Source organism: Lycium ferocissimum, chromosome 6 (genome assembly GCF_029784015.1).
Source record: "Lycium ferocissimum isolate CSIRO_LF1 chromosome 6, AGI_CSIRO_Lferr_CH_V1, whole genome shotgun sequence".
Taxonomy (NCBI): domain Eukaryota; kingdom Viridiplantae; phylum Streptophyta; class Magnoliopsida; order Solanales; family Solanaceae; genus Lycium; species Lycium ferocissimum.
This window is the reverse complement of record NC_081347.1, coordinates 57,927,803-58,071,981: the sequence shown is the minus strand read 5'-3', so window position 1 is coordinate 58,071,981 and position 144,179 is coordinate 57,927,803. Positions and strand designations below refer to the sequence as shown.

At 37.0% G+C, this 144,179-nt stretch overlaps 3 protein-coding genes across 3 annotated transcripts; 1 reads left to right on the top strand and 2 right to left on the bottom strand.

The window, feature by feature from the left end:
• Positions 1 to 82,145: 82,145 nt before the first annotated feature.
• On the bottom strand, positions 82,146 to 84,653 carry LOC132060843 (uncharacterized). The gene is made up of 2 exons (XM_059453752.1): positions 83,862 to 84,653; positions 82,146 to 83,734 (listed from the first exon to the last, which is right to left on the bottom strand). Exons 1-2 carry the CDS (start codon positions 83,947 to 83,949, stop codon positions 83,430 to 83,432), a joined length of 393 nt encoding a protein of 130 aa, XP_059309735.1. The 5' UTR covers positions 83,950 to 84,653; the 3' UTR covers positions 82,146 to 83,429.
• A 13,354-nt stretch (positions 84,654 to 98,007) lies between these two features.
• LOC132061429 (DNA polymerase delta small subunit-like) lies at positions 98,008 to 121,260 on the bottom strand. Its single transcript, XM_059454251.1, has 10 exons — positions 121,151 to 121,260; positions 120,825 to 120,963; positions 120,642 to 120,725; positions 109,603 to 109,671; positions 109,452 to 109,523; positions 109,245 to 109,336; positions 109,041 to 109,168; positions 108,455 to 108,556; positions 108,315 to 108,382; positions 98,008 to 98,157 (listed from the first exon to the last, which is right to left on the bottom strand). Exons 1-10 carry the CDS (start codon positions 121,258 to 121,260, stop codon positions 98,098 to 98,100), a joined length of 924 nt encoding a protein of 307 aa, XP_059310234.1. The 3' UTR covers positions 98,008 to 98,097.
• An 18,210-nt stretch (positions 121,261 to 139,470) lies between these two features.
• On the top strand, positions 139,471 to 140,663 carry LOC132060842 (uncharacterized). The gene is made up of 2 exons (XM_059453751.1): positions 139,471 to 139,570; positions 140,323 to 140,663. The coding sequence occupies exons 1-2, from the start codon at positions 139,516 to 139,518 to the stop codon at positions 140,610 to 140,612; spliced, it is 345 nt and encodes a 114-aa protein (XP_059309734.1). The 5' UTR covers positions 139,471 to 139,515; the 3' UTR covers positions 140,613 to 140,663.
• Positions 140,664 to 144,179: the final 3,516 nt, after the last annotated feature.

Sequence of the window (144,179 nt, the reverse complement as noted above, 5' to 3'; positions counted from 1 at the left end):
GTTTTGAAATATGACAACATACAATGTGACAACATACTTTTGCTTGGAATGGACCAAAAGTAATAAAAAAAAGCTATTCTTCATTCAACATATAGTGATAACAAGTAGTATGAAATTTGGTATTTAAGCTGAACGACTAAACTATACTCCTAATATTTAAAACTAGCAAGCTAAATTACAAATAAGGATAACCTCAGCTTAATTTCCTTCAAATACCTAAGTTTAGGCCAACATCTTCTTCTGTATTTGCCCCAACTGCTACAAAACCCTTCATTCGGGACAACGGCATCTAACCTGTTTGGACCGAGAAATTTTCGTCCGCATATTGTTTGTTTGACAATTGTTTTTCGACATCATTCTATTAGCATTCTCAAGAAATTCTATAATTTTTTAACAAAACAGAACATCTTACTTGATTGAAAAGAGTTCTTCCAACCAGACTTTTGATATGTTTAGGAGAAAAAACAGAATCTACTAAGTTTTCCCTAGAAACCTATCAATTGCTTCTTTTCTACCAAGGGGCCTTTTAATATGAAGTTGCAAGTGAAATGAATAGAGTGCAAGAACATAATGTTTGATCAGGATTTTCTAGAGTTTTAAATAAATTGCAAATTTTCCCACTCTTGGAAAAACAAGTCTTGAAAGTTGTAGTAATAATATAATTGCAGATGATCTACTCCTACTCTGTAAGGATGACATAGGTTCTGTGCAGCTGGTGTATGATTGCTTTATACTAGATTCTCACAGGCCTCTGGACTGATTGCTAACCAGAGCAAAAGCTTGTTTTCCGGTGAAATGGATAATCAATTAGAGATTTATATTTTAAGGGTTTAAAGACAAGTAGGTCGTATTCAATCCGGCAGACTCTCCTTTTGAGGTTAATATTCGTGATTATCAGAGTTAGATTGAAAGAACCGAGCTTTAAAAATGATAAAATCAAGTGAAATAAATATGTAGTCAAAGATAATCAGTGTGTCCGGATGTGTATTGCTTCAGACAAAAAGTAAGAGATGAGTTACAAGAGATGAGATCAAGGTGCATGGCTTACATGATAAGCTACCTATATAGAAACTAAAAGCAAGACCATTCTACGCGAACGGCCGGCTGATATGACCCATTGTGCCCCCACGTGCCTCCCTACCACAACACTCTGATTGAGATTTGTTGATATGACCAGAGCAGGTGGGAGTGGGCGCCAGCTGTGGAGACCCCCCTCCCCGGTTGTGGAATCTTGTCCAAGTACTGATTTTACCCAATACATAAAGTCCCCCACTTTTCGGGCCCTTCATTTTCATGATCCCGAAAAGTGGAAGCGTTTGCTCTTTTCCTAAAATTATAATGAGAGACAAAACGTCGCCTCTTTTCCTACGGTCAGACGCTTCGTCAGGTCGGCATTTAATGCATCCAATCACTCATTTGACGGCACTCCTTCTGAGATACTGATTGGCGCTGTGCTGATAGGACGCCGCTTCGATGCCCAAGGCGAATGATTACACTTACTGGATATATATAAGCGAGCGACCCTGCTTTCACTTTCTCATCCATACTTTCATCCCTTGCACTTGTGCAGACTCAGTTTTCCTATTTTCTAATCTTCCTTCTTTTATCATAATGTCTTCATCATCTACTTTGACATCTTCATATTTTAATCTTACCCTGGTGAGCATGCGAGAACAGCTAGGGGCTACCTCGGTGGTCTCCGCTTGTTACCGGCCATCATTTTCTTCTGCCACCCGAATGGTAGACTTGGGTTCCCTTGCATCTAACATCATTCCTTCGAATTTTAGTTTCGAGAGGGATTTCCGTGCCAACCTTCAGTTCGAGTCCGTGGAAGGTTTTACTTCTTTGATTGACGACTCCATCATCCTCCAAGTTCGTATTAACTATCGTTGGGGGCCTGAGGTTGATATATCCCTGCTCTCTGTTGATGCCAACATTACTCAACATATCTCAGGAATGTCTTTGATATAAACTTATCCCTTTACTATCAGGTTCGACTTCCCGATCCACGAGGTTATCAGGGCCTTTTTTCACTGGTATGGCGTACGTCCGGGGCAACTGGCCCCCCAAACCTAGAGAGTGGTCCGATGCTTATAGTACTTGGCAGACCGGGCTACCCTTACTTTTACTTTGGGCCACCTGATCCACCTCTATTCCTGTCGAGTGCTTTGTGGGAGAACGATAAGTCTTGCTTTCCGGGGCCTCATTTCAAGTGTCAAAAATGATCAGGACCAAGGGTGGCACAACCAGTTTGTGATAATGCGCATCGATCATCTTTGCGATCTCGCCTTTGGCCCTCTTCCGAAGCAGTGGAACAATGCCCGTGAGTATTTGCCTGTCTTCCCATGTTCTCCTTTTCATGCCTCTTAGATGTTCTTTCCTAACGTGTTGTTATGTTTCTTTTATGTTCTCCCAGCGGCCCCATTCATTCTCGAGCCCTTGCCGGATATCTTTGACTGGGTGATGGGCATGCTTTGTGCCTCCGGGACTACCAAACGGACCTGGAGATTTATTTCTGCTGATAGGTGGAAAGGAAAAAACTATGGTAAGTGCCTTTTTCTTACGCTCGAACCTTAGCTTGAATCCGTGGCCCCTCTTTTGATTCTTTTTACTCTTGCTAGGTCTTCCTGCAGGGACTTTTATGAAAAAAGTGCCTTCTCGGGAAGAGGCCTGGGTTCGTATCGCCAAAGCGGCCGCAGAGGCAAGGGATAACAGGAAGCGGGCTCTTTCAGATGAGGTAGGGGTATCTTCTTTCGGGGGGATTAGTTCTCGCGTAAGAGCGCGTCGCCGGCTCAGCAAATGCTTAAAGGAAAAAATGCAGAGGTTGATCCATGATGAGGACGGCTATGGAGGGGTCTCCGAGGACAGGGGGCGAAGGACCCTTCCACCGAGGCCATAGTGGGGACGGGAGTTAGCGAAGGCCCACTCAGAAGCGTGGGGAGTCATGTCCCTTATGTTGGCAATGCAGGCATTGGTCCTTCTACTCCACCTCCCTTCGCGGCTAGTTCAGGCCTTGGTTTGAAGGCTTACTTGAATCATTTGGCAGGTATCTTTCTCTAGGTAACGCGACCCTTCAATGTTATGCCTTACTTATTATGTTTAAAGGAAACGTATGTATTAATTTTGTCCGTTCATCCTTTCTGAGGGTCAGGCCACTGTCTCTTCTTCCGCGAGCTCTTTGAGAGTTCCCCTCGTTCCTCCTCTCGTGACGTCGAAAGGTTGTCGGAGGAAAACTAGCAGCTCCAGGACAAAATTGCCCAGCTTGGGACAGAGAATAGAGGTCTCCTCGCTGTGAGGACTTTATTGGAGCTTTAGTGGGCCGAAGCCAAGCAGGCACCGGCAACTCGGGATAATACCTTCCGAATCATAACTATGACTCACCGGCTGCTGCAGGATAGGTTGGACCGGGTGGAGGCTGAGTGTGATGCTACCCGGGGATGGATGCAAGCCTTTGAAGCTTCTTGTGTTTGGCTTAGAGCCCGGAACCGGCATTTGGCGCTTCGCCGAGAGGCCGAATGGTATAAAGCTTCTCTGCTTCGGGATTATGCCGTCCTTCATACCCGGCGCGAGGTTTTTCAAGGCATCGAGGAGGGTGAATTGAAGTGTCCTTGGCTTTAATAGACGCCGAGGTAGATTTGGTCACAGCTGAGGCGGATATGGGTGATCTTCACAGGGAAACACCACCTTCTTCTGACGCCTCTGTTGGTTCTTCTAAAGGCGAAGACACTCTCCCTCCCGATCCGGCTTTGTAAGTCTTGAGCCTCTGGACCAAGCATGTATGAACCCTGGGCTTGGGCGACAATAGCAAGTTCCTCTGCACTAGAATCACCAGCCTTGACTTTCTTAACATTCCTTGGGAGGATAACTAGCTTTTGATGCCGCGAACACTCATTTTTATTGTTAATGGGTATTCTGGGGTCTGTGTACCCTTTTTGGATATTTTTGCTTTCTTGATTCGGCCTATGAGCCATTTATTTTTAGTGGATATTTCTGGGTCTGCGTGCCCATGAAATCTTTTGTATGAGCCTTTATGTTCTCTTTGCCCCCACTCGTTTAATGATAATCATCAGTTTGTTTTTCCAGTTTTGATTTTTACGCTTTGACAAGCGCTTCGTTTTTGCAACAACCATGATCATAAAATGACTTGTTGGCTTTTTATATTGCACTTAGTCATCGGGGCGTGACCGCTATGCCCGTCTTCCGGAACTATGCTAATATTCGAGCGTTGTTGTTTAAGTTGAAGCATGATGACCGGTGTGCGCCTATGTTTTACGTTTCATGTTTGAGGTCATCATTCCTCACTCAATCCGAGAATGTTACTTCCGGAAGCACTTTCGCGATATTGGGGATCTAAACATCCAATTCTCAATGAAGGAGGGCTCTTACTTTTCGATGCTGATGGGGAAGACGTCTCAACCCTATTTAATGGCACAAAGGTTCATGGAACCTGCACGCTCGGAGGCTTTAATGTCTGTGTCATGTGTTAGAAGCGATTTGCTGGGCCGTGTGGTTTCTGAGTTTGATTTTACCCATACATTTTCGCAATCTCTGACAAAGGATGCCTCATTAATAACAACCGAAGATAAGTGAAGGTTCTTATCTTGATCCTAAGCTTTATAAAGGATGACTCATCTCATTAGCACATAGCCTTCCCCCTGTGCTTTTACAGAAAATAATAGCGAAAGGAGGGGGGGGGGGGGGGGGGGGGACAAATGTGATAACCGTTGGATGTTGATAAGTTGGTATTTTACCAACTTATTTCTTCTTTAATCTTAGATTTTTGTTATGTTTTGATTGAGAAAATAGTGCATTTAATGTCGTTTACTTCCATTTTATAGGTTTATATGATTGAGAAAAGCGTCGGAAGAAACCAAGTGAAAATAAAGTTAAAAAGAGGCCAATTGCAGAACTGTCCAGTGCAAAAACGTGACAGTTTTGCAAATCTGAAAACTTGGGGCTTATTTTGTTATTTTTGGACTTGGAAAAAGTTTGGGAACTATAAAAGCAAGACATGGGGCAAACGTTTATCATCTTTGGCCACATTCAAGCTTGGAAGCTAAGGTTCATCATCAACCACACCATTGGAGGAGAAGATTGGAGCACCTTAATGAAAAATTTCTTAACCCTTTCTTCAATTCCTTGCTTTGTATTGTATATCTAAATGTGTAGAATATTATTCCATCACTTTAATCTTGTTTATGAAAATATTATATGATTAAAGTTTTGGATGAAACTCTTGTTTGCTTATGTATTGAATGATTTTTATTGCTATTGAAGTGGGTCTTTTTTGTTTTAATTAATCTTTTTCTTTAATGTTTCTTAAGGGATTAGCTAACCCTAATACCCGCCCATTTACTTCGATTTGAGCTCGAGAGAGGAAGATTGAGGTTGAGAAAGATTAATTAACAAGAGTTTGGGTCATTAAATCCCATCTAATAACTTGAGCTAGAGATAGGAAAGTTACTTGAGATTATATTGATTGTTCATATTTTCCACATTCTAAGGCTTGAGAAAGCTTAGTAATGATATTCATCAATTTGGTCGAAAGACTTTTGATGAGATTTTAGAAATCATCATCTATTAGCATAAACCCGCTCTTAGTTGTAAAATCATAAAATATAGTGGATCGTTACTTGAGAGTTCCTTGTATCTATGCTTGTGGCCATTGATCATTTTACTTGCTTTCTAGGTTAGTTTTTAAATAAAAAATCAAGCATTGAAATAGTGTTTGTCTTAGCTTAGTTGGTGATAATTCCTTACTTATTTAAATTGCCTTTATAATATTGTTCCATGTGGATTCAATCCTGACTCATAGTTGGATAAATTATATTGCGGTGACCGTGTACACTTTCTCTTTGAGGAATGGATTTTGACGTTATCAATTTTGGCGCCGTTGCTAGGGAACAACTCGGCGAATTTAGGCTAGTTTGGGAAATAAGCTAACTTGCTTTGTTCCAATAGTTGTTTCTTTTCTTTATTTTATTTCTATTTAAAAATAAAAAAATAAAAAATGGCATCATTCCATGAAAATGAGTCGGATGGTAGTTGTTCATACTTTGACGACCCTTGTCCTTATTGTGGAGGGCCCCACTCTTGGCAAACTTGTTTAAAGTCTCCCGGGGGAGGATTGTGCGCACAATCTCGAACCCATGAGTGGAGCATATGTGATAGATGTGGCGGTCAAAATGGCCATTGGGCTAATTGTGATTATTTGTCTGTCCCTTCCCCGAACCCCCACTATGACGATTCTACTTTTTGTTGTGACAATGATAGGGAAATGGAAGAGGAAGAAGTTGATAATGGTCAAAATAGAGAGTTCAAGCTCATGATGGAGTGCCTACTTGATGGAGAAAATGAAAATCAAAAAGCCTTGGAGGAGTACTTGGAAACTAGTATCCAAAATGGCTTGATGATTGAAGACAAAAATCCTCCATGGGCATTTGAACAAAATCAAGAAGAATTCTCAAATGCTCAATATGAGAGGATAATGCCCATGTTGGAGGCCAACTTTGAAAAGAAGGAATCAAGAATTGAACGTCCTCCAACCGACTTTATACTAGTTGGAGATGCCGAAGAAAAAGAAAAGGAAAAAGAGTCAACCATTATCATGGAAAATATGGTTGAAATTGACTCTAGTTCGGGGGAAAATGAGAATGTCAAAAATCCGGACAAATTTACAAATTGGGAGGTTGAAGTCTCACTCCAAGCATTTTTTAACATTGGATTTGTATGGTGATATGGGAATTGAGCCACATACATACATGTTGGATGGTGAAGAAGAAAGACAAGTGCCTTACACCTTGCAATTCGAAAGAGTAAGAAGGCAAAATGACATTCCTCATTTGAAAGCCAAGAAGTGCAAAAATGAAGAAATTAACGTTTGGCTTGTTCATCTACGTACTACCCCCCACCGCTCGTGGTCACAAACTTGAGTCCAAGTTGGGTGCCTAATTCATAAGCTCCAAATGGCGAGAAAAGCGATAAAGTTGGTAACCGTCGTGCCGCGATATTAACTCAAGCGCTTCTTGGGAGGCAACCCAAGTCTTTTGTTTAATGTTTGTTTACGTGTGTAGGATGCAAGGTTGCAAGAAAGTGAAGGGGAAAACAAATACAAAAATGGACTATTGGAAAAATTGGAAAAGGAAACGAGAACCAAAGGCAGGGGTGCATTTGTAGCCTTGATGCGGCACATCATCTCTGGATGCGGCGAAAAGTTGCAGCTTCATCTTCACCCCACAAAAAGGAAGTGACCAATGTAAAAATATGAAGTTTGCGAGCAAGTTGCGGCTCCGCATCTCACTTATGCGGTCGCAACTCTGATCACCTCTATCAGCCATCGCCACGTCAGGTAAGTGGAATTTGCGGAGGGAATGCGAGGCCGCAAACTTGAAATGCGACCGCATTTCCTGCGTAAATTCCAAAGGTATATAAGGTTTGTTTTGAAAAGTCTTTTTCATTTTTTTCCCCTCTAAGTCTCAAAGCGTCACTTTTCCCCCCTTCTATCCCTAAGCCTACATTATTTTATTTTCTTTCTTAGCTTCTTTAATTAGTCTTGTAGTTTAGGTGTAATTGCTCCTTTGAGGAAAAATGTGGAAACTTTTGGCGTGTTTGGTACTAATAGAGTTAGTCTCCTGCATGTAAAATGTTGAAATGCGAACACCCCTCCAATTTTTTTGTGAAAGTTAAAAAAAAAAAAAAAAAAAAAAAAGCAAGGTGCATAGGAAAGTATGATCTTTGTGATAACTTTTTGGCTCATTTTGTGACTCTTTACCTACTAGATGGGTTTTACTTGGGATGATGAGATATTGCTCTATTTGTTCTTGAAGGAAGTGAAATTGATCCATCTTGACTAGTTCATATGCCATGTGTGGTGAGTGTTTGTTGAATAATTCTTATGCTCACTTTCATCATCTAGAACTTGCCCGATTAGTCTTTCAATGCTAATTTTGATTATGTTGGTTGGAGAGATGACCTTGGGCTATCTTTGTGATTTTTGAAAAAAGCCTATTTAGCCTTTCTAGCCTACCAATGCATAAATAATATCACTAGTAACCCCATTTGAGCCTATGACCTTTTCTTTGATTGCCACATTACAAACCTTTACCCTTTCTGATGAAAATTCTCTCTTTTTAACCTTTCCCTCCTTGAACAATAAATTGTGAATTTGAGGTCAAAAGCCTAATTGGGAGTGTTAGTGTTGCTTGAGAAGTGGAGAAGGTTGGTGTTGTGGAAAAGTCAACAGAAATGAAGAAAATTTAAAAAATACAAAAAGGTTGCAAACTCTTTGTGCAAAAAAAAAAATGTATCTTTGTGAAAGAAAAAAAAAAGAATTGAAAAAGAACAAAAACATTAGAAATCAAGAAAGTGGTTGCACAAAAAAAAAAAGTTGGAATAATTGGGGAAACTAGTATGCAAAGGAAGGAGTGATGTTTTGAAATGAAGAGGAAAGTGGACAAAAGGTATTGTGTAGTGTTCAAGGAGGGCGTAGTCACTTGTATCTCAAATACTTATCCTACTCTTCTGTAAGCCTACATTACAAGCTTAAAAAGTCCATATGTGATCTCCAACCGAATGTTCTTGAATTAGTGATGATTGAAAATAAGGGCAAGCTTATGCTGTGATATTTGTTAGTACTCGAATTTCTTTGTTGAGTGTGAGTGACTTTGTGTATATGTCCCTTGTGTTGTTGTTGTTGTGAATATAATGATTTTGGGACTTTTTTTCTTGTGAGGGCATATGGATTATGATAGATTGGTGATGTTGAAAAAATCCAAGTTGAGTCAAATGAGCATATCTAGTAAGCTAGTGGTTTTGAGTCACTTATTGAGGCTTGAGTGTTGTCGCTTGATTGTTTTGAAACTCCATTGCATTCTCGAAATTGTATTTTGAAATGAGAGAGTTATTTGGTTGAAGTTTCACATGCTTGTAGCCTAATTATTTGTACCAATCAAAGTCATGTTTTTGTGCTTAAAGTGGACCTTTTTGACTTGGTATGATGTTGGTGCACTTTTGAATGGAGTCCTTTCAAGGAAATTGTAATTTGATTTGCTTGAGGACAAGCAATAATTTAAGTTTTGGGTGGGGGGGGGGGGGGGTGGGTTGATAAATTGGTATTTTACCAACTTATTTCTTCTTTAATCTTAGATTGTTGTTATGTTTTGATTGACAAAATAGTGCATTTAATGTCATTTACTTCCATTTTATAGGTTTATATGATTGAGAAGAGCGTCGGAAGAAACCACATGAAAATAAAGTCAAAAAGAGGCCAAACTGGACAGTTTTGCAAAAACTGTCCAGTGCAAAAATAGGACAGTTTTGCAAATCTGAAAACTTGGGACTTATTTTGTTATTTTTGGACTTGGAAAAAGTTGGGAACTATAAAAGCAAGACATGGGGCAAACATTTATCATCTTTGGCCACATTTCAAGCTTGGAAGCTAGGGTTCATCATCAACTACACCATTGAAGGAGAAGATTGGAGCACCTTAATGAGAAATTTCTTAATCCTTTCTTCAATTACTTGCTTTGTGTTGTATATCTAAGTGTGTAGAATATTATTCCATCACTTTAATCTTGTTTATGGAAATATTCTATGATTAAAGTGTTGGATGAAACTCTTGTTTTGCTTATGTATTGGATGATTTTTGTTGCTATTGAAGTGGGTCTTTGTTGTTTTAATTAATCTTGTTCTTTAATGTTACTTAAGGGATTAGCTAACCCTAAGACCCGCCCATTTACTTCGATTTGAGCTCAAGAGAGGAAGATTGAGGTTGGGAAAGATTAATTAACAAGAATTTGGGTCATTAAATCCCATCTAATAATTTGAGCTAGAGATAGGAAAGTTACTTGAGATTATATTGATTGTTCATATTTTCCACATTCTAAGGCTTGAGAAAGCTTAGTAATGATATTCATCAATTTGGTTGGGAGACTTTTGATGAGATTTTAGAAATCATTATCTATTAACATAAATCCGCTCTTAGTTGTAAAATCATAAAATATATTGGATCGTTAGTTGAGAGTTCCTTGTATCCATGCTTGTGCCCATTGATCATTTTACTTGCTTTCTAGGTTACTTTTATCTTTGTTAGTTTTAAATAAAAAATCAAGCATTGAAAAAGTGTTTGGGTTAGCTTAGTTGGTGATAATTCCTTACTTGTTTAAATCGCCTTTATAATATTGTTCCCTGTGGATTCAACCCTGACTCATAGTTGGGTAAATTTTATTGCGACGACTGTGTACACTTTCTCTTTGAGGAGTGGATTTGGACGTTATCAGCAGTCCCAGTACTATTTGTTTTAATCACTTGGGCCTGTTTGTCTTTTTTCTATTTATACTAGGGAGCGGAATCTTTTGAGAATGCAAGTGTCGGGGTGCGAGACGACAAGCCTTTGCATTGCAATCTTGTAACCTCCTCGTCAGGAAAGGTCGCGATGCACACCTTAATCCCTTCCCCTAGTTGACAATGCGATTTTGACTTCAAAGCCTGTTCTTGTATAGGAGAGAAAGCAAGTTATCCAAAAAATAAATAGTGCCAACACTTACTCACGATCGGGGGGATCCCTCCTCAGTGGCTTCCGTGATTTGGCACGGATCTCCCTGCCTTTTTCCTCGCTTATTTGTGCGAGGGCCCTGAGTTTGTGCAAGGTGGTCCACAAAGGGGACGTTACCACCTCGTAGGTTAGATCGACTCCGGGGATGCGGTCTTAGCCCCCGGACCATTGATGCTAGGACAATCATTTCGATTTTTGGGTGACAAGCTTGGGCCTTGGATTTGGCCTTTTTAGCCAAAACAGGCAGAAATTCAAGCGCCTCGTTTTTGGCGCATCAGCTCTTCCTCGACTAACCGATCTGAGTTTCCCATCCTTCGGACCGAACCTACATTATGCAGTCATGTTACTTCGAACTGATACCAATCCCCTTCCCCCTGTAAAACAACGGAAAGTCTTATCAGGGTTAGAGCTTAACCGGTGCATGACTATTTCTAGTGGAATTCCTGTTATGCCCAGGCGAGACCAAGTAAAACGAGTTGCATTATTTTTCAAAAAATCCAAAAAATCATCTCGGGGTTCGGATGAGAGTTCCAAGACTAGGTGTACCTTCTTTTCGGGAAGTTCTTTGAGAAGCTCTACGCATTGCATCTCTTTCAGTGTTGGGTCGGCGGGATTTTCCTCTTTCGGATCTATGACCCCTTTCGGGATGGCTTGATCTGAGATCCCTTTTTCCGTCATCCTTCCAACCTTAGCACCCGAACTTGGTCGATGTGATAGCTGTTTGCCAAAATTTTTCTTTTGGGCCGTCATCATTGTTGCAGCTTTCCTTTCTTGAGAGGCTGTCCGTTTTTTTTACCTCCCTGATCCCCAAAGAAAGGGGGATTAGACTTCCTAATGGAAAGCGGACGAGACCGTTCGCCTGGGATGTCTCGCGATCTTCGGAATGGCTAAATTGGTCAATGGGGGTTTTCCCGCCTCTGGTACGACAAACAATGGTGACTTTGAGGAGTGCTTCTTTAGGCTTTTTGAGGTTGGCTTTGTCGGGGATGACTGATGTTTCTCTGATAGTTCAGGTATTCCTCGAATCTGTCTTAGTTCTTCTGGGTAGTCAGCTCAATCTCCCCTCTAGCAGGCTGTATAGGCTTCATCAGGACAGGATTTTAACCACCGGGGCCGCCCGCTATACATCTTCTTGAGAGTTCGGAGCCGTGTCACTTTTGCAGTTTTACTTGGACCAACAAGCACACCCTTAATGAAGAAATTTTTAGTTTGAACAGATTACCTAGGCGTCATCGTGGAAAGGAGTGAGTCCCATACGGTCACTGTCGACAAAGCATATGTTCTCGCTCTTGGCGGGGCCCTAGATGTGACTCTTAGTTGTGAAAGAAATTTTGGGCTTTCGGCTCGTCGTGTTCGATATCTTGTTCATTGTTCCCCTCCCCCGAAGACCATGTTGATTATGTGAGCAGGCTGGGGTGCCTTGTCCGACTTCTGCCCAGGATTCCGGTTTAAGTTGAGTTTGGCCCAATCGCTGATATACTCTTTGAGGTACCCGGCTCGCAGAAGCTTGGCCACTTCGACCCTTAGGTTTATGCAATCCTCCATGGTATGTCCTGGGTGTTATGGAAGTGCCACCACAGGCTGGTGTTTCTTTAGGCCGGGTTGGCCTGGATTTTCTCCGAAACCTAACCTCCTTCATCGTTCTCACTACTGCGACAAGCTCCATAACGTTTATGATGAAATTACGATCTGAAACTTCGAGAATCCAGTCCTTTTTTATGTCGATCCCGAAGAGCGCAGGGCATCTCTGAAAACTTCTGAAAATCCCATGTCTATGGAGCTTGTTCTTCAACATCTAAGGTATTATGAGGAGTTCTCTGGACAGAAGATTAATGGGAACAAGAACTTCTTCTTAGCTCTCCCAATATTGATGAAACTGTTGTTCAGTCCCTGAAATTATCCACTGTTTTCAAATATTCTGATTCCCCCAAAACATATTTGGGGTGTCCTATGTACGTGGGAAGAAAGAAGATTACATTTTTCAATGAGGTGATATCAAAGATTGTGAGGAAGACAAACGGATGGCATGCAAAATTGTTATCCATTGGTGGTAAGGTTGTTCTTACTAAGCATTTTTTCCAATCACAACCCTTTCATCTCTTGACTGCTATTGACCCCCCAAAGACAGTGATAAGGAAAATTGAAAGTTATCTGGCCATTTTCTTTCGGGGGTCATCTGATGCAAAACAAAGAAACCACTGGTCCTCATCAGACAAACTATGCTTCCCTACTAAGGAAAGTGGTCTGGGATTCAGAAGCATCCGGGATATTTCAAAGAAGTTTGCATACAAAAGATGGTGGAGATTTTGCGCCATTAGATCCTTGTGGTTTGGTTTTTTGAATGCCAAATATTATAGAAGGGTTGGCCCTGTGGAGAGGAAATTTCAGGCAGGTCAATCTCATTGTTGGAAGAAACTCATGGAGATAAAGTTTTGGCTAAAAAGAACATTCTTTGGAGAGTTAAATAGGGGAGATATCAAACTGTGGTGGGATAATTGGACTGGGCAAAGGATCTTGCCAATACAGTCCATGTAGAGGGTGCAACCTCTAAGATATTGATCAAGGATGCCAGATAGAACAGGGTATGGACCTTTCTTGAATTTCATCACCTCCCTGAATATCTAATAGAGCTCATCGATTCCATTGAGTTTGGTGATCCTAACCTCCCTGATCAAGCCATTTGGATGCTATCTATTTTTAGAAATTTTACTACCAAGATTGCCTGGAACATGGTGAGGAAATCCAGAACCAATATTAACACCATTGGCAAACTATGACACAAGTTTCTACCTTTTAAAATATCCTTTCTCATGTGGAGAGAACTCAATAGAAAACTATCATTTAATGATATCATTTTGAGGTTCAATATAGATATTTCTCTAGGTGCCATTGTTGTTTCATGCCTCAAAGAGAAACCATGGTTCATGCTTTGGTAAATGGTGATACTGCTATCAAGACTTGGTTTGGAGCCCCTCTTGGTATTATTTGGGAAGATGAGTCCATTCTTTTAAAGTGGTGGAGTGCCAAACATATCAATTTTGTCCGTAAGGAGGTACTTACAGTCACTCTTATTATCATTGTATGGGAATTGTGGAAGGCCAGATGTGTAACTAAATTTGGGGAAAGAAGATGTATATGACTAGAATTTTCTATCAGATCTTGTACCATCTCAAGTGGATCCTCACCAAATACACTTTAGACATCAATTGGAGCTCAAGTTGGGCAGAGATTTGCAATAAATTGATGGAGTATCACGATGATATTAAGTGTACAATTATCAAGTAGGAGAGGCCTGAATTGCACTGGGTTAAACTAAACACTGAGAAGTAAATAGAGTGATGGGCATACAGGGTCTGGTGGCATTATCAGAGATAGATTAGGGCATATGTACATGGATTTTGCAAGATTCTTGGATATGGGAAGTCACAATTACCCTGAAGAAAAAGCTGCATTATGAGGTCTTCAGTGGTGCTATGAAAATGGGCTACGGAACGTCATCCTTGAATGTGACTCGAAGATCATTGTGGACATGTTGAATTCAGCTTGTTCTGTCCTTTGGAACCTCTTTCACATCATGGATGAAGCTAGAAGGTTCATTTCTCAAACCAATGTAGTGATACAAAATTGTTTTAGGGAAGGAAACCAAATAGTCGATGCTTTGGCTAAAGTAAGTTCCAAGGGCTAAGACATGATCATTTATAACTGTAATGACCTTCCAAAAGAGGCTCTTGGATCTTTTCGTCTCGATCTTAGTGAAATTCTATCCGTCAGTCGCAAGCAAGTGAAGATGCAACTCAAAAATCACTAACAATTGTGCATTTTGTATAGAGCTGATTTTTTTCCTGTATAACCCTCTTCTTAATATGTTTCTTGCAGTTTTGTAGTTCTAGAAGAGGGCTAGCATATATTTTTTGTAGAGTTGGGTGCAGGGATGTTTGTTTTTGTCCCTCTCTGCTCCATCAGTGGAAAGGGCTGTAGCTTTGCTCCATTTTACCATCTTTCACGTACTATATTATTCTTATTAATCTAATGGAATTGACACCTTAAGGAAAAATTATTTTTAAAAAAATATATTATTTAATGCTTTATTGCTTTGGTTTTCTTGAGAAAGAAAACTAGAGTTTCAAGAAAGAGTGATTTAACTGGGACCCGAGGCTTTAAATCCTATTTAATAGATCCCCACTAGAAATAGAAGGGATCTAACTAGAAGAAAATAGTGGATAATTAGGGGTTTTACACCGTAGACTTGAAAAAGTTTAAGTGCGACATTTAGTGGGTATATTGAGGAATTCCCACTTGTAAATCAACCCTAACTGTCCCATAACACAAGGTTATTCATACTTGCATTAATATACACCGAATTACATTGCTCAAATTAGAGCACCACAACCCTAGTGCCGTTTCCCATACATCTCTACAATCTTAAGTGATTACTTGCTAAACCATAGTGTTTCCAATTATCAACACAGTTAAGAATTCAACTTGTCACCTTAAAAATAAAGACTTAAAGTAAAATCTAACATTAAATTAGTAACGTTTCTCCATCGTATTTCCTGTGGATTCGATACCCTATCCTGTTGGATTATATATTTGATAACGACCGTTCTATACCTTTAAGTGATGTAATTTAGGCATATCAATTAACAAAACTTCCCAATCAACTGGATCAAGAAGCTTTGGAGAGCATATCTTCTGAAAGAAAAGACAAAATCAAAACCACACTAGTGTGAGATATATAGGAAAAATGAATCTGCTCATATTCATAAGAAATACTATTTATCCCTGCTTTTTGTTTCTCTATTTTGTTCAAGCCTTTCTTGACATTTAATACTATGTACTTGCTAAGACCACAACTTCAGTAAAAAGTGTTTGAAGTTTGTCCTTGTCAAGTTCACAATTTCAGTAAAAATGTTTAAAGTTGGCCTTGACAATCCACACCGAATTTCTGGAAAAATATATGATGTTTGGCCTTTACAAGGCCATGCTTCACACGCGAATTTTCACAATTTCAGTCGCGTATGTCTGAAGTTGTAAACTTGCATTTTTCTTAACTTTGGTTGCAAGTTAGATGACAATCTCATAATTGAGTATTTGTGTACTTCGGCCAAGCAAATCGTATTACCCGAACATAGCATCTTGGGCTTGCTAAATTCTCTGAACTGACAAGATTCGGATTGTGCTGATGAAGACGGAAAAAGCTTCATGGGGTGCCTTATATGGGCACTTCCATTTAATATGTACTCGCTTTTTTAAAATCATTTAATTTGTGCCCACAGTTAATAAACTTCAAACAAAAGGTTGCTTTGGTTCCGCTTCTTCTTTTTCTTCTTCTAACCCAAATCTCCTCTACACCCTCCTTGACCACGTAAACGGCTTTACACATGAAACCTTTCTAAAAATGTATGGCACACCACTTTGGTATTTGCGCATTTTTCTTTAACAAGCGTGTGCCATGCACCAATAATGGCGTGATACATGTCTTTAATAAAAAAGAAAAACAAAAGAGGTTTTTTTTTCTCAGCATGGTTGCCGCTTCCTACTCCATTAACGCCACCATAGTGGCCCAGACCTCACACCTACACCCCAAATATGCTCTATTAAAGCCTACAGGCCGCCATTCCATAACCACCAGTTCACCTTCTCTACCTTTCATCAGGAGAAAACCTTCGACCATCCACTTATCACTGTTTTACAAATACCAAAGTGTATGATTTTGGATATGACGAGCTTCATGATGATTATAAGTTACTGAGTATCTGCACTAAACCATCAATGATATTATTCTCAGTTCTCACCATCGCCATCCAAAAAATTCTCATCGGAAAAAGTCAAATATAGAAAGTTCGTTGCTGTTTTGAGCTTAAATTTTGCTAAAGTCAACAATATCACAACTTTGCACATATTCATTAATAGCCTCTTTTGTATGATATTCCTCAATGAGACTATTTACCGAGACAAGGTCATCCAAGATAAGTAATACATAAACAGACGCTTAAATTTGGCCTCAGTGGACAACTACTCCAACTTTTAGAATGCTCATCTGTAACACCTTAACTCGTCTCTATTGTATCGGTTGAACACTCCGACTTACAACATTTATGTGCCACGTCAGCATCGGGTGTCCATGAGACACAGTGGGAACAAATTAAGGTGTCTATATGTGCACCCCAAAGTTGGAGTGCTTACTTTTTGATTGTCTGTTTATGTATTATGCCTATGATTTGTCTTTTCTTAATCCTATAGCCTATTGGAACTAGGTCTTCTTTATTGAATTTAGCGGAAGTTTTCTTCCCAAATTTCATGGTTGTAAATAAAGGTTGAAGGGTATATATATATATTAAAGCTAGACATAGATAAGGTGATGTGGCACCTCTCTATGACTAGCATTCCTATTTATCTTTTTTCTCCTTTTTTACCATTTTCCCCTTATTTTTATGCTCCAAAAACAAAACTAGATAAGAAAATAAAATGAAGAAAATAATAATGTCTTGCTCTAGTTTATTTCAGCTGTAATTATGACATTTAATAGCAGAAATCATGAAGTGAGAAATTAATTTATGCTTGCAAACGTGTATGGAGGGGCGGCTCAATATTATTGAGGGCCTAAAGACAAACTTCAATGAGGGGCATTAACTATTTTTGTCATAAAAACGAGAAAACAAAAAAATTCATATATATTTTTTATTCGGAATTTTTTTCTTAAGGATCTATGTCAAATGTATATCTTACTAACTTCCTCAAGAGCTCCTTTTTTAGATTGTATCAAAGATTCAATTCTTCTCTTCTTCTTTTTTTTTTCTTAAAAAAAAAATTGAACGACCGGATTCATATTTTCTAATTGACATATTTTATATGCTATAAATCGTTAAAAAGGCAACATATGTTACATAGTAAAATAACAAAACAAGCAAGTTATAGATGAAAATAATACTAAAAGGTTTAAATAATAAAACTTGTTTCAAGAAGTTGGTAACTTGATTTGAGAACACTTGTTTGGTGCTTCAATATACTTCTTGCAATATTTGGTGCCTGAGAAAAAACAAAAATAGCAAATTCATACAATGTAGCTCTTGTCATAAAAGGCATAATACATAAATATGTCATCGAACTTGGCCTCAGCTGACAAGTTTAAAGAAAGTCAGTACCCCTGCGTGTATGAGAGGAGGGCAAGAGACCCATGTATTATTGGGATGATGAGAGGAAAGCAAGAGCCATGTTTTGTTGGGATAGTTATATAAAGAAACCCGTGTATTGTTGCAAGTTGCAACTCGCAAGATTTACTGTTACTTCTCCCACGAACAATTCAATATTTTATCCTTCTCCAAATTGGCTGATCCAAATATTATTGACAAACGCCGTGCATTTTGCTTTGGAAAAGGTAAGATATATGTCGGTTTTAATGATTTTATTTCTGGTTTATATATTTTAGACTAAGTTTAGAATATTCTAAACTCTACAATAAATATTTCCATTTTATCGTGCTAATTATTGGTCAATTTGATTATTTTTAAAAGAATTACTGTGTTCTTTTCCTGACCTTGACGTATATGTTTGTTAAGCATGGGAAATGGAGAACATTATCCTAAAGTTCTTGAATACAAAAAGCGTATAGTATATTATAGCAAAATATTATTTGTAGCATATATATCTGAAGCAGAATAGTCACGGGCAGGATGAGATCGCATAGTACCAACATAAATCCCAACATTAAAAAGTCAAACAAATTTAAAAAATATCACAATTTTACATACAACAAATAATTTACATATTCTCCAAATGACTGATAAGAACTGAACGAGTAAATACTCAGAAAAAACAAAGAATTGTGAATCAATTATTCCACATTGCTGCCCAAAAGAGAAAAGTTGCTGAAAAACAAAGAATTGTGAATCAAGAGATACTACCTTTCACTTTCTTAAAAAAGAGATTTGTAGTTTTTCTCTACAATTTTTCTCATTTAGTGGTCTCTTTGAATTCATAGGAGATAACGGTGTAGATCTTGGGATGGTAAGAAGATTCATTAATTAAAAAAGAAATGATTATTTGGGGTTTTGTAAGAAAAATAGGAGGAAAAAGGTGAATTGAATCGAATATTAAGAAAAATGAAAGTTTGTCTTCTAAAGTAAGTAATGGGGAGAAAATGAATGAAAAGAAGAAGAAGAAGTGAAAACAACAATAACACACCCAGTGAAAAAAGAAAATGAAAAGAGAAAAACAAACGATTGTTAGAAAACTGTGTTCAGAAAGTTAGAAACAGAAACCAGAAACTGGAAAAACCCAAAAAAAAAAAAAAACAGAAACTGTGTAAAGTCGAAAAAATTTCATAAACAAAGAAATATCCGAGACCACAAAATTCGTTGTGTGTCCTTAAGGAATTTAATCCCCTCACTGTACTCAAGATTATGAATTACTTCCTCGCAGGATAAAACGAATATACTTGTCGCAAGAGTAGCGGTACCTCAAACGCCTACGACTTTGACGAACTCAAATCAGGCAACGAACCACACACAGAGACTCGATAGTTTTATTTCAAAAAATAAGAATGCAGAATGCGATGCAGAAAAAAAATTTAGTAATCAAAAAATGAGTAGCCGCGAAAATGCCTGTAATTTCAGAAAATGAAGATTGAATTTAAATAAATTTGGTCCAAAAAGATTATCAATCAATCAGAACATTTGACCAAATCCAAATCCAAATCCAAATCCAAACCCAAACCCAAAGCCGAGCCGAGCGACGACGCGAGGGGAGTCCCTCTTCTCAACCTTTTAAGAGCTAGAAGAAGTGCTTTCTAATATAAGCACATAACTTTCCCTTTCTACCGCCAATATCGTACAAAGCTCCTTTTCAAAGGAACTTTGCTTTAAAGTTCATTTTCCTTGCATTGGCTTTTACCCTCCATTTCTCATTCACACCAACTTAGCTAGCTTCAATCATTAACTAGCTTTAACAATCCCCCACATGAATGGGGAATGACTATATGATGAAAAACATGGACAAAAAACTATGTGATTCGTAAGCAAGGATTAATCGCATCTGGATAAGTAGATTTCTCTTTGAACTTTTCGTAGTGAACATATGTCGGATAGACTCGGTCAATCGGTAGATTTGATATCTTTTCACCATCAAGCTTTGGTGTATACCTAGACAACCACATGTCACACAATTAACCCTTTAACCGTCTTTGGTTCTCATTGTTTTGTTCGTTTCAGCCATGAACACTGCTTGGTTCATAAGTGCGTAGAGAATTGGTCTTACAGAATTCTCCTTGAAGCGGCTTACACTTCACACTTACATAGGTGATTCCTAAATGTGTCATCCCGTAGATACACTATTTGATATAACTCGTATCAAACTTAGAAACGATTAAAAAGCCTTAATGCTTTTTCCTGGTACTGAACATTGTCTCATCACGAGAATGGACCACAAAAGTTATTGTGACAATGTTGAACCGTCATCAATGACTTTGTTTGATCTCTTTGAACCTAGATCTTGGGATCTCCAGTATTCTAGGTAGAGTTACCGCCATGATGACTTGTCCTCGGCTATAGTCCCATTCCCCTCGATGATCTTTCAACCACCTCTCTAGTTAGGCCTTTAGTTAGTGGATCCAACACATTATGTCTTGACTTAACGTATTCAATTGTGATAATTCCACTAGAGAGTAGTTGTCTAACGGTATTATGTCTTCGCGTATGTGACGAGACTTTACGTTGTACATAACGCTCCCGGCCCTTCCTATTGCCGCTTGGCTATCACAATGTATGCATATAGGAGCCAACGGTTTGGGCCAAAATGGAATGTCTTCTAAGAAATTTCGGAGCCATTCAGCTTCTTCGCCGGCTTTGTCTAAAGCTATGAACTCAGACTCCATTGTAGAGCGGGTGATACATGTCTATTTGGATGACTTCCAAGATACTGCTCCTCCACCAATGGTAAAAACGTATCCACTTGTGGATTTTGTTTCAGTTGATCTGGTGATCCAATTTGCATCACTATATCCTTCAATAACTGCAGGATACCTGTTATAATGCAAAGCAAAGTTTTGAGTATGTTTCAAATGCCCCAAAACTCGTTTCATTGCCAGCCAATGATTTTGGTCGGGATTACTAGTGTAGCGACTTAGTTTACTTATAGCACATGCAATATCAGGTCGCGTACAGTTCATGATATACATCAAACTTCCCAACACTCTGGCATAATCCAATTGAGAATGACTTTCACCTTTATTCTTAGGAAGAGCAAGGTTTACATCAATTGGTGTCTTTGCAACTTTAAAGTCCAAATACTTGAACTTTTCAAGTACCTTTTCAATACAATGAGATTGAGACAATGTTAGACCTTGAGGAGTCTTATGGATTTTAATTCCCAAAATTAGATCGGCAACTCCTAAGTCTTTCATATCAAACTTACTAGCAAGCATGCGTTTAGTAGCATTTATGGTAGTAATGTCGTTACTCATTATCAACATGTCATCCACGTACAAACAAACAATGACGACGTGGTTCGGAGTGTTCTTAATGTAGACACATTTATCACACTCATTTATCTTGAATCCATTTGACAGCATCGTATGGTCAAATTTTGCATGCCACTGTTTGGGTGCTTGTTTTAGTCCGTAAAGAGACTTAACAAGTCGACACACCTTCTTATCTTTCCCGTGAACTACAAACCCTTCGGGTTGTTCCATGTAAATTTCTTTCTCCAAATCTCCATTTAAGAAGGCTGTTTTCACATCATTTGATGGATTTCAAGACCGTACACGGTGGCTAAGGCTACTAACACCCAAATAGATGTAATTCTCGTTACCGGCGAGTATGTATCAAGACCTTCACATTGTCTAAACCCTTTAACAACTAGTCTTGCCTTATATTTATCAATAGTGCCATCAGCTTTCATTTTCCGTTTGAAAATCCATTTGGAACCTAAAGGCTTGTTCCCTATAGGAAGTCAACCAATTCCCAAGTATGGTTGTTCAATATGGATTCTATCTCACTATTGATTGCCTCATTCTGAAATTGAGCTTCCGAGGAAGGCATAGCTTCTTGAAACGTTCGAGGCTCATTTCCAACAAAAATGTTAGAAAATCTAGTCCAAAGAAAGTAGATATCCTTTGACGTTTGCTACATCTTGGATTTTCCTCATCAGAAACATCTTCCTTTGTTTCTTCCCGAGGTCGTTTAGATCTTTCGCTAGACGACTCACCTTCCCTTTTATACGGATATATATATTTCCAAAGAAGTCATCATTTTTTGATTCAATCACCGTATTCACATGAATGTCGGGATTTTCTGATTTGTGAACCAAAAATCGGTATGTTTTACTATTTGTTGCATATCCCATCAAAACACAATCAACGGTTTTAGGTCCTATTTTTACCCTTTTGGGTTTAGGAACTTGCACTTTGGCCAAACACCCCCACACTTTGAAGTATTCCAAATTGGGCCTTCATCCCGTCCATTTTCGTATGGAATAGATTGTGTTTTACTATGGGGCACTCGGTTGAGTATTCGACTAGCTGTAAGGATAGCTTCCCCCACAAGTTCTGAGGTAAACCAGAACTTGTTTATAAGACATTTACCATCAATGTTAAATAGTTCTGGACAGTGCAACATCATCATTAAACACGTATGCACTTAGTTCCCGTGAATCAGTACTAGTACGTACTAGTCATCCATTAGTAAAAGGAGGACTAAAGAACCTAGCTCCTGCTCCTTGCATCATAACCACTTTATCAACACTTAAATTATCAATAAGAAATTGATGGCCTGAATCTCTTTGAGAAGGGAAATAGGAAATAGGACTGATGAAGAAGGCTTTGCAATGAACATAGATGACACGGACATATTTAACGTCAAGCAATTAATATGATCCTCTTCATATAAATTCTTAGCCACTGAACTTTGTAATCAGGAGGACAATCACAAGGAGTTATAGAAAAAACGTGTCCGTTCACACTTTAAAACTCCAATTAGAATTTTCCTTTAATTTTCAACTCAATCAGTCATTCGTACTACGGAATGCAATGAACATCCTTACCATCATAATCTTTCTTTTCTCTTAACCAGAGAATAAAACGGTGAAGTTTTTATATCTTCAAACCTAATACTTTCTGGCACAAACAAATTTAACAAACCGGTGAAGTTTTTATATCTTCAAACCGAATAATTTGTAACACAAATAGATTTAATAAATCGGTGAAGTTTTTATATCTTCAAACCGAATGCAAAAACTTATATATAACTCGATGAAGTTTTTATATCTTCAAATCGAGTAACCAAATGAGTAGAAAGTTACAAAAACTTTAATCTCAAAACTAGAGTAGGAAATCCGAAGATTTCAGTTTCCAAAAAAGTAACTTTTTATTCTGGAAAAAAAATCTTTTTATCTCAGGAAATAGTACTTTTATTTATGAAAAATTATTTTTTTCCTTCAAAACAATGAGAACCAACGAAGATTTTATTTCTTCAAACCAACACAATTTACTAACTTCGGCAAAGTTTTGATATTCTTTAAACCGAATTTACTAACTCGATAAAGTTTTTATATTCTTTAAACCGAGTAGTAACTTGGAGTAGAAAATCACACAGATTTTAATCTCCAAACAGTGGAGTAGAAAACCACAAAGGTTTTTGTCTCCAAAAAGAAAAGACTTTTTTCTCTCTGAAAAGAGTGATTTTCTTTTGTAAGTAGATTACAAAGAAAAACACTTCCACCGTCGGGTTCCACCCTTTCTGAAAATTATAACTGATGATCTCAATGAATGAAATTTCAAGTTAAGTTGCTGAGAGAACTTTTCATCACTTTGCTATGTAATACTATCACCTTTCGAATTCTCAATCTATCAGAACAGATGGTATATATAAATTATTCAATACACTTGGCTATCATGGCATCATTCCAAATGGTTCCGCCAATAGAATATACTTTGAGATCATCAAATAAAATGTCTACCCAAATATTTATAAAAATGTAATGCACAGACCATAAAGAGTTGAAAATTAAAACACGAATAGAGTAGAGAAAGTAGAACCCGATTTTCATGCGTTGGAATCTCTCCAAATAATGATGTGATACAAGTCAGTTTCTTCGTTTGCCAAACGCCGTTTGTGGCTTTTGTAAATGTAGTTACTGTGTCTGGTGACAGTAAAGATAAGCAGCATCAAGTCGAAATATTAAGTCACAGAAACAAGGTTTTTTTTTTTTTTTTTTTCCCCTTTTCCCCTGCCTTTGAAATGGAGCCAAACGGTGCCCCTTTTGTTTCCGTGGCAGTTCACCAGAAGCGATAGCATTTTTTCCAGTGCCTCATAGTAACCCTTTTTTTTTTTTTTTTTTTTTTTTTTTTTTAATGCATTTATACCACAGACCAAGCATTTATATGAACAAGTAATATGCACCTTTGAACAGAAAAACATGGTATTTTCTTTCTAACCTTTGGAAAACATCCCACACAACACTTTACCGGTGTACCTTAAAGTACCTTTTCTAAAGTCATAAATTCCAGATTGTTATCTTCCTGTTTCACTACTAAAAAAAGGGGAAAAACCGACGATAAAAATTGACAGACCGCGTCGGTTTTTTCAATGAAACCGACGGGAAATAGACCCTTTACAGTCTGTCGGTTTACATAGCCTCGCTTTTTGGAAACCGATGGACCACGTCGGTTTTTTTGCGATGGACTGCGTTGGTTACGTGGTCTGTAGGGTTTTATCCAATAATTTAAAAAAAAAAAAAAAAAAAAACCGACGGATTGAGTCGGTTTTTTTAATATCTGATTTTTTATCTTATATAAAAACAATATAAATTTTATGAGCCCGTCGGTTTTTTATTTAAATTTTTTTTATTTTAAATAAAAAACCGACACAGTGCGTCGATTTTTTCATAAATTTTAAGAATTAATTTCCAGAAAACCGACTGACTAAGTCGGTTTTCTGGAAAATTTCCAAAATTAATTTTCAGAAAACCGACGGACGGCGTCGGTTTTCCAAAAATTTTCCTGCATGCAATTCCTGCATTTTCTGCAGCCACCCACACATGCACAAAAATCAATACCAAAACTAGTACCAAAAGCTGCTCAAAACTAGCATTGAAATGCTCCAAATCAATTCTAAAAGAGCCACAACACATAAAATCACCCTAAGTAATAATAAAATACATCAAACACTATCTAAACACATCAAATACGATCTAAATAGACCTTCAAAGTTCAAAAATATTTAAATGTCTAACCAAAAGTACCATTAACTAGTTTTAACATAAGTCCATTATTAAATCCAAACTACTACAACTGATCATTCGGTGTCCGGGCTACGTAATCACCGTCATCATCATCTTCTGGGTCGGAGGAGGGAGGGGGCGGGGGGGGGGGGGGGAGGGAGAAGGGGGCACACCAAATTGTCCACATGCAATGTGGCTTTTAACTTGTGCCATGAGCGATTCAAGGCTTGCTTTCATGGAGTTACTTTCCTCAACTCTTTTTGCCTCGGTCTCAGCTAATTTCCTATTAAGTTCAGCAATTTGCTGCGCCATAGCTGCGACCTGAACACCATCAACTCCCTCGGCTTGTCGAGAAGACCCTTCACCTCGCAATCCTGACCGAAGGCTACTTAAGTTGTTCCTTGGGCCAAGACCGTACGCTCTACCCTTTATAACGCGCATGTCCACATATTTTACATTTATTTAAATCAGCATCTTGCTTATAGAACAACATACAACCGTTTGGACAACAATGAATTCTATCATACGACAATCCTAATTTGGAAACCAATCTCTTTGCTTCATAGTAACTCTTAGGTATGTCGAATTCCGGACTAACTAGTTCTCGGACAAGCTTAATCATTGAGTCCATAGCATCTTCGAAACGAATCCAATCGATTTGATGTTAATCATTCTAACCGCAATGCACAACTTAGAATGCTGACTCCCTACCCAAAGTGGACGACTAGCCTCTTCTAATTCTTGATAGAAGCGCATTGCTTCTTTATTAGGAGGTTCCTCAAAATTTTGCTTAGGGTCAAACCCAGACTGTACGCCAAAAGCATCATTAACCATATCATTAACTCTATCATATTGGACATGACTATATTCCTGCGACACACTACTTTCACCGACAACCATATTATAAAATATACCATTGACCCCATCAGTCTCTCTATAATCAGTCCAAACATAATATTTCTACTTAAACCCACGACTATAGAAATGAACCCTAACCGCTTCCGCTTTCAAATACTTTATACACCGGCAATGAGAACAAGGACACCTAATTACCCCTTCATTTTGAAAAGGGTGAAGTGACATTGCATGTGTGATAAACCCATCAACACCTTCAATAAATTCATCATGTACACCCACACGATTACTATTATTCATATTATACATCCATATACGATCCATCTACAAAAATATACCCACAAATTATTGAGGTTATAGAAATATATTATAACTTAAGAATTCTAACTTAAAATATAACTTAAGAAAACACAATCCCAACCACTTCTAACTTTGAATTCTCAATAACAATTCTAACTTTAATAATTTATGGATTCTAACTTTAACACAAATACATTGACAGTGAACATAAAAAATAGCACAATCACAGGCAAATATATATATATATATATATATATATATATATATATATATATATATATATATATATGAAAAGTAAACTAGACAAATAAAGTTTACATTTTTATCACAAATTGAATATCAATAATTTAAGAAAGCACAATACCTACCAATTCTAACTTTGAATTCTCAATAACAATTCTAACTTTAATAACTTATGGATTCTAACTTTAACATAACTTTGAAAAGCACAATCCCAACCAATTCTAACTTTAAATTCTCAATAATAATTCTAACTTTAATAACTTATGGATTCTAACTTTAATTCTAAAAATTGAAAAGAAAATCTAGTCAAATAAAGTCTACATTTTAGTTTTGAGGTTATAGAAATATTATAACTTAATAATACTAACATAACTTAATAATTCTAACTTTGAAAAGCACAATCCCAACCAATTCTAAAAATTGAAAAGTAAATCTAGAGAAATAAAGTCTACATTTTAGTATTGAGGTTATAGAAATACTATAACTTAACAATTCTAACTTTGAAAAGCACAATCTCAACCAATTCTAATTTGGAATGATCAATAACAATTCTAATAACTTATGGATTCTAACAAAAAGCACAATCCAACAAAATAAAAATATAAAAACTAGTCAAATAATTAAAGTATACATTTTTGCACATATTCAACATCAATAATATAACAAAGAATGATAACTAAGCTAACACAAATACATTGACAGAGAACATGAAATATAGCACAATCTCAAGCAAAAAAAAAAAAATGATAAGTAAACTAGTCAAATAAAGTTTACATTTTTTTCACAAATTCAACATTACTAACATTGCAAATGATGTTTAACAAAGCTAAATAGACTAACATTAGGCCTAAAATCTACAAATAAAACTAAAATTGAAAGAATTTTAAAAGCCCTAATTTAAAAGAAACTAACCTCAATTTATTAAGTTAAAAACGGGTCTGGGGTAGGTGGGGGCGGGCTGCGCAGGCGGCGGGGCTGGGCGGAGGGGAGGGGGGCAGCGGGTAGGGTTTTAGGGGAATGGGGAGTTTTATTTGGGAAGAGGAGAAGAAATGGGAATAAAACCCGTCTGTCCATTTTGTTAAAAAAAAAAAAAAAAAAACGGACAAAACCGACCCTGTCCGTCTGTTTTTTCCGCCTGTTGACCAGATTTTGACCCAAAAAAATAAAAAGAAACCGACCCTGTCCGTCGGTTTCTTTAAAAAAAATTGTTTATTATTTTTTTAAAAAACAAAATAAATTACAAATTATTTAAAATATTTTTAAAAATAAACCGACGTCGTCCATCGGTTTTATATTAATTATTATTATTATTATTATTATTATTTTAATAAAACTGACGTGGAACGTCGGTTTTATTTGGCTAAAAAATATTTTTAAAATTTTGCCAAAAAAACCGACGTCGTTCGCCGGTTTTTTAATTAAAATAATTAAAAAAATTAGAAATGCAAAAAACCGATGTAGTGAGTCGGTTTTCCGTCGATTTTACTGCGTCGGTTTTTTGTCCGTCGATTTTTTGCAGTTTTTTAGTAGTGTTTTCTACTCCAATTATATGAACATAGAAATTGTATTAGCTTTATCCTTGAAAAGATACTACAATGCAATGTGATGACTAATCACGTGATGGAAGGAAAAACAAAAAATATTCTTAAAAAGATAATTAAGGCTGCAAGTTATATGGCTATTAAGGTTCCTTTTCAATGAAAATTTTCTGATGCAAACCAATCAAGAAAACAATCACAGTGTTGGACTGTTGCAACGATTACGACCAGTGTTCGTAATAGTCGGAGAAAAATAATGATCCAATGCTAACTGCTTTTGTTTTGTCATCTAATCACAGATAAACAGATGAACACAGAAATAATATAAATTCCTTAAGCTTGTTAGAAAATTGTGTTCAGAAAGTTAGAAACAGAAACCAGAAACTGGAAAAACCAGAAACCAAAAAAAAAAAAAAAAAAAAACTGTGTAAAGTCGAAAAAATTTCAGAAACAAAGAAATATCCGAGACCACAAAATTCACTGTGTGTCCTTAAGGAATTTAATCCCCTCACTGTACCCGAGGTTATGGATTACTTCCTCCCAGGATAAAACGGATATACCTGTCGCAGGAGTAGCGGTACCTCAAACGCCTACGACTTCGACGAACTCAAATCAGGCAACGAACCACACACAGAGACTCGATAGTTTTATTTCAGAAAATAAGAATGCAGAATGCGATGCAGAAAAAAAAATTCAGTAGTCAAAAAATGAGGCATTGCCTCAGTTTATAGAGCCGCGAAAATTCCTGTTCAGAACAGGCAGGTTGGTGACTGTTCGGAAAGGCCTTGCCTTTTCAGAAAAAAATAAGAACGTTGGGAGTTTATTTTATTCTGCGAAATTTAATTAATTATCAATTAATATTTCCGGCGGAAATGAAAAAATAATTTCAGAAAATGAAGATTGAATTTAAATAAATTTGGTCCAAAAAGATTATCAATCAAATCATTTGACCAAATCCAAATATTTCCAGCGGAAATGAAAAAATAATTTCATAAAATGAAGATTGAATTTAAATAAATTTGGTCCAAAAAGATTATCAATCAAATCATTTGACCAAATCCAAATTCAAATCCCAAGCCGAAACCGAGCAACGACGATGGCGCGAGGGAAGTCCCTCTTCTCAACCCTTTAAGAGATAGAAGAAGTGATTTCTAATATAAGCACATAACTTTCCCTTTCTACCACCAATGTGGTACAAAGCTCCTTTTCAAAGAAACTTTGCTTTAAAGTTCATTTTCCTTCCATTGTCTTTTTTCCCTCCATTTCTCATTCACACTAACTTAGCTAGCTTCAATCATTAACTAGCTTTAACAACAATCAAACTGACTTATCTCTTAATTAGTATTAATGTGGTATTTACCTTATTTTTAATTTTTAACTTCTCTCATGTAAGCTTAACTTATATTTTTGATCATAACTTCACTTAAGAGATACATGATGAAAAAATTGTTAAGATTTTGATCCAACATTATTTTAAGCTGGAGGTGAATAATTCATGGATGAAGGTAGAGGTGTCAATCATTCGGTTCGGCCAGTTATTTGAAAAAATTAGTATCATACCAATTTTTCGATTACTTTATTATGTATAACCAATATTAAACTTTTTGAAACAATTCCAATCATCTAGATTTCTCTTCGGCATCGGTATGATTCGGTTAATTTTCGGTATTTGTAAAAGCTAAGGTCACCTCATGGGCAATGAAATACCAAAAATAGTTGGATTAAGAATTAAAAATTAGAAACAAACTAAAAATGCAACATTTTTTTTTGAACCTCACTAATGAGTGTCACAACTAAATACTTGTACTTGTCACTTCTAAAAGAATGTCAATATCATAGAAAATTATTAAAGCCAGTAACTACATTAATTAATTACATTGGTAATCTTCGAAGCAATCAATTAATTTGAAATACATGAACTAATATTTGTAACTTACATGAACCAATCAAGCTTAGGGGAAAGGGAAATTGCAATTTGCAAGAAAACGTTATAGATACTACTATTGTTAACTAGATAATCACTTCCAAAGTTTAAAAAAAACAAAGAGGGAAGAAAAACAAGAAGATGAGAAAACAAACTTTTAGCCTACTACAACAATTGATAACATGATATTAGAGTAATGTTTGAGACCTTTTGTACAGTCAGACCTCTCTATAACGGCACCCGCATATACTAACATCTCTCTATAATAGTCAATTTTTTTCGGAACCAATTTTTTTATGTTATATTTTACTTCTCTATAACAGCATTTCACCTATAACAGCAACAACAAACTTTATAACAGTACACACTTCGTAAAATTACCACCCATATAACAACTATCTTCTTTTTTTGGTAATATAATAATTAACCATTTTTATAAAAATAGAATATCTATGATTACCAATTATAAGTGTAGAGATTTTGACCAAATATTTGATCATTTAATACAGTGTAGAGATTTTGACCAAATATTTGATCATTTAATACACTATTACAACAAAAAAAAAATATGAATATATATATTTTCATCATTAAATGATTTTCCTTCGTTATACAAAGTGTGATTAAGCTTAGAATCTGGCAATTAAAAATGAAAATTAGATTTTATGCATCTTTTTTGCCTATAACAGCAAAATATTATTTAAATGACAATGTTGTTATATGTTTATAACAGCCATTCTCTATAACAGCTGAAAAAATTCAGACCCAACGATGCTGTTATAGAGAGGTTTAACTGTATATTGTTTCAATAAGTAGGCTGAGGTTTTAATTGTAATCCTCTCCATCTAAATCTTTCCCAAGGCAAGGGCGAAGGTAGAAAAATTTTAATGCTATGTACTTTAAACTTAAGATATAAAATATATTTTTATTAGGTTCGATTCGGTATTTTTTTGGTAATTTTTATAAATAAAAAATCTAACCTAATTATTCGGTATGGTTATATTTTTATATCAAAGCTTTTGAATTTATTTAAATAGCCGAAAAAATCGATTCGATACGATACAGTTCGATTAGTTCAGTCGGTTTTTGAAAAACCTTTGACACCCATAGATGAAGGACAATAGGTTTTATCAGTATGTTTTTTATTTTTAATATCAAATCAACTTTGCCTTTATATTATAGAGATTGTCGATTGTTTGTGTTGGAATAAATGATATCAAGGCTGTCGAGACAAGTCAACAAATATTAATATTGACCATTTATTCGATATATAAAATTAAATTTTTTAAGCACATATGTGAAAACTTTTTTCTTTCGGCTTAATTTACAATAACAGTCATTTCTTAAACGGAGAAGGGCAAAATATACCACTCGTTATTGTTGCTTCCAAACGCACACGCAAGCGCACGTGGTCGTACAAGTAATATAGTGATTTTAGAAATCGAATGTCGAACCCACAAGGACTTATGATTAACCGTCAACTAAATTAAACGATCTGAATCATTTATACAAGTGATGAAATCCGTAGGTTACAATTGTAAGCTAATAAAATAAAAAGAAAACAACTAATGAACTTCAACTAAGAAAAAGCCGGTTTTTATATTATCAATGAGATGAAATCTGTAACGACCCGTTTGGTCGCTATAGTCTTTTCGGCTTTTCCGCCCCTTTTTTTGAGCTTGGATAGCTCATTTTGACCCGAGGGGACCGTTGACATGCTTCCCGAGATGTCTAGATTTGATTCGGGCGACTGTAAGTAAAATTTGGGCTTTAAGCGAAAAAGTGTTAATAAAAGTTGACTTTTAGGTAAACGGACCTTTTTCGAAAATCCGTCAATTCCGAGAGGTCCGGATGGTCGTTTAGAACTTGTGTGTACATCTGGTTAGGTTCCCAATGCACTCGGATGCATTTTGGGACTTGGGTTGGGAAATTGGAAATGAGGTATCGGGGGTTGACTCGGTCAACGAGACCTCCGTTGGAAAATTCGGAGCCACGAGTGCATTCGTAGCGTGTTCTTATGTGGGTCTGTGTATGTGGTTTATGGGCAGATGTCCTTAGAAGTGGTTCGGGATTTCGGTTGAGACTTAGGAAAAATTATTGGGTTCTGGTACCTGGTGTCCGCCGTAGCGGCACCGCTGTTGCGGCCTGACCCATTTCTTCACAAACCGCGGCGACGGTCCTAGAGGACGCTCGGGCGGTGGCGCTGTTGCGGCCCCGATATCGCCATGGCGGTATTGGGCCTGTTATTTCAAAGTGTGTATTAAATAAGCCCTTAGTCTATCATTTATTCCCATTACGAAAATTGAGCTCTTGGGGACTGTTTTAGAAGATTATTGGAGAAAACTCTTGGTGGTAAGTCTTGCTAATCTCTTTACTAATTCTTTGTTCCTAATCATCATAGATTCCTCTTTCCTTAGTAATTTGTTAGTAATGGAAGATAAAAGTGGAGTTAATGAATGTTCTGTCTAGGATTATTAATGATGAAATTGATGGAGCTTATGCTAGATTTTGTTGAATCTAAGGTTGTTAATCATATATCTTCCATTATTAGCATTGAATTCTTGAATCAAAGAGTTAGGGTTTATACCCAAAATTGGGGGTTTTGCTTGAATTTCGAAATTAGGGGAATCCACGAGTTAAATTAGCAATTAGTTGTTGGGTTATGATCACCTAGTGCTTAATTTGATACTTTACTCCCGAATTTCCCGTTTTGACCTTGTGGGCTCCGTTTTCCAAATTCCAGGGTTGGATTTGACCTAAATTGAATGATAGCAATATTAGTATCGTTCTTCATGATTTCTAATCTAAATTTCGAATATGCCTAGACTTCTTTGATCTTGAGGCTCAGCGGAAGGGCAAGGCTAAAGAGTGATTGATTAGTGTTGTTGTTCGTCCATCCAGATAAGTTATGGCTTACCTTTGGTGAGACTTCGTGTAGCGAAACATATATTTAGATTATATTGTCGGAGAAAGCATGTAAGCCTTAGGGTATGAAGTTGGGTTGGATATTGTCTTAGGTTGGACCCTGTTGCGTGATTTGGGCTAGCCACCACGTTGTGTTGTGACTCGATTATTCTATTGTGTTGGCTTGATGCCACGTGCTGTTAGTAGATATTGGAATCTGTTATTCCTTCTTGATTGTGATATTGTAGTATCTTACGGGTTGACGTTGATATGAGGATATAATTCTATATGACTTGTGTAGTTTTTCATGATATTGTTGGCATAACCATGTTGGTATTTGTGACACTGATACATTGTTGGTGTACCCCTTTGTTGGTACTTGTGATGTTGATTTGATTATTGATATTGATACATGCATTGCACGCACTCTTATGATATACTGTTGATACATGCATTGCACGCACTCTCATGATATATTGTTGATCTGTTGTTGGTACTTGATGAAACATTGTGATGAGCTGGGCTCGGTTTTTAAATGAGAGTGACGTGAGAGTCCTATATCCGATGTTAGTCCCGGAATCATGAATTGAGTGAGTGCATGAACTCCGCGAGTCCCCCAGGGTGGTGTCGGTGAGAACCTACGTGGGCAAAGATTCGGGTCTTGTCTGTCTATTGGGTAAAGATCTGGGATGAGTGGCACTTAGACTTCGCAAGTCACCTTGGGTTGTGCTACCGAGATGTCGCTATTTACGTCTGGAGTACATGTGTACACAACATTTGCATGGCATTGCATTGCATTCATACATTATTGCATTGCATTGCATCGCATTGCATCATGGCTTATATTGAGATGATTTGGTGTTTTGCTTGTGATGTTGGTTTCGGATTGGACATATTGAGGCTCGGCACATTTGGGATTAGATGCTCTACTTAGGCGATGACGTGTACTTGGTTTCGATTATGTTTGACTTATACTTGTTGATTTATCTGCCTATCTTACTTTATTGTCTGAATTATGTTAGCTATACTTAGTCGGCCTATGATACCTACCAGTATTGTGGTTTTGTACTGATCTACACTTGCTGCACTCTTTTATGAATGCAGAGTATCAGGTTAGGTCTTCCTCCGTCTCCTGTGGTTGATAGTCGCCTTCAGCTTTGCATTGAGTTTCCAGGGTGAGCACGAGTCGTTTGCCGCCTTGAAGACTCCTCTTATGATTATGTCTTACTTTTCAACTCTGAGACATAGACAAATTGATGTATTATTTTATTATTCCAGACTTGTATTTATTTCTTTTAGATTCTCTTGTTTGACTTAGATCAGACCATGGGGGTGTTTCCTTATTTTCGTACTATTTATATTATATATTATTGTGAGACTTACGTAATTATTCTTTTCTGCTTGCTTGATTTATTATTCATGTCTTTACTTATCGTTGGGTTGAGGGTTCGCTTACCGAGGTGTTAAAGGTAAGTGCCCGCACGACTTAGTCAAAATGGGTCGTGACAAGTTGGTATCAGAGCCCTAGGTTACCCGGTCTATAATACAAGAGCGTGTCTAGTAGAGTCTCATGGATCGGTATGATGAGCTCCGTACTTATCTGCGAGAGGCTATAGGACATTTAGGAAATCTCACTTTCTTTCATTCTTTCGTGCTACTTTATTCTAATTGGTATCTGGAAAGATCAAATTGGTATCTGACTCTTATCTCTTCTCTCACATATGGTGAGGACTCGAGCTACTATGGCCCGAGGTCAGGTGCCAGAGCTCGCAACTACGGCTGGCACCCGAGGGCGAGCGACAGCCAGAGGGCGCGGCAGAGCTAGAGGCCGCGGGGCTGCCCCAGCCAGGGGTAGGGTGTCACGCCCCGAACCATGGCCTGGGCGAAACACGGCACTCGGTGCCATACTGCGTGTGACCGAGTGAACCACATGGCTTGCTGAATCATCATGAGGCATACATGAGCGGAAATATAGCATGAAGTGCATGATGAGCCTTTATAGAAACATAGTAAGTCATAATATTAAATATAAAAATACTTGATTTAAGTCATGAATGCAGAAAATATCATAAATGAGCCAAAACGGCTAACCAACTTTGGAAGTCTAACATGACACTTATCTTGTCTATGAAACCTCTAACATGGGTCTAAAGAACACGTAACGTACTTGCTGGGACAAGGCCCCCAGCATACCTTTAGATGCAAAACTAGATAAAGAAAGATAATGCATAAACCCCGAATGAGATGGGGCTCACCAATAAGCTGGTACGTACAGATCCTAATGAGCAGAAGCGTCGTCCTGTAAATCCGTACCTGCATCGTGAAATGCAGGCCCCCGGGCAATAAAAGGGGACGTCAACACATTGAATGTACTGGTATGTAAAGCAACTGAAAGAAATAACATGGGACATGATAATAACATAACAGAGACTGAGCTGGAACATGATCCTGAGCATGAGTACATATACATATATAACATGTGTAAAGTATCGTGAGTAGGGAAAGCAAGAATATAACCGACAACATGGTCCGGTACTTGCGTCCTACCAGCAGAACACTCATACCTTGCCGTGGGACATGAGATTTAATAATATTATGAAAGGATCCGGTTTTTATGAGAGATCGTCCTAAGCATGGGTGGAACAATCCTCATCCTACGGTGGCTACGTAGTTTCGTGTCATTTGAAGCCTTCTCGGTAATTAATGCAACTCCCAAAAACATGAACATGTAAAATAAGTGGCACTTGCTGCCCATGGTTTTCATGAATATAACTTGCTTGTACATGGATATCATGAAATAACTTGTAAACGTGGTTTCATGAAATAACTTGTATTTAGCATTTGTGTATCTTGTAGCATAGCATGAAAGTAATTATATAATACAGTTGCATGAAAACTTGTAGACATGTAGGATATTCATGAAATAATCATTTTAGCTAAAACATGCACGCAAGAACCCATGGAATACAAGATATGGGTTTCATGGATTACGGACTGATTCTCAATAATCATAAAGAAATATTAAGAACTCAATGATGGAATTACAACAATTCATACGTAATATAATCATGGACATGGACCTAGGGTTATCATGAGCATGGTATAGAAACCCTAGTTTTGTATTGAAACCCTAGTTTAGTAGAGAAATCATAATTTTATGGATTTGAGGCGTGGGGAAGAACAATGATGTTCCCACACGTAGATAGTAACTCTACATACCTTAGTCGCTCCAAAACTTGGATTAAAGACTCGAGCTTTGAAGAAGATTTCCAAAATCTTGAATTCTTGAACCTTGAGATGGGTTTTCTTGAAAACCCTAGTTTTAGAATGATAATTTCTTGTTTAGATTACGAGGATAGGTGTTAGAATTGAGTTGGAATAATTAGAATAGGCTTACCTTGGTGTTCTTGATGAAGGGAGAGGGTAGGAAGTCGTTCTAGAGCTTGAGGGAGTGAAAAATAATGAGTTGAACTGATATGGATGAATATATACTATCTTGTGAAATTGCAAATTACGACCTGAACAAAGGTTGGTCGTAAATTCGTTTACGGGCCGTAAATTGATTTACGGTCCGTATTTTGATTTACGATCTGTTGCCTCTCTTCAGGTAAAATGGCCATAACATTTTGCACAGATGTCCGTTTGACCCCCATAAGATACCGTTGGAAAGGTATTTCAATGCTCTACAACTTTTATCAAGGAAGTTTTCTCAAATTCCAAACACGTTTTGAAATACGGGCCGTAAAGTGAAATACACCGTATTTAACCATATGACCTCAAAATGTCAAATTCCGCATGTTCGAAATTCTTGGTTTCGGTTACGTAATCGTTCATGGGCGTAAATGGAATACGACCACGTTCATGGGCGTAAACCACCATATCACAACTGAACGGAAAAATCTCAATTCTCACATTCTTTATCTGATTTTCTAAGTCTAGGATCGTGGTCAAAACTTTCATTAAAGGTACGAGGTGTTACAATATCTCCCCCTTGGGATCATTCGTCCTCGAATGATGGGTCATGGTTAAGAACATGGCTGGGCATGGCTTGAATACACGGATGTGAAGAAAACATGACATGAAACATGAGACGTGAAATTATGTGATTACATGAAAACATGGATACTCTGGCATGAGACATGAAACATGAGCGCTGGATACATGACGTGAGCGTGAAACATGAGACATAACATGACATGGGTTATGGAAGGTTACCTTGAGAGTTCTCTCGCTTGATTCTCTTGCCGTTCAAACAAAAATGGGTACTTGGATTTCATATCCTCTTTCGGCTTCCCATGTAGCTTCCTCAACCTTCTGACTCCTCCACAGGACTTTCACTGAGGCTACTTCCTTAGTTCTCAACTTGCGAACCTGACGGTCAAGAATAGCTACGGGGATACCTACAAGTACTGTGTAGGTACAAGTAATGAAAGTTTTGACCACGATCCTAGACTTAGAAAATCAGATAAAGAATGTGGGAATTGAGATTTTTCCGTTCGGCCAGTGATATGGTGGTTTACGCCCATGAACAAAGGTCGTATTCCAATTTACGCCCATGAACGGTTCCGTAACCGAAACCAAGAATTTCGAACATTCCGGAATTTGACATTTTGAGGTCATATGGTTAAATACGGACCGTATTTCACTTTACGGCCCGTATTTCAAAACGTGTTTGGAATTTGAGAAGTACTGTGTAGGTACCCACATTCTTTATCTGATTTCTAAGTCTGCCTATCTTGCTTTATTGTTTGAATTATGTTAGCTATACTTAGCCGGCCTATGATACCTACAAGTACTGTGGTTTTGTACTGATCTGCACTTGCTGCACTCTTTTTTGAATGCAGAGTATCAGGTTGGGTCTACCTCCGTCTCCCATGGTTGATAGTCGCCTTGCCTTAGCATCGAGTTTCCGGGTGATCACGAGTCGTTCGCCGCCTTGAAGACTCCTCTTATGATTATGTCTTACTTTTCTACTCTGAGACATAGACAGATTGATGTATTATTATATTATTCCGAACTTGTGTTTATTTCTCTTAGATGCTCTTGTATGACTTAGATTAGACCCTAGGGATGTTTCCTTATTTCCGCACTATTTCTATTATATATTATTGTGAGACTTACGTAATTATTATTTTCCACTTGCTTGATTTATTATTCATGTATTTACTTATCGTTGGGTTGAGGGTTCGCTTACCGAGGTGGGAAAGGTAAGTGCCCCTATGACTTAGTCAAAATGGCTTGTGACAAAATCGATCTAGGCAAATGGGCTGTCTAACAATCACGTTGTGTTCAAAAATTGAATCAACTTCTTAATTTATCTAGTTTTCTAATTGACAGGGTTGATGTTACGACTATGAATCTCTTGAATTCTTTAGCAGCCTATTTGTATTACTTTCACGCTTATATCTGTATGGTCATGAACCTTAGCACAAATGCATTTATATTTCCTGTATATCAACCAAGCAGGGCTAACTAGATATATCCCTATCCTAGATGCAAATCTACACCCCGATGCCCAGAGTTGAGATCTTACTGTATTTAACCGTATTGCTATCTTAGAATTCCTCTCCCGAGTTCAAGCTAAGATTCGTAGATAGTATTCGATAGTTGATCAGACAATCAATAGTATTCGATAGTTGATCAGACAATCAAATAATTAAGCTCAGGATTAAACATAAAAACAATACGATAAACTAATTAATTGAAATCAATATCCGAATAACAACATTCCTGAAAGAATCATAACCCTAGAACGAGAAGTTTAGCTCCACATAGATATGAAGGAAAAGCAACGAATCATCCAAAGAAAATATAAAACTAGTAATAAGGACAAGAAAAGGTAAACCCAATAATCTCCGGCCTCCACGGTGGCTCCTAACTCTCCCTAGTTTCAAGGTTGTCTAAAAACTGTGTCTTATAAACTATTTATAGGTGTAGGAAAAAGCCCAACGAAACCCAACGAAATAACCGAGTCCAAAATAAATTGAATGAAGTAAAATTTTCACAAACAGCTACCTTTTAACTCTTTCTAACAACCTATAACTACATATTCTATATTTACAATTCGTAACTAGAGGAGCCTATATTTATCTAGTAGTCGGGTATACCAAAATATAGCATAAATATAGCAGTAAATACGTACGCGAGTTTTACTTGTGATGCTATATTTATGGAAACAAAATCGTTTCAATTTTAATTAGAATCGGTTATATTGTTCCCTGATTCACGCAAATATCCTCCCATTCCATATCTGATTCCATATCTCATTCAAACAGCTAACAAATTCAAAAAAAATTTGAATTCAAACAGTACAATCATATTTTTAACCAAAAATAAAAAGGTTGAAAAACCTTTGAAAAATAACAATATCAAAACAAAGGAACATAGCTTGATTATCACGACGAATATATATTTGATTTCATCAAATAGAGTTCATAATTGAGGTAACGATTTTTTCAACGCAAACTTTTTTTTTTTGTTCGTCTTTTCCGAAATTGTTTTAGCTAAATTGAATTTAACACATTGCTTGTATTCGAAAACAACGGATAATGACAAGTCAGAATCGCGTTGATCCGTCATTCGGTTTTTGGAACGATCGTAACGTTTTGTGAATTACAAAATTGATGCCGTTGTGTTCATTGATAATTGCAATTACGATAAGTTAGTTTGTACGATTATAAATCAATTAGGCGTGGATACTGTTAGGAAAACTATTTCAATAAAATATACTGTTGAAGGAGATTTTCAACCAATTGAAATACACAACGATATGGGAGTTCGTGTGTACGTTGAGCTTAAGAGAAAAACGAGTTTTGGGGATGTATCCAATGTGCGTTAGTATTCATGATTTGGATGTTGAGGATTGTGCAACCGGTAATCGTATTATTGGAGATGATGTCTTTAAATTGATATAGCGAGAATCGGATGATATGAAAGTTTGTGATTCTCTTTTGTAAACACCGTTGTTTTGTTTGGGAATGATAACAATTTGATAATTTCGAAACCGGAAGCGAAAGGAGTTTTTGTCGATCAAATTTACCAGGATAAGGAAACTTTGAAAATTGCGATGACGAAATACGCAATTCGTGAAAGATTCAATTTCAAAACAGAGAGATCGAATGCTATAAGGTATGATGTATTCTGGTATCAGAAAGTGCAGATGTATTTTTGTTATATTTGTACTGTATTTATATGATCTGTTAACTTATTTAGCACACTGTTAATTTTAAAAATGTTTGATGCAATATATTCTGATATATTTTTTTATATATTTATTTTGTATTTAATTGATTCAATATGTACTATTTGAATTGTATTATGTAGCTACACTGGTATCTGGTCGCGAGAATGTAAATGGAAATTCGGAGCGTCGAGAATTGGGGATTCCGAAATGTTCGTGGTTAGAGCTTTCGATGACGAACATACATGTCCATCAAGGACAAGGTGTATTCACAAAGGCAGCAACAAGTTGGTTTATTGGAGAAGCGGTTGTGAAGGCGAAAATAACTAACCATAAAAGGAAGGTCACACTGGGGATATAATAGATGATGTTAAGAATGAATTCGGCGTAGATGTTTCTTATATGATGGCATGGAGAGCTAGAGAGAAGGCTATAAAGATTTCGGAGGTGATCCGGGTGATTCATACAAGAAGTTGCCGGCATATATATACATACTTGATAAAACGTATCCTGATCGCTCGTTAAAATGCATAAATCACCAGAAAATGAGTTTATGTATTTGTTTGTAGCACTCAAAGCATTCATAAAGGGATTCGAGTGTTGTAGACCAATAGTTGTAGTGGATGGTGCACACCTTAAATCAACGTATAATGGTACATTTGTGTCGGCAAGTACTTTGGATGGAGCAGGTATGTGTAATTCTATTCTACGAATGTTTTTTTTTATAAATACAACATTATGCATATTGATTTGCAAATAAAGCTGCTAAAAACATACTCTGGATGTATTGCTGGTGTAAATTTGTGAATATTATATGATGAAATACACTGTAAATATGAGGTAAATATATTGTAAATATATCTTTGTTTTATAAATGATGGTGCTAAAAATACAGAGATCAAATTCAGTTGAAATATGTTTTGAATATAATATAAATATAAACTGATTTTTTTGTAGGTAATATCCTACCACTAGCGTATGGTGTGATAGATTCTGAGAATAATAAGTCGTGGACGTGGTTCTTTGAACTGTTCAAAGCAAAGCTTATGGTGTTAGGCAAAATATGTGTGTCGTGTCCGATAGACATGAAAGCATAATACACGCAGCTTTCTAAGGTGTATCCTCTTGTTCCTCATTTGGCTTGTGTATGGCATTTGTGGAAAAATGTGACAAAGCAATACACAACAAACAAAGTGAGGTGTTGAGTCCTATATTTTATTCACTAGCGAAAGCATACGAGCGGGATGAGTTCGATAAATTGATGGAGAAGATTGGGAATGTTGATATTCGGGTAAAACGATACCTAGAAGATGCTCGGAAGAGATAAATGGTCTAGGCTTTATTCACCTGTTAATAGAGGATGGACAATGACTTCGAATATAGCCGAATGTATTAATGGAAAACTGGTTGCTGCAAGAGAGTTACATATTTTTGATTTCCTTGAAGAAGTGAGGAAGATGTTTGGTAGATGGAATTGCACAAATAGAAAAAATGGTACCTATACATTCACAACACTGATGAGGCGGTATCAAGAGATGTTGTCGATCAACGAGTACAAATCAATACGAATGAGGGTAACTTTGTTTGCAACACAAAAATTTAATCTATATTTTTACTATATGTAATGTATATTTATATATATTCCTAATATGGTAAAACTGCTCAGGTAATGCTTGTTTATTTGTTAAATGGTTCTCAGGTTGAAGCGTCAACTGAATATGTGTACACAGTGAATGATGGACCGAGGCGTTTCATAATAGATTTGAAGAAGAAAACTTGCAGCTGCAGGATGTTCCAACTAGACGAGATACCGTGTTCTCATGTACATGGGCGTATTGAAGAATAAAAATTTGATCGTCGATGTATATTGTTCGATTTATTCAAGCCGGAAGCAGTTGTGAACACATATAATGTGCCGGATCCTCTTCCCGATGAGACCGAGTGGAATGTTCCTAAAAGTATATTAGATGAAGTTGTTATGCCACCGATCTATAAGAAACCCCAGGAGGCCAAAAAAGAAGAGGGACAAGCCATTACAGGAGTTGATGATTGGTAAACGCAGAAATTTGTGCGGTAAATGTGGACGTCTTGGTCATAATAGGCGTTCGTGTGATAATCCGCCGCTCAATAAGAAGAATAAATAAGTCCATTTTGATTTTATTTGTTAAGACAATTCTACTTTAAATTTCGCTTAAAAATAAAAAATGAATTCATCTTGAATTCATATCGTTCTAGTATGATTGTATTTCACATCGTTGAACATCCGATGTTTTTCAATGTAATGCTATATTGGTGGTTAAATGGTATTTGGAAAGTCTACTCTATGTTAACTTATTAGACCTTTTGTTTTGGATTTATGATTTAATAGTTGTATTTCGTATATATTTTGGCTATATTTTAGTTGTATTTTGTATGATCTGGTAGATTATACTTATTCTGGTTTACTGTTAACTATATTTGATATATATTTTACATATATTTGAAGTGTATTTAGTTGAAATTTTAAATTTTGTAACAAACTGTAATCTTAAAAATGATCTTATGGAATATATCTGAGTTATATTTTCACGTATATATGTTGTATTTAAATGGTTATATATACTACTTTGTTAAATAATACATTTCACGGATAATGAAAAATGGAATTTATGCATTGAAAAGATAACATACTTGAAAGAAACAACAATATAAAAACCATAAGGTGGTGTTCAATATTAATCATCCTAAAAAAGATTGCCGCACATGAAACAATATGTCCAAAATGAAAAAAACGAGAACAAAAGTCGCAACCAACTATGCTACTGTTCAACATGAAAATGAAAAAACACAAATGAATTGGTGGCCTAATCAAGATCCTCTTTATCAACCGCATCATAATCAATCTACCGGTCTAATTGTCTTGGAGGTCTCGTTATCACTTGACGCATTGTTGTTTGACTTATCCCATGCATAGTCGCATAAAAGGGCGCCGTATCTCACACGGAGTAACTTTGCATCGAATTCGGTTGGGATGACTGCACTTGAGCTCAAGTATTCAGCGAAGGCGGCCACATACACACCACAATCCCTGGAACAAAAATGATCAAAAAATTTACTTATCAAAAAACCACGAAAAAAAGATGTATTTATTGTGTTTTTTATTGGAAGAGATTCTTACATGCTAGATGGAGCTTGTTGCGGGAGATTGTCTACATTCACAATGTCAAAGTTGTCGGTTTGTTCTCTATTTACGTAAGAAGGATGTGTGGCAAAATCTATATCGCCTTCTTCTCATAGAAATCGATATTTGTAGACCGTGTGTCACTAGAGTAGCCAACATTTTCACTCCGACTCTAACGACGCATCATGCCCCCGCAAACTTTCGGTATGAGTTGTATACGTAGATGGACCTGTTTGTAAAAAGAAAAAATAAGAAAAAAACAAACATATAAAATTTGTAGAAAAATGAATGATCTTTTCATTGGATGAGAGCGCACTTTGTCGGTGAATGATATCACAACCAAAATCCGGTGATTTTCCTCTTTATGTTGACGGAATTAGTACGTTGTCAACGTATACCATGGTACATTAGCCAAAATCCTGTGCCCGTTAATGTACTCATACAGCTTCATCTTCCTTGCGGCGACACATGTGGATGAATCGGGTTTTCCCAAGATTTGTAAATTTCGGCAGAACTAAAGTGTGAAAAATACAGCTGGCAGTGGTGAATCTATAGTTGCTGTTATTGTGATACTTCCCCTTCTTGCGTAGGTAGTAGAAAATAACATCAATATGCTGTAAAAACATCAATTCAGTGACTATAATCAACACTATGTTCAAAACAAATATTGCGTATATATAGTAAATATAGTGCAATATACTCTTATATATAGTAAAAATACAATTAAATATACCCGGACATGTATGTCTTTGAACTAGTAAATTAATGTCTGTATATTAAATATAGTGCAAGTATAATGATGACAATATTCTATAAATACAAGTTGTGACAATAAGTACCTCAACCTACTCCCTCAACTTAAAACTATAAAAACATGGTTCAAATGAATTTAAAGGCATCAAAGAAAACGTATACACATATACACATATATAGTATCGCTTTAAAAGTTAAAAGTTTCAGCTTAAATATAGAGAAAATATATGGTAAATATGCCTGAAATATATTTTTTACAATATATGTCAAATATTGTAAAAAATATACTCTAGATACATCACATTGTAATTCTATTATAAAACATAAAAAAATTAGATAACAAGCGAAAGATATCAAAACCTCATCACCAAAGTTGCCCATCCATAGATAACAAGTAGAACCGCTTTTTGTCGGCTACGGTTGTAACGCCTAAATGAAACCGAAGTTCGGCATCCGCAAAGATCGAGTCCTTCCTTGTTCTTTCGTAATGATTTTCATTTGGCTTCCGTATATCAACAATGGAAAGAACATACGTTAAGTTTATTGATAATTGAATTCGGCAAAAATAAAAAAACAAGTTGTGACAATAAGTACCTTTTGTCATGCGATTTCAATAGATCGTTCTCAAGCCACTTTTGATATTCTTGAAGAAACGAAGTATCTAACGGGCATTTATAGGGTGGTCAACAAATGGGTGTTTTTTCCGATAAATGCAAGGACTGATATTTTTGGCAGAAGAACCCGCTGAGCTAAAATTGGGACAATAAGGGGACAAAGTTATATTTGCTTGGTTTCCTTTCTCGGGCAGCACCTGGATGGACAATGATCTCGTTTTTCGAGTTTGAAAACTCGTGCGGGCCTCACCACTTGAGCTTTGGCCCGCATTTGGTTGTACGGGAACTTGTTGTCCGGTTTCATCACTTGAACCGTGGCCAACTATCGGTTGTACTCCAACTTGTTGTTCGGTTTCATTAGTTGAACTTTGTCCTATTGTTGGTTGTACTCCAAGTTGGATTGGTATCGAGAATCGTGAATCATCCACCGAGACATGGTTACCGGTTATTGTCCACATTCGAGGAGTCCTTAAACTTGACAAATCGGTTTGATCATCGCGTGGTACCGGAGGAGGACCGAGAGGAATAACACATGCTAAAGGCAGCTGATTAGCAAGTCCGCTACCATTTCCTCTCGATGCGGTAAATTCAAAGATTAGCATTCTCCATATCGCCGATTTGCCGAGATTCCCGAAATAAAAAACAAGAAAAAAACGACCGGTGTTTGTCAATTATTGCTTATCAAAACGACATTTCGCACTTAAAAGCCACATTTCAAGATTTCTTACATCAAAATTTAAATGGATTGGTGTTATGGGCACTCCATCCGTTTGTGCATCACTTTTAACTCCGGTTTCTTTATCCACATCAACAACGTAAACCGGATCATTAATTGGCAACCCAACTCCCGCAACCTAAAACAATAAAAACATGGTTCAAATGAATTTAAAGGCATCAAGAAAAACGTATACATATATACACATATATAGTACGCTTTAAAAGTTAAAAGTTTCATTAAATATAGAGAAAATATATGGTAAATATGTCTCGAAATATAGTAAACGTAAACCGTAATAAGTAATGTGTTGAACATAATAATCAAAATACAATTAAAATACAGCCACAACATATATGAAAAACTAATATTAAAATATCAATCCAAAACAAATATAGCAATCGCTAGTATATATAAACACAATCATAACAAAAATAGCACAAATAGATACATCAAAAAGGACACTACTAACAAATCACCATGTGAAAACTATATATGTAAATACACTATAGGTAATACAAAACACGGCTAAAATTCAATATTTTCACTTTGAATAATATACCGCAAATATAGAAAAGTGAAAGAAAAAATGAGTACCACCGGATGACTCCTCCAAGGCGGAAGTGGCACCACCACCTTGATTCTCTTTGGTTGAAAGCTTTACTATACCGCCACTTTGATTGCCTTGATAAATCCCACCATCACTATGTAAGTCAGCTTTTAACATTGTGTCGCCGACCTTTAAAATTTTCCAAAAGAAAATATAAAGTCTTCCAATAAATATATCAAAATAACTTAAAAAGTAAATAATTTCCATTTTTAGTGTTGATTTTTACCTTATCCGTGTTTGATTGCCCTTTATTGCATCTAACAACTTTTTGAAGTAGTTATCCATGTAGTCAAACACCTACGCTTTGAAAGATAAAAAATAGAATTAGAATCGTTAATTACTTGACACAAGCAATATGAAGTAAAAAAAACATATTGAAAACAAAACGCCTACTTCTTTCTTGAAAATCCGAATCTCTTCCCTTATCAAAGTTAAACTCATCCGTTCGGGTGTCAGAGGTGCATCTTGTTTCCTTGTCCCTTTTATCCCGCATTCCTTCCGTGATGGTTGTTTCCGGAAGGAGGAACGTAAACCGGAAACCGCGTCCGTTTCTTGCCTCGCGGGGAATCGAATTAGCACTCCTTTGTTGCCGCTTGCCACCGGACGACGCGGTGGTGTGGTACTAAAATCATCGTAATCATCATCTACCAAATCGGATCATGTACACCATCAACTCCATGTTTGACGTCCGGTATGTCATGTGCAACAAGAGGCAATTTAAGAGTTTCCAACTCATGGGGTGTTGGCACAACTTCCTCAAATCTACGGATCGTGAACAACAAAATATAGAAACTATATTACCGTATATATCTACATTGGTAACATACTAAAAAAATGAGGAAAATATAGTCAAAATATATTGATCACAAATGACTTATTTCATAAATATAGACAAAATATAATCAAAATATAGCATGTAAAACAAACATATTAAAACGTTAAAAGACATAAAACCGTTAAAAGACTGCTTTTACCGATTTTTATCGTCTCGAACATGACATCCATCAATTTCTTGAATTCGGTTTTCCTTCCGTAGTTCGCCGCCTTCAAAAATTCTAGAATTAAATTCCCGTCTTAACGCAATGGTGGACGGACTTTTGAGCAACATTCATACAACCATACTTGCATAGCAAGCGGCAAACCATGAATCCTATAATATTTCTTAAAACCAAGATATTTCGCCCGATGCTTACAACCAACTCTCTAAACGAATCTTTACCCCAAGGATACTCATTATATCTCCCGTCCTCTACAACATCAAAATGGATCCTTGGTATGTTTGTTGAGTTCGGCTCACCACAATGTACCCACGTATTTATGAAATACAATATTGCCATCTTGATCGCGTCATCCCCTTTATCATCCCGGCATGTCTTGTTGAAACACTCAATAAGCTCGTGTCTTTTAACTGGCAATTGATTCTCCTGATTTCTACCAAAATAGTCCACCATAAGCCTATTCGGTTTTGAGTTATCATAAACAAAATCATTTTCATCGTATACACAATCTAGCCCAGTGATCAGTGCAAATTCTCTAAGGCCAAAACGCAGAACTTTACCATTTATTTCAAATGTAAAGCACCTATATGTACGCCCCTAAGTTCTTTGACCATAAAAGCACGTAAAAATGCGTGCTTTTGTACATCCAATTGCCGCATTCGAGATATTTACCAAAACAAGAATTCCTAAACATATCCATCTCGTGGATCTGTTAGTTTGCCTCTAATATCTTGCATTACATTAACATTCGTGTATCTACACATAGATGGTGCCACAAATAGGGTGCTTGGTAACCAAAAATTTAGATACCGAAACAACATGCCAAAAAACAAGTATGATTAACATATATTGACTAAATGTACTTAAAAATATACACAAAATAACTCACAACAAAATAATAACCGAATGTACTTAAAAATCTTAAAAATCACCGTAATAATCGTCAACAAAATATACACAAAAATAATCGAATGTACTTAAAAATCTTAAAAATCACGCTTATGGTGAAGAAAAATACGCACGAAATAATCGAAGAAACAAGTGTAAAAAAAACACGGAAAAAATATACTTAAAATGCACACAAAATATAAATCATTTAATTCATAGATCCGTAATAACCGAACAAAAAAAAAAAGAACTAAATATACAAAATACAACAAAAATATACCTCTTCATCATCATCCTCATCCACATTACGTTTGGCTTTAGCAATTTTCTTGCCCTTAACATTAACAACATTGTCACCAGCCTTTTCTCTTCTTTTGTTTCTCCATTTGAGAAACATTTTTCAATTTTTCTTGTTGTTTACTCTTCGAATCAACATATTCCTTATAACGCCTAGGATCGTTAATTCTTTTTGAACGATTCTCAAGATAAGAGCCTCGCAATGGAAGTTTCATGTTGAGAAATTCCCAAAGAAAAATTAGGAATCGCACATCGGGTTCTATACCGTATTTCTCATCGAGTAGCGACTTTTTTAGTCATTCCAATTGAATCTAAGAAAAAACAACCAAGAACAAACACTGATAGTTACTTACTTAGACTTGCATTCCCGATTCAAACGAAAAAAAAAAACACCCAAAATATAGGTTAAATACAAGGTAAAAAATAAAAATCTGTATAGAATCTTACTTTATTTTGGGAATTAGATTTGAAACGTGAGAGAAATCAATGAGTAGTTAATTAGAGATAAAAAAGGAAGTTGAATAATTGAAAAACTGATTTGAAATTGGATGAAAGTAATGGATATGGTGAATAATGGCGTCTATTTAGGATGAAGGAGAGAGACACGTTTTTTTTTTGCTTAAATTTAGAAGTGGGAAGTTATCGACGATGAGTGGTAAAAACATGGTAGCTATGTGAAGTAAATATGATATATTTTAGCTACTAAATATAATTATTGAAAAGTTTAGTTATGTTCAATAAATAGGTAATAATGGAACCTATGCCAAGTAAATTTTACTCGAATGAATCCGTAAATTGGGGTCTCGCTGAGCGAGCCGCACAGCCAGGCAGTGCCTTGATGTGGGCTTCTCCCAGCGAAGTGTATGACGCCAAGTAAGTCTTTTATTTTCCTTTTGAGATTTCAATTGCTGCCCATTTCAATTCTTGCTTCTTCTTGTTTGTCTTCAAATGGGCTTTCCATACTTCTCTTGGAAATTATAATGGAATTTTTACAGCCCATAACCAGCTCTAAGATTTATTTATTAGTAATAACTATCTTTTTTTAAAATTATATTTGGTAGCTTAATTATTTATCAAATTACCATCTATAACTTGTTTTTGTAACTGCTGTGTATTTCCCTAAAAATAAGTATCTTTCTCCCACTTACCCACAATCTTTTTTTTTTTTCCAAATATTTTTCTCTCACCTATCAAATTTATTTTCTTCCTCACCCCTCTTTCTCTCTCCGTTCCATCTCCTAGTCTTTTAAATTGATTTTCTCTCACCTACCAAATTTATTTTCTCCCTCACCCCTCTCTTCACAAGCAGGCTCCAAGACGTGGCTTCACAAGTTAATAGCGATGGCGTTCATCTCCTTCGATTCCTCTCAAAAGAAGAATGTTGGGAATTGCTCCAGTTGAAGATATTCCCAAAAGAAAGTTGTCCGTTAGAAGAACTAATTGAAATTGGATACATAATCGCAGAAAAGTGCCAAGGCCTTCCTCTTTTTGTTGTTCTAGTTGCTAGACTTCTATCAAAGATAGAAAGATCTAGAGATTGTTGGGAAAAGTTTGAGGTAAATTTGAGTTCAAAACAGTTAATGGACTTAGTAGATACGAGCTATCATAATTTACATCCACTCAAGTCATCCCACGCCTCTAACTAGTCCAATGGAAAGTCTTTATCTCTGGATAACGTCCTTTTTGTAGCAATCTGAGACGACACGCTTCTTTCCCATGAGAACACCATTGATGAGAGTTGTGGAGTTTCATGCCCACCAAGTATTTGATAAAATGTTTCAAAGATATATTTCAATGTATTTCTGTGTATTAACAAACAGTATATTTTAGTATATTATTTCGTTGTATTTCAATGTATTTATATTTTTTTGGTGTAAATATAGTGAATGTTTCAAATATAGAGCCGATTTTTACTACACTTTGTTTTCACGATTTTTGTACTTCGCTGTATTTCAATGTATTTCTGCATTTTGTATTTCTAATTTATGAAACAGTTTCTGATATATTTCATTGTATTCCATTGTATATACGCATACTACATTTTTATATATCTTAAACAATCAACCATATTTCATTATATTTCAATGTATATTTTTCAATGATAAAAGTTGAGAGAGATACGTAAGCTTTTATGGAAGAACAACCGTTATGCATGATTTATGGGAAGGTTTAAATTGAATCCCATAATATATTTTTTTTTTAAAAATGTTCCATAAATAAGGCCTGATTTTACTCTTCAGTGATTTATGTGAAATATGATTGATTTAATTTGACTTACTATTTAAAAAGGAAAAGAATATTATGTTCCAGAAATATAGACTATTTTTTCTCTTAGAATTTAAAAAAAAATGTTCCAAAAATAGAGTCTAAATTTACTCTAACGTGTTTTGTATTTCTCTGTATTTCGCTATATTTCACTGTATTTCAAAAATGCGAGATACAACTGAAATACAGCCAAAAGCAGCTACGAATTGTAAATCTTCAACTTATAGCTATAACTAGTTAGAAGCTATTAAAAGGTAGCTATTTGTGTAAGTTTTACAATTATAATTGTAGCTGCCTAACCTTTCCTTTTATTTCCTTTCATTTCAATATTGATGCACCCCCACTTGCTGCTAATGTGCGGCCCATTTCATCCATTTCACTCTACAATAATTCAATTTTGATCCAACCTTCACACTGATTTATTCTTACATAATAAAAATATAATATTAGCACAATCCACTATAATTTATACTCAAACGACGATTAAAAGTATTAAAATGTGAGGTAAACAATAGGTAAATATATGCATTTTTTGCCGAATATTAGTTATACTTTGGGTCCAAATATACCTCTGTCGTTATAATTTGAGTCCAAATATACCCCTGACATTATACTTTGGTACAAATATACCCCTCATTTTAACAAAGGGACACGTGCCATCAGCCTATTGGTCTATTTTAAACTTTCCCCTAATTAATTTAGTTCACTCCATAACCCAGTATCCACTTAAAAGACTCATACTCACTAATACTTAAATTAATTTTATAATCACGTGAAGCGCGGATAAACTCACTAATACTCTGTATATCTATATAAAGTTGATTATAGCCAAGGTAATGTGGCACCTCTCGATGACCAGCAATTGTGTTTCTCTTTTTTTCTCCTTTTTAGGCATTTGTTGGGGTTTCCCTTCATTTGAATGCAATTATTCAATTATTAAACGACTAATACTTTTGGTTCTTGAAAAGTCCCTGTCTGATTGCATTTAGCCTTTCCAAAAATAAATGTAATGTGCATTGATAATTGAAACTGCTCAATCTACACCTTCATCTCTTCCCCTTTTATTTGTTTCTTCTCTAAAATTTCAAAATTGTAACCATTGAAAGTTATTTATTACATGATAAAATAGAGTTTAAAAATGATCTCATCAAATCAAAGGACTAATTACATGTGATTAATCAATTCTGATAAACAATGGAACAGAGGATAGTAAAAATCCTTTAGGGAGACACGAGGGGATAGGAGGATGAGGATTAAAGCATTAAGCATGATCACACAAAAGTGTTATCAGGTTTCTCAAGACTACACTAAGGTTGCTTCTCTTCATTCCCAATCTATATCTATATATAATATAAAGCTAGGCATAAACAAGGTGATGTGACACCTCTTTATGGCCTCTATTGGTATTTATCTTTTTTGTCAATTTTTTGACCTTTTTTCTTATATTTCTCTCAAACTATATGCTGAAAAATACACTCACCCTATAAGATGTCAATAAATGTCTACACTAATTGCTCAATAAAAAGGGATAAACGTTGAAGACTTTTAGTGTTCAACGGTCACAAAAACAAACTGTCTCCTTCAGTATATATTTTTTTTTTTGGCAAACAGTCTCCTTTATTTTTTCCCCACTACAATTTTTCTTCCTCTTCTTTTGTAAGTGCTTTATTAATGATAAAAACTGTTATAGGTTAAGAAAATTCAACAGGCACCGTTCTATATCCTCCATTAACTCTCTTTATTTTATTAAATGTGCTATGATTTAAAAAACTGTAAAATCATTCTTTAATTCTCTTAATCATGCTGAATTCCAACAGTTTACCCTCATTCTTAACTCTACAATTTCATTATTACCCGTGTATATATGTAACATCCCCAAGACCAGAATTTTTGCTTCTATTTCCTTTTTGTTTTTACTGTCTTGTGGGTATTGTTTTGCATAAAATTTTGCAGGATTGAGATGGGTTCAGTTCACTGAAGAAGCTCAAGCTAGCAGCAATGTCTAGCCTCTTTTTTATTTTTTTGGGTAAGATTTATTTTTATTTGTTGTTAGAGATTCAGATTTATTCTTGGGTACATTATACTTCCACACTACTGCTCATTATGCTTAATAGTCTAAAACCTGTCAACTTTCCTATTTCAAAAAACCATCTTCATGTGAGGATGAGTCTAAAGACATCTTCATATAAGGATGAAACTCTATTTTTAGTTTCACATAGGACCATAATTTATCAGTTTCTTTATTGTTTATAGTCTTCAGTTTACTCCATGCAAACTAATTGTTATAGCATTAAATTATTGGTTTGTATATTCTAGGTAAATTTCTTTGATCGGTGTACTCTAATGTTAGACCAACACCGATTTTTAGGTAAAAAACTTTACTGCTGAATTAATTAGTGAGCTCTATACCATTTTCTCCTAAAAACCTTTAATGTATATCATAAGATTAAGTGGAAAGTAAATAAAAAATTATTTATCATGTCTCTCTTATTTACTTTTTTTATTGTGTTTGGCATTAATTCAATGCTAAAAGCCTAAAATTGTCAAAGTTTGTCTTAAGTCTACATTTGTGAGATGATTCTTCTTCTTTCTTCCCAGACTAGATTGTGTCGGATATTTTTCCTTTTTTGTCTTTATGAGTTTCGTGAGTAGGAAAGAGGGGGAAATGAGAGAAAAGAAAAAAATATAAGACAAAAAAACAATGAGAGAAAAGAGGGAGAAGAAATAAAAGGTAGAGGCTAGGGAAGAAGCAATGGCTATTTATACTTTTTTGATTACATCACATTTTGCAGTTTTGTCCTCTTAATTTATCCAAAAGATTAAAATTTTGGTTATTCTTTATTCTTATATTTAAGATGTTTTCGCAGTAATTGTCAAAATTCTCTCATTTTTTTCATTTATGTTCTTTGAAAAATACCATCTTTATTACTCACACCTCTTTATTTTTTACTTTTAATAATGTTCATAACTCCCATGATTTTCAGGTCCATAAATGCCGAATAATTAGTTTAGAAGTTTAAGACATGCATGACCTTATCGTATTCCTTTAGATTTGTCTATATAAATTCTTATGTTTTATTTTATGAGACTCCTATCAAATTAAAAGGTTGTCCTTTTCATTCCATAATTGAAGTAGTAACATTGTTGTATTTATTACAGTATTATATTTATGTTTTGGTTTGGCTTCTAAAAAGGCTCTTGATGATGAGTGGCTTGCGGGAGTGGGATGTCGACAAAAGCTATGACAATTATGCTTTGATTCCCAAATTTTCTTCTATTTATAATGATTAAAGCTGCAAGAATAATGTGTTTATTGTATTATTTTCTTCTTTTTTTTAGATTTCATATACTCTCTATGATGCCTCTTTAGTTAGGGTTTTATATGAAATTTTTAATTAATGTAGTTTATTTTGGTTTAAATTAGTAACTTATGACTTTTTCGGAAGTTTGTTAACTACTAACTTAGTTTTAATATGTAAAATTGACTGCTTAAATAGATTAATTTTAAATATTGAAATACGCCCTTTAATTTATTTAGTGTTCCTAATTATGTGTAAAGCAACATTAGTGGTGGGAGAATAAGGTAATTTAAAAACTTTTACACACACACACACACACATATATATATATATGAAGAAGAATCATATACCTTTTATTTAATAATTTGTGAAATAGTTTATGTGATTTGCTTTAAACTCAATGTAAATGTAAATTGCCAGAACATACTGTATAACGTCTACTTTCACTTTTAAAGAAGATGATAACATGTGAATTCTAAACGTCTAGAGCATATCTTTTTCTCTCTCTATGGAATCAAACTATTAAGTGGGGTATTTCAAGATATATAAAAACGGCTAAGTCTGAACAATTCTTTTGTTTTGTATTTTTTATTTTACACTTTTATATATAAGGAGCAACTCTCAAAAAATATTTAAAACCCCTAACTTTATATGTAGATATTAACTGTATATTAAAAATAACATTATCATTATTATATAAAAAGAACATAAATTCTCTAAAAGCTTCAACTTTTAAGAAATCAAAGAAATAATTGATTAAGAAAGATTCAATTGTACAATTTTTCGTGGACAACTTCTAACATGTAATATTGCTTGAAGTATGAAAATTATCACCATATTATATATAGTAAATTATTGGTATTTTTATGACCGCGCGAAGCGCGGATAAATTCACTAGTAAGAGATTACTTTTTTACTTCAGCTATGTACGACTTATGAGGGTTGTTTCTTTAATTTTACAAGAGAGAAAATTTGTTGCTTCTTGTAATTTCTTATAATGTAATGAATTTGTGTTTAATTTTCTCTTAAAAATTTGATTGGGTATTATTTGTAGCGCAAAAAAAGAATTCCTTGGCTCTATTTTCTAATTGGATGTTAATAACCTTAGTAAGTTGTAGAGAGAGACATAGATCGTCAGAGAAGATGAGGTGACATTTCTCTAAAGTCAGTAGTTGTATTTTTTAAAATTAAATTTTTGATTTTTTAAATCTTTTCTTGTAAAAATATTTTCATGAATCTTTTGTTATTAATTGGCAAATATTAACTATCATAAGGTTGCGTTTACACTGGATAATAACTGGAGTAGATACTTACTAATAATTTTGTAACTGATTTTGTCATTTTCAGATAGTATATAAAGTTGTCACCCAAGTAATTACATACACATGCTGATAGGAATATTACCATCATTCTAATTGAAAACATAACAAATCTGGAGGATCAACAAGCTATCACTACCGAAGATGCTAAAGAATTTGATGTGGAGGAAGATTGCTCTTCTTAGGTACTTATATGTTGGAAACGAAAAATGTGAAGGACTGGAGGGTGCATTCTTAACTTTGTTAACATTGTAAATTGAAGAATCAGATTAGAATGTTGCCAAATAATTATTATATGTAGTGTTCAATTTATAAGTACCAAAAAAAATCTCATGCATATTGATTTGTAAATTTTAATTTTTTTTTTTGCTACAGAGGCTGGCTCTTTAGACCATGTCTTTACAAATAGTGTTATCTATCGTATAGGTTACTTATTTAATTAGTAAAATTAATTTTTATTATAAAATTTATAACAAAAATTATTTGATCTTTTTATTTTATTTTTGATGGCTGCACCAAGTGCGGACAAATTAACTAGTACTTAAATAACTTCAACGATCTTGCAGTTATCCACTCTTAACGGTGACGTGATCCCTTGCCATTTCTAACCAAAAATTTCTTCTACCATCTATAAATATCTTTAGTTTAGCTAACTTTGGAGAAAAAAAAAATATAAACATTTTAACCTTATTAAAAAAAAAGCACTTACCTTTATATGCATTCAGTATATCACATTAACGATGAAAATTTCACAAGATTATCCTTTGTTTTATCGAATTACATTGTTACATGTCATCAAAAAATTATAAACTTTACAACAACAACATATTCAGTGTAATCCCACACACGTAGGGTCTAGGGAAGGATAGAGTGTACGCAGACCTTATCTCTACCTTTGTAGGTGGAGAGGTCGATAGACCCTCAGCTCAAATAACGTAGAAGCAACATCAAAATAGCAAGAAAGCTAAAGCAGAAAAGATAAAAAGTAGCAATAAACTTTATTTCGGGGAAAACATTGACTTATATTTGACAGCTTTATCGTAGTTATATTTATAACTATGCAAAAAAAGAAAAAGAAAAAATGAAATAAACGGCACAAAACTTGAGAATTATGTCACAACATTGAAGAAGTCTTCTACTGTTAGCTAATAAAACTTTACTTCCTTTTAATTAACTAGTATCTACTGTCTTGTTTAAACAAGACTCCTAACAAGCTGTCGTTGTTAGCCAAAAAAAAAAAAAAAAAAAAACAAGCTGCAGTTGTTAGGGAAAAAAAAAGGGCTGTAGTTTGTTCACGCGCTTATTTTGTTTGTAAAATACGCATTGGCCACGTGTATAAATGGTGTATTAGACCCCTGAATCGCTCGTGTAGATAGAGTCATATACTACCTCTATTTAGGGGTATTCATGGGTCGGTTTGGGTCTGTTTTTGGTTAGAACCAAAACCAAATCAATTTAATCGGTTTTTTTAATTATTAAAACCAATTCAAACCAAACATAATACATATCCATCGGTTTGGTTCGGTTTGCATCGGTTTTTCGATAAGAAACTTAATGGTATTTCTCTCTTCCATTTTTTTTTTTCCACTACTAGGAAAGACTTTTTCATCCCTTTTCAACTTATTATCAGTTATTACCTTTTTATTGTGGGAGCTATACTTTTCTTAGATTATGGAGAAAATGTCTTAAGATCTATAAGATTTAATCAAGTGAATAAAGTTTATAAGAAATACAACTTGATTTAGGTAAATCTCATAGTTGTTTCTTTGAATAAATGAGTTTGGATTTATGAATTTCTTTTAAGAAATGGGCTTAAGATGTATAGTTCATTAGCCCAAAAAAATAAACAAACTACTTCTTCCGTCCCAATTTATGTGGCACAATTTTCTTTTTGGTATGTCCCAAAAGAATGTCACATTTCTATATTTGGAGATAATTTAACTTTATGAGATGATTTAAGCCACACATTTATATAAAGCTTGTTTTGGACCACACATTTCAAAAGTCTTCTTTTCTTTCTTAAACTCCGTGCCAAGTCAAATGATGCCACATAAATTGAGACAGAGGGAGTACTTAAAATTATTTATCAAGATTAACATATTTTTATTTAATTTATGGTTTTCTGATCTACTATTATCGTCATATACTCTAGAATTTGCATGAACTTTTTTTATTAGACCAGGACTTATATAGTTAATTAATACATGTATAAGATCCGTCACAATTAATTCTCTTTCAATTCTTCGTTCATTGAACTATTTAATTTTAATTTTATTTATCTAACATTTTGTATTTTAATAAAACAATAATATATATAGACAAAAAATCATAAAAATGAAACATTCTAAATTATGTATCTAGTGATGACATACAATCATATATCTCACCGTAAGAAAAATCACAAAAATGCTTTAAAACCAGTGTTCCTCATGTGGCCTATTATTTTTATCACCAATATCACTTACTAGTAATTATAAAAATTGTGTATATTATTTTGTCGGGTTGGTTCAGTTTTTTCTTCGGTTTGTTTTAATAAAATTAAACCAAGTCAAATATTGTCGGTCTTTTAAAATTCAAACCCAAACCAAACCAAAACCGAACAACTATCAGTTTATTTAATTGGTTTGGTTCGATTTGGATCAGTTTTTAACCAAATCGTGAACACCCCTACCTCTATTTAGACCCTTTTCACCAAGGTCATTTGGGTAATTTCAGAATTTTGAGCACGTGCCAAAAGCTTAATGAGGTCCAAATTGATTTCGCGGTGGTGCATAAGGGAGGATGATGGTGGGGAAGACGAAAACACTAGCACCGCAAAAAGACTACTACTACCTAGGAACACCTCCACGAAAAGGCTCCTCAGCTTCTCAGACGACGAAGATTCAGGCGAGTATTTGTTGCCTATAAAACTCTCATCTGGTTCTGGATTCCGTTTTACCCGTCCATCTGCTACATCTGTCAATCCAAAAATAATGTAGCTGCTTCATCTCTCTATTTTAAACACAATGTAGCAGTAGTTTCTATTCCTAATTTGGATTCCATCAACTCGATTTCGCAGCAGGCTTGTCTTGCTAGGAAAGCAATACATGACAAAATCAAAACCCTAGAACTAGAAGCTCATTTCATCTATTTTGTGAATAATTAATTTTAATTGGATTGATTTTAATTCTAATCCTAAATCAACTAAGTAACAAATTGAATTTTAAACCCACTAAAATGAAAACAATTGAAAAATCAGCTTATAACCAAAGATCATAACCGCTCCAGTGAAATTCCCCCCTGTAGTTACTGTCAGCCATGTACAAAATTGTGGCAACTGTCAGTATGGTCTTCTAGTATATCGATTTGGATGTTGAATTTAGTTATCCAAATGTTTGTTGTCTTCTGAATTTCCGATCAAGTATTTGTTTGCAAATTAGTTCTATTGACTTTGTTTTTTGTTTAAAGTTCTGTCATTATATAGTTGTTACCTATTGTATTGTATTGTATTGTTGTCACGACCCAACCCACCATGACTGGCACCCAACTAAATCCTAGGGGGCGAACCAACACATAAGATCTCTATTCATTCAAGTATGATTTTATATTAAACAAGTCAAACGATTATACTTGTTCACACATCAAATAAACTGGGTAAGTCATGCAATAAAATACTAAAACAAGTGCGGAAGTCTAACTATTACAAATTCCCCAAAATTCGAAAGTCATCGTACAGGACTCTAAGCCAAAAACACGTCTAAGAACTAAAATCTATCTAATAAATATCCATAATGTCCAGAATAAGAAAAGACATAATAAGTAGAAGATCTTCGGGCGGCCTGGCATGAGAAGGAGCTCACCCCAAAATCTGTCAACAAATATCCTCCACGCTAGATGTGAGGACAAGTAGTGGTCTCTATATCAAAATCTGCACTCAAAGAATGCATCAAGGTAGTATCAGTATAAATACTATGTACCGGTAAGCATCATAGGCCGACTAAGATTAGTATCATGCATATCTTATGAAATCACTAAAATAAACAAGCCAGTTAATCATACACAAATATCAATACATCACAACAAGTCAACCACAGACGAATACAACAAATCACCAAATTGCCAAGAATCACAAACACGTTAACTACAACGGAGATAAAAGTACACTATACCCTCACTCGCTGTACACACATGCTAGCTGATGTCATAGCTCAGTAGTCATGACCTGTAGGGGACCCATGGTATCCATGTACCACTCGTTCCGGAACACTCCTCGGACCAAAGCATAACCTCCGCTCCGGAACGAACCTCGGACGCGGGATATAACAATAAACCTCTCATTTTCGGAACTAACCTCGGACCACGAGCCCATAATCTAGGCCACATATGTGCCTTGTCATACCTTTTACAGAACAGTGTTTCTTACCTTCTCAATATCCATATTCACCTCATCATTTCATGTCACAATACCCTCGAGAAGACTATATTAACTTCTCATCAAAATACAACCACTGCAGATTGAATCACACAGGAATAATGGCATGAAGCCTACACAACATTCAATCACAACACATAGGAGCTCAACCATACAATATCATGTAATGAATACTAGACATGCTCTCTCCTAATGAAATCACAAACATGCATTCAACTAACCAAAGTCTAACTCAAGTAAACCGTAACCTACCTCGAAGTAGAGCTGGAACAATGTAAGTCACTCTGCTACAGCCTTTCCTTTCCTCAAAGCCTCAAAACGGTCAAAATCTAGAAATAGAAGGCTCAATGAGTCATAATACTCAATCACAAGTTCCAATGCAAGAATACCCTTCCCTTACCCCATTCCAAGGGGTGGATGATTTTCTATGTGACAAACAACCTATCTAGACCCTTAGTAATCATTACTCATCACTTTATAACAATAATCTATCAATATTCCTATTACAAGCAGTTTTCCATGGCAAAGACACCATTTTTATAGAACCCTAGGTCTCCAATCACTTAGTTTATGTCTCTAAATGTTCAATTTATGACAAATAGCAACTAACCAACGCATTTAGATGATAACTAAGAGATAATAACCATAACCCATCAAGTTTAGAAGTTTCATTAATATTCTAAGGTTTCTAATTCAATTTCACCATTAAAGACCCATGGGGATGATTACAATAATGAAGGGGAAAGGAATGATAGAATGAAAACAATGGAACTTACCTCACAAGATTGTCTTGCCCTAGCTTGAAAATTCTCTCTAAGTATTTGTTGGGAAGTGTTTTGGGATGTTATGAATGAGAAAATAAAACTAAGGCATCTAAAACCCAGTTACTGCCTCCCGTCGACCGTTGTGGCGGTCGCTACACCGCTGCAGCGGTCCCCAACTTTCCTGCCTGACCGCTATGGCGGTCGGTTCACCGCTATAGCGGTACCGCTATAGCGGTCCACCTTCTGCCACAGCGGCCACCAAAGAAATGGTTGGCCGCTGGAAGCGGTCAAGACACCGTTATAGCGGTACCGCCGCAGCAGTAATCCCACCGCTGCAGCGGTCCAATTTGGGCAGTGAGGTCGGTTTCTGTCCAGTTTTTCCCCCTATCACCCCACATTTCATCCGAGGCCTCAAAACACAATACGAAACATGCATACATACGAAGACATCTAAAGTATTTTGCACTTATAATGCAATGCTACTACTAAGATATGTTTCCTCTATTACTATAATTTTTCTCATATACTAAAGTATGTTAAGACTTTACTCTCAATACAAAACCGGCCATATCCCCACCCTTTGAAGGAAGAAACAATAAGAGACTTAGCAAAAAGAAGACATCTTTTATTGCATAAATATTTTTACAAAGAGAGAGCTGACTTGGAAATTGGATGTCTTTCAACTATGTACAAGGCTCCTATTTATAGGACTGGAAAAACTAGTACATGTACTACACCTATTTACTATTAGTACAAGTGTCAAACTTAGATAAGAAAGTAAAATACACCCAAACAAAAGTCTTACAATGTAAGACATTTAAAAGGCTAAAAAAACAAAGCATAGTGCATGATTTGAACTAGAGAACAAGGGACTAGTAACTTGCATGGCCTTGGGTTTTGGTAAAGGTTGGTGATGGCAAAAGGGCCCTTGAATAGTGTTTGCATGGCATGAAAATTTGGGAATTTGATGGCTAGATATGAATGACTTTATTTTCATGACAAAAGGTACCCTTAAATTGTAACACCTCGTACTTCATAACAAAGTTACGTTCATGATTTGAGACATAGAAACCAAGACAGAAGTGTTGGGATTAGAAAATTACCTCAGAACAGTAAAAGTACGTCTACGCCAAAATGTATGGGCCGTACAATTTTGCACGGGACGTACATTCTAGGCGTGCATCTTGGGGGAAAATTAGAAGTCACTGGAATTTGACAATTCCAGTTACGGGCTAGATGTACAGGACGTACATCCAAGTACGTGGTGTACTTTTGTCCCGTAGCTTGCATGCCAAAAATCTTAGTTTTTGGAAATTGCCACATGAGGTATGTGACCAATGTACGGGACGGGGAATTTAATAAAAGAGCTAAGTCTACAGGTAACTACAGTTTTAGTCTATCACCAAAGAACCATAGCTAATTTAGCAGAATTAAAAATGGTAGACTTCGATGTAATCATGGGTATGGATTGATTACCTTTATGTTATGCCACAGTGGGTTGTAGAACCAAAATAGTAAGATTTGAATTTCCAAATAAACCAGTTATAGAATGGAAGGGTAATTCAGTAGTATCCAGGGGTAGATTTATCTTCTATTTTAAAGCCAGAAAGAAGATTTCCAAGGGGTATATCTATCACTTAGTTCAAGTCAGGGATACAGATACGCAGACCCTAACTCTCCAGTCCGTACCAGTCGTTAATGAATTTTCAGAAGTCTTTCCAAAAGATCTTCCCGGAGTTCCTCCCAATAGGGAAATAGACTTTGGAATTGACCTTCTTCGCGACACTGAGCCATTTCGCCATACAGAATGGCTCCAGCAGAGTTAAAAGCCCAGTTGAAAGATCTCCTTGACAAGGGATTTATTAGGCCTAGTGTCTGACTTCGGGGTGCGCCAGTCTTGTTTGTCCGAAAGAAAGGTGGTTCCTTACGCATGTGTATTGACTACCGCCAATTGAACAAAGTCACCATTAAAACAAGTATCCTCTTCCCATAATAGATGATTTATTTGACCAAATTCAGGGTGCTCAGTGTTTTTCCAAGATTGATCTCAGATCAGGATATCATCGAAAGGTCAAGGAAGTTGATGTTCCGAAGATCGCTTTCAGAACCCGTTATGGTCATTTTGAATTTTTCATATCATTTGGATTGACGAATGCACCAGATTCTTTCATGGACCTTATGAATAGATTCTTCAAGCCTTGTCTTGATCTATTCGTCATTATCTTCATTGATGATATTTTGGTGCATTCCTGTAGTGAGGCTGAACATGCAGAATAACTCAAAATAATGCTGCATACACTTCACCATCGTGAGCTTTATGCTAAATTTTCACAGTGTGAATTTTAGCTTAAGTTAGTAGCATTTCTAGGCCATGTAATTTCAGGTGAATATGTGAAGCTTGATTCTCAGAAAATAGATACCGTAAAGAGCTGGCCCAGACCCACCTCAGTTTTCGATATACAAAGTTTCTTAGGTCTGGCAGGCTACTACAGATGTTTTGTAGAGGGATTTTCCTCTATCTCAGCTTCATTGACTAAGCTGGCTCAGAAAAAGGTTAAGTTTCAGTGGTCAGATGCATGTGAGCAAAGTTTTGAGGAGTTGAAGAAGAGGTTGACTTCTACTCCAGTTTTGATGCTACCAGAGGAAATCGAAAGGTTTGTAGTTTATTGTGATGCTTTGGGAATTTGTCTTAGATCTGTCTTAATGCAGCATGGTAAGGTTGTAGTTTATGCATCCTGTCATCTTAAGGATCATGAAAAGAATTACTCGACTCGTGATCTAGAATTGTCTGCGGTGGTTTCTGCACTTAAGATATGGCGTCATTATTTGTCTGGAGTGTATGTTGATATTTTCACTGATCATAAAAGCCTACAGTATATTTTCAAGCAAGGAGAGCTAAATCTTAGGCAGAAAAGATGGCTCGAATTGCTTAAGGACTATGATATAGATATTTTCTATCATCCGGGGAAGGCGAATGTCATAGTTGATGCTCTTAATCAGCGTTCTATAGGAAGTTTAGCTCATATTGAGGCAGATAAGAGGACTATGACCAAAGAAGTTCACCGCTTAGCTAGCCTAGGAATTCGAGTCTTGGACTCCAAAGATGGTGGTGTTGTTGTTCAGAACAGAGCTCATTCCTACTTAATAGTTGAAGCAAAGGAGAAATAGTATAGTGATCCCTACTTGTTATAGTTGAAAGAGTAGATTCACAAGCATAATACAACGGCTTTTGAACAAGGGGGAGATGATGGTACCAAGGCAGATTATGTGTTCCAGATGTTGCTGAGCTTAGAGAGCAGATTATGCCAGAGGCTCACAATTCTCGGTATTCTATTCATCCAGGTTCCGCGAAGATGTATCATGGCCTTAAGTAAATCTATTGGTGGAATCATATGAAGAAGAATGTAGCAAATTTCGTGGTTAAGTGTCCAAATTGTCAGCAAGTGAAAGCCGAGCACCAGAGACCGAGTAGGTTGGCTCAGAACATTGATACTCCCGTTTGGAAATAAGAGATGATAAATATGGACTTCGTAACAGGTCTACCTCGTTCATCCCATAGACATGATTAGATTTGAGTGATTGTGGATCGACTTACTAAGTCAGCACACTTCTTGCCAGTTTAGACCACCGATTCAGCAGAAGATTATGCCAAGTTATACATTCATGAGATTGTCAGATTGCATGGGATCCCAGTGTCTATTATTTCAGATCGTGGTGCTTAATTCACATAAACTTTTGGAAATCCTTTCAGAATAGATTAGGAACCAAGGCTAACCTCAGCACAACTTTCCACCTAGGACAGATGGCCAGCCAGAGGGTACTATTCAAAATCTTGAGGACATGTTAAGAGCATGTGTCCTAGATTTCAAAGGTAATGGGGATGATCACTTGCCTCTCATTGAGTTTTCTTACAATAACAGTTATCATCCTAGCATCAAGATGGCACCGTTTGAAGCTCTGTATGGGCCAAGGTGTAGATCATCCATTGGTTAGTTTGAAGTTGGTGATGCAGAGTTGTTGGAACCAGATTTGGCCTATCAGACTATGGAGATAGTCAAGTTGATTCAAGAGCTTTTGAGAATGGCTCAGAGTCAGCAGAAGTCCTATACAAATGTGAGACGAAGAGACTTAGAATTTCAAGTTAATGATTGGGTGTTCTTAAAGGTTTTACCTATGAAAGGTGTGATGAGATTTGGCAAGAAAGGAAAGCTCAGTCCCAGATATATTGGACCTTACAGAATCCTGCAAAAGGTTGGTCAAGTGGCTTATGAACTTAAGTTGTCACAAGAGTTGGTTGTTGTTCATCCAGTATTTCATGTATCCATGTTGAGGAAGTATGTGGGAGACCCATCGTTGGTTGTTCCTGCTGACACTATAACGGTTAAGGATAGACTAACTTATGAGGAGATCCCCGTGGCAATTTTTTATCGTCAAGTTCACAAGTTGAGAATTAAGGAAGTAGCCTCAGTAAAGGTCCTATGGAGGAGTTAGAAAGGTGAAGAGGCTACATGGGAAATCGAAGAGGACATGAAGTCCAGATATCCTCATTTGTTTGAAGAGCAAGAAGATACGTTCAAGATAAATACCTTCAGTACCCATGTCATGTCCCTTACATATTCATGCCTCATGTTTCACGTTCTTTTCATGTACTCTCTACTCATGTCTCATGTTTCAGCGTTCATGTTTTCACTAAACCATGTCATGTCAGTTCAGTTCCCATGTTCCGTGTCACGTTTCTTCATGTTCTTGTACTCAAGCCATGTTCAGTCTCAGTCTTGACCATGACCCATCATTTGAGGATGAATGATCCCAAGGGGGAGATATTATAACAACTCGTACCTCCTAACTAAGTTACGTTTATGATTTTAGACTTAGAAACCAAGACAGAAGTGTTGGGATTAGAAAATTTGCCTCAGAACGGTAAAAGAACGTCTACGCCAAAATGTACAGGCCGTTCAATTTTGTACGGGACGTATATTCTGGGCGTACATCTTGGGTGAAAATCAGAAGTCACTGGAATTTGACAATTCCAGGTACGGGCTAGATGTACGGGACGAGCATCAAAGTACAGGACGTACTTTTGTCCCGTAGCCTGCATGCCAACAATCTTAGTTTCTGGAAATTGTTACATGAGGTATGTGGCCAATGTACGAGACATACATTATTGTACGGGCCATACATTTTGCCCGTACTTTTCCCACTTCAGTGAATTGTATAAATACGTGGGTTCAATTTTATTTCCACTTTTCACATTCTTCAAGCCCTAGAACGAAGTTCCTCTCCTCCCATCAATCCAAGACATTAAGGTAAGCCATTCCAAGTCAATTCTAACATGTATTCACGTAATCTAATAAGGAAATTATTGTTCCTAACCTAGGGTTGTCAAGAAAACCCATCACAAGGATTCAAGATTAAAGCTTTTGGGATTCTTCTCAAGTTCAGACCATTAGTTACAAGTTTTGAAGGATTAACATGTATGTAGGGTCTCTATCTACATGTGGGAACAGTATTATTCTTCCCCACGCCACGTTCTTCCATGATTACACGAAAGTTTACCAAAAACTAGGGTTCTAAACATGTTTATGATAACCCTAAGCTCATGTACCATGATAAACCATGTTTGTATTGATAATTCGTTATTGTATTCCTTATATTCCATTTTGGTTATTGAGAATCCGCCCGTAATCAATGAAACCCATACTTTGCATTCCATGGGTTCATGCAAAATATGAACTATTATGCTTATTTTCATGAAAATCCTACATGTTTCCATGTTTTCTTACAAGGCATATTACATACTTATCTTCATGTTTCAATACAATCACGAACCATGTTTACAGTCAAGATTATAGACTTCATGGGCTACTAAGCCAAATATATACATGTTCATGTTTTGGGAGTTACACAGATTACCTAGAAGGCTCAAATAGCCTGAAACTACATATGCTAGCGTAGGATAAGGATTGCTCCGCCTAGTTAGGAAAATACCTTTATGTTTACCCATTACGGGTTATTGGATCCATTCATGTTCATTTTCATTCCTTGTACCCCGGCAAGGTACAGGATGGCTTAGCTGGTCAGGCAGAGATCAGACGACACGTACTTACGTGGTGGTTACATGTCGGTTGTACTAATTCTCTCCAACTTAAAATGTTTTACTCATGTTATATATATACTTATGTCAAATATACTTATGTTCATGTTCAGTTTACAGCTTCAGTTTCAATTTTATTATTTCATGTGCCATGTTTATTTCATTCAGTTGCTTTACATACCAGTACAATTCAAGTGTGCTGACGTCTCCTTTTATTTCCCCGGGGTCCTGCATTTCACGATATAGATTTACAGGATGACGGATCAGCTCGTTAGGACTTGCTCGTATCAGCTATTGGTGAGCCCCATTCTATTCGGAGTGTTATCTTTATTTATGTTTATTTCAGTTATGCAGTTAAGGTATGCTGGGGGCCTTGTCCCGGTAAACAGTTTAGTAGTTAGACTCATGTCAAAGGTTTCATAGACTAGTCAGTTATATTATGTCAGATATTCAGAGTTGTATAGCCATTTTGGCTCAGTATTATCTTGTTTATTCAGACGATTTTCGCTTCATGTGTTAAACAAGTATTTTCATTGCTATTATGAAATTCCATGATTATTCAGACTACCCATGTTTTATATTATATTGTACATTAACAATGCCCTATGTTGATTTAGCAAGCCATGTGGTTCGCTCGGTCACATGTAGCACAGCACCGAGTGTCGTGTTACGCCCAGGATATGGTTTGGGGGGTGACATAATTAGTGTTTGCATGGCATGGAAACTTGGAAAAATTATGGCTATACATGGGCATACAATTTATGGTGGTGTTTTTTTAATTTTCATGGTAAAGTGATGAAAAGTGACAAACTTGTGCAAATATTTTTGTGTATTTATGATGTTTTTTGTGGGGTGAAGAGCAAAAGAACTAAAATATACATGTTTTTTGGTTTTTTTAGATAGGTATTTATTGAAGCTACAAACTTGAAAGACTTATGCAGATTTTTTGGTTTTTCAAATGAATATGGATGATGCAAACAATTTAAAAATACTCTAGGCTAATTTTTTAGTTTTTTTATGGAGAATTATGGAAAGGGAGGTTGGCTAAAAAGGTTAAAGAAGGGTTTTTCCTTATTCTCTAATCCATAATTATGCATTATTCTTGTCTCGTAACCCTCGCAATTTTCGCTTCTTAGCCCTTGTGAAATATCTTCTCTTCTTATGTGTGGATATTTTTCCTCCATAATTTCTTTACCTTTGCGTTGCAGTGGGTAGGAACTGGTTGCTCCATTTAAATTGATCTTAGCCGTGTCTACTGGATCAATATTAGAAGGGTCTTGAGAATCTTCGAGTATTTCATAATAATAATTGAGAGCTGCTTCGACCTCCTCCCAACGAGGGTGGGTGGTAGAGTAATCTTCTCCTTCTTCATCTGACCGTACTTCCTTTTGGTGATGGTTGTTCTGCTGAACTAATATCTTCTTAGCTACTGCGTGTTCTTTCTTCATGGCTAAGATCGAGGATGGATAATGCCACCAAAATGACACTATAGGCATGGCATGGACAACTCTTCTGACGATAGTAACTGGCCTATGGAACATAAATATATTGACTCCACGAGAAGTAAAATGATGAACCCAATATATTTGCAATTTGAACCACAACAAAAATATTTGTAAGGGGGTTCAAGATTTTTAAAATCTCTGAAATCACTACATTTTAATTCCATGAAGATGTAGTATTGATGGCACAAATACCAAAAGAACCATAATAGCTGTTGAGAAAAATTTCTGGCTTGTGCTACAAAAGCTTGGCAATATGGGTACTCCAAATGAATAGTTCCTGCTCTAAAAACTTGGAATTCATAATTCGCCCTGTATGCTAATAAAGTGTCCCGATCTAAAGGATTCGGAAGAGCAACCTCTGGTGGATGATTTGATGATAGCGATGATGAGCTGAGCCGCGGGACCTTTGAAAATGTGAGAACTTGACCTGTGGATTGCTTTTTGTTCCTGTGCTTCTTTTGAGAAAACCTTTTGGAGAATTCACAAGGTCTTGAAAGGAAATCAGCAAGAATGTTATCTTTTCCTTTCAAGTGTCTGACCTGAAACTTATAAGGAGAAAACCATTGTGCCCATCTGAGTATCTGCAGATTTGGTAGGACCTTAGGATTCAGCTCGATCATTCTCATAAAAGCCTACATATCCATTTCAATAAGAAATTCGGAGTGAATCAGGAAAAAGTTAAATTATTTTATTCCATTTTTCACCAGAAGAATCTCCTTGAAAGTGGAATAATAATGCTGTTCAATATCCTTGAATCTCCCGCTAGCGTAACCGCATATTTTCCGCTGACCATTTTCTTCTTCAAATAAAACTGCACTCCAAAATTCAATGCTAGCATCTGTCTGCAATATTTTCTTGCCATCAGAAGGAATGTGCAAAGATCAGACATCTTTCGATATCTCTTTTATTTTTCTCACAGCATCAACTTGTTCCTTGCCCCATGGATAGGCATTTTTTTTTTTGCAACATTTTTGAGAGGGGAGAAATATATGCAAAAGCATTAGGAATAAAATCTCTCACATAATTTATCACGCCCAAAAACTGTTGAATTTGCTTTGTAGTAAACCCAGTATCGGGGAACTTGAGAATTTCCTGAGAAATATGTGGACCTGGGGTGTACTCCCCACGGGAAAAATGCATGCCCAAAAAATTAATTTCTTTTTGGCAAAAACCATTTTTTTCGCTGAAAGCATGATGCCATTTTTCTTTACCAAAGATGCAAAATGATTTAATAAATCAATGTGATCCTACCATGTATCGCTAAATAATAAAATGTCATCAATGTAAACAAGTGATGTATGGGGGATAGGCTTGAAAATCTTTATCAAGGCCTTTCGAAACAAAGATGGAGTAGTTTTTAAACCAAAAGGCATGACTTTCCACTGAAAATGATAACCGAGAATGCAAAAACCTATTTTTTTTTCCTATCATCCAAGTGGATTCCCAACTGCCAAAAACCTGATTTAAGATCAAACCTTGAAAAATACTTGGCCTCGGCGAGAAAGGAAAAAAAATGTGAGCTTATTGGGGATGGGGAATTTTTCATTCAAAAGAAAGTGATTAAGAGGTTATGTCACGACCCAATTTCACAAAGTCGCGCGGGCACCTACCTATCCCACCTCGGTAGACGAACCCTTAACCCAACATTCACAAACACAATATAAATAGCGGAAGAAGATAAAGTAACGTAAGTCTGACATATGAATATATAATAAGTGCGAAAGTAAATCAAAAACCACCCCAGTATTTGGTCTGGTCATACAAGAGCATCTAACTAAAATCTATAAGTCTGGATGTAATAATAATACATCAATAGTCTGAAATAATGTTTCAGAATAGCAAAGTAAGACATAAAAGAAGAAGAGTCTTCGGGTAGCGAAGCGTCCACATGCTCACCCCAACCGACTCGAATCAGCAGCCTCGAACTCTTAGCCATGAGGGGTAGATGTCGATCCCACCTAATTTTCTGCATCTATAAAAGAATGCAACAAGTGCAGGTTAGTACAAACAATACGTACTGGTAGGTATCATAGGCCGAGTAAGATTAGCTAACATATGCCGAGACAATAAAGTAAGATAAACAGGTAAATCAACAAGGTATAAGTCAACACGAGCCAGTAACCAAGTACAAGTCATCACCTATGTTATAGCATCTAAACCCAACTGTGCCAAGTCTCAGTACATCCAATACGAATCCGTATATCACAACTACATCACAAGAATATCACAAGAAGCATGAGGTACAATGCAATGTAATAATGTATGAAATATGGATGTAATGCATATGCACCGACACACACGTACTACGATGATGGAACATCACATCTCGGCAGCACAACCCATAGGGGACTCGCGAAGTCCATGTACCAATCCTCACGATTCTGACAAAGACCTCGGCAATCACTACCAGCACTCATACCTCGATTCCGGGATAAACATCGGACATCGATGCTCACGTCACTCTCATCTAACTGAGCCCAGCTCATAACAGTGTTTCCTTGTGTATCATCAATGTATTAACAATATATCATGAAGGATGAGAATGCGTGCAATGTATGAGTTCAATGTCAATAATCAAATCAACCTCAACAGTACCGCACATGGGCACACCAACAATATCAGTAAAAAGCCTACACAATAAGCCACAATAGTATCACAATATTCCTCTCAAAACAACAACAAGTAAGATGCTACAACATCATCATCAAGATATATCACTAGTCACCAATATCTACCATCTCCACATGGCAACGAGCCAACAACAAATAAAACAAGATAAATCACAACACAAAAGCGTGGCTAGCCCCAAATCATATAACACGGCCTAACCTAAGGCAATATCCAACCGAACATCATACCCGAAGGTTTACATGCATTCTCCGATAATATCGTCTAAATATATGCTTCGCTAATCGAAGTCTCACCGTAGGGTAAACCGTAACCTACCTGGAAGGCCGAACAACAAAGTCTCTAACGATCACACCTTGGTCTTTTCTTTCCTTTGAACCTCGTGATATTGAAAGTCTAATCATATCCGAAATATGCAATTAGAATCAAAAAGAAAAATCAATCAAACCCTACTTCTATCCAAGACCCAAATCCTAACCTATAGAAAGGGATTTATGAACTAGAAAGGTGAAATTAGGAATCTATAGGTCTCAACATGAAATTAAGCTCTAGGTAATCAATTCCCATCAATTACAAGCTAGAAGAATCAACAAATTACTTAAATTCGGATTCTAGGTGAAACCCTCAAATTTGGGTATGAACCCTAACTTCCAATCCCATAAATTTAGCCACTAATTAGAGGAAATCATGCAATAATAGATTCTAGTCATCAATTCCATGCTTAATGAAGCTAACCCAATTAATAAATCAAGATTACAAAGCCTAGAAAGAAGAACTCATTGAACCCTCATTTAATTCTTAAACTCTTAGTGAACTAGCATGGTAATGGAATCCTAAGGTGATTATGGAAAATGAAATAGCAAAGAAGATAGAAGGACGATTATGGAAAATGAAATAGCAAAGACGATAGAAGGACTTACCAAAAAGATTTTCCCCCAAGAATCACCTTGAAAAGCTCCCAATAACACTAAAGCCAAAATAATAACGAATGAGGGACTTAGGGCTTTTAATACTTATTTAATGATGAATGTATCTGCCCGATGCCCGCTCCTGCGACAATGAGACCGCTGCGGCGGTCCCGCTTCGGTGCTCCTCGAACCGGGCCGTCGCGGTCGGCCCGGCATTGGGCTTGCTGTATGGCCACCATTATAGCGGTGCCTTTGCTGCGATACTCTGTTATAGCAGAGCACCAGAACCAAAAAACTCCCCAAAAATCACAATCTCAACCCGAGATCCCAACTATCACTCGAGGCCATCTGCTCACATACCACATATGTAAACATATATAAAAACATGCTACGAACGCACTAGTGGCCTTAGAATTCCCGTCGAGGGTCTCGTTGACCGAGTCAACCCCCAATACCTCAAAACTAACTTTCCACCCCAAGTCTCAACATGCACCCGAATGCATCGGGAACCGAACTAATTATGCACACAAGTTCTAAATAACTATCCGGATCTCTTGGAATCGACGAATTCTCGAAAAAGGTCTGTTTATTCAAAAGCCAACTTTGAGTCAACTCTTTTTCTCTTTAAGCCCAGATTTGCCAAAAAGTCACCCAAATCATATCCAAATACCTCATGGAGCGTGTCAATAATCTTTTTGAGTCAAATATGAGCTAAAAAAGCTCGAAGAAGGGTCAAAAGTACCAAAAAGACTATAACGACCAAACGGGTCATTACATCAGATACCAATTAAACCATCGCTCTTCCTCGAGCGACGAAAGGAGAAAAATGAAAAAGTACCTGCATCGGCAAACAACTTAGGATATCGACCACGCGTGTCGGACTAAGTCTCCCAAGTGTCCTCCTCAATAGGATGATGCTTCTATTGCAGCTTCACAGAAGCTATCTCCTTAGACCTCAACTTTCGAACCTGCCTATGCAAAATCGCAAAAGGCTCCTCCTCGTAAGTCAAATTCTCATCAAGCAATACTGAGTCCCAACGAACAATATAAGCACCATCGGCATGGTACTTCTTCAGCATAGACATATGAAAAACTGGATGGTCGCCTACCAAGCCAGGTGGCAAGGCTAACTCATAAGCAATATCGCCACACGATCAAGGATCTCAAATAGCCCAATATACCTCGAACTCAACTTACCTCTCTTCCCAAATCTTATGACACCCGTCATGGGCGAAATCTTCAATAGTTACTGATCCCAACGAAAAACTCTAAATCTCGAACCTTCCGGTCCTCATAAATCTTTTGTCGACTCTGAGCCGCCAAAAGCTTAGCTTGAATGTCCCTCACTTTCTCAAGAGACTCTCTCACTAGATCCATAACCCAAGGTCGAACGTCAAATGCATCAAACCAACCAACCGGAGATCTACATCTCCTACCACACAAAGCCTCAAAAGGCGTCATGCCGATACTCGAGCGATAACTGTTGTTATATGCAAACTCTGCCAACGGCAAGAACTGATCCCAATGACCACAAAAGTCTATAATGCAAGCCCTCAATATATCCTTGAGCACCTGAATGGTCCGCTCGGACTGTCCATCGGTCTGGGGGTGAAAAGCTATACTAAGATCCACTCGGGTATCCAACTCATCATGAAAAGCTCTCTAAAAATGAAAAGTGAAGATAGTACCCCGATCAGATATGATAGAAATGGGAACTCCATGCAATCTCATAATATCACGAATGTACAACTTGGCTAACTTCTCCGAAGAATAAGAAACCTGAACTGGAATGAAATGAGCAGACTTAGTCAACCGATCAATTATCACCCAAATCAAATCAAACTGACCCAAGGTCTTTAGAAGACCCACAATGAAATTCATGGCAATTCTTTCCCACTTCCACTCGGTAATGGGCATCCTCTGAAGTACTCCACTGGGTCGCTGGTGCTCCTACTTAACTTGCTGACAATTCCCACACTTAGCCACAAAATCGGCTATATCCCTCTTCATATGACGCCACCAGTAATGCTGCCTTAAATCACGATACACCTTAGTCACCCCCAGATGAATGGAATATCGAGAGCTATGGGCCTCAGTCAAAATCAAATGAATCAAGTCACCAACACGAGGAACACACACGAGCCCCTTAATCTTCAAAGTACCCTCCGAATCAATCATGGCCTCCTTGGCCTCACCCGTCAGAACCCTATCTCGAATATTGCTCAACTGATGAGTCCTAATCTGAACTAGCAAGGATGATCTTGCCTCTGCACAAGCTAAAACTCTGCCTGGGGTTGAAATATCAAGGCGAACGAAACTGTTAGCTAGAGTCTGAACCTCCATGGCCAACGGACATTCGGAAACAACCTAACGAGCTAAACTCCCCATACTCGTGGCGTTACGACTCAAGGCATCAGCAACAACATTTGCTTTTCCTGGATGATAAAGAATAGAGATGTCATAGTCCTTGAGCTCGTCCATCGCATTGCACCGGAATTAAGATCTTTGCGGTAAACACGTACTGAAGGCTATGGTGATCGGTGAAAACCTCACAATGGGCACCATACAAGTAATGCCTCCAAATCTTCAAAGCGAAAACCACAGCCAACAATTCCAAATCATGGGTAGGGTAATTCTTCTCATGGAGCTTCAACTAGCTGGAAGCATAGGCTATGACTCTACCCTCTACGCATCAACATAGCACCCAAAACCACACGGGATACATCACAATAGACTTAGAAGCCCTTGCCCTCTATGGGTAATTCTAGAATCGGGACTGAAGTTAAAAGAGTCTTGAGCTTTTGAAAGCTCTCCTCACAATCATCTGACCACTGGAAGGGAACATCTTTCTGAGTCAATCTGGTCAACGATGAAGCAATATAAGCACAACCCTTCACAAATCGGCGGTAGTAGCTGGCCAAACCCATGAAATTACGGATCTCGATCATAGTAGTAGGCCTCGCCTAATCCCTCACAGCCTCAATCTTCTGAGGATCAACTATGATCCAGTCCTTAGACACAACATGGCCCAAGAATGCCACAGACTCCAACCGAAACTCGCACTTCGAAAACTTAGCAAACAAGTTATTCTTCTTCAACAACCCAAGTACAGTGCGAAGATGGCTCTCATGCTCCTCTCTATTCTTGGAATACACCAAGATATCATCAATAAACACAGTCAAAGAATGGCCTAAAAGTACTATTCATCAAAGTAATTAATGCAGCTGGGCATTGGTAAGCCCAAATGACAACACCAGAAACTTATAATGCCCATACCTCGTCCGAAAAGCTGTCTTCAAAATATCCTCAGCCCTGATCTTCAACTGATGGTAGCCTGAACGCAAGTCAATCTTCGAAAACACTGAATCACCCTGAAGCTGGTCAAATAAATCATCAATACGAGGTATAGGACATTTGTTCCGAATAGTAACCTTGTTCAGCTGGTGATCAATACACATCCGCAGAGATTTCTTCTTCACAAACAATACAGGAGCACCCCAAGGGGAGACACTCGGTCTAATGAACCCACACTCAATAAATCCTTCAATTGCTCCTTAAGCTTTTTAAACTCGGCAGGTGCCATCCGATATGGCGGAATAGAAATAGGGCGGGTGCCTGGATCTAAGTCAATATTGCGATCGGGTGGCATAACTGACTGATCGGACGGGAATACCTCCGCGACCTCGCTCATAATGGGAATGGCTCAAGGGGTGAAAATGCAACAGTAGTGTCATGTACATGAGCCAAATAGGCTAAACACCCCTTGTTGACTAATTTTTTCGCCTGAAGGAAGAAAATAATCTTCTTCGAAGCGGGGCTAGGAGTACTCCTCCACTCAAGTCTAAGAATGTCCGGCATGGCTAAAGTGACTGTCTTGGCATGACAGTCCAAGATCGCATGATAAGAAGAAAGGCAGGTCATACCCAAAATAATATCAAAATCCACCATATCAAGTATCATCAAATCTACCCAACTGTCATAACCAGTAAAAGTAACCAAACACGATCGATAAACTCGATCAACCACAATAGAATCTCCGACCGGAGTAGACACATGAATAGGTACAACTATGCTATCACAAGAAAAATCTCAATCAACGGCATGATATGCAGACACATACGAATAAGTCGATCCAGGATCAAATAATACAGAATGCTTTGCTATGTCGGACGAGAAACATCTGAAATAATAGCGTTTGCGGCTGCGCATGGGTCTACGGGATTGAATAACACCGGGCACCACCGCGTCCCATCGCGATCCCCCCTCTCGAACTCTACGGACCCGTCTACACAGGGATCCACCTCTACAAACTTGTGAACCACTGCGGCCTGACTGAGCATAGCCTCTCTAAGAAGCACCACCTCGGCTACCTGAAGATGCCGGAGTACTCTGGAACTGATGACCCTGCCTGGGTCGTGAACACTAGGGCTGGGTGCTCGATCAGTTCGGTTCGGTTTTACAAATTCGGTTCTATTTTTCGATTTTCAGTTTGAAAAAAATGGGAACCGAAATCGAACTTACATAACTTCGGTTCAATTCGATTTTTGCAATTTCGGTTCCGTTTCTTCGATTTGATACTTCATCATTCCATAAAATCCTAATAGAGCTCGGTGTGAGACAGTAGAAGTGTTGACTGCATAATAATCAAAATATAAATTAATGTAGCGGCAAAACTTCTCCCCATATTTCACTTAAGTCTGCTTTTATTAGTATTTCTTGTTTATTAAGCCAACATCTTCTCTACAATCCAAGAGATATGACAGAGGGAATGGAGATTATAAGTAGTTTCTACTTGTCAAACTTTGTTGTATCACATCTTCCTACCACTAACCAAGAAGAGTTTTTTATTCACAATTTACTGTGTTAATATTACTAAGATAACACCCACCGTCACAAGAAAATATGCTAATGCGTGTTCTAAGATACATTGTTGAGGAAATTTATTAAAAATCTACAAGGAATTGCACAAGGAATATATAATATATGCTTCAACAAAAAAGTGACTTGTTAAAATTCGATTTTTTGGTTAACCGAATTAAATTTTACATAAACCGAAAACCAAACCGAATTGTTGAAATCTTATAAATTTAAACCGAACCAGATCGAATAAACTGAAAAATCGAAATTAACTTCGGCTCGGTTCGGTCGATTTTTTCGATTTCAACCATAGTATGCCCAGCCCTAGTGAACACTCTCTAGGAAAATGACTGGGCTCTCCACATGAAAAAACAAGCCTTAGAAGGCAGAGACTAATAGACCGAAACTGAAGACCCAGCCGGAATAACTTTGTCTACTGGTCAAGAAAATAAGCTCTCAGAAGCTCTCCGCATGGGTGGCCCACTAGAGGAAGCCTGCAAAGCTGACTGCACAGAGCGGCCGGAATAAGGCTGATACTGCCTAGAAGACTGATCGGTGCCTCTCGAGCTGAAAATAACTGGTGCCCCTCGAGCTGGAACTACCATAACTCCCAAACTGTTGCTGCCTCTTCTCACTAACCCCTCCAAATATGCTGGCCTTAGCGGCCTTGACTAAAGAAGAATGCTCAACAATGGACTGGAAGGAAGCCCCCATGGCCTCAAGCAGAAGGCATGGACTGAAGAGAACCAACGAGCCCACCAACAAAGCCTTGAATCCTGTCAGGCTCAGTAGGAATCAGGGGTGCCGAATAACAGGCAAAATGCAAGTAGCGAGTAACATAAGCATCCACAGACAGTCCCCTCTGGTGCAAGTGGAGTAACTTATCTCTACGTGCCTCTCTCAAGTTGCGGGTCACATACTTCACAAAGAAGGCTCAATAAAACTGTGTCCAAGTCAGTGGAAGAGAACCCTCAGGTCTGCAAGCAATGAAATACCTCCACTAGGTCTTCGCGTCCCCGCAAAACTGGTAGGACACATAATCAACCCCATGGGACTCAACAATCCCATTTCTATTTAACAACTCATGCATGGCCACCTCATACGCATCCTCTCCAGAAGTACCCGTAAATCTCGGCGGCTCCAACTTTCTAAACCTCCCAACTAGCTCCTGATCAGTCAAGGTCATAACAGGGCTCGCCACGAGTCTAAAATCATCTCTCGGGGCTGAGCGCATCCATCCGTTTGTAGATCATAGCCGCGACGGGGGTGCGGCTACACGAGTCGGTTTCTGCTCGGGGATGCGTGCTTAACTTTGGTCGCGGTCCTCCGCCGAAGAGAGTAACACCGAGCTCAGCCTCGGGCATCCAAATGGATTACAACATGAGCCATAGTATCCTGGATCATCTGCTCTGAAATGGCCTCAGGGTGTGCCCGTGCTGGAGCCATATCATCCTCGGTGGCCTACTCTCGAACCTACTGAACCCTAGGCTGCGAGACGGAGATCTCTCATGTCGCGGCCCTACCGCAGGAGCCCTTTCCCTGGCTAGGCCGGCCCCACGGCCTCTAGATCGACTGTGTCCCCTAGGTGTCGCTTGCCCCCTGGTACCAGTCGTTGCTGCGGGTTCGGCACCTGGTCTCGGGCTATCGTAACTCTAGTCCTCACCATCTGTGAGAGAAGAGATAAGAGTCAGATACCAATTTAATTGTCCCAGATACCAATTAGAATAAAGTAGCACGAAAGAAGAAAAGAAAGTGAATTTTCCTAAATGTCCTATAGCCTCTCGTAGATAAGTAAAGAGCTCATCGTACCAATCCGTAAGACTCTACTAGACAGGCTCTTGTATTGTAGACCGGGTAACCTAGGGCTCTGATACTAACGTGTCACAACCCAATTTCACAAAGTCGCACGAGCACCTACCTATCCCACCTCAATAGGCGAATCCTTAACCCAACATTCACAAACACAGTATAAATAGCGAAAGAAGATAAAATAACGTTAGTCTGACATATGAATATATAATAAGTGCGAATGTAAATCAAAAATCACCCCAGTATCTGGTCTAGTCATACAAGAGCATCTAACTAAAATTTATAAGTCTAGATGTAATAATAATACATCAATAATCTGAAATAATGTTTCAGAATAGCAAAGTAAGACATAAAAGAAGAAGAGTCTTCGGGTAGCGAAGCGTCCACATGCTCACCCCAACCGACTCGAATCAGCAGCCTCGAACTCTTAGCCACGAGGGGTAGACGTCGATCCCACCTAATTTTATGCATCTATAAAAGAATGCAACAAGTGCAGGTTAGTACAAACAATATGTACTGGTCGGTGTCATAGGCCGACTAAGATTAGCTAACATATACCAAGACAATAAAGTAAGATAGACAGGTAAATCAACAAGGTATAAGTCAACACGAGCCAGTAACCAAGTACAAGTCATCACCTATGTTATAGCATCTAAACCCAACTGTGCCAAATCTCAGTACATCCAATCTGAATCCGTATATCACAACTACATCACAAGAATATCACAAGAAGCCCAAGGTACAATGCAATGTAGTAATGTATGAAATATGGATGCAATGCATATGCACCGATACACATGTACTCCGATGATGGAACATCACATCTCGGCAAAGACAACCCATAGAGGACCCGCGAAGTCCATGTTTCGATCCTCACAATTCCGGCAAAGATCTCGGCAATCGCTACCAGCCCTCATACCTCGATTCCGAGATTAACATCAGCCATCAGTCCTCACATCACTCTCATCCAATTGAGCCCAGCTCATAACAGTGTTTCCTTGCATATCATCAATGTATCAACAGTATATCATAAAGGATGAGAATAAGTGCAATGTATGAGTTCACTGTCAATAATCAAACTAATCTCAACAGTATCGCACATGGGCACACCAACAATATCAATAAAAAGGCTACATAATAAGCCACAATAGTATCACAATCCTCCTCTCAAAATAGTAACAAGTAAGATGCTACAATATCATCATCAAGATAAATCACTAGTCACCAATATCTACTATCTCCACGTGACAACGAGCCAACAACAAATAGAACAAGATAAGTCACAACACAACGGGGTGGCTGACCCCAAATCATATAACACGGCCCAACCTAAGGCAATGTCCAACCCAACTTCATACCCGAAGGTTCACATGTATTCTCCAATAATATCGTCTAAATATATACTTCACTAATCGAAGTCTCACCATAGGTTAAATCGTAACCTTCTGGAAGGCCTAGCAGCAAAGTCTCCAACAATCACACCTTAGTCTTTCCTTTCCTATGAGCCTCTTGATAATGGAAGTCTAATCATATCCGAAATATGCAATTAGAATAAAAAAGAAACATCAATCAAACCCTACTTCTATCTAAGACCCAAATTCCCAACCTATGAAATGAGGTTTATGAACTAGAAAGGTGAAATTAGGAATCTATAGGTCTCAACATGAAATTAAGCTCTAGGTAATCAATTCCCATCAATTACAAGCTAGAAGAACCAACAAATTACTTAAATTCAGATTCTAGGCAAAACCCCAAAATTTGGGTATGAATCCTAACTTCCAATCCCATAAATTTAGCCACTAATTAGGAAGAAATCATACAATAATAGATTCTAGTCATCAGTTCCATACTTAATGAAGCTAGCCCAATCAATAAATCAAGATTACAAAGCCTAGAAATAAGAACTCATTGAACTCTCTTTTAATTCTTAAACTCTTAGTGAACTAGCATGGTAATGGAATCCTAAAGTGATTACGAAAAATGGAATAGCAAAGAAGGTAGAAGGACTTACCACAAAGATTTTCCCCCATGAATCATCTTGAAAAGCTCCCAATAACACTAAAACTGAAATAATAAAGAATGAGGGGCTTAGGGCTTTTAATACTCATTTAATGAATGTATCTGCCCGATGCCCGCTCCTGCGACACCGAGACCACTGCGGCGGTCCCGCTTCTGCACTCCCTCAGACCGTTGCGGCGGTCAGCCAATCAATGCACTGGGCCGCTTTTGCGGTATGGCCACCGCTATAACGGTGTCGCTGCTGCGGTACTAGTGCCGCTATAGCAGGGCACCAAAACCAAAAAACTTCCCAAAAATCACAATCTCAACCCGAAATACTGACTATCACCCGAGGCCATCTGCTCACATACCCACATATTTAGACATACATAAAAATACGCTACGAACGCACTCGTGGCCTCGGAACTCCCATTGGAGATCTCGTTGACCGAGTCAACGCCCAATACTTCAAAACTAACTTTCCAACCCAAGTCCCAAAATGCACCTGAGTACATCGGGAACTGGATCAATTATGCACACAAGTTCTAAATGACCATCCAGAGCTCTCGGAATTGACGGATTCTCGAAAAAGGTCCTAGTCAACTCTTTTTTGCTTTATGCTCAGATTTGCCAAAAGGTCACCCTGTTCATATCCAAACACCTCAAAAAGAGTGTCAATGATCCCCTTGGGTCAAATGTGAGCTAAAAAAGCTCGGGGAAGGGACAAAAGTACCGAAAAGACTATAACGACCAAACGGGTCGTTCGTTACAGGTTGGTAATTAATTACCAATCTCAACTTACCTCTTGATTGCTCAGGTCTTTTAACGCTTCACACGCCTATTGCGAATTTTATAGCTCAATCAAATCAAACTCAGCCAGCACTTGATGTCATGACCCAAACCGATGAGTCGTAACGAGTGTCTGACCTCTAGTGACCAAACACCCCTATACTTGTATCTGGACAATAATGAACATCAAGGGCCCATAAGTAACTCAAACTGATCTCATACTGCCTCATGAAAGGGTGACCTCATGAACTCTGCATAATCTGAATATATATATACATGCTGAAAGAACACAGTGCAAGCCAACTAGGCCGCTACATACACTGTACACAAAAGAATAGAAGCCGACAAGGCTACGTCATCTGTCAAATACATACAACTGTCTACAGGCCACTACTGGAGTAATAAGTTATAGAAAGGATGGGACAGGGTCCCGTCATACCCATATGCATATTTATCTCAAAAGAATGGCATACCAAAATAGACTGCAGCTCCGAATCAAATGGAGCGCACTGACCACTGCTGCATATAGAGGTCCTACCGAACTGGACCACCTGTCTATATACCTGAACCTGTGGGCATGAACGTAGCCCCTCAAGCAATAGGGGAGTTAGTACGGATAATGTACTGAATATGTAAGGCATAAGAGTAACATAAGCATCAGAATCATGAACGAAATTTGAAACTCAAAAGCCAAACTGACGGTCTGCATAGATTTGTATGAACAAGTATTTGTAAGTATTTGCATGAATCTGTATAACTGACAATGCCTCTGTGGGTGCATAATCTGCATGCTCTCAATAATAATCATGCTCATGTATATAAATAAAGGTCAAAGTGATGAGGAACGTTCAGCCAGATCCATATATCATATAATAATGCCGAGGAACGTACGGCCCGATTCATATATCATATAATAATGCCGAGGAACGTACGGCCCGATCCATATACAATAGTGCCGAGGAACGTACGGCCCGATCCATAGATCATCATCAAGGTGCACTAGCTGATCAGGTGGTAATGCGTATATAACGCCTATACATTTCCCCATATACATATAATATACGGGTATATAAGACCTTCTGGTCATGGGTCAATATGCATATATATATATATATGAATGCAATGCATAATTGAAATGTATACATAGACTCTCGGAGTGACATGGGGTCATATTACCTCCGATGGACAACCTTTGAGCTAACATCATTAACATAAATAATCTCAAGACCCATGAATAGAAGGCACAGTCATACAGGGTATAGGAATATCAAAGACTGAAGATACTTCTAGTGCTTCTAGGAGTAGAGTAATATGAAAGTTCGTTTAATCGCTTGTTGGCTCATAACATAGGATCATGCCAAAATAAAGAAGGAATAGCCTTAACATACCTTATCTCCTTCTTAATCACTTAACGTTCTCCTTCCAATTTCACAAAGTCTACCTTCAAGAGGAATTACACTAAGGTTAAGTCTAGGAAACATGTTTAAGTTCAAATTAGAGCAACTAAGAGCTAACGAAAATTGGGCAGCACTTCCCCTATTTTATCAACTTCCACCAAATGACAAAACAACTCCCAAAAAATAATAAAAACATCCATAATATCACAATCAAGAAGTTATATTCAATTAATCCCAATATATCCAAAAATCCCCTTTTTAAGTTCACTCACAGTCATCTTCTTCATTATACCATCCATAGTTTCTCTACTTTAGTTCTTTTCCTCTCTAAGGAGTGCTAAACCTTTACATCAACTCAACCATAAGAAAAATATGGAAAACATACCTTACAATCAAAGAAATTCACCTCACTCAACTTTCTCCAAGCTCAAGTTCACCACAACTTTGAATAGAAACAAGAACCATCACCCTCCTTAGATTACCTTAAGCTTTTGATGTTGATCTTCTCTCTTGATGATATGGAAAGGTGTGGAGGGTTAGGTAACCTTAAAAAGATCTCAAGAAGACTCTATAAAGGTAGGTAAATAAGTGAGAGAAGGTGGAAATGGGTTTGGGGTCGTTTGGGTTTTTAAAAGGTGGCCAAATCACACCCCGACCAACTTTGCGAAGAGTATGCGACTTAGCACACTAAGTGTGAGGCTGCACAATACACCCTGGGGAGAGCCTTGGGAATTATGTCCAGCCATTTTATAAAGTTGGTGTGTAGTGTGCGGGTCAGCACATTGAGTGTGCGACCGCACACTGCTCACTTTCTCCCGGTTTCGCGAAAATGCGATCTTTCCGATTCGTTTGATCTCCAATCCTTATGGAACCTTCTTGGCACTTGTATAAAACTTCATTAACCATATAAAGATCCTTATATCTCTCCCTAAAGGTGATTCTAGGCAAAGCATAGCTCAAAGGATGCGAAATTTCCCAAAACATGGCTCAACCTTAACTTTCTCCGACGAACTTACTTATTTTGCCTCAAATGCCTTTGGAATCTTAATTAGAATCATCAAACATCCTTCTTAACCTTCCAAGGGCTTCATGTCCACTTTAGATTTACATTGGCATGCTCATAATGCGAGCGACACGAAATTCCAAGGTGTAACACTTGAATTCCTTTTTCGCAAGAAGAAGGTGCTCGGGATTCATACCTGAATGACTGGCCTTTGTTGGATTGATGCTCTCATTTTTCTTGAAAGGAAATTTAATGAAGAACTCTTTATTTTTCCACAACGGGTTGTCACATTTGGTCATGAATTCAGTGTGGGATTCTGTGCAAGACTGTTGCGCAATTTGCAACTCAATTTCCCTCACATGATTCTCTTCAGTGAGCTGGAACAATCTTGGAAATGCATAATAAGGCTTGAATTGTTTTTTAAATGCTATCCCATTGGCTCTGATCTGGATCTTATCCTGCAACATCCTGTAAATGTCAAAACCAATAATTAAGTTCTTACCTGGAACGTCCGAACCAATTAATTTGGTCCCGTGCTTCAGTCCTGGAAAGAACTCAATGGTGATCAGGTGCTTTGTGATGACAGTTATGGTCAGAATTCCATTTGAGGCTGTGTTGAAATTCTTGAAGTATGGCACCTAATACTCATCGGGAAAAACTGCTGGATTAATGAGCGATAAGGCCGCTCCTATATCAAAGAAAGCTGTCACATGTGTTGGTTTGTCCCACTTGGATGCATAGACTTTAATTTCTGCCTGTGGGATCACCATGATGCTGTTGATCTCCTCTTTCACCTGTGGTTTAGAATCTGAAATTTGGTAATAATTATCACCATATTCCTCATAAACATCAAGTGAAAAGGGAGTTTCCTCCGTAGGCTCATCTTCAATGGAGAAGACTGATTCTAGCTCATCGTCTTCACTGAAATGAACACCTGTATAATCTGCAATTTCAGAAAGAAGATTGATGGATTTTTTAGACTGAGGGCAATTACGCGCAAAATATCCTATTTTATAACAAATAAAACAGGCTCTATTTCTTCTTGCATCGCCCGGCCTTCTTCTTCTTACATATTTTGTTCTTTTTATGAACCTGGACCTGTCGCCTGAAACTTGTGGCAACTTGAATCTTTTGAATTTCTTTCACGATGACTGGCATGAGCAATTTCTTCTTCCTGATCCTGTGATCAAATCTGTCCTGCCACAAGCTCTATCAAGTGCTGGATCACTTTTCATTATCTGCTTCATAGCAGATTTCTTTGCACAAATATCATCAAGAGCATAAAAAATAGCTTGCCGAATGTAACCAATATGTGGAGCAGTAATTGACTAGTATTTTTCCTCTGTGTTGCTCATGGTTCTAGTAGCCAATATTTTTGGTCTGGACGAAATTAAAGCTTGTTTTAAATTACTATCCTCACCAAGCTCAAAAAATATTTGAGACCAATCAAAAGAATGATTTCTTCAATTTGTAGAGGCAATTTGTAAACAGTGGGACCACTAGAAAACTTATTCACGTGAATTGGTTTTGCAACTTCTTGTTGCGGCCTAATATTCTTCTCTCTTCGATTATCATTTTCCTTATCTTTATTTCTTTCTTTTTCGTTTTTCCTTTTATTTTATTTTAATCTTAATTAATTATTTTGCTCCACAGTTTGCACAAGTGCATCATGCGTGCTCTAACGGAATATTCCCTAGTGAATGCCATTTTCTTGGTGCTTCTTCCTGGGGAATCATATTTTGGTTACACTTCTCGGTATCTTAGGAAACCAATCCACATGTTTGGACTAGATAAGCTAGAGTTGATATTTTTTTTATCGTGAAGATAAGCTAGGTTGATTAAAGGACTATTCTCTCGCTTCTGCTTTTTAATTTGAGTTCCAAAATTAACACTGGAACTTAAAGCTATGGTGATAACAAGGAAATCTGCCGGGAGAGTTAATTAAAAAGGACAAATAAGTTTAACAATTGAGTGGGAGTCCTTCAAATTTTAAATATTACGTAGGAGTGACAAATAAGTGGTTAGTGTTAATGAGGTCAAACCTCGTTAAAAAGACTTTTCCCAGCAGCCCCAAACTTTACTTGTTTATACTTAACCCCATCAAAATTAAAAGTTATCCCAAAAAAAATAATTCTTCCATTGTTGAGTTGCGAAGATTTTGGGTTATAAATTTGTGATTGAAATTCGAAAATAATTGGTGAATTGTTGCATAATTAAGTAGATATTATTTATTTGTGCTTAAATAGGTTGTTAAAACACTACTTGGAAGGAGATTTGGTGTAAGAAAAATTAAAACTCCATTGTTGGGTTTGTTGAAGTTGAAAATTCGGATCTGAAAATTGGTTATTATTTTGAGTGGGTGTTCTTGAAAATCATTGTAAACACCTGAGAAAAGCTAAATATCAAATTTGAGATTATTCAATGGTGATTTGAGTGATTTTTGAAAATAAATTTTAGAACCAATAAATAAACTTTTGCAGAACAACTACATTAGTTGTTGGACAACTAATAAAGCTGTTGCAACAAGTAATATTAAAGTTCTTGAAACAACAACTATTGTTGTTCCCACAACTACGATAGTTGTTCCCATAGCTTCAATAGTTGTTCCATCATCTGTCAAAGTTGTTTCAATACTTAATAATCATAATCTTTAAGTTTATGTTTTAATAAGTGTATAATCCACTTGATTAATGTTCAGTTATAATCAAATCAATAAGTTTATTTCTAATAATATGTTGAATCACTCGATTAATCTACAATTATCATTAAATCTCTTAGCTAATATTTTACTATGCATTGTATCGCTCTGTTGATATTCAATTATAATGAATTAGTCGTTATTTTTGTAGTTGCCCTAACTATTACTTTAATTGCTCCTATAATTTCTATAGTTGCCCAAATAATTTATATAGTTGCCCAACAATTACTTCAATTGTACCAACAATTTGTTTTAATTATCCCTCTTCTTAAGTTGTTCCAACAATTTCGTTAGTTATCCCAACAATTATGTCAGTTGTTCCATCATTTTATGTAGTTATCCTAAGCTCCTAACAACTCTCAAATAATTCATAAAATCGTTAATACAATAGCTATATTAAACTTTATAATTCATCAAATCTCTTGATTGATCATCAATTGTCATTACATTACTTACTTTATGTGCATTATTTTATAAAATCACTCAATCTTCAATTGTTATTGAATCACTATGTTTTTGCCCAACATAATAATAGAATCACTTGATCGACCTTCAATTCTTACTAAACCACTATGTTTATCCAAAATTATTCATAATATGGCTCGAGACAAAATTATTCATAAGAGTGATCATCACGTTTATGTGTAATGCTCAATACAGTCACTCAACCTTTCATTAATTGTTATTGAATCACTAGCTTTATCTTTAATAATTAATTAACATTATGGCTCAATTGATCATTAATTTTCATTAAATTACTTTGTTCATGTGTAATAATTCATACAATCACTCCATCGACTTCAATTGCTATCAAATCACTACATCTATCCTTATAGCATGAAACAATTGATCATTAATTTTCATTAAATTACTTATTTTATGTGTAATAATTCATATTATTGTTCAATCGATCTTCAATTGTTATTGGATCACTACGTTCATCTTTAATTCATAGAATGGTTCAATTGATAATCAATTGCTGTTATATCACTTTGTTTATGTGCAATAACTCATAGAATGACTCGATCGATCTTCAATTGTCTTTAAATCACTACGTTTATTCTTAACAATACATAGAATGACTCAATTAAGCATCAATTGTCATTATATCACTGCGCTTATCCTTAATAAGCCATAAAATGACTCAATTGATCATCAATTATCATTTAAATATTTAGTTTATGTGTAATAACACATATAATTGCTCGATCGATTTTGAATTGTCATTGAATTACCGTGTTTATCCTTAATTAATCATAAAATAGCTCAATTGATCATTAATTGTCGTTAAATCACTTAATTTATGTGTGATAATGCATAGAAGCACTCAATCGATCTTCAATTGTTATTGACTCACTATGTTTATCCCTAATAATTTCTCGAGTGACTCAATTGATTATTAATTTTTATTAAACCACTTAGTTTGTGTGCAATAATTCATAGAATAGATTGATTGATCTTCAATTGTCATTGAATCACTACAGTTATCCTTAATAATTCATAATTTAGCTTAATTAATCATCAATTTTCATTAAATCACTTAACTGATGTGTAATAATTCATAGAATCACTTGATCTATCTTCAATTATCATTGGGTTACCACATTTATGCCCAACAACTACTTTAGTTATGGCAACAACTATAGAAGTTGTTCCAACAACTGACTTTGTTGTTCCAACAATTTTAGCAGTTGTTCAACAACTTCAGTAGTTGATCGGACAACTATTCTAATTGTACGACAACTGCTAAAGTTGTTGGCTTACCCCTAATAAAAAAATTTCAACTTTAGAAGTTGTAGGACAACAACAATAGTAATTCTAGGACAACTATCGAAGTTGTTAGAAAAACTCAATAATTTTAACATGTGGTGATTATTGTAATAGAATGACTCCATTAATGCAACATATTCCATACCACAAGCTCTTAAATATACATTGATCACACCCAACTCTAGTCCTAAAAAGGATAAGCGGCCGTTGCAAATATAATTCGGTCTACAAGTCCGGAGTCGAATCCCACAGAGAACTAACGTTAGCTATAACTATTCGATACTAAGAAAATAAGTTCGAACAATATTCTGAATTATAAAGATTAAGATTTCTATTTTAAACTACTTAACTAATAAATAATAAAGCAGTAAAAATTGTCAATTAAAGAGGATGAAGTTGGAAACAAGATTGAAGAGGTCTAGGATGATGATTTCCACAATTATCGGAATCCCACTTACTACGTTAGCTACAATCTCGCCGATTTATTCTCTCTACGGATTATGAGCACTCAACTTACCGCAATTCTCTCTCGAGCAATCACAATAATTTACTAGATGTATTCTCCAAACTACTCTAGCTAGAAATTTCTCACCGCTCACTATGACCACGTCAAAGTTTCATTATCTCTAATCCCGCTTTTAAGCCCACAGTATTGATCTCTCATATACCTGGTCTTCATGAATCTTGTGTCACTAGCTTTTTGTCGTATGTTTGTTCACTGAGGTTCTCGTAACTAATAAAGTTAAGCAACGTTTGTATCTTCAGGATAAAACATTGATTCTGAATTTTGTTCATGGATATGAAAGTGTCACCAAGGCTTAAAGGTAAGTTCTACAGATTTGTGGTTCGACCAACACTTTTGTATGGGGCAGAGTGTTCGCTAGTCAGGAATGCCCACGTTCAGAAGATGAATGTGGCGGAGATAAGGATGATTAGATGGATGTGTGGGCATGCTATGAGGGATATGATTGGGAATGAATTTACACGGGGTAAGGTGGGAGTGTCCTCCGTGGCAGACAAGAGGAGGGAAACGAGGCTGAGATGGTTCGGACATATGAAGAGGAGGTGTGAGGATGCGCCAGTAAGGAGGTGTGAGAGGTTGGCTAGAGCAGGGTTTAGGAGAGGTAGGCCGAAGAAGAATTGGGTGGAGGTGATTAGACAAGACATGGCAGCGCTCCAGCTGCCTAAGGACATGACCTGGATAGGAAGGTGTGGAGGTCGAGGGTTAGGGTAGATGGCTAGTAGGTAATAGAGTGTTATCTTACTTTTAGTCGTATGTTTTAAGGTAGTCATGTAGTTTCTTTTCCGCTAATGTGTAATTGATATCTCTCACTACATTTTTGTACATCTGCTATTTTTGTCGTCCCTTTTTCTTTCTTATGTTTTTGCATCAGTTATATTTCTTTTAAGCCGAGGTTCTATCGAACACAGCCTCTTTATCCCAAAAGGTAATGATAAGGTCTGCGTACATCTTACCTTTCCCAGACCCCACTTGTGGGATTGCACTGGGTATGTTGTTGTTGATATGATACTATTAGTCTGATCATGTTTGCATTAACTTTGAACAAAATGGGAACTGGTTGTGCTTTACAAAGTTGCTGTAGAAAATTTAGGGCCACAAGTACTTCTCAAGAAAAGAAAAAAAATCAGGGACTCAAAGGCTGATATTAAACTTGTATAATATATATTTTTTATAAATCCAGACAATGAAGTGTTTGTTCATGCTATTACAATAGTTGGCTTCTTTCCCTAATCATACGAGATTTGAATTGTTAATAGTGCTTAGAGAAAATAGGTTAAGAGCAGTTGATTACTTGCCTCTGGTGGATTACTTGCTAGAACTCCGAAGAGCGGTTGATGAGAAGTATCTGTCGACTAAAGAGATTTGGATTGAATTCCTCGGTCTTTCGGTTGATGGGAGCAATAAAGAGTTACCTACTGCAAACTCTCTTTATCATATGTGCAGTATGCTACGAGAACTCAAGGAAGATGGCCTTGTTGAGGAAATAACCAATTCATATTTTCACGAGAACTCAAGGAAGATGACCTTGTTATGAAACGCTCGTGTTCATGTTCTAGTTGGATTCGCGCCAAAGAAAAAGGAAAACGAACACCTTACATAACTTAAATCTCCGATCCGCTACTTGAAGGAATTCCTTATTCCGAAGCCCGCTCGTCCCTTTCCCCTACATTGCGATATATGACCTTAGTTAAGCCTTAATTGATTATTTATAAAGTCAAAACATCAATAAAGAAGCAGATACAGCTCCAGAAAAATCCAACATGTTTGAAGCGACTAACAACTCCTTCAACATTCTTCAGGAGAATGAGAATGAGGACATGGATGCTACAGAATCTCCCAATGGTAATCCTAGAGAACAAGATAATATTGTGGCTACTCAAGTACCTCTAAGGAGTACAAGATGGGAGAAAGCAAAAGGAAAAAAAGGAAACAGTGTCAAAAGGCCTATGTTGCTCGAACTCTTCTCTTTTGGTGCCGCACCCGTGTCGGCACGACAGGGGTGTAGGTGTGGGTGAGAGATCCGTACACGATCTGGTCGACTAATTTTGGGTACATTGACCAAAATCGATGGAGAAATTGCGGACAAATTCAATGATTTATGTAACAAACCAAAAACGATGGTGAAATTGAAGGAAATGGAATAACTTGTATTTAGAAATTTCTATGTCGCTCCTTTTCCTTTTATCTCCCTCCGAAATTCTCCTCTTGATCAATATTTTCCACATAATATCTCATAATTTTGGTTTTACAACTCTGTTTTTAGAATTCTGAATTATTTTTTGCCGAAATCCCGACACCCGTATCCGTACCCATGAATCTTAAAATTTTGATCATGATGAATACAACCTCTAGATCCGTGTCGTTATCCGACACCGCACCCGAGTCCGAGCAACATGGCAAAAGGCAAAAACCAAGCCTAATGTTAGAAAAAACAAGTGGGACAGCTGCTGCTACAACCAGTTATGGTACAGAGGTTCAAGGGGGAATACAAAAGTTGGCTATCAAAGAACCAAAGGACACCAAAACAATGGGGCAAACCAAGAGGAAGAAATTCCCCAAAAAAGTTCCTATCTTTGCTTTTTTTCAACTTCCTCGCTTGAAATTAGTACCATTCACTTCATTGGATCTTCCTCTCACCCACTTAGATGATGAGTGTGTAGAAGACGTTTGGTCGGATTAAAGCCACAAAACTAGCAGCGACTAACTTCCATGGGAGCTCCCATAATATGATGTCATGATTTCAGACCATCACATAATCTTGGCTTTATCACAACCTAGCAGTAGATAAAATGCAAAGGACAGAGGAGACTCAACTATCTACTTTTATTAAGAGACAGCAACGTGGCGATGTCCGTGGGCTTGCCTGCCAAAGTACTGCCATACACTGTCCTGCCTTAACATGCTTTTTTGACGGTAATTTTCCAACCTACAGTTATCCTGCCTACACCTCTCAACTAGTGTCCACTTCTTTTACCTGCTTATTCTTTATTCTTTAATTATAATTGTATTTTTAATAAATAGTTGAGCAAGAATTATACTATCCTTTCGAAAGGCCACCGCATTGTGTGAATCACCACATCCACCAGACCCAACAAACAAATAAACTCTCCCCTGCAGAGAAATCCTCTGCCCTCACCCCAAACCAAACACATGAAAATCGACGAAACCCCTACACCGACCCTGAAAGATTCTTATGCAGGTGCTTTGGGATACAAGATGGGAAATCGATCAAAGTTGAAAGTAAGGCTACCACCAAGATCTTGATGGCAAAACGGTGGTGGTTTTCACAAAGGAAGAAAATGAACTCTTGGCGGAGAGTTGCCGATGGACCATCGTCGGTAAGTTCATTAGAGGCATACCTGCAATTGATAAAATTAGGGGTTGATTTTACAAAAGTTATTACTAAAGGGGAAGTCAAAATTGTTCCAAAGGGATAGATATCATGTTTACATTGATGTTGAAAATGAGGACTTATAGTAATATTTTCTCCAGATACTTCATTCCTTTAGCTGACGATGTTAATATGAAAAATCTTGAAAGGGAATACCAATTTTAACCTATTGTTGTTCTATGGCCCCAGTATGGGCAAACCTTCATGATTTACCATGACATTACTATGAATGGGATGCACTTTGTATTTGTAGGATTATTAGTCCCATAGGTGTTCCTTTGATCATAGACAAAACCACTACCACCAAACAAGACCTATACCTTTGAGCATAAAATTGAATATGAAACCATGCCTCCTTATTGCTCTCACTGTAAAGTCCAAGATCATTCTACAGAAGGGTGTAAGGCTGTTAAGGTTGATCAAACTAAATTCTGAGGACAATCATCTACAACTGCCACAGACAGAAGCACTACTCAGGCCAATCAGAGCAAACAATGGGCAAATGATCAAAGAAGGAACATGGAACAGGCAGTTGCAAAGAATACAATGACACAAGAAGATGGGAATACTACATCAAACAACCAAGAGGAAGGTTGGTGGAATGTTGACATAAGAATAGGAAAAGGAAATACTATCCATGACAGAAGGAGAAAAGTCAAAACATCAACAAAGAAGCAGATACAGCTCCAGACAAATCCAACATGTTAGAAGGAACTAACTCTTTCAACATTCTTCAGGAGAATGAGGATGAGGACATGGTTGCCACAAAATCTCCCAATGGCAACCCTATAGAACAAGACAATACTATGGCTACTCATGTACCTGTAAGGAGTAAGAGATGAGAGAAAAACAAAAGGAAAAAGACAGCGTCAAATAGCAACAACCAAGACCTAATGTCGGCAAAACAAGTGGGGCAGCTGCTATAACTACCAGTTATGGTACAGAGATTCAAGGGAGAATACAAAAGTTGACTATCAAAGATCCAAAGTACACCAATAATGGGCAAAATAAGAGGAAGAAGTTCACCAAAGAAATTACTATTCCCGAAGAATTTACTCTACAAGGAGAGACAAGAGACTCAAATGGAAACATTAGAAAGTTAGAAACAGCACAGCATACCACATGGACCCCTCTCAACATTAAAAATAAGGCACAAGATGAGACTATTATCTTGATAGATAATAGAAATGAAGTTATTGACCCTGGAATACAGAACGAAAGTGGACATCAAGGAGTTGGCTACAGTACTAACCATGAACCTCCTGATCAGAAGCAAGTAATAACAAATTCTAGGGAGGAGAATGATGAAATTTTCCATGATATGGAAGCTACGGAGACTGACTTGGCTCTCCAAACAGAAGTAATGAGAGGGCTAATTCAGATTATGAACTCGCTAGAGGAAACATCAATTCTGAATATCAAGGACCTGTCAATATTGAGATCACCTCAGTTCAACAAAGCATCACCCTATACAATAACCTATCTCCTAGTAACCACCAAAATTCTGGAAGTAGTGTTGAACTGGATTACAACATGACAGGGGAAAGCAAAGATGGTCAAGATGATTCTACCCCTAGTGATGGTAACTCCATTAGCCTTTTTTGGGTTTTTATTCAAACTCAGCAGCGATACAATCGCTCCAAGACAGGGGTATCGAAGTAAGGCCTGAACCACATTCTTCCGTCAAATTCTCTCCTTAGATGTGCTAGTCAATCGCCGGAAACACTGTTCCGACATGGCCCATCTACTTTCTCTCCTCAAACTTACTCCGAACTCACACAACCCTTTTTCTCAAATTTCTTTCTCAGATATGCTCGCATATCGCCAGAAACACTGCTCCGATGTGACCCATCTACTTTCTCTCCTCAAACCCACTTCTCGAATTGCTTTGTCCTCATATCTGAACATTGATTGCCAGACTCTGTTTTGACATGACCCATTTATTTCCTTTCTCTTTCTCCTCTCAGCTCTAATTCCTAGGGTTGTACATCTCTATGGGCTCAATTATGACACACTGTGATCGCTGAAAATTTTTCTTTCATCATTCTTCTTCTATTCTTCTTTCTCACTTTCCTCGACTTTCTTTGGTGGACTCTTAGAATTCGACAATTGGGGGTTTGGGGGTGGGGGGGGGGGGGGGTGTTGGGAATAGAATGTACTTTGCAACGGGGTTTAAGTCTTATGATATCACTAGACTAAAATCAAGGTCGCACTTTCTTTGATTGGGCGGAACGAAGTCGTAACTTGATGCGTAGAACCACTTTCAACAGCAAGATTATGGAGTGGATATTCTTTGTCCTCAAGCTTCGCGGGACAATGGAACACATTTGAGAAGGTGGAAAAATAAGGAGCAGCAGTCCCTATATTTCTGCTTGAGAAAAAGCAATAACCATGGCAGATTTATCATTATTGTCACAGTACAAGGAGACAACATATATGTTATTATTTAACCAGAAGTTGCATTTAATGCTGGATGGAAGGATATTGCTATTAATATGGGCAGATTCATTAAGGAAGACAAGCTCGTTCATTCATTACAAACATTTTTAGGAGGGCTGACCCCAAAATCCAATATGCAGATACTGTCAAAGCTAGCAAGTGGTAGTCAAATGATCAAAAGGAAGATATGATCACTAGACGCAATAATATTGTCATAGATCGTGACAACGCCTCCACTGAGAATGAATTATTGTCAAGTTGTGTTGTGGCCATTTCAAGAGAGATTTGAAAGAGACACCAACTCTCACTGGCTTGAGAAGATGGACCGTCTTGGCTTGGAAGAACACTTCGGAGTAAACATCTATGGAATGGCAGGACCTCTCTATCTATTTGAGTTCCCAAACAAACACATGGCTGGGCATGTTATGCAAGGTGAATTGAACTGTAAAGAGGAGAAAATCTTCTTGGAGTTGTGGTCGCCGAATGCTGCATGCAGTATTGAAATTCAAGATAAAGAAGGGACATTGATCAGAGCCTTGGGGCTTCCGCTTCATCTTTGGTCAGAGATAATCTTCAAGGAATAATGGGATTTTTGCATGGATTTGAAGAGCTGTGAAATTTCAATCATCAAAACTAATCGTGCAACAATTTCTGAAGTCGAGATGATTGAGTCTCTTATCGAATCTTTCATCGCAGTTGAAGAATCACAATTGAAGAGACGGAAAATAGGAGAAAGCTACGACACTCAACTATTAGATTGCGAGGAGCCTATCCCAATTCGATTTGATTCGTGGGATCAAAATAACATCATTGAACTTGGCAAGAAATTTGGAGCTTAGTTTGAAGGAAGAAGGCTTGTTTATGAAGCTGGACTCGGGGAAAGACTTCGGTAATTGTCAAAGAGTCCAACAGGGACAGGCAGTTGGTACCAAAGGAGAATAGAAATTTAATTTTTGACAAAAAATAAAAGGATGGGGAGCCAAGAAGTAAATAGGTATCATTGTTTTGTGGGACAAAAGAGTATGTAATGGGATGCTCATAGATAGTAGCAATCAGATGCTTGCTTGTAGGTTTTCTGGAGTTAACCAAGGTCTGACTTGGTACTTAACTGCAGTATATGCTGAATGTGATAGGAGTGAAAGGGAGGATCTTTGGTGGGAATTGTCAGCAATCAGAGGGGCCCGTGGGTGATGTGTGGTGACTTTAATGTCGCAGATCTCCTTCTGAGCGGACTGAATACAATAGAATCACTAGAGCTATGGTTGAATTCTCCGAGTGCATAGATGACCTGGAGCTGTTAGATCGTCCTTTATTTGGAGGAGAGGGCAAAATCATAGATGTGCATCAAGAATATATAAAATTCTATTCTCTGCTCAATAGGATGAAAGCTTTTCACAAATCAACCACAGTGTGTTGCCACAACTGGGATCTGATCACGATCCCATTATGCTAACTTATGGGGATTGGAATTTCAAGAAGTCCTACTTCAAATTTGAAAATTAGTGGCTTAACAGGGAGGGTTTAAAAAACATGGTGGAGAACTGGTGGTCATCTTTAATTGTGTTAAGAACACCAGATTTCCAAATGGGATAATCCTTCTAAAAGGTAAAGTTAAAGAATGGAGTAGGAACAACAGAAATAATTGGAGGGAAAGAAAGGATCAGATCTTGGCACAAGTCAATAACCAGGAATTTTGTTCTTGGATTTGACCGTATGGGCTCGGGGTTGACTTGGACCTAGATCGCGTATTAAATTATGGAATTTAGCCCAATGGCATTATTTACGCCTTTAAGTGGTCTTTTGACTGGAGTTGAACCTTTTGGAATGTTCCTGAAATAAAAAGGTTAAAGCTTTGTTTGGACCGAGTTAAGATTTTGACCTCAGTGAGGGAATTTTCCCAAATTGAACTTGTTATACATACACTACGTATACGGGTGTACCCTACATGTATGCTGACAAGTATATATGCGGGACCAGGTAATATGTGGGACATATTGTTGCTCTTGTTGTGCATTACCTAATTTGTGGCATGACTACAGATGCATTCTGAAGGGGTCCAAGGCGTGGAAACAGCCTCATGCAGAAATGAAGTGTAAGACGGTGTACGATATACCCTTGTGGTCCGGTCGTTCGCAGAAGCGGAGGCTTAGTGCACTGGGCAATCCTTTTGTTTTTTTACTACGGATACAATCTATATATGCTAGTATAATGTTATAAGCATCAATTACGAGCTAGTTTAACATACTCTCTTCGTTTCAATTTGTTTATCTTTCTTTCCTTTTTAGACCCTTTTAAAAAGAACGCCTCTTCTTTATTTTGCTACACTTTAAATCCAACTTTCCACATAGCATGTTTAAAGCCGCAGGATTAAAGGATATTTTAGTACATTCTACATATTCGTGCTAAGTCAAAACCAGACAAACAAATTGAAACAGAGGAAGTAATAGATTACATGTATGTCGGGTTATATGTGTTTCACATTGATATGTGGAGTTTGGCGTGTGAGTTGGCCATGACTCGGTGATTGAGTTTAGGGCGTGTGAGTTGTCTACGACCCGATTATAGCGTGTGGATCATATCCATCCCTTATGAATCACTTATTTAACAGAGCCCTTGAAAGTGGCGCGCAGGTATAAATGGTTGAAACTATATGTTTCAGTGAGAAGGTTGAATCTTTATCAGCCATATTAATTCTTGTTACTTGATTACGCATTTTTCATTAAATGTTGTTCTGTCTATTTAATTATGTAGTTTATGTGCTATGTATTTATTATGTGCTTATAAGGACTGCACGGGACTAAAAATCTAATTACTTTCGATATGTTCCACTACTACTACCCGTAATCACCCCAGATTTGACCCGACCACCACTGGAGTCCGTGAGTGAGAGCTTTCTGCGGATTTGCTATTCCAGGGGTGAGCTACCATCTTGTTTGCGGTAGCTTAGAGACTTCTACTATGTTTATTTCTATTCAAACAGGCTATGTATTGGTTTTTAAGACATCTGTACTTATTTCTACTATTAGTAGTTCATGTCTAGCAGAATATGGATTTCATTATCTATCTAAATTCCTTGTTTGAACTATTTTATCTATTAATAGCAACTGTGATTTGTCGTTTATAACTAGTTTTGGTTCTCCTAACGAGCATGTTGGGCGCCAATAACAACAAGGGTAATTAGGGTAGTGACAGTTATTGTCCTAACGAACATTGTGAATCAACCAGTCCATCTGACCAAGATCTTCGGTTAAAGCTCTATATCATCATTTAACAACGGAAGAAGAAAGGAAAGGAAACTTAATTTATCAAAAGACAGACTCACCTGTCTGGAAATCTGGAAACTGAACCTTGCAAGCCTTTTCAGATGTGTTTGGACAGAAAGGAGACGTTGATATTCAAATGGAATATAAATCCCAACCCACTCCCTTATGTTCATTTAGTTGGTACAATTTGTCCCCTGTAAATAGCTCTAATAATTTTTTGGAGTTTGTTTGCTCCCTGCTCTCAGCAGAGCCTTCCATGTACTGGAGCTAAGACACTATCTTTTGGATGCATCTACTTGATAACATCAATGAAACTACTCACTTCATCAAAAAAGACGGATTCTCCAGTCTCACATACTGATATAGAAAAGTAGGCATGGTGGAAAGTTGGTACTTTAGGGGATGAAGAATTAGAACTTTGAGGTTCTCTCTTCTGGTAATTGGTAATTTCATGTCATTCTATACTATAACTGTCAATAGCATCTCTTCTTCACTAACTTTCCATTAAACATAGCTTATATTTAACCGAGGCATATATAATCCCATTTTGTGATGCATTTTGATTGGCCGCAGCGTTTAAGAAAGAAAGAAAGATTGATTTGTGAAATTCGTGGTCCAAAACAAGTCTTAGATAAAATGAGAAGTTTAAAGTTAAATCGTTTCTAAATAAAAAAAGGTGTCTTTCTTTTCTAGTCAAACTAAAAAGAAAAGTGAATCGCATAAATTGGGACTAAGGGCATAATATGTTAGTCCTATTACCTTATATAGGCAGGCAACAATAAGTGGTGCACCAGCTCTCACTCTCTCGCCCTCATCTATGTGCCCATTTACTTCTCCTTTTCAGTTCTTCTCCTTTTTTGCTTCCTCTTCCTCTTCTCCTCACTTATGATTAAGTTATATATTTTCTCTTTTCATTTTTCTTGTTTATTTTCCTCTTCTGTTCCACTTTTCATGCACCTATCACTGGTCTAGCAGCAATGACTTCCCAGGATTAAAACAGCACCGTGTTTTCGTAATTTCAATAACATGGATGATATGAAGTCCCTGCTGGATGAAGGAAGGAGAAGAATACCAAACTTGACCAGGGGGTTCAAGGAAACCAAAATCACGAAGCAAAATCCAAAGAATTGTTATTTGACAATATCAGGAAACAGAAATACACCTCCCCGGCAACTTTTAGCTGCAATATATACGCACTCAGTCATTACATCGTACTTTGATCTTATAAGTGGATTTGACTGGCAAAGCTGAGCATATGGCACTCAAGGTTTCTGATATTCAACTGCAGCAACAGAAAAGATAAGCTCATATGATTCTTATTCAAAGGAGTACAATGAAAATAAAAAGGAAATTACGCTTGCATTATTGTACAAAGGAATGTCATAATGAAAGATCTTATGACCACATCTAGCATGATCACCAAAAACAGAAGGAAAAACAACTCTTGATTCCTCCTTTTCAATTTATGTGTCCTACTTGCTTTTTCAGTCTGTTTCAAGAAAATGTATTTTTCTATATTTAGTAAGTTTTTAATTTCAACATTACTTTTTTACCCTTAATGACACTTCCATATAAGAATGACATGGCATGTTTTAGACCGCAACATTCAAAGGGTATTCTATACACACATTTAGTTTAAGACTACAAGATTTAAAAGTATTCTTTACATTCTTAAATTTCAACTAAGACACATAAACTAAAACAGTGGGAGTATTATTTTAGAAGGATCTCATGCTCATGTTTTAATCAAAGTTTCTTCTTTGGGACAAGGCCAAGTTTATCCAGAAAGAGACAAAATGAGGAAAATCTGATAACATATAATCCACATTCAAATTTTACTTTAAGCCACAAGTACACAAACAACAACAGAATTTGATGCCCAATTTTAGTTTAAAGGCTTGATTCGTGAGTTATTCTTATGTTTTATGGTTTCAGAGGCATTCGAGCTTAAATAGACTTAGGGCCCGTTTGGCAGTGGATAATTTTCACCTTTTTCCATGTTTGCACATAGAATGGTTACAATTTTCCGGATTCAACCTCGATTTTCGGAATTCGAAAAGCTCCAAATACTGTTTTCACATTTTTCACTACAAATCACTCTTAAAAAAATAACATTTTTCCAAGTTGTATTCATGTCCAAACACAAATCCAATTTTCAAGTACTATTTTTCAACTTTATTCTAAATGCTCCTTTTTTCAAATTTCTCATTTTTTATGTCCAAATGCTTACTTAATAACAGTCAATTAACTCAAAAGTGGTTAAGCACACGCACTATCCTCGAGATTCAGAGACGTAGCCTAATGTGGGCGTTCGTGTCCTAGGTTTCCAACATACACATAAAACTTCAAATAGCTTATCGATAATACTAGCAGAGAAATTCCGCTTTTCGGCGCGCACATATAAAGCTTCAGAGAAGTGATATTCAATCTCCTACAAATATATGCAATGGCAAACCATGTATGTTGGCGCACCTCATCACCGATCTACACTGTTAGGATCTTTATGAATATTCTCGAATACCGTAGATATAGCATGCATCTTAATGTGCTCCGTTTGTAATTAAATTGTAATTATGTATTGATTTTCTTTGCTTTCTAGGACATGTAAACTTAGTTATACAAACGCCAATAGCTAGAGGGAATAATCGAGCAGTTTTTTCTCTTCTTTCTCGTCTTTCTCACATGGCAGAAGAGCGTTGGTGAGTAAGATCCGAGAAAGCAAACACATTGAGACAGCTGATTGACTTTCAAGGGCCGTTTTGTGTCACCGGCTTCTTTTTCAGTGTTGTCAAATAAATCCAACACCATCACCAGGTCCCTCACCCTTCAGCGAGCAAACCCCAGAATGTCTCCCCCGCAGCAGACCTTACACATGCCCTCACGCGCTGTCAGAACCAGTTTCCTGGCGAGCACGCGGGCGCATGTGAGCTTTCATGGTCAAATTTTGACAATCTTCTCTTTGTTGTGGTGTCACCGGGTCATTTTGAGGCTACACATCTAAGTACCTTATCATTCAAACCACCACCCTCCTATGACCGTCTTCAATTTCGAATAAAATCTAGGTTTACCGCGAGATTGTTTTCAATGTTTCGACTCTGGCCAATTTTTACTCTACTGTTAAAAGGGGACGGGTGCAAATGCTTGTTATCATTACAAATTCGCTAAAAATAGGGCACAATAAAAGAAAAAGACCCATATAAGTGATAGCTACTAGTTGAGGATAGGTTTTAAACTTGTATGGGACTTTTTTATTATTATCATTGGTATTAGTATTATTTATGTATATTTTTAACAGTTTTTTTCACTTTTATTTATTTACGTAAGAGGGCCAAACCCCCACCTATTATTTTGGCTCGAGAATGCCCCTCAAACTAACACCCTAAACCTGATGGCTTTTTCCAATTAAAAAGAGAAGGTAATCACCCACGCTTACCTATTTTCAAACGTCTTTCCTCCTTGTTGAACTTATATTTACATCAAAACTAAGAAAACTGATCCAAAAATCTGATAAGAACCAATGATTTCAATTATGAATTTAGTAGGCGCGTGGCCATGAAAACCAAATATTTTTCACTTCATTTGGTCTTTTGGAGTTAGAGCTGTGCTTGTTATAGTTTTTGCGAAGAATATTTGGTTGTTTGAATGTATTGAAAGTGAAAACAAGTTTTTTGGTGTTTTTCAAATTCCAAATACAACTTCAAGTTGTATTTGGAATTTCCATGGCCAAACGTTGATTTCCAAATAAAGTGAAAACGTTTTCCGGAATAAAGTGAAAAGTTTTCATGGCCAAACGGGCCCTTAGTCGCTTCTAGGTAAATCTGCTTGCACCAACAATATAAAAAAAAATAAAAAATTCAAGGCAATAAAGCTTGATCTTCTGTACTTTACTACTATTGTCTTCAAAGCACCTCGAGTTTCTCTCTTTCCATTCGCCAAATGCAAGCTGCGACAATCCTTCATCAATTTCTGTCTGAGGCTCCTAGTCTTGCCTCCTTCCAACAATGGGGTAGATGAGTAATCCAATTTGGCATTACCCAAACAATGCCCCTAAGATTAGCAAAGATCCTCCAAAGTTGCATTGTAATCCTACAATGTAAAAATAGATGACTAATTGTCTCACCCTCTTCACCACACGAGTAACGACTAGAACAAAGAGAAATTCTCTTTTTTAGGTTCTCTTGAGTGAGTACTGATTCCCTTGCCAACAACCATGTGAAATGGGCAACTTTGAATGGTACCTTCACTTTCCAGGTGTGCTTCCAAGGCCAAAGTTGCACCTGCTAGTTACTTTGGTTCAGAAATTTGTATGTTGTCTACTATCCACCATAATTTAAGACTTCAAGCTTTGCCCCGCAACTTTAAATTCCAGATTTGCCCCGCAACTTTAAATTCCAGATACCAATCCTCCCAGCTTTTTCCCCAATAGGTTATTACTCCATTTGACTAAATGGAAAACTTTTTTATCTTGATCACTCTTCCATTTGATCTTGTCTAGTCTTTTGATCACTGCAGCAAGATTAGGAAAAGCGTATATCATATAGGATATATATTGTGATTTCCACCTAGGCAACATCTACTCGCATTTTTCAATCACAGAGTTCCAGATATTTAGAGACTTTGATTCGGCTGCTAAAGGCAAACCAAAGTAAGCAGATGGCAGTGCCCCTACTTCACCTAGAATATTGGATATATGTGATTCTTTCTCCTATTAATGTGTAAACCACAAATCCCTTCAAACAATACCTAAATAGCTCTCAAAATCTTCATCAGCATCATAAAGATTAAGGTGTCATCTACATACTGTAGACGAGTGATTTCCATGTTGCCATTTACATTTGCACTTGTGACATCAAAACCTTTGATTCGGTCATTTGTTCTTGCCACTTTGATCATGTTATTCAAGCCCTCCATGACTAGTATAAATTTAAAAAAATGAGGCAGAGGATCCCCATCTCTTAACCCTTTATGTGCTGGGAAAAGACCTTCAGGAGAGTCATTGATAAGAACTAATAATCTGACAGTTGAAATGCAATCTTATCACTTCATCTATTTTCCTGCAAAACCCATACAAAAAAGCACCTTCTTGATAAAAATTCTCAGTTGAAATGATCATATGCTTTCTCAATGTCCAATTTGCATAAGATTACTGGCTTGCTTTGTTTGATTCTGGAGTCCACTGCTTGTGATTAGATTGGCATCCATGATTTGCTGTCTTTAATGAAAGCCATATGTTGTACATCCACCGGCTTGCCTATGACTCTTTTCGGTCTTTCTATTAACACCTTGGATATCGCTCATAGAAACTGCCTATAAGGCTGATGGGTTCCATATCTTTTATGAAGTCTGAGAATTCTTCCACAGCAGGGGTCATGTAAAATTGAAATCTCCACAGACAGACCAGCGCCCCTCTATTAAACCCTTGACAATCCCTATTTCCATCATAGAAAAGGGATTCATGAGTCCACTGCTTGGCAATTAGATTGGCATCCATGATTTGCTATCTTTAATGAAAGCCATATGTCATACATCCACCAACTTGCCTATAATTCTTTTAGGTCTTTCTATTAACACCTTGGATATCACTTATAGACACTGCCTAGAAGGCTAATGGGTTCCATATCTTCTATGAAGTCTGACAGTTCTTCCACGGCAGGGGCTCTTCTTCTGGAATTAATTTTTCTGATGGAAATCATGTAACATTGAAATCTCCACAGACAGACCAGCACCCCTTTATTAAACCCTTGACTGACCCTATTTCATCCCACACATGTTCCCTCTCGGCTTTGCTGTTTGGGGCATATACTACAGTTACATGACACTCAAAATCTTGAAGGAATGCCACAACCTTGCAAAATAAAGTATATACACCAATCTCCAAAGTCTCCCCTTTCCACACTCTGCTGTCCCATAACATCAAAACTCCACCCTCTAGTGCCGCTAGCCTGCAGACAAGCAAGTTTTACCCATCCCCTACCAAGAGATCTTTGATGTTCTCTTTTACCTCCCCTTCCAATTTAGGTTCATGAGCACTCTGGCTGTGTCTAAGGCTCTTCACAATTCTTATCTTGTCCCCATTATTCAGCCCCCTTACATTCTATGACACCAATTTTAACTTCGTTCAAAAAAGGTTTCTATCTTTCCCTTCCTCTCTTCCCATCACTCTGGAACTTAACATCAAAAGAAATTAGTCCCTTGAGCCCGTGTCCCTTTAAATCTAATCCTCTTAGTTACAGGCATTGCCTCCAATTTTCTAGCCTGTTTGGTGCTATCTATTTGCATAAAAAATTCCAGTGCTTCCTCCTCATGTCCCTTTAAAATCAACCCCCAAAAAAACTCCCCAGTTTAATCATGTACTGTTTCACCTATATAGCAGTCATCTCCTCCTTATGCTACATTAGACTCATGTCTTGTTGAATTAGATGCGCATCTTCTAACACCCATTCTTCAATTTCTGGATTAACTTGCCTAACCAGTGTGGCAAGTTGATATTTTTGTGTTTGCTTCTCTATCTCTGAGTCATCTGCAATAAGGTTCGCCACCATTTTGTCGATGGTTCCCTTCATCTGCATGTCTTTTTTGACTAAGTCTCGAGTCTTTCCGCTCATATATTTCTGTTTTTTTATGAGTCAAAATTGCTTCAAGTGACGGAGCTTCTGATTCGGATTTGTTAGATTCTGGCGACCTAGTTCTGCTCGCCAGTGGAGCAAGTTCAAATCGAACACTGCTCCACCCATATCGGAATAAAAAATTTGACGTCGTCTCTTTCTAATAGTGTCGCTAGGGCATTTCCAACCGTCGACTGAAATTTGAATTATCGCCCCCTTCATATGATTTTTAAGATCAGTCTCTACTTCAGTTGAGACCCATCCACCATATATATTCCCAATTTCAATGAAAAGCCTATGGGATCGTGGTTGAAGACGTACTTCCAGCGCTCTGATCCATGTGGTTTTTGCGATTTGGTTCGATGGTGTATATCCGGCTATCTTGATTCTTATAAATTCAATAAGAAATCAATGACCCCAAAAAACAAAACCCTGAGATTAACACAAAATAGGCCTTTTCTAGTCAAAATACATAAACACTTGCATGCGTGCCCAGCATCATCCAAGAAATAAGCACATGAAAATAGAAGGCCAAATACATAGGTGGCCCCTTAAAGTTTCCATGATTTTCATTTTTACACTTTACCTGAAGTTCGTTCCTATTGGACACAGTGGCGGAGCCAGGATTTTCATCCAGGGGTTCAAAAATTCTAAAAGGTAAATATACGAAGAAGTCAGGGGGTTCAACATCTACTATATATACATAATAAAATAATTTTAACTTTGAAAATACACTGTAATTTTTTGCCGAGGGGGTTCGGATGAACCCCCTGGACATAAGCTGGCTCCGCCCCTGATTGGACAGTTCAACTTCAGCAAAAGCATGCCTAATTTTTTTTTTTTTTTTTGAGAATGGTAATGTTAGCAAAAGCATGCCTATTAAACACAAAAATCTCAATATATAAGAAAACATAGGCACGTGATCACAAACGCTTCCTAAATGTAAAAACAAGCAAATAAAATCTGCCTGTTACCTCCACATAATGCCCGCCTGAATTAAAACTAAAAAACGATCTATTTGGTTTTTTTTTGGGGGGGGGGGGGGGGGCACCCTTTTTTTCCTTCCATGTTCACCCTAAAAAAGAGTGAGAATATGGCAATGAAAGTGAAATATTTTCAATGACTTATTTCTCCATCATAGATATCGCCATTTTGCTAGGGTAAAAGAACATATGTCCCTGTTTTTAATGAAGCCAAACACAAGATGATGAAGCAAATTATTTGCCACTCTTCGTTTTTTGATGCCGCACCCGTCTCGACACGGGACAGGTGCGGATGCAAGATACGTCTCGGATACGGTAAACCAACTTCGGATACTTTGACCGGGGGCACCCTTTTTTTCCTTCCATGTTCACCCTAAAAAAGAGTGAGAATATGGCAATGAAAGTGAAATTTTTTCAACGACTTATTTCTCCATCATAGATATAGCCATTTTGCTAGGGTAAAAGAACATATTTCCCTGTTTTTAATGAAGCCAAACACAAGATGATGAAGCATTTGCCACTCTTCGTTTTTTGATGTTGCACCCGTCTCGACACGGGATAGGTGCGGATGCAGGATACGTTGTCAACCAACTTGGGATACTTTGACCGGAGTCCATGGACAAATTTGGGGGAAAATTGAGATTTTGATTTCTCAAAATGAAAGATAAAATAGATTTAAGACATAGGTAATGGCATATCTTCAATATTATATCCCTTTTGTCTCATATTCGTTGCTTCATGTTTCAGGCCAAACAGAGAGAAACCAAGAATTCAATGGCTCGTGTTCTTTATAGCTCTATTTTTATAATTTTGAATGTTCTTAGTCGAATCCCCCCACCTGTATCCATACCTGGATCAGCACCCCGGAATCTTAAAATTTAGATTTTACCGAATCCGACACTCCGATCCATACCCGTATCGGATAGCCGCACCCAAGTTCGAGCAACTTAGATCATGGCTGGTGAATTAAAAATTAAGGAATTGAAGAAGTTCCCACAACTTATTGTTGGATCCAATTGGAAGACTATTACATACTGTAATGCCAAAATATATAGAGTCTTAATATGATAAATGGAATTATGCTCTCAACTTTGATATAGATGACTCGATCCATAGAAGACGATGAACTTGTGAAGTGCCAAAAAAAAAAAAAAAAAAAAAAAAAAAAAAAAAAGAAAGTGATAGCCTTAAGGGGCTACTTATGTATTTGGCCAAAATAGAATTGTTGAACAACACTGCACATTTATTTACTAAGAAATGAAAACTAACAAAACAAATGAGCTGATCATTGACAAATACAAGAAAGCCAATAAATTAGTATGGCCATTGAAGAACAGTCAAAACCAAGACACTGACATGACATCAAAATCATAGTCATTGTCATACTAAACTAATACACAAGCAGAATTTTGTTGTGAATCAGTATAGCCATTGGCATAATTAATTCAACACAAAAACAACAAAAAAGAACCAGTTTATTCATCTATTGAAATAACTTTCAAAAATCGTGTCAGATTAAACGGGTCGGCAGGTTTGGGTTTAAAAGTGGGTGAGTTTAATTTTTAAATTGAATAATATATGTGGCCAATCATAATAAGCCACGTGGCTTTTTAAAATTTTTTTGGAAAAACCATCAGTTTGGGCGTTAGTATGAGGGTATTCTTGAGCCAAAAGAATAGGTTGGGGGTATTTTTAGCGTGTAAATCAGGTCCATCCCTTATGAGTGACTTGTTTAGGAGAGCCCTTGACGGTGTACGCGCAAGTATTAATGGTTGAAACTGAAAGGATGAATCTTTATCATCCATATTAGTTCTTGTTACTTGATTATGCATTCTTCATTAAATGTTGTTGTGCATATTAACTTTTTGAGCTAAAACCTAAGTTACTCGGACTCTTCAAAAGTGTTGCCGCACCCGTATCAGATCCTCCTAAAATACACTACTTTTGAAGGATCCGACATGCACCCAATGATATTTTAGGAGAGTCCGGGAAACATAGGCTAAAACTATGATCTCTAGAATCCGCACCATTCTACCATCACAGATCCTTTGGCAGGTAGTTCAAACTACTAATCTTGGTCTTATTCTATTCAATTATGGTGCAAGGAGTAAGGTGTTCAAGATCACTTAAATGAGCAGGCTAAGGATATTAAAGAAAGGATAAAGGAGAACCGAAAAATATTGATGCTCGGTTGTGTAGCCTACTATGAAAACCTATTGATATGATGTTGACGACTCAGTTTCGTCCATTCCAGACCTGTTTTTTAGTTTGAAAAAGACTTGTGGGTTATACATAAATGATCTCTCGTTTTTATAATGGACTTTCTCAGTTGAGTAACTTCTTAAAAAAATAACGGGATTTGGAAATTTTTACCTATCTTGGACAGGTTCATGCAGTGATGAGATGATGCTGCATACTGCAAATGGAGCACCATCAGAAGATGTTTTGTACTTTTGACACTTGTTAGGTGTCCATTTGAACTTGACTTGATGCGTGATCAAATCCTGGCTAGCTCTGTCATCCCTACCGTCGATAATTTGTTCTCTCGATTATTACTGCTCGCTTATTTCGTCCAGGCATACAGTGACATCAACAAACTCTTTATTAAAGCACCTCAGACTGGAAATGGGAATGGATGTCGCTTTTGGGAAACTCAGTCAAGATGTAGCTACTGTAACAAATTCGGCTTTTAATTAACAAATTCGGCTTTTAATTAACAAATTGGCCCGTACTCATGAGGTGTGCTATTACTTACATGGCAGACCTTTCAGAATGTTGCTCAAACTGAATTCGACTGTAACAGAAGGAATATCGGTGTTACGCACCCGATTTCCAGCGGTACCTTCTGCCCACTTAAGTTACCTCCTTAGAAAGTTAACCTAACTTTGCACCCTCCTCTTCTACACAACTCAGCATTCCAACGTTTTACGAATTCCATCTTCCGGAGATTCTACCATTGTCTATCCTTCCTCTCCACCTTCTACTGCTCTATCTCCCAAAGCTCCAACTCCACCACTCTTGACATCTCATTGTCGTCTGCGCTCTTCAACCGGTCCAGACAATTCACACGCGACACCAAATTCTTTCCCAAGTGCGGACTTAGTCTCCAGAGAGTCCTCCCATTGCACTCTAAAAAGTATTTGTTCTACTCGTAACCCTAATCCTATCTATACTTGTCAGAGATGATTCCATAATCCTATCGACCCATAAGACAACCTTTGAAGCTCTTGCTCATCAGATCGGCGACAGGCTATGATTTTGAGATGTTTGTCTTACACTCTAGTGGTACCTAGGAGCTTGTTCCTCTATATTTGGGTAAATCTACAATTTGTTTTCGTCAAGAAGACAGGTCTTTAAAGGAATGGACTATAAGGAAGGGTAAGCTATGATAAAAAAAGAAGAATTTGACACATCCATTTCTATGTGTGCACAACAAACACAGGATATAGTCATCCATTATAAATACGTCAAACTTTATGTGGAAAATGCGGGAGTGTTTAGAAAACTTTTAGACAACTAGCTAATTGTTAAATTAACTTAAAATGACAAATATCCGTCAAACAACATCTCTTGAAGAACTGATACAAATTTGCAAGTGCATATCAATTAGCACCATAACTTTCCGCCTTCAGAGGAAATATATTGGAAAACTAGAATTTATTAAGCATCAAGTCATGTTTCAAAGAGAAACATATCTATTATGCAGAAAAAGTTAATTTCTCTTTCACAATAAAACTTGTGTTCGTAGTTTCCTTCATTGCAAGAACAGTTAGAAGAGGCTGTATAATTGATAAACTTATGCTAATGTAAACATACTGAGGAGACAGCTCATAAAAACAGTGGAGGCTTACCACCACTGCAACTCCAGTCTCTGCAAATCTAGGAATGCAAATAAGCCTTACCATCTGCCCTTCTGATCCTGCAGACACTACTAACGATCACATACATTCTCTGGAAACTTTAACACTTAAAAATAAAAATCAGAACATACCTTTTATCAAGCGAGATTCATATTTATCCTGATTGCCAACAAAATAAACATGAGGACATGTTTCGACATAGAAAGGATCGCTATCAGGAAAGGGTAGCACACTGCAAATGTAATAGGATGAATATGCCAACTTAGATGGAAGAAATATATGCAATCAAATTGAACTGTAAACCCTTCAAATAACTTAAATGGTACACCCTCTGTCCCAAAAAGATTGTCCTCCTTTCCTTATTAGTTTGTCCCAAAAAGATTGGCACCTTTCTATATTTAGAAACAATTTAACTTTATGAAATGATTTACAGTCACACAAATATCTAAGATTTGTTTTGGACCACACATTTCAAAAGTATTCCTTTATTTCTTAAACTCCGTGTCAAGTCAAACTAGGACAATCTTTTTGGGATGGAAGGAGTAATTTTTTAGCTCTTTCTTTTCCAAGATCATATAGTTTGTATCGTCGACTCGATTTGCAATCTAAAAGCTGCAATTTGTCAAATCTAAATAATATACTGGGCAGAGAACAAAACTTTAGGCATGGAAACCACTATCATAAGAACTTCCAAGCATAGCAAGGAAAATTTTTGACCAAGGGTGTCTGGTGCCGTTGGTGCTAGATGTCTCCACCACAATGTCCTCTCCATAAATTCAATATTGTTGTTTGCCTCCGAATACTTGCCAAGATCATCAATATTTTGACCAGATGTACCTAGGAACCTGAAGATCATGCAATAACCATACGAACAATGAGCAAATTTCTTTAAAACGTAACTGATCGACTATTGAATCTTACCTGATGTTGTCAAGTTCAAAGCAATGTGGATTCGTGCAAGATCTGAAGGTGTTATAAGCTGATGATCCAGGAAAAAGACATCTATGGAGAGGCTGAAATTTTACAGATGATCACTGATAACCAATTAAGCCTCTGAAAATCTAAAGAATGTGACTTAAGGAAATGCTCTGATTGGTTGTATTCAAACATGTGCGAAGCAAGGAAGACCTGCTGTGGCAGGGCGAAGTTTGCTGGATCACTGGACCCTGGCATGATATCCAGAGGTATACTTGCTGCAATCTGGAAAAGAAGAAAATCATTTTCTGAACACCTATTGCACAGTTGGCACTAGTATGTTGGTTCCAATTTAGGATAAGGCCTGAGTTAACAATATGTCAAGCTCTTTAATCGGCTCAAACAATCTGGACTGGCCCTTTGAACCCAAAATCTGCAACACAATCAAGTTTTGTTAGTGTCTTGATGGAGATGGAAACTATTCATTTGCAGTTCCAAGGAAAATCCAAATTCAGGATTTGCAGCACATGGAACAAGGGTTTCCTTCAATAATCATTATTTAGGGGAAATCGGAGCACAAATCTAATGAGCTAAAATTATCATGTACTAATTAAATACTATTATCTTGAATCTTTAGAGCATGTATCAACTAGTTTTGCACAACTGTCAAAGGTTAGCTGACTTTTTTTTTTTTTTTTTTTTTTTTTTAATGTCAAGGGAACCCGCCGGCCGCTCTTTTGCTGGTGCGCGCAAAAGGTAAACCCGTTCATGTAATAGCCCGCAAACCACACGGGGGAGATAACCCCCACTAGGCAAGCCTTGTGCGACAAGCTCGACCCAAAAAGACAAATCACCTACTATCGTAGGCAAGAGGTTCCGCACTTGAGACCTCAATTATGAAAGTCCCATGCTCAACCAATGGGCGCGAGCCACTCTTGCGGGTTCAAGGGTTAGCGGACTTTATAACAATAATAGAATCAATACCTAATTTTGTATTCTTAATAAGTACTCCCTCAGTCCAAATTAGGTTTATTACTTTCTTTTTTGGTTTGTCCCTAAAAGAGTACTTCTTTCTATATTTAGTAAGTTCTCTAATTCCAACACTCTACATGGCAAGTTTAAAATCGCATGAGATTTAAAAAGATATCTAAATTTTAATTTAAGACTGCGAAAGATTTAAAGTCCAAGTTTTTGAACTCCGTCCCCAATCAAACTACGACATAGATTAGGACGAAGGAAGTCACTATTATTGGAACATTTTCAACTTTCCATGTCACTGTAATGTTTGTCTTTTGAGAAAAAGGTGACTTGTATTCATATCAAAAGAATCAGCATGGTGCTGATGAAAACCTTTATCACAGACCCAAAAAAGGAAGGGGACTGCTCCTTACTAATTACATTCTTTACACTTTGCCTATAAAATCTACCAAATCTCCTACTTCCCCCAAATCTCGTTTACACCAAAAACAGAGAAGGCCGAGGCAGTTCATTTTCACTTACTGGACGGGGTTGCTATTATCTTCAAAATATCTTGAGTTTCTCTCCTTCCAAATTGTCCATCACATACAAGCTGATGGTCTGCCACCAATCTTCCTCTGCCTCTCTTATTCCAATTTCCTTCCAGGTGCACAAAAGCTTTAGAGTGGTGTTGGACAGCACCAAACTCACCCCTAAGATACAAAAGAACATGAGTCACAAATTTCCATTTGACTTGCAATGTAGAAACAAATGCTCATTGCTTTTTGCATTTTTCCCACAAAGTAGGCATCTTGAGCAAATCTAAAGACCTATTCTTTATAAAACCTCGTGTTAGGCAAGCCTTCCTTGTGACCAACCAAGTAAAACATGACACCTTAAGTGGAATTTTGACTTTTCAAATAACCTTCCAAGGCCAAACCATTGTTAGAGAATCAACTTTGTTCTTATTCTAGATTCCCTGATTTAACAGTGAAAATCCCTTTACCACACAACTTCCAACCTTGCTTGTCTGGAACATTAGAGGTTCGTGTGAAAGTAGTCAAAAGTCAAAACCTAAAGCATAGTGACTTCCAACTTCGCAGTCATGTAGATCCCTCCTGAACATTAGGTCCCTACCTTGTTGAGTCCAGACTTGGGAACTTTAGCATCCTTTTGTAGACTAAAAGGATATATAAGCCATGAAATAGAGTTTTTAGACTATTTTAGCCAATCCAGTGGTCTTCTCGGAAAGAAGTTTTAACACCATCACCAACCTTTATGCTCATGTTAGGCTGCATTCAGGCCACAACCTTCTAATGGTCTTCCAAACACTGTAGTCATAAGTGGCCTTTTTAGTTTATCCGTTGGTTCGCCAAGCCATACTTCTGGGTGATGAATTCTTCCCAAAGGCCCTATCTTCTTTACAAAACCTCCAAACCCAGTTATGAAGTAGAATATGATTATGGATTCTGAGGTTCTTGATCCGAAATCACCTTTTTTTTACTAAGTGTCAGAATATCACATCTCCCCAGATTATAACATCTCTTATCTTTGCTACAGAGGAAATCCCTTCTCAGTTTGTTGATCTTCTTCTCTATCATCCTATGACTAGGAACAGAGACATCAATAGGTGGGAAAGGCATCCATTACTGAATTTATCAGTACCCCTAGAGATAAATATTGCCTTTTCCATGTTGCCAACTTCTTGTCACACCTTTCCGAAACTTCATTCCATATCTCATGTGCTTTATTATCGTTTTTGGTAAATGGTAGGATAGATTATTGTTTTTGGTAAATGTTAGAATAGGAATAGAATTTGTATATAGTATCCTGCATGGAAAGGGATTGAAATGCAGTGTCTATAAATGGGGCTCAGTGTAATAATGTAGATCCACAGTTCAATAATATTCTTCCCCCGTAATTTCTCACATGGTATCAGGGCTTCAATGAGAAAATAATTGTTGTGCAAATTTCCAACAATAGTCGAGAAAAAATAATCACCGTGCAATTTTTCCGGTGACAAGATAGCTGACCACGTCAAATTACTTTGCGGGAAGAGAGGTTGAGATTATTCGGACATGTGAAGAGGAGATGCGCAGTGCAGAGGTTGGCTAGGGATAGCTTCAATAGAGGTAGAGGTAGGCCGTAGAAGTATTGGGGAGAGGTAATTAGACAGGACATGGTGCAATTGCAGCTTACCTGGGACATGAGCATAGATACTAGGTTGTGGAGGACACGAACTAGGGTAGAAGGTTACTAGGGTAGTGGCGCGTTGTCTCACATAGTCTACTTTACTAGTCGTATTTTTTCATGTAGTTTCTTGTCCTTCGATTGTTGTTATTATTTATTGTCTCGTGTTCTTCGCTTAGCATAGTATTGTGTTGTAGTTACTGTTTCCTTTTCCCGATATGACTTGCTTTGTTATTGCTTTATTCTGAGCAGATGGTGTATTGGAAACATCCTCTCTCTACCTCCCTAGGTGAAGAGTAAGGTCTGTGCTCCACTTGTGAGATTACGAGAGTATGTTGTTGATGTCAGAAAACTCAAGAGGAAGATCTCAGACAAAGGGTATAAAAGAGAATCAGCAATGACATGAAGTACACATTTTACTGCTTCTAAATACATTTTAATACTGTAGTGATGTAAGAAGTGAGAAAAAAAAGAAAGCGGTTTGTGTGGGTTTCTTTTTTTTTTTTTCCTTTTTCTTTTTTTGGTAGTGAAAACTAAAGGATATGTTTGTTGTTGGTGATCGAGCGAAAACCAACTTAGTCATGTTGTTAGTGGGGAGCACTAGAAAACTACCCAAGTTGTAGTCAAATAAGAAATTCTCGAAGTGCTCTTAATATAACTCACTTGGGACCCGAGGAAACTATACTAGGCACAACATTTATGATCTGAACAAGCATAAAGCTCCTTGTCTCTTTCTATTTCTACATATTTTTTGTTACCTAGGTATATTTCCAGAGTCCCAACACCCCGTGTTTGCAATATTCTCCTCCACTATAAAATACCTTAATGTAAACAATGATTTGGCTGAATAACCGAACTGACATCTTACATATGTTTTCAATCGTTATAGAAGAAAGAGAAATTATGTAAATTCAAAGACTTGAGGGTGTTCAACGGGGCCTTGCTAGGTATAAGGATTTGGAGGTTTGAAGTGGAAGAGCAGGTATTACGGAGAAGTGTTATTTGGAGGTTTGAAGTGGAAGAGCAGGTATTACGGAGAAGTGTTGTCACATGAAAATATGGCACTCATCAAGAAGATCGGATATCAACGAGTTTATTATACCATATGAGGTAGCTCTTTCGAAAAGCAATATGAAAGTGTGGGAGAAGTTCTGTTACATCCTGTATTCTCGTGCGTTGAATTGCATCATAGGTTAGTCTCATAAGCTCAAAGGACAGGGTTATGTTTGAAGTTATAAGTGTTTATGTTATGTTCAACAAGTGATGAGTAAGTGCCGCGAAGGTGGGAGGTTAAACGAATCGAAAAAAAAAAAAAATAAGTTTTGCTAATTTTGGGATGTTGAATAAGTTATACAGACTGTATGGAGTTTTGGACATATCCAAGTATGTAAATAAAGAGATCAACGTATAAAAGTTTTAGGTCTTGAAATAATTTCCGCGGATGAACGATGCATTTGCTACGATCGCTATGCACGTCTACGGTTGATGCCGACTTTGGCACCTATATAAGGGCGTAAACCCCATTTTTCTGCACTAAAATTCCCCCAAATGTTCCAGAAATTTCAGCAACAAAGAGAGAGTAAAAATACATCACAAAAGTAAGGATTTTGAGCAATTTCAAGTAACGGAGTATTAATCAAGGTCCGGGTAACGTGCAATTGCGATTGTAGTATTGTTTTGCGGTGGAATTGGCTTGGATTCAAAGTGAAGGAGTGAAGATATAGCATTATCATCAAGGGAAAGGTATGAATCTCTTTCTATTTGTGTTAATATCGATTTATTTACGGAGAAGGGGCTGTAAAATCATTACAAAATGGCTATGTGATGGAAATATGGGACGAACACCATATGGGCTGTTCTATGGAATACGTTGATATGGAAATGATGTTTTTGTTGTTGGTATCGTTGTTGTTATTGTTGGTTGTTGAATTGAGAATTCGGGCTAGGCATATAAACGGGGGAAATCTTTAGATTTTCGACGAGAATATAAAATAGTATAGCTTGAAACTTGGTACAAGTGTTACTTCAACACTCAACTTCTATAATGCTAATTACTTGTTTGGTAAATGTGACCAAATTGTAGATTACGGTGAATTTAGAGTTCGAGTTTGGAGTAGCGGAAAAGGCGGAAAAGGTATGTAAGGCTTTACTCTCTTTCTTTGGCATGCCCTAGACATAATAAGTTTGGATATGAGCCTCGGGACTACTCTATTTCTAGAAATCCGAGGTTGAATTCGACCACTATTCATTCAATAGAATTGAATTAGAAACTCTCAGTCTTAAGTGAAAAAGTAGCTTGAAATATGCAACTTTCACCGACGGCACTTAGAATGTCCCAAAACCTTGCTAGGTAACTTTATTAAGCCTAGGATTCTAAGGCAAGTATTCCTTCCAGAAATTCGTAAATGTTCTCCAGGATGTCCATATGTTGCAAAGACCAAATTTTAAGAGGTTGAAAGCCTTTATGCCTGAAACGATGAATATGACTTATAATGATAACAATGACGTCAAATATGAAGAAATGCCTATGACGAATATGTCGACAATACGTTTCTACCACGAATGTAATAACGTGAGACGTGTTAAAGGCTTCCATAACGTTCTCATTTCCAAACGTTAGGAGTAATGGTTCTAAGGCATGATTTTCTTTTTTAAAAGTTTGCAAATGTTTTCCAAAATATTCATTTTTCTCCAAAAACCAAGTTTGATGATTTTGAAAGCTTTTATGACTAAAACGATGAACATGATCCTATGATGACAAGGATGATGCCAGATATGAGAAAATGTCTATGACGCAGTACGTCAAGGATATGTATATGCACATGGGGTGGGGGAAGGGATACATGTATATGTGGGGGAATGGGAAGGAAACATGTTTCATTGCCACAGGTCGGTGGCTTATCATCCCGGACGCGGGATGCCCGGACGCGGGATTTATGGGCGAGCCGGAGTATTTCGGCGCTATGTGGGCGAGCCGACGTCGTTCGGCGCTATGACATGATATGATATGATATGCTATGATATGACATGATATGATATGATATGCTATGATATGACATGATATGATATGATATGATATGCTATGATATGACATGATATGATATGATATGCTATGATATGACATGATATGATATGATATGCTATGATATGACATGATATGATATGATACGCTATGATATGACATGATATGATATGATACGCTATGATATGACATGACATGATATGATACGATATGATATGTTATGACAAGACACGACATGATATGAGTTCCATTCTCCATGCCTACGAAAAGGAAATGTTTTTTTTAAAAAGAAAAAAAAAACAGGCATGCGTGGTATCCGGCCAAAAGGGCATTCACAAGTACGAGTTACTCTCTTACCTCATTATCCGTTCTATGATCCCATGATGTTTATATTCATGCTTTATGCTGCTATACATTATCTTTGCTTTAAGTACTTACATACTCGGTACATATTCCGTGCGACCCCACTTTCTTCGGGGGCTGCGTTCGTACCCGCGCGGTACACCCTGTGTTGAAGACATTAGCGAAGGTGTTCCGGCGGGATTGGCGAGCTCCATTTTCTCGGAGGCTTTGCCGAGTCGGTGTATACGTGTGTTATGGTATCCGATTATGTTAGAGACTTTGCGAGACGAATCATATATATAAGATGTCCGTTGTGAGCGGCCACATAAGCCGTCGTATTGCTATACATGATATTACAGATTTTGTACGGTCGCAAGTTGTGTTGATTTGAAAGATATAAAGTATGTTCGTTTTTCAAAAATTTTTCATTATGCATTCATGATCTGGTTAAGGGCCCATTATGACTACGAGTACTATGACAGTCAGAGGGTTCGCTCGGCCCTAAGTAAGGGTCGGGTGCCCATCGCACCCTAGTAAGATCGGGGTGTGACAAGTTCTATAGCAATATCCAATTAAGAATCAAAGATTGCGCCAACACATACTTTTATGTAAGTCGGCAAAGGAAGATGTTGAGAGGTGCTATCACAAGAAGATCGGATATCGACGAGTTTACTATACCAGACAAGGTAGCTCTTTCGAAAAGCAATATGAAAGTGTCGGAGAAGTTTTATAGCAATAATCGATTTAGAATCAAAGATTGCGCCAAAATACTTTTATGTAATGGCTTTGAGTCCGTTAAATTTCTTGTCGGCAGAGAAAGACGGATGAAAAATTTATTGAATATACAGTTTAGGTGTATGTTAGGAGAAACCTTCCGGACTGAGAGGTCAAAAATGCCAACAATTTTCTAGGGCTATTGCATAAATGGAAAAAGTGAATAACAAATGAAAAAAAAAAACTTGGGAGTAAGAGGAACAGTGGAATTAATGTCTAATATCCCGAGCGAGAACCTGGTGGGATTATACTTGGTATGTTGTTGTTATCCCGAGCGAGAACCTCACAGCCCAACATAGGCTCGTGGTTATGGATCCGGAGATAAAGGGGAAGAGGGGAAAAAGTGTTGTGTATGGTCAACCTAAGATTAGGTGGAATGCTTTGAACAAGGACAATGCCCAGGAGTAGGGTGAGCAGTTGAGGGCGCTAGGAGCCCGAAGGAGCTAAGTTGCGCTTTGGTCCTGATCCCATCTCGACATGGGTCGGGAGCGGGATACGGTCAACCATGTTCAGATACTTTGACCGGAGTCCATCGACAAATTTGGGGGAAAATTGAGATTTTAATTTCTCAAAATTAAAGATAAAACATATTTGGAAGAATGGAATTCTACAATACACATGTAAGTTTTTCATAGAATATCTCTCAACATCTATAGCTCTACCTTTTATAATTTTGAATTTTCATAGGCTTTGAACCGGCACCCGCATCCATACCCGGAACCTACCCCCGAATCTTAAAATTTGGATTTTGCCAAATCCGACACTCGTATCCATACCCGCATCGGATACCCGCACCCGAGTTCGAGCATCTTAGTGGAGGAGTAGCGGGGACGCAAGTAGTATGTGGACCATGACGGCAGCTAACATCAGGAAAGCGGCAAGAGAGGTGATAGGGGTCTCCGAAGGGTTACTCCGGGAAACACAAAAGGGTCTGGTGGTGGAATGAAGAGGTCCAAGGTAAAGTGGAAGCTGAGAAAGCAACGTATTTAAAGCTAGTGGAGAGCATAGACACCGAGGAAAAGAGGACTAATGGGAGTATTATAAGAAGGCAAAGTAGCGACTACGACCGCTAAGACTGTTGCTTTTGGACGCTTGTATGAAGAACTTGGGGATAAAGGCGAGGACAAGAAGCTGTACAGGCTAGCCAAAGCGAGGGAGAGGAAGGCTCGTGACCTTGACCAAGTGAAGTGTATTAAAGACAAGAAAGGCGAAAGTTTGGTGGAAGATGACCATATTAGACGAAGGTTGCAGACTTACTTTTATAAACTCTTGAACGATGGGGTACCGGAACATCATGCTAGGCGAATTGGAGCACTTCGAGAGTCGCCACAACTTTAGGTACTATAGGCGGGTGAAAGTTGAGGAGGTCATGCGTACGATAACCATGGGAAGAGCGATCGGGCCAGATAAAATCTCAGTAGAATTTTGGAAAAATGCTGGCAGTGGAGGCTTGGAGTGGCTTACGCAGTTGTTGAATGTTATTTTTAGGACATCGAAGATGCTTGAAAAGTGGATATGGAGCACCATGATCCCATTGTACACGAACAAAAGGGATATCCAAAATTGCAACAACTATACGGGTATCAAGCTGTTAAGCCATACGATGAAAGTTTGGGAGAGAGTGGTGGAAGCAAAGATGAGGAAGATAGTGTCTATTTCAGATCCACATCACAGTGTCTATCCTTTCAGGCATAATCAATTAACGTAAGTGTTATTTAAGTAAATTATGTCTTGCTCGATTTTTGTACGTTAAAGAATTGTGTTCTTCAATGTCAAATAAACTAAACACAGACTGAAAGTGAAGTGCGAAATTAAAGTACTCAAGCGATTTACCATGAGAAACTTCTTTCTAGAGGGAGTAAAAAATTACAACCTATCCTTGGAATAACCTTTAAGCGTCAGTTTTAGGTTACAACTCAGTAACCAAAAGGACCATAAACTTAGTACCTTTCTCCCCTATATATAATCAACCCAATTGTAGCTAATACTTTCTAGAATAAATTCTTAGTCTGAAAAGCTTTAAAAAAAAAAACAATGATAAGCACCTATTATTACAATACTTCTAAAAAGCTAATAGGTTACAATTAAAGAACAAAAATTTAAACCTAACCAACTCAAGAACTAAGCAGCAACTCCTTAAGAACGGCCGGGACGTTCAACTGTACAAGTCATTCACCTTGTGAGGAGGTTGGCGAAGCAATATGTGAAAAAGATAAGAAACTTGCACATGTTGTTCATTGACCTAGAAAAGGCATACGATAAAGTCCTAAGGGTTTGGAGATGTCTAAGGCTAAAGGTGTTCATGTAGCATACATTAGAGTGATTAAGGATATGTATGATGGAGCCAAGACCCAGGTGAGGACAGTTGCAGGTGACTCTGAACACTTCCCAGTCACGATAAGTCTACACTAGGGATCCGCTCTTAGCCCATTTTATTTGCTTCGCCGATGTACAAACTGACGCGTCACATTTAAGACAGGTGATGTGGTGTATGTTATTTGTAGATGACATTGTGCTGATTGACGAGACGCAAAGCTAGAAGTTTGGAGATAGACCTTAGAATCCAAAAAGGTTTCAGGTTGAAAAAGACTAAGATAGAGTACTTGGAGTGCAAGTTCAGTGACGTTATACATGTAGAGGACGAGGACGTGCGGCTTGGTACTCAGATCATCCCCAAGAAAGAAAGTTTCAAATACATGGGGTCGATCATCCAAGGGAATAGTGAGATCGATGACGATGTCACACATCATATTGGAGAGGATAGATGAAATGGAGGTTCGGATTAGGTGTGTTGTGCGATAAGAATGTGCCGCATAGACTTAAGGTAAAGTTCTACAAAGTGGTGGTTACACCACTATGTGGTATGGGACGGAGTGCTGGCCAGTTAAGAAAGCTCATGTCCAGAAGATGAAGGTAGCAGAGATGCGAATGCTGAGATAAATGTGCGGGCATACCGGGAGAGAGATATGATTCAGAATGAAGTGATTCAGAAAAAGGTGGGTGTGTCCCCCGTGGTGAACAAGATGCGAGAAGGAAGGCTAAGATGATTCGGCCATGTGCATAGGAGATGCGTTGATGAGCCAGTGAGGAGGTATGAGAGGCTGGTAGTGGTGGGCTTGAGGAGAGGGAAAGGTAGGCCAGAGAAGTCCTGGGGAGAGGTGATTCGGCGGGATACGGCGCAGCTTCAGCTTACCGAAGACATGACCCTTGATAGGAGGGTATGACGGTCACTTATCAGGGTAGAGAACTACTAGGGGGCCGCGAGGATTTCTTGTCCGTACTCCGAGTATTATTATCTTTGTTCATTCGCTTATTTGTTTAGATCTCTGATATAACTTGATTGTTTCTTTCTTTAACTTCATTTATCTTATTATATGTTGCTATTACAGCCTATTATTATGGTTGTCTTGGCACCTTCTCTTGACCCGAGGGTTTATCGAAAACAGCCTCCCTACCTCCTAAAGTAGGTAGAGGTAAGGTATGGGTATACTCTACCCTCCACAGACCCCACCTTGCGGGATTATACGGGTATGTTGTTGTTAGACCATTTTACCATAGACTGTTGCGAATGGAGGATCCACTGGAACCATTTCAGACCAATTTATTAAAACTAAATTATTCGCCTTTAAGTAAATTAGGGTTATCTAAAATTATAGTTTCTCTAAATCTCATTTAACCCTACATAGACATAGAGGTTTCTAACTAAACTACGAGATTGGGGGGAAACTGGGTCTAATGCAAGTGCAACAACAAGTCTTGACACCAACCGGTTACTAGTTGTTGTTTCTAATTGACTTCATTTTTTCCATTTTCGAATGAGCAAAGTCATACTAATTAATTTAACACTTATAATCGCATAGCATTTGACGCGTTAGAACGAGCAATTGCTCAAATATGTTTCTGGGTTTTTAATCTACATTTGGAAAATGCTCCTCCGATTTTTATCAACAAGTTTGAAACCAGAGAGGAGTGTTAGCAATTCTGGCATGTGACTGCAAAAAATCCTCCTCTGTGATGAGAGGTAGCAACTCTCTGAAGTATACATGGGAAAATATAATGGATGGATAAGAGATGGAAAGTCAAAAGTTTGCTACAAGGACAAAAGTAAAGATCATTACCTGTCCGTTGAGAAGTACACGAGGAACTTCAACAGAGTTTCCAGCAATAACAACTTGAACTATTTGCGCTGCAACATTTTTTTCCTTTTCAAGTGGTGCATTTACGGGATAGCATCATATTAGCTGGATTGTCATGTATCGAATACTTATTAGTAGAAATTAAAGCATAGAATACAATTGAACCTTCTCATTTCCTAAATATCCAGTAATGTGATCAACAAAAAGTTGAAACTGGAGAGGATTAGAAGAGCTTCTCCCAACACTCAAGCCAGAGATGAAAACCACATATTTATCTTCACCTGTTAAATCCAACAGAAGAGGTCTGGTTATGTTCCAGGGGGAAAAAAACAAAGGACCTGAACTCTTTCCTTGTCTAACAACCTTTTAATTATGGAAAAGAATCATATTTAATTCATTATGCAATTCCACTGAGCTTGAAAATTATAAATGAGCCCGTACATAGATGAGACATTAACAAAAAGAAATTGATATGACCCTACTAGGCACACCTCGCTTGAAGGCTCACATTGAAGACCAAGGCATGGGACTCCAATCCATTCAAGCTAGGAGGATGACCAAAGGAGCATTGGAGGCCCATGGAGAGGCACAAAAGCCCCATAATAAGGCCTATGAAGTATGGAAAGTATCTTGGAGGGGAATGAAAGAAGATGCTACAAGAAAGAAGGCCAACACTCAAAGTGGCTAGAGTCGCAAAGGGACATAAATGCAAATGTGGCTAGACGTGCAAAGAAGGGCCATAGATGAAAAAGGGTCACAATTACAAGCTTGAGGATTGGATGATGGCTATATGTGCAAGAGGAGCCTTTTCCGAATTTCAAGCCAACATCCAACTAGCCAAACAAGGCACTTGCCTCATTAATGGCATTCTTGTAATAACTAGCCTAGCTCTTAAGTCTCTTAGTATAAATACTAGACTTAGGTTATTTTCATATTGAGATTATGTTGAATGAAGAAACTCTCGTGAGATATTGTAGTTGGTAGCTTTAGATTAATATAGATTGTTTGGTTGGTTAACCAAGTGTTACTTCCTAGTTGTGAAGTGAATTGCTTATTTTCATCGAATTCAATGTTGCTCATTTGTGGATTCATTTGAGTCGTTTATTGATTCAAATTGCTTAGGTTCTAGGGTTTGTAAATCCGATTGGAAGGGTTAGGGTTTGATATACCCTTTCTTGTCCATAGATTTCTTGCTCTTGGGTTAAGTATCTATCCATCTACCCTCTTCCATTTCTATTCTTCATCTCCCTTTTATTTTGATTTTCTTGTTCTTTGTTTTTTTTAGAGTTTCCCTAGGTTGAATCTTATCATTTAGTATCAGAGCATAGGCTAAGAGATTGTTCCCACAATTTCTAATCCTAGGCTCAAAATCTGAAAATCACAAGAAAAAAAAATCGAAAATCCCAAAAAAAAAAAATCAAAAATTGTTTCGGGATTTGATTTTGTTGTTTTTGAAGTTAGATTTGAGTTTGTTGTGGTGGGAAACATCTAGAAACGAAATTTGAAGCCATTTGGGTAAGGATTGAAGTTTCCACCATTAGAGGTTCATCGAAGCTTGAAGAACTCAAAGTGAGTTTAGTTGATTTTGCTGAAATTGAGCTTTGGTTCATATTGGGCTTTGTTGTCTAAGTGTTAAGGAGCTTAGATCTAAAAATTGGGGCAAAAACGAGTTGATTTGGACTACATTGGGTTTTTTAATGTTCTTCAATGTTCATCATTGTTCTTGGTGAAGAAGAAGATAAAAAGGAAAGTTAGATCCAAGGAATCCAAGTCAAAAGTTGAAAAGTTATTTTTCTAGCCAAAAAGGGTAAATACAAGGTAGAGGGGTCCCAAGAGGTCAGCCAAAATTCAGAAAATCTCGCACAAATCCCGAGGCAAATGAGGTACAAGAATATTCACTGAAGCATCTAACGAGTTCACTGTTTTGGGACGATATCTTTAAATACGCCTCGTATTTCATTATACAGACCGTAAAGTAGATCGTAAAGTGGAACATAAAAAGTTGTCCTCAAGCTGAGCTCACTGTCTCGAAAATAGGATCCTTAAATACGGCCTGTATTTCACTTTACGGACCGTATATCAGCTCGTAAAAAGTAGGGTCCAAAGTTGAGTATTCTGCCTCTAGGACTAATCCTTAAATACGATTGAAGTTTACGAACCGTATTTCACTTTACGGACCGTATATCAGCTGGTAAAAAGAAGGGTCCAAAGTTGAGTATTCTGCCTCTAGGGATAATCCTTAAATACGGTTTAAGTTTACGACCCATATTTCACTTTACGGTCCGTAAACTTCAAGGGGTCAGTCGTATACTGTTGGGGTCCAGTCGTATTTCACAAATACGGACAGTATATCAAAACACGGACCGTATTTGGTGAGAGGCTAGTCGTCTTTTCTAAGGTACCTATCTTGACTCAAAGCTTCGATTCCTTCCACTTCTATTTCATTTCATTCCTCAAAAATTTCTTGAGCCTTGATTGTAAGTGTTGACACCCAATTTTGTCCCTCCTTTATTTCAATTTATTTCCTGGAGCTTTTAAATTTATTAAATCTAAATACTTTATTTTCACTACTATTTTTAACGCTACTACTATTACTATTATTATCCTTTTATTGTCATCTTGACTATTTTACTATCAACAACACTAGTATTATTTTATCACCTTTTTCTAATAGATTGTGATTATTTCATATCAAGATTCGACTTATTGAATTAATTATAAGTCCACTCTTTAATAGTATCTACATACATGGCGAGGTTATAATATTAGTATTTTATTTTCTATTATATTAATATTAATTACTACATACATGGTAAGCTTATAGTATTGGTACTTTATTTTCTACATATTGATCGTCGATTGCCATCATATAATAATATATTGCACGTGTTATTAAGTTAGAAGCCCAATGAAATTGATATGGAAGTGGGAATTTCAGCCATTAATAGCTCACATTTTTACTCAAAGTAAGCCCAAGACATAACATCCCATGTTTATGTATTCTAGGTCAAACAATAAAAACACCAACAAAGCTGCCTTTACGTGATTTTTGAAAAAAATCAAAAGGCTTTCCACTTTCTACCACTTTCCCTTTGTCTTTATATTGCAACAGATTTGTTGCACCATTTTAGTGAAAAAACGTTCACCAACAAAGCTGCTCCTTGGCAGCCATTGTTTGGCCAGTGAAAGGCTCCAGCCCGTGACTCTTCCCTTTCACAAAAAAAATGCATCAGCCTTCCTCTGTACACATCACAGGCGGCTGCTACACTGCCACCTGATACCTACATTTCCCTATTCATGTTTACTTCTCCTTCTTCATCTTTCTCTCTCACTTCCCTTCTTCATGAAATCATGTTTTTAAAATCATCAGTCCTACAGGGTAAAATGAGGTCTTTTCCCCATATCAAGAACAAGACAACAATAGTGTACGGCAGTTAAAGTTGAGCCACTATTTAAAGTATTGAGATTTAGCCATAACGGGGGGAGTGAAAAAGAAAAAAAAAGGGAGACCTTAAGCAGTCAGCCAAGAAAAGAACGGGGGAGAGAAAAGGATTTTGCTACTTCTTCACTCTCACTCTCACCACTGTTATCATCTCTAAAAAAGCTCTAAATATCTATTACAAATTTTCTTTTCTGTCCCGGTGGACTTTAGCCGTGACAAAAGTCATTTGAATTCATCTGTGTCGAGTTTCGGATCTGTTCATAACGAGAGAGTAGATTCGAGGCCCCGACGTCTCAGCTCGCCGCACCCACGAGAGGTAAATCCAACGCTATTATTGGCTTTTCATGTTAAATTCTTTTTACTCGGGATAATCATGTTTTTTTTTAGGATCCTGTTATAGTTAGATTTGGTAGTCGTTGTTTCATCTATGGTTCTAAACCTCCACAAAGTTATAGCATTGGAAGCATATTCCTTAGTTTGGAGTTTTAATGAGTTAAAGAACCATGGTTGAAACTTCTTCCTCTAATCGCTAAAAAATGCATGTGGACAGAATGTTTATAGTCTTTTCCAGGTGTTAAATTATATATATTTGTTGGAGATTTTCGCTGCTAGAAACTATGTATTAGATTCTGCGTTAAATAAAATGCCCACGAGCTTTGAGTAGTGTGTGTCTGTTTATTTTAAATTGGTTAACATGAGTGCATGATTGCATGTCATACTATAGTTCTCATGACTTGAAGTAAAACTTTTCATTAGTTCATAATGACCAGTTAAGCTTAAAGTTATTTGTAGTAGAAATCAAAACCAGCCTCTCTGTTAGCACGAGTTAAATTTTTATAGTCCTAGTTACCATGACATTTTAATACCTGCTTTAACATGAGTTTGCATATTGCGTATTTCTCCTCTAATTTTAATATTCGCTAAGAATCGTATATTCATCCCTAACTCATATTTACTTTCTTTTCTTTGCTTGCTTGAACACCGGAGCCGAAGAGTTTCACTTTGAGACTCCACGACACCGCTGCCACACGAAGTCATACATCACCTTCTCTCGGTCCCTCTATTAAATAGCGACATTTAGAGGATTTTCTCCTTTCGCAGGAGTCGGATTCGAGTCGTTTATTTTATCCTATCTCCATCTTGTCTTTTATATGACTTATTGCTTGTTGTTCGACTAAATTATCATTGTTTATTTCGGTCGTGACTTTAGCTGCATAAAATAGAGACTTCTTAGTATCTTGACCTTTAGCTAATAGATAATTATTTTTTTAACTTCCTTAGTAAGAGTTTTAAACTTGTCAATGTCGCATGGTAAAATTGATTTCTTAAGATGTTATTAAACATGGAAGTTTAAGCTTTGAATTAGAATTTGAACCAAAATGACATTGGTTCGTAACTTTTTTTTTTCATTTGGAGAAAAAATGTTCTGCCAAACTAAAGTTCTTTTTCTTCAAAAAAAAAAAAATGCTTTCCTAAACATTATACTTGCCAACTTTATACTCTATATTATATTTATAAACATATCTTCAGACTACTAGTTATAGTGACTTATAAAACGTTCCCCTTTTTACATCGAGCTTTAGCCTAATTAAATTTGAGTCCGGTCGGATTAACCATTATTAATGGAATTTAGAGGATGCCTAACACCTTCCCTCTAAGTTAGTTGAACCCGTACCTAGAATCATTTGGTTTCGTAGATTTTAAATAAAACTTTAGATAATTATTCTAATTACCCTAGGTGTCCTAATTCACCCTAAAATAATTAGGTGGCGACTCTTAACTTTAAATAACCCCGGAATTGCCGGGATGTTGTAAACTATTTTGACTTAGGTTAAAATAGGGTATGACAGCTTGGCGACTCCGCTGGGGAGTATACTTAGGTTCTAACCATAACGGACTTAGTTTAATTAGGCTTTATGTGCTAACTTAATTACTTTACTTGCTTTAAATTTTTTCACATGCTATAAATTGTTTGCGTGATATATTTTTGTTTGATCTAGATTGTTTGCATGATATATTATTTTGTTTGATATAAATTGATTATGTGTTACTTGCTTTGATATAAATTGTCATTCCGTTTCACTTTTCTCCACTTCTGGAAACTCACACTATCACACGTACACGCGAGGTGTGTTTTGCGCACCCGTAAATTTCTTTCAAAAACCCAAATTTTAGGAGAGTTGGCATATGCGCGGGGTGTCCTAATACCGGTGACCGCGTAGCCTTCTCACTCGAGTAGTCCGCTCGGGAACCTTGCGTCTAGTAAACCAACTCTTAGTCAACACAGGATAGAGCTAAACCAACACCCGTTATTAGGAGCATACATTTCATGACCTAGGAGGTTTAATACCCTTGGTGTATTAAACCCATTAGATGACTTTTACCCAAAGTCCAAGTGGGTCCACGACCCCAAGTGACACTAAATCATACTTTGTGTGCATGTTTGAAGGATAACTGTGCCTAAATATTATTTGTTTGCTTTAATTAATTAAACTTTAGGAGGGAGGAACAACTAACATTCTTATGGCGGTATGGATTTACGTTGAAGTACAACAAGTGACGGAGATCAAGGACGCCACAAAATGGAGCACGACCCAAATTATGGATCATGCGGGCACCCACACTAACCCTCACGGTGGGCGAACCCTTGGATAACTACCTTAATTTGATACAACATGCGGAATAAATACTTTTATTATAAGAAATTCCCAAAATCTGGTCTAGACTCATACAAGAGCTTCTAAGAAGTTTACAATTTGAATAGATAACGGACTCAAGCTGGATACGACTTCGTTGAAGGATAGAGAACAACGAAATCTAAGGAGAGACTACGGGTTGCAATATCTCAAATAGCTCACCCAAACGCCTTTGACGAATGCCTCGAAACGGTCGTGAGACTCCGAACATCGCCTGAAAATAACTCTACACTCCAAATAGGAGTGTAGCAAAAGTAGTATGAGCACAACACTGGGCTCGTAGGTATCATAGGCCGACAAAGACTAGATAACGTATATAAAGACAACAAGCAAGAAAAACATATAAACCAACAAGTACAAGTCAATATGAATCCATATCCACGAGAACAAGTCATCTTTTATGTTATAGCATCTAAACCCAATTGTGCCAAGTCTTAGTATAATCAATCCGAATCGGTACATCACGGTAGTATCACAACAATCAAGAAAAGAACCAAGATATAATGCAATGCAATAATGTATGTAGGATGAATGCAATGCATATGCGATTTTGTACAACATGTCCGGACGGAGCTTAACTCCACGTCTCGGCGATCATGACCCATGGGGGACCCGCGAAGTCCATGTACCACTCGCTCCGGAATATAACCTCGGATCACGAGCACACTCTCACGATCCCGGCAAAGACCTCGGGCATCGGACACTCCATCGTTCCGGCAAGAAACCTCGGGCAACAAACACTCATCTCTCTTTTACCCTCTCCGGCAAAGACCTCGGAGGCTACACTCTCTCACATATCATCATTAGTGCCATAACCATGCATATATCAATGTATCATGGAAATGCATATGAGTATGATGAAATGTAATGTTAAAAACCAATTCAATCCGAAACGGTACCGCACATGGAATACAAGTAATATCGGCAATAAGGCTACACAAAAAGCCACGATGGGATCACCATTCTCATCTCCATATCAATCAAGTAAAGCACCGCAATATCATAGTCATGATATATCATTAGTCACGATACTCAATGTCTCAAGTGGCAACGAGCACACAAAAAAAAAAATAGATCAAGATAAGTCAACAACACAACGGGATGTGTATCCCCCAATCATACAACAAGGTCCAACCTAAGAAAATATCTAACCCAACTTGATACCCGCGAGGTTTATATGCATTCTCCGACAATATCATCTAAACATACGCTTCGCTAATCAAAGTCTCACCATAAGGTAAACCGTAACCTACCTCAATGCCGACCAGTGTCACGAACTCCCATGCCAAAGCTTTTTCCTTCGAAGTGCTTCCGATCGGACAAGGTCTTTAGTGCTTATTCGTCACACAATATGTGTACGCTACCCAATAATACTTCAACCTATATTAAGACGCCAACAACTATGGTTAAGCTACGGGGAGATTCAAACGTATTCTAACGTTAGTAACTCCTTTCTAGATGTTTAGGCGATGTTTTCTCTTGTATCTAAACCAACCACATACTACCAATACAACATCAATAATTATGTGTTCAATACCAATCCGGACAGCCCACACAATATTCTAAACAGCCCACATTCATAACATGCAATAACGATTCACATACGGCTTCGACATTCTCAAGTTACTTTTATTAGTTTGTAGCCTTAACGTTTGCATGTAACAACTTATAACAGCCCATCCAACATACAATATGATGTATACTCTTAACTTATAATTATTCTTTCCAACTTAATGAAAACACAAGTCCAAAACAGTCCACTACCACAACATGTCCAAAACAGTCTCTAACCGACAACATAACGATGTTCGGAATTCTTGCAAACGTTTACGAACATACTAAGCCAACCACATGCGATTTTTATACATCATTTCATGTCTTCTTTTCATATAATTTTAGTAAGTTATGACCAGCTATCCACACGACAAGTACAACATCAATTCATACGCAACTACGCTATATCGTCATTTTTATAATCCTTAAAACAACTCACAAATGACTTTAGTTTCAACTCCAACCATTAAACACCTTCCTTTCCATCATAAAATTCATGATAATAACAATCAAAATATCAAGTAAAAACAGTTCACTAACTTCTTCACAAAACAGTCCACACACGGCTACACCATGCTTCAACATCTCTCACATAAAATCATAGATTCAACCATTTTCATACTAACATAACTTCACCTTTAACCTTCCAATTCTTTTCATTCTTTTTACCATGAGATCTATGATAGTAACAACCATATTTATTAAAGAAAATCAGTCCATTAATTCCACCAAAACAGTCCCTACGGCCAACTAACATTCCAACACCAACTTTCATGATTTTATGCATGCGATTCATGTTCGTCAAGTTACAACCATACTTCAACATCAACACATATAACCCCATAACTACCATCATGTTCCAACATCAACACACCTTATTTCATGCATACAACTTATATTCACACATCTACATCACCCTTAATACATGACAAGAAAGTTAGATCTTACCTTGACAACTTGACTTCTCTACTTGGCTAGAGTTGGTGACTTGAGATGGAAATGGTTCTTGTTGCTCCAAAGACTATCTTCACGTTTTAGGGACCTTCTAAAGGGTTGAAACACCTTGGAAAATAATTTTTGGATCAAGACTCAAAGGGCTCAAAAATCAGCCCCTTGGCCGAATGCTCTCTCTCTCTAGGCTTAAGTTTTCTTTCTTTGTGTTGTGTAGTTGAAATGAATTGTGATGGCTGATTTCTTGGTCATTATTTGGTTCAACTTTGATGCCTACAAGTTGGTCACATGCTCCACTTATGGCATGATTCATTCCATTAACTTTACACTTTAAATTTTCTAATTTGTTTTCTACAACTTTTGGCCAACCTCACCTTCTTGTTTCTCCTTTCTTCTTTCTTTTCAATTGTTTACAAGACAATTGTATGTGTGGTGAATGATTCATACACCACCCTTTGTCCATTGTAATTATGCCAAGATGAATGAGCAATATTTAATGTGAAATGATCCCTCCACCATGTTATGTCCTCCTAAAACAATGTATACTTTCATAAAGTAGTAGATGCTTAAATATTCAAATGCATGCCTCACATGGATGCCTTATTTTCAGTCACTTGGCTGAATTCCATACTCCTTTCTTTCAATTTGGTTGTCCACAATATAATGTAAGTGTAGTGGATGAATCACATTTAAATGTATATTTGTATGTCTCCCATAGTAGTCTTATTTAAGATGACTTTGAGTCATCTTTTGGACATGGCATGTTAATGCTCATATTGGCTCATTGTTGCCACTAATTTTAACTTAACACCACAATTAAGTAGTTCCTAATTTCCATTAATGCTTCTATACCAAACAAAATTTGTAGATAAATTGTGACTTCAAACGAAATCGGAAGTTAAAGTCTCTACTTTGTATCTTGAGATAGTCTTAATACTCAGCCCGACTTGAATCATCCATATCTCCTTACCCCGATATCATTTTGACGAGCTGTTTGTTGCGTTGCAAACTAGACTCGATGAACTTAATTTTAGGCTTTTGAAACACCTTAAAACTCCTCATATACTAGGAGATATGCCTCCTACAATATAGGCTAAAATCGGGTCCGAGATTTTACTGAAATTGTTCCGATTCATTTCGTTTAACTTCTAATCCTCTTCCAACCTCATGTAACCTCTTATACATACATATACACAGTCATTTACATCCATAACAATTCATATACATGTCTCGAAGGGTCCGTAGAATCACAATAACCATAAGTAGAACTCACAAAGCTTCGACGAAACTCCAATCGAAAAAGTATATTCCTATCTTTTGTCCATCTTCTATATCATTACTAATAATCTCAAATACTTTAAAAGGTCACTCACATTACCTCATATACATACTCATAACGCGATTTCAAATCCTTTAGGTTACCGAGTCACCTCGAGATACTTAAGACAACCATATTTATAACGATATTCTTACTAACTCGATTAACTTTCCTTGAACCTTCTTAACTCATTCTTTCTTGTTTTAATACAAGTAGCAAGGATTATTATGGAGTGTGACATTCTCCCCTCCTTTAGAACATTCGTCCTCGCATGTCAAATGAGGACTAAAACTCGTCAATTAAATAACCGAATCACCCATTATCGCGGACTATAGACGAAGATTTGACCACGAAAAGGGTGTTTTAGGAATATTATGCCTAAAACGGATGCATATTATTGTAATCAATATAATCATAACCATGCAATTTTATACTTAATATTAAAGCATCTAAAGAATTATCGTCTTGCAAAAATACCGGTTAGGATAAGCATTAAAATAAGCCGGTCTATAAGCTAAACTTGTTTGGACGGTCCATTATGAGGGATTTCTTCCGGTTTTAATTTCTTCCATCTCTTAGAGCTGCTATAAAGCTTTCTGGTAAACCTCTTAAAGTTAAAGGTTTAAATGCAACTTGTATTAACCCAATATGCATAAATCTATGAGATACCCTATAAGGGCCAAGATCACTGTCAGATAATAGTCTAAAAGTAGCATGATCATTATCTACAATCATCGTTTCTTCAGTAGTTTTAACTACTTGTTTGAGACCTATTTTCTCAAAAGTACCCATTTAGTAAATTGTTCTGGGTTCAATCTTAGGAATCGCCCATTTATTAAGGAGATCCAGTTCTTGAGGAGTATCACATTCCTCTTTTTTACTGTTTTTAACAGTTCTTTTTTTATTTATAAAATTCATCTTATAAGATTGTTGAATTACATCACCTATTGCTACTGAATTACCATGGCTCTGATACCATAACGGAGCAGGATCCAGCCTTAACATGATGCCATATAGCTGGTTTCACTGGCCAATTAAAAGGTTGGTGGGATAATTATTTAACTAATGTGCAGCGTCATGCTATTCTAAGCGCTGTTAAGCAAGAAGGTGAAGAGGAAGCACCTGTTGCTAATATAGTTTATACACTTGTTATTAATATTGTTGAACATTTTTCAGGAAGATGGACGGATAACAATGAGTCTATTCGCACCATGCTTCAAAACCTTAGATGCAAGACCCTAACCTCATTTAGGTGGTATAAAGATGTTTTCCTTTGCAGGGTCATGGAATTACCAGAGAGTAATGACTCTCATTGGAAGTCCAAATTCATAGATGGACTCCCTCCTCTTTTTGCAGAAAGGGTTAGAAAAGCTCTTCGAAAAGGGGAAAGAAGTATTAATTATGATAATTATACTTATGGTAAATTAATTGGTACTTGTATGCAGGAAGGATTAGCCTTATGTAATGAGATTAGGCTCAACCAGCAGATCAAGCGCCATGGTCTTAATCAAAGACAACAATTAGGAGAATTTTGTGGACAATTTGGTATGGATATTCCACAATCTTCGGACAATTTGGTATGGATATTCCACAATCTTCTAAGAAGCCTCATAGGCATAAAAAGAAGCATAAAGACTTCCAACAATGGAAGGAGAAGCGTCTACAAAAAAGAACTAGGCGCAAAAGGCCTTTAAGGAAAGGAAGGATTTTATTAAATCCAAAAACCCAAAAGCCTGTTATAAGTGTGGCAGAGTAGGTCATTTCTATAAAAATTGTAAGGTTAAGGACAAGATTAAAGCCCTTAACATAGATGATGACCTTAGAGAATCTTTATATAAGATTTTGCTAAATTCAGATCCAGAACCAGAGGATAATTCTGGTGAAGAGAGTGATAGTTCTTCCAATCCCTCTTCGAATGAAGATATTAGGGTATTAAATGAAGAGAGTTATATCTCAACCAGTTCAGAGGATGAGTGTCAACAATGCCAAATAGGGCAACCTTGTGTCAAAACTAAGGAAGACGATGAGTTTTATAAACTTGTTTCCCAATTCAGTGAAAACAGTCTTCAAGTTTTAGATGGTAATAACCTCGTTGACCTCCTTAAATATATTAAGGATCCAAACCTTAGGTCCCAAATCATAGACCAAATAGGTTCAAAACAGCAGCCCCAAGAAGAACCAACGGCTATAGAAATTAGAGAACCTACAAGACCTTATACTATGGCTAGAGTCAAAAAAACTCCTCCAAGAACGCCGGAATATTATAAGTACACCGGCAACTACTCAAGACTTGGAAAGAGAGGTTCATAACCTGAAACAATAAATCTCCACTCTTAGGAGACACCAGATTACCTTAGATCATAGGGTCTCGCAACTGGAGGGGAAAGGAAAACAAATTATAGAACCACCAGCTCATCATACTGTAGAAAACCTACCAGTTAATAACACCGTAGAGACTGCTGCTACGGAGGAAGGAGAAAGTAGTAATCCCAGTTCCAATTTTTTAATAAAATTAGAAACCATTACTTCTTTTAAATTTTTTATAAAAGTTACTCTTTTAATAGATTATAATTTCAAAAAAGAGTTTACTGCTCTAGTTGATAGCGGAGCAGATTTAAGTTGTATTCAAGAAGGATTAATTCCTTCAAAATATTTTCAAAAAACTACTCATAGTTTAAGGTCTGCTAGTGGCCAAAAAATGAGTATTACTTATAAATTACCCAAAGCTTATATTTATCAAGATAAAGTTTGTATTCCTGAAAACTTTGTGTTGGTAAAAAATATCTCTAATCAAGTTATTTTGGGTACTCCATTCATTCATAAATTATTTCCTATTCAATGGATGGATGACAAAGGATTTATAGGAACCTATGATGATAAGCCTATCAAATTTGAGTTTATAACTGAACCTTTTTCAAGGATTTTAAATGAAATCAAAGATAGACTGATGAATAAACATCAGCAAATCAATTTTCTTAAACAAGAAATTTATATTCTTCAAATTGAGGATATTTTACAAAATCCTAAATTACGGGAAAAAATTGAGTTTATAAAAAATCAATTTTCTCTACAAATCTGTAGTGACCATCCTAATGCTTTTTGGGACATATAATAATAATAATAATAATAATAATAATAATAATAATAATAATAATTTACCATTGCCCATCAAATTGCTGACTTAAACTTTTCAGAGACATTTGGCTAGTCAAAATGCCTTCATAAGTATTCATGTCAAGGTAATTGTGTTCATAAGTAGGTTCCGCTTGAGTGACTTCGGCCTGATTTCTAGACGGGGCTTCTCGACGAGGTCTATTTCGGGCTTCTCGAGGAGCCGCAACCATGAATTCTATACGGGGCTTGGGTCCTTCTCTACATACATTTCAAGGACGCTTAAAGTTATGTATTCCCTATAATCATAAGGCGCCTTCAAATAATCCGTCAACGAACCATCGTCTTGAATGTACCACTGTCCATAACTAGTTACACCTTGCAGCGTAAATGACATTGGATATCTTCCAATTATATTTAAATCAAAATCACTCCTACTAACTTGTAGTCTAGTATACAAGGCTTGGAGTAGTTTTCAGAATTTTAAGTTAAGTGGAAACTTAACATGGTATTTTGCGGGAGAATTATAACGTAAATTATTTTCCTCGAATATAATTTCTCCGTCCCAGAATAAAGAAACTCTAATTTTTGGAACAACTTCCATTTTTTGACTAATTGAGGAGGAGCACAAAATGTAAAAGTTGGATGAAACTTAGAATTTGTGTTATAAATTGGATGAAACTTAGAATTGTTTCTTTCATACAAAATCTGTATTAATAAGGTTTGAAGTTTGAATATTCAACCAACGCATGCATGCAATTAGTGTATCTTGCAGTGTTACGTCAAATCAAATTAAGTATGTAGTGTTGCACAACGCATGAATTAACCGCGTTATGCCAGAATAACGCAGTAAAATACTGCGTTATGTCAGAATAGCGCAGTAATTTACTGCGCTATATTACTGCACTGTTTTTTCACCCTCAGTTGTCATACAGAAAAACGTCATAATTCGAATCCAAAATTTGCGTTTCATGCAGCAAGTGTTATATAATGTAATTTGACGAATAGCTACCAACCACACAAAATTGAGTTACTATGTCATTTTTTTAACCAATTTGGAGATATTAGTTGTGTTATATCGTTCTCTCCAGGAGACATATTCGACGCAATGGGTAGGATATGGGAATTGGGTGAAGATTTTGAATACTCGAACAACCCGAACAAGAGATACAACCAACGTTACAACAATATGATGACAGACGAGTGGAATTGGCCTGTTAGGGAGGCTGCAGCACTGGAACAAAACTTGAGGTCACTAGGGCTTAAACGCTCAAAAAGACGTGCTATGTCAATGCCTCGTGGCACTCCACAAGAGTTGAATTTTGCTCTTAACCGCTTTCGCAAAGAAAACAATCGGATGAAAATACGTTGCCTCAGGGTAGAATATGGTCAACATAGTTATGTCAGATTCAGATCCAAGTGGGATTTACCAGGGCCGGCTGAATAACAAGGCAAGTGAGGCAATGGCCTAGGGCCCCACTTTTTTTAAAGTCCCTATATATATATATATATATATATATATATATATATATATATATATATATATATATATATATTTACTAAAAAAAAAGTATATTGTACTCATACGTTTGACTCTATATATTAGGGTAAAAGTAAAAAGTAACATCTTCCTTTGTTAGGAGTGGGGCCCACGTTTTGGGAATATTTTTGGGAAAAAAGTATAACTTCTGTCCTTTTTTTTGGGGAGTAATTGTAACGCTAAATTGGAAGAATGTAAACATTTTTTTTAGGTAGATTTGACAGTATCCTTATTTATTCGGGTAACTATTCTATTGTTCATATCTATGCATTTCTTCTTCCTTTCATCATTCTTCTACTCTTTTATTATTGAAAATTCTCAACTCTCCTACCTCCTTCGAATATTCTGGCACGCAAAACATAGTGCTTACAAAAGATCAAAGATTTACTTTTTGACGTCTTCTTCAAATTATCAAGCAACGCAACACTATTTCGATATCATTATATCACTTATCAAATTCTTGAACCAGGTTTTATTGTTCTAACTTTATCTTATATTTCATTGAAAATTTGTCATTGTTGGTATTCTTATTTCATAAGTATATATTTTTGCTTTAGTTATTATTAGAATTTATTCAGTTTAAATATGTCAACTAGAAAATATGAATCCGGTTGTGCAACTGTTGCCTCAGCCGAAATAAGTTTTTCAAAACTAAAATTGATAAAATCTTATCTAAGATTAACAATATCTCAAGAGAGATTGAATGGATTAGCTATATTATCAATTGAAAAAGAATTGTTAGAACAAATAGATTATAAAACAGTGATTAATGAGTTTGCAACTAAAAAAGCTAGAAAAGTAAACTTTAAATAAAAATATATATGATGATCTTTCTTTTTTTAAGGAAAAAAAAAATTAGGGCCTCTTTATGAAGTTTGGCCTGAGGCCCCCGATTTTGTTGAGACGGCCCTGGGATTCACATTGTGAGATGTCTGATGAAGATGATTCCCCATGATATTATTAATAGTTGTACTGTATTAAATAAAGTTGGTGGGGTCATAGTCATGATCCCACAACCTATTGAGTTTGATCCCTATATAAAGAGCCTTTTGCTACTTATTATCTACTTAAAATTCAATGTCGAATAGTAGAAATATAGATTGGTCGGTATTTTTTTCCACAGGATTCGAAGAGCAGTGGTGATGACAACTCAAATCATAGCAACTATTCCGGTGATTCCTCAACCGACAACAGTAAATTCGTGCTAGACGATTTCAAGTCTTACCTTTTAATAGAGCGTAATGACGATTTTCGCGAGCTGAAATATACAGATCCACGTGAATATTACTGTGGTTTACTTCGCGAATAGGCATATCGGTACGCCGAATCACAACGTCTTGTTCGTGACTTGCAAAATCTCAACATCCCAACAAGGTACTCAATAACCATGCCTCGAGTAGGTCCAGAAACTTGCGAGGCTGTCGTACAAAGGATTAGAAAAGAAAAAAACAGAATGCTAGCAAGACGTTGTAGATTTTACATGCTAAAGTTGGCCGAAGAACAAGCATCATCAACCGGTAGGGATTTAACATCTGAAAAAAAGATATGTCTTAAGAAACCCAAAATATTGTTCTGAGGACGATATTGAGGACTTTTATTCTGATGATGATTAAGAATATTGTGATTTTAGTTTTATGTTTAATTTATGATGATGTTGTTATTTTGAAGAATATTAGTATGTTTAGTTTTTCACCAACTCAAGGGCATGAATTGATGAATGTATTTTAAGTTTTTCTTTTTTTGATGATTGTATTTTTACTACTTTCGATTTATTATTAATGAACAAGTTTAAGTATTTTCATAAAGAACTTAAAGCTAATGACACCAAGTCTTCAAACAAAAATGGAGTTCGAGCACTTTTCAACCGCTAAAACAAAGAATCCAAGTTTTGCTTATCCTTGATGTATTGAGCCTACCTTATTAATCGCACAAAAATAAGTAGGGTTCTATATAAAATATTGAAGTTTCGGGGTCCCGAAGCATGATTAATCTATGGTGAAAGTACGTTAAAAAGTGTAAAGAAAGAGGATTTAACCAAAAGAAAAAAAGAAAAAACAATAAGGGGCGCTTTAGTGCAGTAGTTAACATCACCATTACAGTTAACTCCTTTATTACTGCGCTAAATGTAGTTTTCTCACCTTTTTTTTTTTGTTGGGGTATTTTGGTTCAAAAGCACTTTTTTGGGGTCATTTTGGTTCCGGACTCTTATATTTCCCAATTCGAACCATTCTACTCTCATTCACCAAATTGAAACTTAAAGAGTTCTAGAGGCGATTTGAAGAGCATTTAGAGTTGAATCATCTTTGAACAAGTTCCTTTGACCCTAATTTATGTTTATCTATTGTCTAAGTTAAAATATATGGTGAATTAAAGGGGTTAGTTGGAAAGTAAGTTGTAAACTCTAAATTTGTCATCTTGAAATCTTATGCTTTGGAAATGGGTTTTGTTGGTAAATATCGTTTAACCTAGTCATGAAGGGGGAATATTTTTATGCGGTGCTAACAATTTAATAACTATCTTTATAGCCCCAGAATGTTTCAGTTTATGCTCCTACCTATTAGCTGGATATACCAACAAAGATGTACGGTCTAATGAGGCTACTATGAAATATTTACTCATGGGTGGGGCAAGCTCTTCTTGGTTTGAGTAGATACTAAGTTGAATCATTCTAAATTTCTTGGTTTATGAATACGGAATGTTAGGGTTTTTTCCTAAATTGGGTTTTTTTTTTGTTAAGGGTTGAAATTGATGATTGATTGAGTTTAATTAGCAATTGAGGGATAGTATTGGACTTTCTAAGTATGGATTAACCGATTTTTACCTAAAATTTCTACTTTACCCTTGTGGCCCGATTTCCTCTTTAAAGAGGGTTGTTTTTGGGTTCGATTAGTATTGTAGCTTTATGGGTATCATTACTCTCCATTTCTAATGTAGAATACGTTGTTGAATAGACTTCGAACGTTCGGAACCTCTCCGAAAGGGCATGGCTTGTGTTGGATAGTTCGTGGCACCTACTCAGCATCGAGGTAGGTTACGATTTACCTTTTTGTAAGAATCCAATTAGTAAAGCATATGTAGGAGTTAGATATTGACGGGGAAAGCATGCTAGGCCTTCGGGTATGGAGTTGGGATGGAATTCTATTAGGTTGGTTGATGTTGTTTGTGGGCTTGTCGCCTTGTTTATGTGATTGGGGCTTGTCGCCTTATTTGCTATGTTGTGACTTGAGTATGCATTCATCTCTCTCTTGTTAGGTTATAGGACACAGAATATAACTCAGTTAAAACAGGTGATTTTTATATTCAGAACAGGGAGTACTTATGACTATGCTTCTCTTGTTCAATTCAGCTATCAGTCTGTTTCAGTTTCAGTATGTTCATGTTTATTGATTTGTGTTGCCCTTTCCGGAGCACCCCACAATAATTGTTTCTTTCAGTTGGTTTTACATACAAGTACAATTCAAATGTATTTACGTTCCTTTTGCACTCGGTCCGCATTTCACGATGCGAAAATGCGGTTTACGGAGACGACGGATCTGCTCGCTAGGATTCTCGTATCAGCTGCTTGGTGAGCCCCAGTTTCGTTCGGGGCGTTATCTTATTTACATAGTCAGGTATGCCGGGGGTCTTATCCCAGTAAACAGTCAGTACTTCATTATTCTATAGAGGCTTCATTGACTCGGACAATAGTCAGTCAGTGTTTAGGCAGGCTTTTATGTTAGTCAGGTTGGCTAAGTTTTCACATGTCAGACTTATTCCGCATTTATGATTATTCAGTTAGACATTTCAGCAACTCGACATGTTTATATATATTATATTCCGCATAGTATATGTCCCATGTTAATTCAGCCAGCTATTTGGTTCGCTCGGTCACATGCAGTCAGGCACCCAGTGCCGTATTACGCCCAGGCCATGGTTTGGGGCGTGACAGTTTATATGTTGTATATATGCAAGCTTTGTGATGAAAAAGAATGACAACATAAGAAAAGTGCATCTGATTTCTAATATCTTACGATAAAATGAAAATATTAAGCTCAAGTAAATCTAAATTTGTTTCCATTCTCACCTTCTAAAGAACTTGATTAATTTCCTTATGTTACTTACTATATACCTTCAAGATTTAATATTTTTGGAGGGCAACAGTTAGGTAAGTTGTTTGTTACACCACCTATATTTATCACATGACATCTAGTGCATTCATATACAAATTAAAAAAAAAAAATTATCAAGATATAGCTGTATAAAAAATGGAGAAGGCAACACACATTTTGTTCTCTCTTATATTCTTGTTCATTTTGTTAGGTAAGGTTTCTCTATTTTCTCTCTTCTTTCATAAGAGTGTTTCCTGTTTTTCTTGTGGTGGTTAAAAATAGACCTATGACTAAAATGAAGGTAGAAAGAAGAAAGAACTGTTTGTATGATTTGGTCTCATATATGAATGGTATAGGACAAAGTTGTAACTGTCAACATGCAATTTCAATTTCATCAGTCAAAGGCATATACACATATTTTATTACAACTGTCGTTTCATGGTGATTGTCTCTCTCCATAATTTTGCCCCGCCCCCAGCCATGCCCCAACCCACTCCCATAACTCCCTTCTACGCCCCACCTACCATATCTACGTTATCATAGTGTTTGACTAAATTATACTCTCTCTGTTTCAATTTATGTAAACCTATTTTTTTTTTTAATCCGTACCAAAATGAATGACCTCTTTCCTAATTTGAAAACAAATTCACTTTATGAAATGATTTACATCCACACAAATATTCAAGACTTATTTTGAACCACAAGTTTCAAAAGCTTTCACTCTTTCTTAAATGTCGTGTCCAGTCAAATGGGTTCACATAAATTGAAACGGAGGGAATAGTATATAAATTCTCTTGGAGCAATATTTTTGTTTACTTACCAAATTCAAAAAATATATAATTAAGAAAATCAATTATTTTCCAGGAAACATTGTTCCTCGTACCAAATGCACCCTTAATTTTTATATACTGTCAATGAATTTAACTATTGGTCTCTTTAACATTTCTTATGGTATATTCACAGGTTCACCATCATATATGGTGTTGGGACAAGTTCAAAAGTGTACAAGAGCACAAGATTGTGATCCTGCATCTTGCAAACGTGGAATTCTATCATGTATGGGAGGAAAATGTATATGTGACGAGCCACCAATTTACCTGACAAGTGATGGTTCTTCAAGAACGGATGTCAAATGCAAGAAAGATAGTGATTGTCCCGCAAGATGTCCTCCGAAATGTGTACCAATATGTATTATTGCAGCTTGCTTTTGTACTGGTCCTCCTGAGTGTACTGGAAACATGAAACAGATATAAGAGAATAATTTATCTTAATTTTTTAAGCAAAGAATAATGATAATAAAAATATTTCTCTTGTTCCTCATCTTTATATCTTTACCCTATCGATCGAAGCTACTCTGTTATTTTGCTTTTTTCTAATTTGCATGAGAGACAAGCACATTGTGCACTCAAGATGATGGATTTCACATGAGAGATAGAAGAAAGAATATTTGTCTCGATTCTATCTCTATCTTTCGACATCTCATCTCTATAATAAAGATCACGGAAAAGGGTTAAATATACCCCTGTACTATCAAAAATAGTTTTCGTTATACTTTTGGTTTAAATATACCTCTCTCGTTATACGTTTGGTCCAAATATAGTCTTCCATTATACTTCGGCACAAATTTGCCTTCAATTTTGACGGAGGGACACATGTCAAGCTCCTAATCAAATGACTGATCCCCAATTTTAAATACCCAATTCTTTTAGAAATTCACCCGTTTAACCCGACCCGATTCATTTTCTTTTCTTTTCATTTTCATTTTCTTTTCTTTTCATTTTCTTATTCTTCTTTTTGGACCCAAATCTGAATTTCTTTGATGAGTTCGCCGGAAAAAACGGAGACACAATACGGCAAGACTCATAGATGATCTTGGTCATCCCAAAATCAATATTTATGGAAAAATTGTCGCAAGTTAACTAATCCGTGGAATGTCTTTTCAGAAGTTACCTAGGGTGACTTATAGTATATCTTATTTATTGCTCAATTGCAAGCTAGTTTTTGCTTAGTTCGTGATGATATGTTGTCTTTTCAAAATTGGAGAGCATTATAATGTTAATATGGTTTTACTTGCAGGAGATAGAGAAGGAGTTACCAGGTGTTCCACCTCTCGAGCCTAAGTATCAGCTGCGCCGAACAAGCTCCCACCAGCATTTGGCTTTTAAGAGAAGAAGATGAAAAGAAAAGAAAACGAGTTGGGTTAAATGGATGAGTTTTTAAAGGAATCAGATATTTAAAATTGGGAATGAGTCATTTGGTTATGAGCTTGACACGTGTCCCTCCGTCAAAATTAAGGGCAAATTTGGGCCAAAGTGTAATAGGAGGGGTATATCTGGACCGAAAGTTTAACGAGAAGGATATATTTGGACTGAAAGTATAACGTTAGATACATTTAAACTATTTTTGTTAGTACACGAGTATTTGACCCTTTTCATAAAGATAATCCTTGTGTATTCTATGGTTTCTTACTTCAACAGGGTACAAGTATCTAAATTTGATGTTTTTAAATACTTTTTCAATCCTAATTCCAATATTAGAGTTAGTGGCCTGGATAATCACTCAACTTATGATAGTTGATCATTCACTACAAGAAAGTATAGAAATCGCAACAAATTTTTTTATATTTGGCAACAACTTAATTTTATTGTTGGCAAATGATTTTTTTGTTGCCAAAGAATTTAATTTTTTTTGCCATAGTATTGATTATTGTTGCAAAACGTACTTTTGGCAATAATAAAAAAAGTTGTTGCACTGATGATGCCAAAGTGCATAGGAAATTTCGCTCGTACTCTGTCAAATTCTAATATAGTTTAAAATATCTTCCCACAGAGATTGAAAAATCTATGCTACAGACTTGTAGTATTTATCTTTATTTGAGAGAATCAGATTGATGAAAGGAGAGTAGTGACTTAAATTTGTAAATTACTTTAACAAAAGAAACAACTTTCAAAAGATTATTTTAAAAGAGAGAGTTGGGAGTTGTTGAATCCACTTAGTGTATATATGACAATAAAACCTTTTTTTTTTAGTAAATTCCACAAAACAGTAGAAATAGTTCCTAGACTTGATTTGTGTTATGAGGAATAAAGACCTCTTGCGATTAGTCCTTAAATCAATAAACTTATTTGAAACAATCCCTCCGTGAGAATTAGAATTGAAAGAAATAAGATAGAGATCCCTCAAATCATAAACTTATTTGAGACTGTCCCTCCGTGAGAATTAGGACGGAAAGAGATAAGATAAAGATTTAAACCTAAGACTTAACTTGAAGTAACCCCTCCGTGAGAATTAGGATTAAAAGAAGCTAGTTCAAAGATTTGGAATAATAGATGACTAAAAATTATTATTACATATATATTTTATGTGATTATTATAGTATATTAATTTCCCTCGTTGTTAGAAGTACAAATTAATATAACTATAATCATAACACAAAATATACTAAGTAACGATAATGATTAGTAGAACATATCATTCCAACACAAAGTATGACACTTAAATAATATCAAGACGAGGAATAACTAAAATAAGATAATATAACATTACACCAAGTTTCTTCAACTGTCCCAACAAAAAGAGATTACTCCATTATGGAGTTAGAAAAGAGAAGATATGAATTTAAGAAACTAGAAATATTGAAAGACTTGGAGAAACATTTTTACTACAAGGGAAAGAAAAGAGAATAGAACAAGATTAACACTTTGTCTTGTAATTTTTTGGATGATTTGTAAGCAAAATAATGCTTCTATTTATAGGAAAATGTAGTGTCTCCCCCCTACGGGTGCATTCCTTGAAGTAGTGCTCACATCCGTGACCTTACTTGACGGGTGAGAGTATAACAATAGTTGATGGGTGAAAGACTTGCAACTTCTTTCTTGATGCCCATAGTTGAAGGGTGTGAGTATAACAATAGTTGACGGGTGAAAGCCTTGCAACTTCTTTCTTGATGCCCATAGTTGACGGGTGTGAGCATGAAAGTGGCGGTGACACCCGTGAATTTCAACACTTGATGGGTGTGGGATTATGCAACTTCTTTCTTGATGCCCATATGTAAAACTCCACGGTTATGACTTATGAATTCGTGGTTGCACCTATTGAATTCTTTGCTTACTTCTTTGATAATTTGTTTCTTTTCTATTCTTCTGCAGTACTCTTTTTCCTGTAGAATTTGTCAGAAAATATGCGAGAATAGGATATATTTATTCATGTTTTATTTAAAAACTTATTTTTATATACAAATGTCACGACCCAAATCATGGATCATGCGGGCACCCACACTAACCCTCCCTGGTGGGCGAACCCTTCAGATAACTACCTTAATTTGATACAACATGCGGAATAAATACTTTTATTATAAGAAATTCCCAAAATCTGGTCTAGACTCATACAAGAGCTTCTAAGAAGTTTACAATTTGAATAGATACGTACTAAATCGATACGACTTCTTAAGGATAGAGAACAACAAAATCTAAGGAGAGACTCGGGTTGCAATAGCTCACCCAAACGTCTTTGACGAATGCCTCGAAACGGTCGTGAGACTCCGAACATCACCTCGAAATAACTCTACACTCCGTATGAGTGTAGCAAGAGTAGTATGAGCACAACACTAGGCTCGTAGGTATCATAGGCCGACTAAGACTAGATAACGTATATAAAGGCAACAAGCAAGAAAAACATATAAACCAACAAGTACAAGTCAATATGAATCCATATCCACAGAACAAGTCATCTTTTATGTTATAGCATCTAAACCCAATCAGTGCCAAGTCTTAGTATAATCAATCCGAATCGGTACACACGGTAGTATCACAACAATCAAC

Bases quoted from the DNA above. Each gene is read 5' to 3' on its own strand.
- LOC132060843 (XM_059453752.1), bottom strand. From the start codon at position 83,949: ATGCCAGTCATCGTGAAAGAAATTCAAAAGATTCAAGTTGCCACAAGT. The intron at 83,735-83,861 runs GTAAGAAGAAGA...CTGAAATTGCAG, and splicing joins TCATAAAAAGAACAAAATAT to ATTATACAGGTGTTCATTTC.
- LOC132061429 (XM_059454251.1), bottom strand. From the start codon at position 121,260: ATGGGGCTTTTGTGCCTCTCCATGGGCCTCCAATGCTCCTTTGGTCAT. The intron at 108,557-109,040 runs GTCAAAAATTTT...ATTACATTTGCA, and splicing joins AACGGCACCAGACACCCTTG to GTGTGCTACCCTTTCCTGAT. The intron at 108,383-108,454 runs GTATGTTCTGAT...TAGTGTCTGCAG, and splicing joins TGAATCTCGCTTGATAAAAG to GATCAGAAGGGCAGATGGTA.
- LOC132060842 (XM_059453751.1), top strand. From the start codon at position 139,516: ATGGAGAAGGCAACACACATTTTGTTCTCTCTTATATTCTTGTTCATT. The intron at 139,571-140,322 runs GTAAGGTTTCTC...GTATATTCACAG, and splicing joins ATTCTTGTTCATTTTGTTAG to GTTCACCATCATATATGGTG.